The sequence below is a fragment of the Stylophora pistillata genome, chromosome 4 (genome assembly GCF_964205215.1).
Source record: "Stylophora pistillata chromosome 4, jaStyPist1.2, whole genome shotgun sequence".
In the NCBI taxonomy this organism is placed as follows: domain Eukaryota; kingdom Metazoa; phylum Cnidaria; class Anthozoa; order Scleractinia; family Pocilloporidae; genus Stylophora; species Stylophora pistillata.
This window is the reverse complement of record NC_142522.1, coordinates 32,429,929-32,571,377: the sequence shown is the minus strand read 5'-3', so window position 1 is coordinate 32,571,377 and position 141,449 is coordinate 32,429,929. Positions and strand designations below refer to the sequence as shown.

At 38.6% G+C, this 141,449-nt stretch overlaps 13 protein-coding genes across 26 annotated transcripts in view; 5 read left to right on the top strand and 8 right to left on the bottom strand.

The window, feature by feature from the left end:
* Positions 1-8,580, bottom strand: part of LOC111324498 (uncharacterized) — a 9,190-nt gene extending 610 nt beyond the window's left edge. Inside the window, exons 1-9 of one of the 6 annotated variants that reach the window (XM_022928073.2) lie at positions 8,428-8,580; positions 8,141-8,240; positions 6,561-7,314; positions 5,808-6,038; positions 5,408-5,488; positions 4,418-4,510; positions 2,962-3,219; positions 2,658-2,692; positions 1-1,876 (exon numbers count right to left, since the gene is read on the bottom strand). The exon at positions 1-1,876 is cut by the window's left edge and continues 610 nt beyond it. In XM_022928073.2, coding sequence (XP_022783808.1) covers positions 2,679-2,692; positions 2,962-3,219; positions 4,418-4,510; positions 5,408-5,488; positions 5,808-6,038; positions 6,561-7,314; positions 8,141-8,158 — 1,449 coding nt within the window. In that variant the 5' untranslated portion in view covers positions 8,159-8,240; positions 8,428-8,580 and the 3' untranslated portion in view covers positions 1-1,876; positions 2,658-2,678. Of the gene's footprint in view, positions 3,220-4,417; positions 4,511-5,407; positions 5,489-5,807; positions 6,039-6,560; positions 7,315-7,477; positions 7,624-8,140; positions 8,306-8,427 lie in introns of those variants that run through there. The other 5 variants (XM_022928071.2, XR_002694266.2, XM_022928070.2 and 2 more) reach the window with 5 other exon arrangements.
* Positions 8,581-11,917: 3,337 nt separating this feature from the next.
* On the bottom strand, positions 11,918-13,383 carry LOC148733389 (uncharacterized). The gene is given in 2 exon segments (XM_088757994.1): positions 11,918-12,402; positions 12,405-13,383. Coding segments are annotated over 2 exon segments (1,323 nt in total). The 5' UTR covers positions 13,243-13,383.
* Positions 13,384-18,822: 5,439 nt separating this feature from the next.
* LOC111324496 (uncharacterized) lies at positions 18,823-31,051 on the bottom strand. Its single transcript, XM_088757993.1, has 10 exons — positions 30,934-31,051; positions 30,662-30,755; positions 28,931-29,957; positions 28,063-28,467; positions 23,923-24,011; positions 22,005-22,491; positions 20,932-21,009; positions 20,704-20,799; positions 20,058-20,207; positions 18,823-19,852 (listed from the first exon to the last, which is right to left on the bottom strand). The coding sequence occupies exons 2-10, from the start codon at positions 30,740-30,742 to the stop codon at positions 19,404-19,406; spliced, it is 2,862 nt and encodes a 953-aa protein (XP_088614119.1). The 5' UTR covers positions 30,743-30,755; positions 30,934-31,051; the 3' UTR covers positions 18,823-19,403.
* LOC148733388 (uncharacterized) lies at positions 22,482-24,259 on the bottom strand. Of its 3 annotated transcripts, XM_088755875.1 has the most exons (3): positions 24,139-24,259; positions 23,923-24,011; positions 22,482-23,091 (listed from the first exon to the last, which is right to left on the bottom strand). In XM_088755875.1, exon 3 carries the CDS (start codon positions 23,026-23,028, stop codon positions 22,492-22,494), a length of 537 nt encoding a protein of 178 aa, XP_088612001.1. In that variant the 5' UTR covers positions 23,029-23,091; positions 23,923-24,011; positions 24,139-24,259; the 3' UTR covers positions 22,482-22,491. The 3 variants fall into 3 exon arrangements, with proteins under 3 accessions (XP_088612001.1, XP_088612002.1, XP_088612003.1); XM_088755876.1 differs by having other exon boundaries at positions 23,923-24,191; XM_088755877.1 differs by lacking the exons at positions 23,923-24,011; positions 24,139-24,259 and adding an exon at positions 23,230-23,336.
* Positions 31,052-34,143: 3,092 nt separating the features above from the next.
* LOC111324464 (uncharacterized) lies at positions 34,144-51,807 on the top strand. 3 transcript variants are annotated; one of them, XM_088758071.1, is made up of 25 exons: positions 34,144-34,517; positions 36,334-36,520; positions 36,961-37,091; positions 37,260-37,360; positions 37,850-37,944; positions 38,023-38,219; positions 38,714-38,792; positions 39,262-39,367; positions 40,132-40,215; positions 40,550-40,699; positions 41,772-41,891; positions 42,371-42,450; positions 42,545-42,611; positions 42,934-43,058; positions 43,954-44,025; positions 44,267-44,339; positions 45,903-46,013; positions 46,655-46,717; positions 47,137-47,234; positions 47,707-47,746; positions 48,321-48,400; positions 48,761-48,935; positions 49,463-49,604; positions 50,249-50,326; positions 50,489-51,807. In XM_088758071.1, exons 1-25 carry the CDS (start codon positions 34,312-34,314, stop codon positions 50,619-50,621), a joined length of 2,793 nt encoding a protein of 930 aa, XP_088614197.1. In that variant the 5' UTR covers positions 34,144-34,311; the 3' UTR covers positions 50,622-51,807. The 3 variants fall into 3 exon arrangements, with proteins under 3 accessions (XP_088614197.1, XP_088614196.1, XP_088614198.1); XM_088758070.1 differs by having other exon boundaries at positions 47,707-47,797; XM_088758072.1 differs by lacking the exon at positions 45,903-46,013 and having other exon boundaries at positions 34,145-34,517; positions 47,707-47,797.
* Positions 51,808-52,270: 463 nt separating this feature from the next.
* On the top strand, positions 52,271-55,237 carry LOC111324514 (5' exonuclease Apollo). Its single transcript, XM_022928091.2, has one exon. It carries the CDS (start codon positions 52,652-52,654, stop codon positions 54,800-54,802), a length of 2,151 nt encoding a protein of 716 aa, XP_022783826.2. The 5' UTR covers positions 52,271-52,651; the 3' UTR covers positions 54,803-55,237.
* A 5,557-nt stretch (positions 55,238-60,794) lies between these two features.
* On the bottom strand, positions 60,795-66,089 carry LOC111324537 (cap-specific mRNA (nucleoside-2'-O-)-methyltransferase 2). The gene is made up of 4 exons (XM_022928125.2): positions 65,335-66,089; positions 63,587-63,803; positions 62,753-63,307; positions 60,795-61,998 (listed from the first exon to the last, which is right to left on the bottom strand). Exons 1-4 carry the CDS (start codon positions 66,007-66,009, stop codon positions 60,965-60,967), a joined length of 2,481 nt encoding a protein of 826 aa, XP_022783860.2. The 5' UTR covers positions 66,010-66,089; the 3' UTR covers positions 60,795-60,964.
* Positions 66,090-66,144: 55 nt separating this feature from the next.
* Positions 66,145-70,094, top strand: LOC111324529 (lysine-specific demethylase 8). Its single transcript, XM_022928116.2, has 2 exons — positions 66,145-67,388; positions 68,234-70,094. The coding sequence occupies exons 1-2, from the start codon at positions 66,171-66,173 to the stop codon at positions 68,396-68,398; spliced, it is 1,383 nt and encodes a 460-aa protein (XP_022783851.2). The 5' UTR covers positions 66,145-66,170; the 3' UTR covers positions 68,399-70,094.
* LOC111324530 (uncharacterized) lies at positions 68,005-76,230 on the bottom strand. Its single transcript, XM_022928117.2, has 3 exons — positions 75,894-76,230; positions 74,316-74,456; positions 68,005-68,938 (listed from the first exon to the last, which is right to left on the bottom strand). Exons 1-3 carry the CDS (start codon positions 75,921-75,923, stop codon positions 68,786-68,788), a joined length of 324 nt encoding a protein of 107 aa, XP_022783852.2. The 5' UTR covers positions 75,924-76,230; the 3' UTR covers positions 68,005-68,785.
* Positions 76,231-76,669: 439 nt separating this feature from the next.
* On the top strand, positions 76,670-125,343 carry LOC111324495 (uncharacterized). 4 transcript variants are annotated; one of them, XM_022928062.2, is made up of 57 exons: positions 76,670-76,851; positions 77,051-77,160; positions 78,103-78,158; positions 79,693-79,800; positions 80,327-80,403; positions 80,688-80,736; positions 81,095-81,169; positions 81,541-81,588; positions 81,979-82,065; positions 82,473-82,507; positions 83,813-83,864; positions 84,442-84,507; positions 87,643-87,735; positions 87,980-88,021; positions 89,292-89,372; positions 92,367-92,396; positions 97,463-97,555; positions 98,010-98,102; positions 98,400-98,516; positions 98,753-98,827; positions 99,818-99,913; positions 100,734-100,784; positions 101,230-101,304; positions 102,445-102,582; positions 102,789-102,872; positions 103,360-103,455; positions 103,912-103,956; positions 104,152-104,229; positions 104,615-104,710; positions 105,344-105,439; positions 106,000-106,095; positions 106,675-106,725; positions 106,895-106,939; positions 107,015-107,069; positions 107,980-108,047; positions 108,607-108,674; positions 109,119-109,170; positions 109,282-109,314; positions 109,404-109,451; positions 109,654-109,761; positions 109,998-110,081; positions 110,406-110,507; positions 111,256-111,381; positions 111,913-112,055; positions 113,247-113,568; positions 113,754-114,275; positions 116,042-116,622; positions 117,262-117,430; positions 117,879-118,363; positions 119,687-119,829; positions 120,445-120,723; positions 120,835-120,956; positions 121,034-121,162; positions 121,484-121,573; positions 122,787-122,835; positions 124,586-124,632; positions 125,117-125,343. In XM_022928062.2, the coding sequence occupies exons 1-57, from the start codon at positions 76,799-76,801 to the stop codon at positions 125,147-125,149; spliced, it is 6,345 nt and encodes a 2,114-aa protein (XP_022783797.2). In that variant the 5' UTR covers positions 76,670-76,798; the 3' UTR covers positions 125,150-125,343. The 4 variants fall into 4 exon arrangements, with proteins under 4 accessions (XP_022783797.2, XP_088613219.1, XP_022783796.2 ...); XM_088757093.1 differs by having other exon boundaries at positions 78,097-78,158; positions 97,469-97,555; XM_022928061.2 differs by having other exon boundaries at positions 78,097-78,158.
* Positions 125,344-130,129: 4,786 nt separating this feature from the next.
* Positions 130,130-132,560, bottom strand: LOC111324525 (transmembrane protein 163a). Its single transcript, XM_022928111.2, has one exon. It carries the CDS (start codon positions 131,903-131,905, stop codon positions 131,081-131,083), a length of 825 nt encoding a protein of 274 aa, XP_022783846.1. The 5' UTR covers positions 131,906-132,560; the 3' UTR covers positions 130,130-131,080.
* Positions 132,561-138,607: 6,047 nt separating this feature from the next.
* On the top strand, positions 138,608-140,580 carry LOC111324509 (transmembrane protein 163a). The gene is made up of 2 exons (XM_022928087.2): positions 138,608-138,828; positions 138,941-140,580. Exon 2 carries the CDS (start codon positions 139,273-139,275, stop codon positions 140,092-140,094), a length of 822 nt encoding a protein of 273 aa, XP_022783822.2. The 5' UTR covers positions 138,608-138,828; positions 138,941-139,272; the 3' UTR covers positions 140,095-140,580.
* A 748-nt stretch (positions 140,581-141,328) lies between these two features.
* Positions 141,329-141,449, bottom strand: part of LOC111324531 (kinesin-like protein KIF14) — a 21,024-nt gene continuing 20,903 nt past the window's right edge. For both annotated transcript variants that reach the window (XR_002694268.2, XM_022928118.2), the window contains one exon: positions 141,329-141,449. This exon is cut by the window's right edge. The gene's annotated coding sequence lies outside the window, so the exon portion shown is untranslated.

Below are 141,449 nucleotides of genomic sequence, written 5' to 3'. Positions count from 1 at the left end.
CACCAACATAGTGCTAACTCGCCGAAGACGCCTCAAAATGGCCTGAGACGCTCGGAATCAACAAATTAAACAACAAAGCAATAAGGTAAGCCCATTTTATTTCAAAACAAGACATTTTTTTCTCTCCTTTAAGGCAAACCGATAACATCCCATACAAACCTTTATAACTATAAAACGTTGCGCAACACGTTAAGAGTCACGTCCGCTTTTCTAGTTGTGAGCTTGGGCTGCCTGTGACCACACCCGACGAAGACCCCTAGGTTGACATGAAAGGCGGGGTCATCACTCGGAGAAAATGTGAAATGTTCAGTTTGAAAAGTTAACAAAGTACGAATGCAAAGTCTGTGAAGCTAGACTCGTTCGGGCGGAGGGTGAAAAATAAGCAAAAACATATAATTACAATTTGCCGATCATCAATCCTCTCTTTGAAGGAGTGTGGGCTCATAACCTGCTTAATGACTGATTGAGCCTAATGGAGGCTAATGGGGATGGAGAGGGGTGTGCAGTTCACAACCTTTATGACCAGGGTTGCTAGAGGGATTCAGTTGTCTAAAGAGAGGGTTCAACATAACTTTCACTTGTCTAAGACTCATAGAATATCTTCTGTTAATATTTCAGTGGTACTGTATTTTTCATAAGTTTTACAAATTTAACAGAGTTAACATGTTATGTCTACTATAACATGTAGACTAAAGGACTCACACAGTTAGAGCATGAATTTAAAGTGCAAATGTTTTTACAAGTTCATATAATTATTTTCTTATCTAAAGATAGCTACAAGTGTTCCAAAATTTTGAATATAACCAAATAAAATTATTTTTCTTGACAAAAACAAGAGATAGAACTTAGTTGAAGATATATATTCAAAGCTGCCAGATTTTACATATTTGTTAAACCTCTTACTTAATTTGCTAGGAAGAGGCTTAAAAGATGGAAACAGACATAAAATGCCATGCCCCATCCTAGATACCCTATTACTTTCTGACTACCGCAATGTCCACGAGTTAGGTTTATACATATTGGTAAATCTGCATTACAAAAAACAAAAATTGTACTATCTGGCATCACCATTTCCTCACTAAGTTCTTTGCCTTGTAAAGTTATATTAGGTGCAATATTTACTTATCGTGAATGCTCTTAAATACCAGTAGCTCTTGCCTTGTACAGTTATAATAGGCACAAAATTTATCATTATCAAAAGTCTTACATATCTATGGCACAAAAAATTGTTCACCCAAAGAGGGGCTCTTAAATACATGAGTGAAAACTATTCACCACAAATAGTCAAGCTTCAGTTTACTATCTTTTTCGAAAATTCTAGCCACCTTAAAAGTAGAAAAATTCTAAGTTTATTGTTTCACTCATCATTCATCACTTGTACCGTAAGTGAAACATCTGTGCATAAAGAGAAGAACATCTCAAATTATAGAAACTATACAATTATTGCAAAAATTTACTGCTCCTTCTATTTACAATAACTAATGATAAGAAAGTTCTTTGAGCTTTCATTTAAATAAAAGTTAAGCAAAAAATTGGAATAAATATTTGAGAAGTAATATTTCTAACAACAATAACAAGAATAACATAATCATTTCTTGCCAGTAATTATATAGAGCAAGCTTCTCCTGCACACATTGTTGTAGTGCACAGACCCCAGTTGATTGTAAGGTGGATAACGCTATCCACTGGATAAATCACTATCTGATGGATCGTGGCTGCATTTTGTTAATACTTATCTGCTAGATATCAGTTTATCTTTGAATAGTGTTATCCATCCTTTGAACAACTAGGCCCAGGCTGATAAGAAATTAAAATACATATCAAGCAGTTTTTTATGCCAGCTAAGATTATACCTGCTTGTCGTCTTTACTGCAACCTGCAATTTTTAATTGACATATACATGTACAAAATATTTCAGCATTTCTGTTCAAAAATCAGACAATAAAAACTAGGGTTACTTAAAAATTATTTTACTGACAGTAATATGATAGAAATGAAAACTTTTACATATATTATAGCTTCCACAAACTTAAACTTAAGCTCACAAGTAACATAAAACTCAAATGTATACCTGTTTAAGAAAGAAAACCCGTGTAAAACCCGGTCCAACACTCAAGGTCTTAAAACAAGTGAGAAGATTATGCTACCTTTCTATATCAAGAAATGGTTAGATACTCTAGTCTTCTCGGATAGGGACGAATAAATGGAGGTCCCGTCTCCTGCAGGGTTAGGGGTAGGAGACGTTAATTTCCCATGCACGAGATTACTGTGTGATGGATGTCCCCCCTTGGGGTGGTTGCTGGGTGGGAATTGGCCCCGAAAAGCGCCCATGGGGAGTGGTCAATTAACGTGTGTATGTGTATGTGTATGTATGTATGTGTAATAAGAAAGACATTCAAAGAAATTCTGAGTCCCCCATGGAGAGACCACTAGTTACAAGATGATTAGGGTAATTTTTGTAAAAGAAGCAGTCAATCAGATGCAAAATAAATGGACTGCTAAGCCACAGTTATAATACTGTTTTGTGGTTTTCTCACTAGGCAGTGTGTCCTGATATCTACTGTTATTAGTCAAAATAGTTTAAGCATTCCTAAAATATCTCTGGTCACAAAATGCATCCAAAATACTGACTTCTGGTGTCAAATTTCAATACTTACCAGTAAAAAGGTTGATAGCTATCACTGATAGTAATCTATGAACAAAATATAACCTATCAGATGTCTCATAATTTATGTTCCTCTAGATCATTCTTGAGAGTTGGATGGAGGTCACAACTACGTCTGAGACCTAACATTTAAACAGTCTGAGACTTGATGTTTTCTTGCCACTCAAACCGAATCCAATTCTCAATTATTATAACCACATCATCTCGTCCCATTTCTTCTAGAATGCTTTTAAATCTGCCCACACAGTTTTCTCTCTTTGAATCAAATTGCTTTAAGATTTCCTCTGTGGGGTTACCTCTTTGTTTCAACCACGAGATGGCAACCTTGTCTATACCAACTTTTTCACCAAGCTGGCGGAAATCATCCCCCTGTATATCCCGCAAAATGTCCAGTGTCTGACAAATCTTGCTATAAAACTGAATGCCTATTTTGGTCACTTTTTTACTGAGGATATAGTCCAGGAATTCTTGAGGTATGTCAGAAATTTGTGGGACAGTTGCAGTTGGGTTAAAAAGCCCTGTTGTCGAAGTGGATGTAGAATTTTTCTCAAGCCCTGAAAGGAAAGACAAAACAATATCAATTCTGTACAGAGCTTAGTCTCAACTAGGTGGATACTGAAACTTAAACTGACATTTATGGATCATCAGAATTTAATATAAATTATAGGGTTTTGACCACCATGTCAGGGTTGGTCGAGTCCATTCACATGCAGCAAGGGCATACATGTTAACTACATGTTGGCAAGTAATAGATCAAAAAAAGGCAAGTAAGTTCAATCCTGGTCTCGTGTTAAAGAAAAAAAAAGAGTTACTTCCAGTCCCCAAAACAAAATGAACCTGTTCCTCCCTGAGACTGATTTGGGTGCTTATTCCAACTGGGCTACAAAGCCACTAGTTGGGAGTTCACAAATATTTTCATTTTTTATTTCTTATTTTAACTGCTCACTGATTAAAGTGATTCCCCAGTATTGCACTGTGCATCTTGTAGTGCACATAAAAATAACGTAATCAGGCAATTAAGGGCACATGCATTCTGAGAATACAGTATTGTTTTTCAGTGGACCAGGTAAGGAAGTATGCTGGTCTTTAGCTCTTGCATGAACAAGGCACCATGAACTATATTTTGTTATTGCATAATTTGGTGTTCAAACTATCGCCTTAAAAATGGAGAAATTAAAAAAAATTCATTGAAGGGAAAAAATGATACAGCTAAAAGTATGCACAAAGCCTGTTGATACCTCGTGATGCAAATTATGACCTTGACTGAAAGCAACAACTCTTTAGTTAAAATGGTTAAAGTTTTCTTTAACTGTCAATTTACAAACCATTGCTTCCAGCTAAGGAAAAATGTACCTTACACTGATGAAATAATTAGCACTAGTACAGGCTCAAATTGGCTTGTTAGACTGGCCCATGGTATCTCCAAAATGAGCATAGTAACCTGTCTTTATAGTGTGTTTTCCAAAACAGACATTGGTAGAGAAAATTTAACAAAAGATAAAAACAAATTGTACGGTAACTTTTTTTTCTGAGGAATCATGCACCCTCAAAAAGAAACATTTTGAGTGTATATTTAGATTATAAATTTTTAAACTACTTTTACTCATTTCATCCCCGTTTGTAGCCTTAAATTCTTTTAGTTTAAAGCCTCTTAAATCACACAGTCACAAATCAAAAAATAAAAATTGAATTTTGCAAACAATGCTTCTTTCATCATACATCCTTAACACAATCATACAATCTCTGGCTTACTAGGTTGTTGCAATCTAACATCAACAGATTGCAGGGAAATCTGTGGGATGTCTTCCACATTGTGTCCAAATTGTGAAGGAGTTGGCAGAGGATCTAAGAGGAATTGATCATTTTGTAAATAAGAGTAACTAAAACTGTAATTGTGAATGAAATTTTACAATTTGAAAAAACAAAATCTGTACTTTGGAAAAACTCGGGGGGCTGAAAGGAGGAGCCTGTCAGTTTACCACAATTATGGATTGACATGCAACCTAGCAAATTATAACTGCTAGGGAAAGTACAAAATGAAAAATCTTTGTGATGTACTTTGCAAAATCTCCAATATGTTTGTGAATGAATCAATGGGGCAGCTATGTGAAAGAAAAATTGCACCATTGAGTCAAATCTAAAAAATTGCCTGGCGCCGTAGGTGTGCCGCTTTAATAAGTTGTAATCAATGTAAATAGTTGATGAATATAACTTGAATATGTAACATGACTGACTGGACATATTCTCGGAAAATGTTACAGCCAAAGGTGTATATGGTGTATATGCATGATGCCTGGTGGGAAAATGAAACTGACCCAAGCTCTCTGATATTCTTGAGTTTCAAGCATTATTATAATTTTATTTGCCTGCCAAACAGATCATCAAATCCACAGCTTGGTGAAAACATTTGCTGAAACAAGGATTCTCTCCTTTCAAAATACAGATTTCCAAACTCAGTTTAATTTTCATACACCATTTTGCAAATTACAAATTTTCATTTTGCAAATTACAGATTTTCATTTTGTTTTGATTTGTTTTGCAAATTATGGTAGGCCCTTTCCTTATCATTACAATATAAATACTAGTAGTTCATAAAGAAAAAGATAACATACTTAAGAGTGTGTCTACGCGAAAACTTTAAAAAAAATTGTCAGTACCTTTGAAAGAACACCTAAAATTTAATTGGTATCATAATGTAGATCGTTCACATAATGAAACTGAAAAAAATTGAATAACAATTACCTATTAATGGGCCTGGATTTGAAGAATGCTCAATGGCTTCATCCTCCTTAAATGCAGGGAACTGAATTGTTGGCACAGGAACTACAAATAAATTTAAAGTAACTATAATAAGCATTATAAGTATAAGGGCTATTTTCACCTCATAGTTGACACTTTTTTTAAATGTTAATCAATTGTGTGATTAATGTATTTAAACATGATCAGCTTTGAGTCTCTTTGAACTCTTTAAACAAGATAATTAATGTCAGAGGTTTCAATGTGAGTAGGTTCTTATACTTAGGTTTCCTTTACAGCCCCTTTTCCAGGCACAGCCAGGAAACACATCACATTTCCTTCATCAAATCCAAACTTAACACACTTCAAGTCACTATAAATACTATTACCATGGGAAAAAACTTACTATATCCTTGCTTGACCCATTTTTTGTTCCTTAGACTCCTGATCTGTGGTGAAGGATCTTTTCTGAGATTAGATGTTCCCTGCTTTTTGTTTAGGATTTTGGGAAGAGCTCCTGGGTGTGAATGTGACCTAGGAATTTTCTTTACTGGCTCTTGTCTGGTTTCAACAGGAACTGACTTCACCCGTTGGTACACTGGCTTCTTTCCTGACTTAAGGGTACCTCCTGTAGTCTCTGAACAACACAAAGATTGAAGATTGTAAAAGAACAATAAATAAATTTGATGTGACTGTTCTAACATAAAAATGTACAACCAAACTCTCTTCTACTTGTATGGGTAACATAAAAAAACCAGCTTGTTTTTGTCTAAAGCCTGTCAATTGATTGAACATCCCCCAGCTTAAACTGGGGATTATTTTCTGTGATATTCCCTAATTATGAAACCTTATACATCTAATGCAGTAAGAACCTTTGTTTAAATTCAATTAAAGATGAGAGAAAATTTGTTGTCTCTACAGATGAAAAGATATATATTGCTTATTCATAAATTTTTACCAGAAAACACTGAAAAGTGAACATCCTAACCAACCATTTAAGGCCTGCACGGCAAGAAATATTTGAAGGACGATAGACACTAAGTCTTCATTTGGTGTGAAAATCTGCTCCAGCCTATATGTCCTTGGACAAATATCCATTCTTATGTCTGTGTAAATGGAGGTTATTGCATATATATCAATATAAATTAACAGTATTCACCTTTAAATTGAAGTTGAACCATTTGCCCTGTACTCAGCCCACGGCAATACTCAGAATTGTGGGGGTGGGTGTCTGAACTGTGAAAATATACAGTAAGTGAACTCATACATTCAGAGTCCCTGTTACGACGACACCAGATGATCACACAGACACCAACCACGAAAGAGAAAACAAGACCAACCACGATGCCCACAATTGTTGGCCCAGTAAGGCCCCTTTTGTGCTGATCCATGTCAGTGTTGTTTTTGGTGTGTTTTTTAGGACACTCGATATGATTTTGCCTGCATTGCATGCTCCTTGAAAGCCCAGAATTTTCACACTGTTTTTCATGATGTTTCTCATCATGCCCGCAACAGGCACTGCACTTATGACATCCACCAGAGATTTTATCCATATAGAAGCCTTTGTAACATGTTCCTAGACACACTGTGGTATCTGACTCAAGGGTACATTCTCCAGACCTTTCTTCATTCTTGTCACAGTTACGACAACTTTTGCAAGGGGTGTAATCATCAATGTCGGAAAAATTTACCCCACCAATACAAGGCACACACATGATTGGTGTACTGATTGAGACACTGGTAGCACAGGGCACAGTTGATCCATGTCCTGTTGGGCATTGTAACATTGAACATTTCCAGAAAGAGGAATGAGTAACATTTATCACTCGTTCTATTTCATCAGGTCCTGGCTTTCGATGTCTTTCAATAGCCCCAAATCCTTCATAAACAAGAAGATATGAAACAACAGCCACCTGCAAAAGAGTGTTTGATCAAAACTCAGAAGTTATGTTGAACTTTGCTCTAGTTACATCTCTGTCAATAAACATCATGCCCTGCGAAATAACCATTTCACCGATCGAAGAGTCATGTTCACGTTTCAAAATACTGTGTTCAAAATATTAAGACTCGTTTGACCTTATATTCCTATTTAACTGCCTTGAAAATTCATACTCGTAATCAATAAAGGGAAATAAAAACAAAATCGAACACAACCAAAACTTAGGAGTCTCTAGAATATAAAGACCCAACTGTTGTGCTTAGTAAGCACATCCATGGAAGCATTGTTAATTTCGTAATTTAGGACTTTGACCCGTATTTGGAAAAAGTTCCCAACTTTTCCCTCAAAGACAGGAGCAAAAATTAAAAAATATGTCCAGAGAAGCGGGAGACATTTTGTCATGGAACAAGTTGAATATAACTGTAGCAAATACAATTTCAGTTTGTTATGAAGCTTACATAACGTTGGGGCAAACAACCTTCGTACGACACACAGACACAACATGAGCCTCGGTTTTGAACAGGGTTTTTCTTTCTGTGAGACTAAAATAGCAATCGGTATCAATGAAGGGTGCGTGAGCTTCTGAATGAGACCTTTACAATGATACGTTCTGCGAAAACGTTGTTCGCAAAAAGGCTACGAAAAAATCGCTTTAGTTTACTTAGAAAACAGAAGGCGTGTTGAGGGTGTGTGAATACATGTCCAATTTATCAATTTTGAATCGTTTTGCTGCGTATTTTATCAAAGTTATTTTAAACTTTTATGCTAATCTGGAACTTTAATTGTACATTATCACCTACCAAACCCCACATGATCATTTTCACGAAGCTGCTTCGAAGATATGAAGACCTCAGTCGTCAAGACTAAGCCGAAGATAAAACGTCGAATGCACACACAGATCTAGAATACAATTTCCAGAGGAACTAGGTCAGTTATTGATGCATTCGAATGCGTCGTTCTTTGATCTAGATGCGAAAGATACATGTAAAAAACTTTACATTGTCAACAAGTGTCGGCGAAGTTTTGACGGACTTAATATAAAAGCAAGTTACGCGAAGGTTAATCAGAATTACACACAAAAACTTACTTCCTTGAGTGCAGCTTCCAAGGCCAATATAATTTTTTTACTTAAGGATATCTCAAGTACTATCGCTGCTCTTAATTTTCTGCAACCGCTCTAAGTAGTTTTCGCTGAGACGTCAGATCCGACGCCTAATTATTACACGACTCGGGCAGTCAGAGGGCCAATAACTAAAATCAACCAATCAAAATGCCGGTCCAATATTCTCCAGTATTGGACCGGGCACTGTCCCGAATGGTCCCGAATGATACCTCACCTGTGTCCCTTTGAACTTCAGTCGTATAACAAATCTCTTATTAACCAAGCTTGCTCGGGACCGTACTGGAAGAATATCAGCCCTCGGTCTTTTTTGTACGGACCTCGCTGCGCTCGGTCCGTCCTGTCAAGACCTCAGGCCGATATTCTCCCAGTAAGGCCCTCGCGCTCGGTTAATAAGATATATATATCGGCCCTCGGTCTTTTTTTTACGGACCTCGCTGCGCTCGGTCCGTACTGCCAAGACCTCGGACCGATATTCTCCCAATACAACCCTCGCGCTTGGTTGATAAGATATATGTACATGACTAAAGATTTTGAAAGGACCGTGATTCAGGGATTCCCCTTTCCCTCCATTCCTTGCTAGCGCCGTGCATCTTCATCGATAAGCACAATCCTGGGTACGAAACAACTAACTTTTCGCGTTAAGAATCAGCTGATAATTTCAAACTTGGGACAGTTAGGCAGACACTCTACACACGTTTAAGTTTTGCGGTTAGTGATCCTTTCCTTAGCGTTTGTTGCAAACCTTTTAAAAACCTTTAAAATTTAGTGGTCGAGGTCCACGCTTATCAAACAATTATACACCAGTCGAAGTAAACCGCCACCCACTGCACTCTGGGTTATATGGGGTGAGGCTTTCGAAGGGATTTAATGACCAGGAGGTCATTATGGATGCCAACCATTGTTCTTGCAAATATTTCTGGTTAAAATAATGCTGTGATGTATCATTAATTACATGGAATACGAAAGGAGAGAAAGGTCAGTTAAACAGACCTAAGTGATCAGGAAAGGTAGGTAAACAGGGTTCTTGCACTTTTTCAGGAACCCAATTTAAGGACTTTCAAGGACTTTTTAGGCCATTTTCAAGGACCTTGGCTCTCAAATTCAAGTACCATCTGCATTAAATAGGAGCTAATAAAAAAAGAAAAAACATTGCAGGACCGGCCGATAAGTCCAACGAGCGTGACTTCAAGAATGCATATCAGAGTGATCATGAGCTAGGTAACCAAGGTTACAAAATAAATAAAAATCACGTGTCAAATAACGTAACCGGACGCGGGATTTGAAAAGGAAACTCGTTTTAGCGATTTGTACTAGAAACATCGAAAACAAAAGAAAACTTGGACTTTGATTCACCTGAGCTTATTTTCAAGGACTTTTCAGAAATTTTCAAGGACCTTAGTCTAAATTCAAGGGTTTTCAAGTCCTTGAAAACAAAACATGAAATTCAAGGACTTTCAAGCACAGGTGGTATGGTGACCGAGAACTGCCATTAAAAATATTCAAATTTGTAGGAATTATTTTTGTTATTTTTTTTTATTTCTATTTATTTCTCATTTTTCTTTTTAAAATAAAAGCAAGTGAAAGTAAAATGTAAAATAGAAATAAAATGAAACCAAAGATAAATGAAATCAAATGAAAATTAAATACTACCCGGCCGAGCGCTGCCACTAGTTTTTTTTTTTTTTTCCCGCGGTCGGAAAAAAATATTTGTTGGTGGCCAAACGCTGCCACAAGGCCGAGGGCTGCCAAACAAACCTAGAATGCACTACCATCAAAAAATTCATGAGAAGCAATTTCTGGGTCGAATAACTCGTACCCATGTCCTTACGGTGGCTTCAAAGGGACATACACTTTCCTCTCTCTGTTTTTTTTCACTTGCGACTTATCTGCTACTTTCTTGCGACTTAGCTGCGACTTTCTTGCTACTTTCTTGCGACTTAACTGCGTACGGTGGCTTCAAAGGGACATACACTTTCCTCTCTCTTATTTTTCACTTGCGACTTAGCTACTACTTTCCTGCGACTTAGCTGCGACTTTCTTGCTACTTTCTTGCGACTTAGCTGCGTACGGTGGCTTCAAAGGGATATACACTTTCCTCTCTCTTATTTTTCACTTGCGACTTAGCTACTACTTTCCTGTGACTTAGCTGCGACTTTCTTGCTACTTTCTTGCGACTTAGCTGCGACTTTCTTGCTACTTTCTTGCGACTTAGCTGCGACTTTCTTGCTACTTTCTTGCGACTTAGCTGCGACTTTCCATATCTGTATACATCCATGTATTATTCTATAGTATCTGTTGCCATTTTTTTCTTTTTGTGTTTCTTATCTTGGGAAATATACCCATAGGACCCGCAAGTATTTTATGTATTTTTTTTCACAGTTTACGTATTCGTATTACACCTCAAGTGGCTTATTTTACTTGACTAGTTTGACTCCATACTATTCTCTAAGATAAACTCATTTTTCCTTACTACAGATGGACTTTACAGCTGTGAGGATGACAACAGATGGAGATTTGCAAGCTCTTGGTTCGGTTTGCGGGGGCGGCATACTTGCACTGAGATAATAAGGATAATGCTGCTCATCGCAATAGGGGATTAATTATTCCTTTTTTTTTATACATGTCATTCATGTGTACTCTAATAGGTTGTGTTAACATAACACTTTTAAAACGGAATGGAAAATAGTTCTTTACCTGCAATTTACTTTGCTGTTCTACCTTGTTGAGTTCATAGATTTCGAATTACCAGGCCAGATGATATCTTTATAATACGCTATACTGTAAAAAGTGTGAATGGTGGGTCAGGCAATTTCTCTCCCTCACAGGTGTGTAGTTTATGAATGAAAATAATCTGTTCTTAGTGTCAAGAGTTTAAGTTCCTTTCCACATTTAGAAAACATGTTGGAAACACAGAAGACGTATATGAGAACGATCCTTCGCAGTAAAGCACTATTTGAGCAATAGTGAAAATCAGACCTGAAAAAAATTTCAGGCCTGTACGGGACTCGAACCACTGACCTCTGCGATGCTAGTGCAGCGCTCTACCAATTGAGCTAACAAGCCAACTGGGAGCAGGCCATCAAATTAATTCGATATAAACCCGTAGATGATAAATCAAACAACAACAAACATATGAAACATATGTGTGAACTGCGTACAGGCCTGAAATTTTTTTCAGGTCTGATTTTCACTATTGCTCAAATAGTGCTTTACTGCGAAGGATCGTTCTCATATACGTCTCATAACCGCAGTTCACACATATGTTTCATATGTTTGTTGTTGTTAAACACAGAAGAAATAAAGTTGATTTTAATTAGCATTTTTAATTGATTTACTTGTGTGGCTCGGTATCCAGCCACAAAATGATAGCGGCATTAGATCTGACCAACAATAAATACCTTGCGATGTACATTTGGCCACACTGAATATTTGCGAACCTAACATAGCCCCTTAACTAACCGCATACAAAGCTTTGTTTTTGACTGTACCAAAAACACTGCTCATGCTGGGTAGCCTGTGAACAGGAATGAAATTCAACCATTCTTCTATGGTATGGCATTATATGGTCCAGTAGATCTAAGTAGAGTTGGAGAGCCTCCTCTGCTGTTGTAGCTGGTTCTAGATCGCAGAACTCTTTAAAGTGAGGACATCCTTTCGCTTGTGGTTGCTCGGCACACGTATCCTGTGCGATTTCGATTTCGTCGATGTCAACGGGAGTCATATAATCTTGACTCTCAGCTGTTGCCGGAATGAAGTGGAGTACATCTGGCTTTCCCGACCGAGATTCCACATTGCTAGACGGCCGAATTCGGTGAACATTCCACACTAGTGCAGCTCTGTTTAGTTCACTTTGTATGACATCCATGAAACAGAACTTCAGGCATTCGCGGTGTATTATATCATCATCGCGATATAAACCAGAATCTCTTGAGTCCTTAAAAATGTAATCCATCATTCTGCACATCCTTGCCTTAAACGTCCCCACCATGCTTCAATTCTTTGGTTTGCTGTAGATTTCCCATACATGAAACTTTTATCACCTGCAAAGTCGTCATTCATGGACCGCCGAAAGAAACGCTGAATAGCTGCTAAGTTCCTGTTCTCAGATCCCCTATCTCCACGTACAATCCTTGCCGTACCTCCTAACTGTCTTGCATAGTCTAAGAAATATTGAGCTACTATACGAGGGTCGTTGTTCGAAGATGCAACCTCCAGCCATAGGATCCTTCGACTAAAGCCTTCAATTGCACCTTGAATGCAGAATCCAAACGGTTTTAGTTTGTCGTAGCCGTCAATGTGCCATAAGTAATTTGGTCCTTTACACTTGTAAATTCGTCGTCGTAGTCTATGCTGTGACCTATGCTCCACTCCTTCAGGATCAAAAACCCTCAAAACATGTCGAACGACTTCCCTCGTAGTAACAAGACCGTGCTGATTGATGAGTCTCTGATGCATTGCTCGATATCCGAGAAGGCTTCCACTCCCCTTCAGTTCCTCCTCGACTGCTTCTACCACCTCATTCAAATTACTTCGACGCCGACGTCTTGTACATCCCAACCGTCTGAGTATTCTCTTCAATTGTCTTAACGAGATCCCGATACCATGTACACTTACGAGAAATAATGCAATTTCAGGTGCAGTAAGCCCAAGATTGAAGTAGTCCTTTATTATCTCGTCGCGCATTACTGCATTGTTCCTTATTGCCGGAGAGTAAGATGGAAGCACTGCCAGCGATGTAGAGCACACCGAAATGAAAGTGAAAACGGCGAAAAACTTCATAGCTATACTGTAAAGCCAAGGCAAAACAGACTACCTATTGTTTATAGGAGTCTACGTTGTTTTCAAATAAAACAACCTGGCCGGCTGATGCACCAGGCAGCTAAGTCGCAAGAAAGTAGCAGGAAAGTCGCAGCTAGGTCGCAAGAAAGTAGCAAGAAAGTCGCAGCTAAGTCGCAAGGAAGTAGCAAAAAAGTCGCAGCTAAGTCGCAAGAAAGTGGTAAGAAAGTCGCAGCTAAGTCGCAAGAAAGTAGCAAGAAAGTCGCAGCTAAGTCGCAAGAAAGTAGCAAGAAAGTCGCAGCTAAGTCGCTAGAAAGTAGGAAGAAAGTCGCAGCTAAGTCGCAAGAAAGTAGCAAGAAAGTCGCAGCTAAGTCGCAAGAAAGTCGCAGCTAAGTCGCAAGAAAGTAGCAAGAAAGTCGCAGCTAAGTCGCAAGAAAGTAGCAGCTAAGTCGCAAGTGAAAAAAAAGAGAGAGGAAAGTGTTTGTCCCTTTGAAGCTACCGTATGTCCTTGTATGTCTAGCAGCATTAGTTTTTTGTCTGACTTTTCATAAGAAAAATGGGTTACACATTGAGCCTTCTGACCCATAACATCTGTTTCCTCGACACAACAATCACCAGTATTGTTTAAGTACTTGGTAAACTGTCCATCAATAATCTCCACAGTAGCAAATTCTCCTTTATCATCTTCCCCGTAGTAGATCTTTCTATACCTTAGGACCTCTCCAAATGCATGTTTTGCAATGATTTTTTGTTCCAACTGGCGAGCAAACTTCCTTGCAAGAAGATGCATCTGAACTGCCTTTTGGGTATGTTGTTGGACAGTTTGCCCAATGTCATTTATTCCCCTCACAGCATCAGGAAGGTATCTTTTAATGACCCAGATAGTCCCCTTAAACTGTGGGTGCTTTGTGGTTGATTTGTATGCATTGCGAAACCCACCGTGAGCAAACGGCTCTTATTCTTCGTTGGATTCGACAGTTATTATTATACAGCTCCTTTCCTTTAATTAATTTATGCGTTGTATCTCCTGCAGCACGCTTCTTCCCTCTTTTCGCAGTCACTTTCTCTTTTTAGCTTTTCCACGCGGCATCAGCCATACTAGAATCTTGAAGGGCATCCTGCAAAGAATTCTGGGTTTGTTTGGCAGCCCTCGGCCATGTGGCAGCGTTCGGCCACGAACAAATTATTTTTCCGACCGCCAAAAAAAAAAAAGAAAAAAACTAGTCGCAGCGCTCGGCCGGGTAGTATGTAATTTTGATTTGATTTCTTTTATCTTTGGTTTCATGTTATTTCTATTTTACATTTTACTTTCATTTGCTTTTATTTTAAAAAGAAAAATGAGAAATAAATCGAAATTAAAAAAATAATTCCTATAAATATGAATATTTTTAATGGCAGTTCTCGGCCACCATAGTATGCTAAGAGGTCGCTAACACGATTTTCAACGTCCGAGGGAACGAAACACTGCAAATATCACAGAACTCAACCCAGTAACGGTGTGGAGACGCGGTGGCCTCATGGTTAGTGCGCTCGACTCCGGATCGAGTGGTCCGGGTTCGTGCCCCGGCCGGGACTTTGTGTTGTGTTCTTAGGCAAGACACTTTACTCTCACAGTGCCTCTCTTCACCCAGGTGTATAAATGAGTATCGGCAATTTAATGCTGGGGGTAACCCTGCGATGGACTAGCATCCCATCTAGGGGGGAGTAGAAATACTCTTAGTCACTTCGTGCTACAGAAACCGGAATTAAGCACCGGCCTAATGGGCCACTAGGCTCGTAAACAGACTTTACCAACCATAACGGTAGGTTAAGGGGGAGGGGAGAGGAGGGGCCAATATTGCGTGGTCGCAGAGGATATACAAAATGGCGGCTTTATCAGGCTGTCAGTTGGTAACATATAGCGGAGTGCTAGTGTAAAAATGTAATGAACGGCTTATATTGGAGAGCATACATATCCAGGCAAGAAAACGCAAACATTACGTGCCAGGCCAATTTTTTAAGTGCCCTCAAGTGCTGTAGAGTATTGAATTTGCAGCGAGCACCCCGCGGGACACGCACGCATCGCCGTTATAAACATTTCGCAAACTTTACTTGCTTTCCCAAAGAAAGGGCCAGTGTTGCATTAATTTGAAAGGAGAGCTGATATGATGATGTTTGCCCAAAAGTTGCGTTTAACCGGCTTCTGTTCCTCGATTTCCTTATTCTATCAGAAGGTTAAGAAATTTAGATCGGATTGTGGCCACCAAAACAGCAGAAGAAAGTCGTTGGTAAGACAGTACTCAGGAAAACGTTGAGAGGTTTCCAGCAATGCTATCCTTTTAAAAATCTGACCGCCGGTAGGCCATAGGGTAGGCCATAGGGTAGGCCACAGGGTAGGCCAAAGGGTAGGCTACAGGGTAGGCCACAGGGTAGGCCATGGCCTAGGCCAGGTTTTGTCCACACCCTGTTCACCACCCTTATATGGGCATAATTTCAAGGTGGGTTTTTCTCGTGGAGAGGGGAGAAAATTTGAACCTAAGAAGTCCTAACGACATCGGCGGGCTTTTATTTGGGTGGAGTTTTATTTTTATTTCTAAGTACGTTTAAAGTTACGGTGGTTGAAAGCTGCAGAGATAAGCTAAGAAACTAAACAAACATGCGGTCAATAGAGATCTAGAGCGGTCATTTTATTTACTCAAACTTGTTTACTCAACACGTACCCGCACTATCTGTGCTATATTTTTCTCTATAGTTGGCGCGGTGTATTTCCTTTAATTTTTTATTACAAAGATATGTTAGAAAAGTTAACGGTACAAAAAACCCAACAATATTCTCAGCTTTTTCGTCGTTACCGAAAGAACCCAGTTAAATGTAGCGCATGCGTAGTAAGTAAAAAAATTGCGATTGAATGGAAAATTGCTTTCTCGGTATATGCCTATTCAAGGCTGCAAATAACTAACGGGCAGTCGCCGGTCACGTTGTCCGGTCAAACATGCTTTTGCATGTTTTGCATAAGTAAAATATGCCGAATGTGTGAAAGCTGTAGGGTTCGTGGGCTTGGTGGCCAGGCCTTTGAACAGAAGTGAGGCTAAGGGTGACCTTGTTTTGATAGAGATGTTGCTGCTTTTCAAATGGAAATTTCTTTGTTATCATGCCAACTAGATACAGGTCTGATATGATGAATATATGAACTTCATATATTCATGATCAGGTCTCTATCACAACAGGGTCACCCTTAGCCTCACTCCTGTTCAAAGGCTTGGCCACCAAGCCCACACTGTGAAAAGGACTATAAACCTAACTGAAATGTAAGCTTAAATATAAATAAGAAACACTTAACTTTAACTCATATAGTTTCGAAATTCGGCACCACTGTATGTAATTGTATAAAATGCATGGCGTCTTATTCCAAGTGCAATCGTTGCGCTCGCTGACTTTCTTCCATTTAGAATCCCTTAAAGACAACCTAATTCTTCCACCTGTTGTGTTTTACGCTCCATTTTTGAGCTAATCACCAGAAAGCTTAGTAACCAAGCACGTTTTGCTGGGTGTGCCGGAAGTGACATATGGCTTGTTCTTTTCAACTATTTTTTTTTCGAACACTATGCTTCCTTTAGTTTCAAGCAGAAAGCTATCCCCTAAAAGACAACAACAACAAAAATAATTGGATATTAATATATAGAAAATAAAACGAGAACCTTTTGTACAGTAAATAACTGTACGCTACCTTTTCACCTAAGAAAACTTTTTAACTAATAGCAAAATCTTCTGGCAAGCCGCATTGCAAGACAAGTAAATGGAAAAAAATATTTTTAGCCAAATGCCAATGGTACTGCTTTACTCTGAACGTAATTAGTGATTGCAACAAATCAAAAACTTGAATAGTTCTATTACGTTGCGGTCAAGCATTTCACGTTCGGATGCTCGTTACAATTCCTAGGGCTTGAAAAATAAATAACTCGGTTTCGCTACTCAAGTTCATCAAGCTCTACAATTAACACTTTCCCCCCTTCGGTAAAACCCTCTACTAACTGGGAACACTTAAATAAAGTAAATAAAATAACGGAAGACACGATGATTTGGGGTCGCGACAGGACTTGATGGCATCGTAGAAATTTGCGACTGCCGGGAATTTCTCGACTACTAATTTGTCTATTTTTATATTGGTTTTTTTTCCTTTCGGAAACATGACTGTTGTCCCTTGTGATTATCAAGCGGTTAAAAATTAAAATTTCTTCGAACGAGTCGGTAAAGGACCGGACAAGATGTCCGGCAATCCAAGGATTTGTCCGGTCAGTACCCAATTTTGACCGGACATTGTCTGTTGACCGGCCGTTATTTGCAGCCCTACCTATTTCTTGAGAACCACTCATTAGAATTTCACGAAATTTGGCACGATAATACTTTAGGAAATAAGCAACTGGAGTATTGAAAAAAAAAAACTGATTTTAAACAAAGAAAATTCTAGAAAATCGAGTGAACCTTCAACAAGAGATAATTAAAGATCTCTCTGTTAAATTGTTAGCAAAATGGTGTTAACTTGTGAGTATCGTTACAAGCTCGTTGCAAGCAAATTATAAAGAAAATCTAATGACTAGATTTTCTACAAAGAAACAAAACCGATTTTAATTGCCTCTTTATATGTATTCATGTCGCCATGGCAACAGCACATACGTCAGCTCTTTATCAAAAAAACAAAGTTTGTGTTGTTAACTTGCTTGCTGCTAGCCTGCGAAGCAAGCCCTGGGGGAGAGGAGAGGGTATTGGGGCGAGCGGAATGTGCGGTGGGGAGAGGGAGCTATGATACAAGCACGGTGACCTATCCTTTTTATTTTAATTTTCGAAACAGACATTGACCGTAAACATTTTAAGGAAAGTTGAAAAAAAATTGTTCCTTATTTTTTTTAAAGAAACCTTTAAGTCTGTATTTTTTTGACGCACTGTACTATGATTCAAGCATAGTGACCTATCTTTTTTCATTTTGTTTTCAAAACAGACATTGATAGTGAACATTTAAGGAAAGAAAAAACAATTGCTCTATAGCTTTTTCGTCTAAGTAATCACCTTAAGTAAATTGTCCTGGAAAGTAATAACTTTGAAAGAAAAACCCCACCATATTTTATTTAAGTAAAGCAGAGTGATTAAAATAAACCTATTTCTAAACCTAAACCTAAAAGAAAACTTGCACTAACTCATTAGTTTTTGCAACTTCAGAAGCTGCTACGAAGAGATACTGGAGTTTGGGCTTATGATGGGAGAATTTAAATGTCAAAACTAGTCAAGATTTTAAATATATATTCAAATAAATAAATAAAATAAATCATGCAAGGATTTTAGATTGCCAGCATTTCAAGTTAAAGACACTTTTCCAAAATAAAATGATTCTTACTGGGCTACATAAAACTTCATGGTTAGAAGCTTTGAAAAAAAAAGTTTAAAGAAATATTTCCTAGCGGGTCAAGCAGGAATGAAAAACGTGAAGACCTGCAATTAGAAAAGTGACAAGAGGGGTGAGGGTGAGAAATTTTGGGATCAGCACAAATTTTTTTCTCTTGTTTTCTCATCACCAGGGCTAAGTACAAAAATCAGGAATTTTTTTAAGGATTTTTAGAGTCAAATGGAAGTTTATGACAATTTGAGGATTTGTAGAACATTTAAGGATATTTAGCACTAATGTCTAGAAAAATACCGCTGATGGTATAAAATCAAATAAACGTGGTTAACAGAACTTACTCTGCCTACTGTTTTATTTGTCGTTATCGCTTATTTGAGAAACTAATCTGTAAGGAGACGAACCACTTAAATTTTCTACTAATTACCTGATCATTTTGAATCTTTTAAAGTGCCTCCATGCAATTTCGGCAAAGGAATCTCACCTCTTATGCAAATCATCTGAGGTAAATTGAGATTTTTAGAGATAAGATTGAGATTTATAGAATTTTTTTGGAGAATGTACAAAATATTTTTCAGACAATTTTTGGGGATTTTTGTATCTAGGCCTACTCATCATACACTTCTCCAAACACTGATTTTCTTAATTAATTAACCTTAAGTTCCATGATAAATGCAAATTATAATCCTGTACAACAGGAAGGGGAATAAATGACTTACATGAAAATTAATTTTCTCGCCCCCTTCCTCCAAACCCCTGTTCTAATTATCTGCCCCTACTAAGTAAGTTGTCATCAGCCAGGCCAATCATTTATGTCATCAACTATGTCCCTCCTTCCTATTTCATTCATTATGTCAACAAAATCCCCCACAGTACCATTTACTGCATCAAAACTTTCTTTCAGGAGAACATATGAAATGGGATTATTAGAATTATCTGTAATGGCAGCTTGTTTAAGACGATCAAAGTTGCGGCCTGTAATTCCAAGCTTGTCTGCTAGCATTCTAATATCTTTGCCATCAGTTCGTGGTATGTCAAGGGACAAGCACATATCATAGAGAAGCTTAAATGGCATTTCCAAAATCCTGGTGCTGTATCTTTCATTCTGAGATAATTCTGACCAGCTGACTGCTACTCTCACTGGCTGATCCAATCCAGGAGATAAGGAATTATTCTTTACAATTTCTGCAAGGGAGGGAGGCCATGATTGGGGAGAAAATGAACTGGTACATGCCTGGTAAACTGTACAAATGGAAGATAGATTTTAGCTCAGTGGTTCCTTCATCTATAAATAATTACATTTACTAGACCTGAGTTTGTCCATTCAGTCATGTTGTTACTTCATTGTTCTTTTACCAAAGCTTTGTAAATTTTGTCACTGATCATGAGCTTAGAAAAGATGCTTCTAAAGAATTATTATAAATACTTGGCCAAAACTATTTCTTACTTGTAGGATGATGCATATGCACTATGCAATTCACAAATGGCGTGTTATGTTCCAAATGCAAAGAGGAATCGCAGGTTGTCTCTTCAGGGAAAGATGGAGTACCAGAAAAAATTATCAAATCATGATTGTTGTCATTTCCCTCAGATCTGCCTGTTAGTGGTAGAAAAAAAAGAGAAATGAAAGATTAATCATTATTCCAGTCATCTGGTGAAAAAGCAAATGCTGGCAAAAATGTCTTAGGAATGTTCAATGCTTAATTGACCACTCAAACAGGACAGTAGGATACACAATTGAAATCAAAATTGATTTTAGCCCCCCTCATGTCTGATTAGTTTCTTTTTAACACAATAACCCATTTGCAAATTACCCTTGGCCTCATTTTCAAAATGAGTCCTCATGCTCAACCATTCTTGTGAAAATGAGTTTAATTTGCACGTGAATGGAAACTTATTATCATATGAAAGGATTAGCACGGACTCGTTTTGAAAATGAGGTCAAGGGTAATTCGCAAATGGGCTATCATGTAACACACTAGAATCATTATTGTGTAGTGTTCATCCACTCCGTGGTCACTAATTAAAAATAGTTTTTGTGGCTATTTAACTCTACTTAATGAAAATTAAGAATCTCAACATCTGTTTCTTACTCAGTTGTTGCAATCCAGTATCAACAGAATGTGGAGAAGTTGGTGGGATGCCCTCCATATGGTTTTGCACTGACTTTGAAACAGCTGGGAAAAGATCTATAGGAAATAGGTCAATAAATCAACTGTCATAATGACTGAAACTGAAATTGTTGTAAGAAAGAAAAATGGGTTAATTAGCATATTACAGCATATCTTTCACAAAAAAAAAAAACAAAACAAATCACATACTTGACCCTGTGCCTTGTTTTAAATAATCCTGATCAGGACATTTATGCACATCAGTTTTCTTAAATGTTGGTGCGGGAACTATTAATATATAATAATCATAGGAACATTAAGTATTGCAAAAGTTAATTTGATGTAAAGGACATCCCATTAGCTACATCTGTTTTAACCTGTGTTAAACATGCATTGTTTGATGTATTTCAATAGTGTCAGCAATGAGTCTCTCTGAGAGAAATATCTATCAAATTAGGAAATAAACCTGAAAAAAAATTGGCCAACATCACTGCAATAATTTATTTCAAGGCTTCAAATGGAATAAATCAGAGTCATGTAACGTTTCGGCAAGATTAAACAACTTTTTTAAAAGTAATTATTAGAGGGCCAAGACACCACTTTTCACTCCGCAGGTATAGTAAATTCTTCACCACAAATGCAAATAACTGCCTTTATACATTGGATGTACAAAATGTAGAAATTGAAGTCTTGTCAAGTCAGATTTGTATTTAGCAGTAGCTATAGCCAATATACTCTTTACAGAGTACAGTGCTTTTACTAATAAAATGTGATTAATGCTAATGTGTGGTTGACATGACTAAGACCTGATAAACTTACAAAAGGCATTTTATATTTGATTAATGTGACAACCATATTTCTCTGATTTTGGCTTCCCGATAGTATCACAGTGTATTGATAGGAAATGTTCAATAGCCTCATGGTTTGCAAATAGAGCTTTCCATTGAAAGGTCCATATTTCAGCCCTGGTCTAGTTGTATTGTTGTGTTCCATGGGCAAGACACACAGCTCTAACTATGTCCTCTCTACAAATATGTATAAATGACAAAGAGGAAATTGTAGAGCTTGATGAAAAGCTGGGGGGAGAAGAACCGGTGACCTGCAATGGAGTAAAATCCACCCCTAGAGGAGAATACTTCTAGTGATTCAGTTCTCCTAAAACTGGGAAAAATGAGATACAGGTAAAGGCCTATTATGTATGTACAGACTTCATATTGTACTGTATATTGTACAGCCTAGTTAGATGATATCTTAAGACTACAATTTTGCTTTACTTTTGTTACCTTCAGGGATGGAACTTCTAGGTTTGCCACCTGTTGATATTGGAATTCCTCTCTGGAAATTTTCCATCTCAGTTTTCTGCACATACTGGTTACATATCATCATGACTTCATCGTCCTCATTATCCTCTGTACAATTGATTGCATCTGTACTTCTAATTGGCCCATCAGTGTCAGACCTTCTGGATGAAGTACCTGCTCCTTTAAGTAATATAGGATTTTCTTGGTCATGCTGGTTAAGGGTAGAAAATCTATAAGATTGCTGACTTGGATGATTAATCTGTCCCCTTTCCCTGAACATTTTCAGCTTTGGGTTCAGAAAGTAAGCTGATACACAAATGAGAGCTAAAACACCCACAGAGCATGTCAGTCCTTTGATCCACTTCATAATTTCAACATGTTTAAGGTTCACATCAATCTTAAGTTCAGCAGATGGCACACTATGCCTTTCATAGACTGATAAAACACTTTCTGTAGTCGGATGGATCAGCTAGGGTTTTGATGGAACTGGCATGATTTTGGTTGAGCTTGAAAGTGAAGGAGTTGGAGCTACATGGAATGTAGAGGATTTTACAGCAGATGAAGATGTTGAAATAACTGTGAAGGAGCTGGACACTAGGAGCTGTTCATCTTCTTTGTTTTCTGCATCTTTTTGACATTTTTCAACAATATCATTGTCTTCATCACTGGAGCAACAGGTATCACAAGTTTGACATTCAGTAGTGGTTTTGTTGCGATAAAATCCAGTCTCACATTCACATTTCACATTACTGAATAGGGTACATTCAGCCGAGACACGCTCATGCTTCCGTGAACAAACCCCACAAGGCTGGCACTGTTCAGTACTGGAGCTGCTAGAAAAGTTTATGCCTTTAACACAAGGAACACAGTGTATATCTATGCCTCTAGGTACAACTGATCCGCATCGTACTGAAGAGCCTGTGCCCTCCTGACACACAGTACAAGGCCAGCATGATTCACACTTGCCAGTTGCAGGATCAATGACTTTGATATATTGTCCTCCCATGCAGTCTGGGCACTAGCCATGTTTGCCTCTAACTCCGGTGAATGAAGAAACTGCAAGCAACACCTAAGAAATATAGAACAACATAGAAAAATGAGAAAAACAGAAAAATCAAAGGGAACAATGCAAAATGAAACAAACATTGGTAAATTATTTGTACGAAACTTTCAATTTTAGTTCCACAAAATTCACACATCAGATCACCTTGAAAATCCAACTTAACAGTGAAGATCTCCAAAATTACAGGCTTTGGTCTTTACCAAAAGAAAAATGATGCTTAAAAATGTCTCAGATGAGAAATTTAATACATGTTTAATGAGCCTCCATCATTTTTAAATCGAAAGCGAGGCTGTGCGAACGAAGCCCGAAATTCAATCGATTTGAATAAACATTTCCGAGGCTGATCGTACAGCATTAACCAATCAGTGCGTGCAAAAAAGCACACTTTGCTTGAATAGTACGTATTTACTAGATATAAACATGGCTGAGAGCAGAAAGATTCTAATTTTTTTTAAGGTGGCGCAAGCCTGCTAGGGGTAAATATGCAAATATGTCCATCTACGTTGCGCAATACACGAACTAGTGTGGAACTTTGGAAACGTTCGCATTCTTAATCTAAAAACCTTTTTAAAAAAATTACCTCGCTTTTCGGTTTTTCCTTCGCGTAGTCGGATTTTTTAATCACTTTGCCCTTGACAAAGTATATGCACTGAAATTGAACTAAACAGCCTCAGTCTAAACTCACTTGAACACAGCAACACAGAATGTTTGCGTTCGCGGTCAAATTTCATAGTGATTACCCTGTTTTTACCTACACAAGCACGTGCCTCTGTGTTTTTCCATAGAAGTTCTAGTTCGTAGAAAATATGCAAGTCTTTACGTTACTTAATCACTTACCATAATTGCTGCAAATCCTGATTTATACTCCGAGTCACCCTTGGTGGAACGAACGGAGAGAAGTCCACGAAGCAAGTTCATCGCTACGTCTGGGATGACACATGCAGAAAAAATGAAAACTGTCCAGTTTATGTCGACTTTGGTCGTAGTGGCAAAAAAACGAACAAAGACATGATTTTTTTTTTACAACGCTAATCGAATTCAGTTCATACAAACCTTAGAAGATTGTATTTTGTAGCACAATTGGGGATCAATTAAAGGCTATTCCTTTGTGAAAGAAAAACCTCCTTTACTATAACCATGTAAATATAAGTACGTGCGGTTGTGCGTAGGGGTTTCCCCGAACGATCCTCATTCCGAGAGGAACTCGCTGATTTGCAGAACCTGAGGAAATCGAGGAACCGTCTGAACCTGTGGAACCCAGAACTAAACCGAACTAAACGGCCCCAAGTCAGCCCAAGGAAACTCACACTATGCAAAGGAAAAACTACTTAAGCGAGGCAACTCTTTTTCATACGAAACTAATTCGGCTTTATTTTGGTTGAGAGCGTGACCTATTATTCCCATACAAATCCTTACATTTTGCAACGCAAAAAAATTTACAGGGGCTCGCTGTGCAAACTAAGGCTAACTGTGGAAGGCGATGGAAAAATAATTCTCTTAGACGAAATTTCGAACAGCGTTAAGGTTTACTTTTGATTTAATTTATTATTATTATTATTATTATTATTTCATTACTCTTTCTTTTTACAAATAATCATGGGTCCCGCAAGTTCCAGAGGTTCCGAGGTCTGCTGATCTATAATTTTGTTAAGTAATATCCCAAAAACAGTGACGAGGGGAAAGTGATGACGGCATCGGTAAGGTTTGCACACAAATCTTACGTGAACAATCTACATTCCATACATTCTTTGCATTTCTCTCATTACGCCTCGAATCTAGCATATGTACAAGTGGATGAATTCTTTATTTTAAGATTTCCTTTCGTATCTGAGGAAAGCTCGAGGTATTCTCTCTGATTTCATCTGTCGAGTTGACAATCTAGGGAAGAAAGGGCTGTTTTTATGTTCTTCAATCTGTTCGATCATGTGATCGCCTCACGCCCTATCATTTTCATAAATTGACCTTGATGATATGCACATATCGTCATGCGACATTGTGCCGAGCATAGTTAATCGAGGGGAATGGTTATGAAGGCCGTCGAACTTCAAAGGGGCGGCCTATTTTAGATTTTTCGATTAACTCTGTGCTGCGCAAGCATTTACGTCAAAAAAAAAAATTAAATTCATAAGACAAAACTCGCATTGAGAGAAAATGATGGCGAAAACAATTGTTGTTTATTTCACAGAAACATTTGCTTGAGTCGAAAACTCGACTAACCAGTAAAGGAGAGGTTTTCTGCAAACAGAAAACACCCTTAAAACAAACGAAATTACAACATTAACAACTGAAATGAAAACTCACCGACTGTTCGAGCTTAGGGTTTTCAAACAACGACAATAAACGGCAACAAAACATTCTTGAAAATGAACGCGACGATTTTTTCTTTCAAAGCACATGGGCGATTGCCCGGATGTTGACGTAAACATAGGCTCGCAATGGGAGCTACAACAATAGATCATAACACTATGGGGCAATTCTGAAGTCTTACCGTAGAATGCTTTTCTTACATAGTTTAAGTATTAGGGTCTTACATTTTGTTGATGTGCTTGAAAATGACTGAGGTAATTGCAAATCTGATCTAATCAATGAAGAAATCTTGAAACTTTTCATGAGTAAGCATTTTTCAAGGTTCAAAGAGCATTAAAAAAGACCAACAAGTGGAAGCTGAGACAATGAATCAAAGTTTCAAGGAGAGCATTTGTTTATTTCATCCGGGAATAATAACTTAAGTTAGGTTTCTAATTCATTCACTAGATGAATAAAATAATATGCTTTTTTTTTTAAAGGCGAACATTTGATCCTTATCCTATATATTATGACTATTATTAAAACTATTTTTCCCCGAGAAATAACGCTGTTTCCAGAAAAAGCTATTTTAGGAGTGAAAAAGCTATTTTAAGAATCCTAGAGGAAAGTCACGGGATATCATAATGTACCTTAAGAAGCTGCCAAGTGGATAATAGTTGTGGCTCCAGTGTAATGAGGGTTTAAAATGTCATGTCGAAATGCAGGTAGACAAACTTAATCAGAATTAAGAGTATAACTTTGAATAACAATAAAAAATAAATAATGAAATAATTTTAGAGTGACGGTATCCTTAATTAAAGGCAGTTTCTTTGGTAAAAAAATGCAAAATATGAGAGAAAATGGTTATCACTGAGCCAAACAAGGTAAAAAAAGAAGAAAATTAAAACTTCAAGGTCTAAAAAAAATATAAAAGGTGCCTAGTCTGGATACTGATCGATTTACAAATGTGATAGGAAGGGACAGGGAAGATAATCTTACAGTCTGCCCAAATCAATTTTTTTTTTGCCATTCCTGAAACAGAATTTTTTTGGAAACAATTTTCACCAACTAAAAAACATCATGTAAATAGAGCCTCCAGGAGAAAGATTTCCCTCAACCCCCAACTCTTACTATTGAGGCGTGAGTAGTCCAGTGGTCAGTGCGTCAGTGGTCAGTGCGCTGGACTCTGAGTCTGATGGCCCGGGTTCAAGTCCTGGGTCGGGCATGACGTTGTGTCCTTAAGCAAGACGCTTTGCTCACATTGCTTCATCTTCTCAGATAGGACGTAAAGCCAAAGGTCCCGTCTCACACGCCCTTGAATGTGATAACAAAAAAAATTGTGGGACGTTAATGAACCCACACACTGATCAAAAAGAGTAGGGCACGTTGTGCCCAGTGTTGTGGTCTATCTTTGTGGTGTGGGTAGGGTGGGTGAGGGCCATTTGTTAGAAAACTCTTTACTGGGTTAATCATGTATTTACCCATAAAGAACATTGTATTGTAAAAGAACATTGTACTAAATATATCTTTTTATCATTTTCTTTCCTGCTTTAAAAGCTATAAAATGACATTTATTTTAAGGTGTTAAGTTAATTTTAATTTATCTCACTCAAAAATACTTAAAAGACTTGTCATGATTTTGAATTGCAACAAAGATCTTACTATGATTCTTGCTAGGTTAACCCTTTAACACCAAGATATGATTGTTTATTCTCCCCTCTAGCTGCTATACATTTCTTTGTTAATGAGTAACAAGAATTTGGTGTTAGATCAAGATAACAAAAATTACCTGATGAGTTTGAATTTTCTCATTACCTGTTTGCTGAATAATGTATGGATATCACAGGAGGGGGTCATATGCAAATCACTTCTGGAAGTTAGAGGGTTAAGGTGGGTGAACACAGTTTTCGCGTGCGCTTTTGCTGGTGCAATTCAACGCACGCGCAAGGATGATTGCAAAAAACAAACAAACATGCTGTCAACAGAGTGGTCGTTTTATTTACTCAACACATATCCGTACTATCTGTGCTATTTTTTTGTATTGAGGGCTTTAATCTTTTATTACAAAGACATGTTAGAAAAGTTAACGGTGCAAAGAACCCTCAGCTTTTTCGTCGTTACCAAGAGAACCCAGTCAAAAAAAGCGCATGCATAGTAAGTCAAAAAATTGTGATTGAATGGAAAATTGCTTTCTTGGAAATATGTCTATTTTTTAAAAACCACTCATTAGAATTTCACGAAATTTGGCACGAAAATACTTTAGGAAATAAGTAACTGGAGTATTGAAAAAAAGTTATTTTTAACAAAGGAAATTCTAGATAATCAAGTGAACCTTCAACACGGGATAATTAAAGATCTCTCTGTTAAATTGTCAGCAAAATGGTGTGAACTTGTGAGTATTGTTACAAGCTCATTGCATGCAAATCATAAAGAAAAAATAATGAGTAGATTTTCTACAAATGAACAAAACCGATTTTAAAGGCCTGTTTATATTTATTCATGTTGCTATGACAATGGCATGTACATCAGCTTAACTGTCAAAAAAACAAAGTTTGTGTTGCTAACTTGCTTGCTGCCAGCTTTGGTGACCGAGAGATCAAGGGTTTTAGAGAAAATGGTGAAAGAAACACAGGTATCAAAAACTGTGTTCAGTCACCTTAAGTGAACTGCATCTGCAGCCTAATCTCTAACTTGTCTGCAATGGTTGATTTTGTACCCATTTATCTATAACCTGAATCACATCATATCTTTCAAGTTTTACTAATATGGATTTGAGATGATTGAGTGTTCCAGAGTGTGGCTTGGTTGCAAACTTTTCCATCAAAAGCACAAAAGATGGCTCTTTACTTTTTTGTTTGATGGAAGTGATCTCTGATGGTGTAAGGCCAAGTTCATATCCAAGCATTCTATAATCGTTCTCATCAGCAACTCTTTCATTGTCAAGTAGCCTGCACATTTTACAGATGATAGGTTGAGGTACATCTGTTATGCAGGTTGAATAGCCAAAGTTGTCTTTTACAGGTTGAGGAAGTGGAGTTGAGTTACAGCCTGCTCCATGGTTTCCCCCTTGCATATCAACAACAAGTAGATCAGATGCTATGTAAGAATCAAAAAAAGGCAAAATAAGTGTCATATTTTCGATGAGGAATAATAAAACATGTCGCTGACATTGGTGGCAAAATTTCATTCTTAAACTTTCTTGTAGGCATATAGACCAAGGGTTCACTTTGGAAAAATTCACAGTAAGTGAAGATCTCACCTTGTGAGCAATCCTTTTGAAGGCTAGAGACTGGAATTTTATAAATATAAATATTTCTTGCCAGACAGAAATAAAAATAATTGACTCTATCCTTCAATGGAAGAAAAAAGTAAAAAGTGTTATGTTATAATTACCAGAGTAGGTAAGGAAAACACTTAGTGCAACTATTGTTATTCTAGAGGTTACAATCACTTCAAATGGCACCGTGTTGTGTTTCTCCAAAGTTATCATTATTTTGGCTGTGTAACCCTTAATCCCAGTAAATTAGACTAATGACCCTTTAGTTTTCCTTAATTTCACCTGTCTGAACTGAGTCTTTGCTGGCAGTGTTCTCAAGCTGATCCCCTTTTACAACTCCATGATCCTTTTGAAAAACAACTGTATTTGAATTTCTTCTTGATTCATCAGAACCAGAGGTGCAGTGCCCATCAATCCTCTTTTGCAACCCATAGTTTTCCACATCATGCTGAGGTACACGATAAAATACAGCTGGTAATACATTTCTGTTTCCTCTGTTTTTCCTTACTCTTTTTAACACTAGGTAGAGTAAACAACAACACAGTATGACAAAAATAGAAACACCCATAGTGCATGTAAGTCCTCTGATCCATTTCATACTTTCACCATGTTCATGTCCTGTTGTATGTACATTCATAATGATCACATTTTCTGTAGGTACCACATCATGCTTTTGAATTGGAAATGAAACACTTGTTGGTGTAGATTGGATTAATTGGGTCCTCGAAGGAACTGGAATACCAGTGGAGCCCAGAAGAAAAGGAGTTACAGATTTATGGATCTTGATTGATTTGAATGAAGTTGTGGTTTTTGCAATGGCTGTAGAGGGGCTGAACACAGATTGTTCATCTTCTTTGATTTCAACGTTTTCCTGACATTTTTCGATGATATCATCGTCTGCATCAGTGAAGCAACAGGAATCACATGACTGGCATTCATGAGTGGTTTTGTTTCTATAAAATCCACTTTCACATTCACATTCCACATCACTCAAAGGGGAACATTCAGCTGTGACATGCTCGTGCTTTCCTGAACAGACACCACAAGGTTGGCACTTTTCAGTACTGGAGCTGTTAGAGAAGTTAATGCCCATAATGCAAGAAACACAGTGTATGTCTGTGCCCCTAGGTACACTTGATTTGCATTGAACAGATGAACCTGCACCCTCCCCACATTCAGGACAAGGCCAGCATGTTTCACAATTGCCAGTTTTCGGATCAATGATTTCGATATATCCTTCTTTATTGCAATCTGGGCACTGCCAATTTTTGCCTTTAACAGTACTGAATGTTGAAAGTGCAAGAAATAACTGTGGAAAGAAAAGACAAAAATCAAGAAAATGTGAAGAATAACCAAGCAGAGATAACCCTCTCTGTACTAATCAATCAACCCATAGTCGATAGAGAGTATGACTTTGCTTCTAAAAGCCAAAGTTGGATATGCATGCCCTCGCTGAGCCAGATCAACAGCAAAAGGCAAATCAAGAATTCGAACCCACACTCGAAACTTCTTAATGTGATCGTAGAGGAATTTCCTTTTAAGAAAGAGATCTACCTATCTCACTTTCAAGAGTTTTTATGCGGAGAAATGTGTTCGGTTAATTGCGAAAGGAACAGTCCAATTTGCTAAAATCAAAAGTGTTAGATCAAAAGATTTATAGGTTACATGAAATATAGATGTTTCGCGACGATGAAATGTTGCCAGATGCGTAGCTTATCGTGGGCTTCCATTGATGAACGCAAGCGAGGTGCTGTTGATATCACGCTAGCCTGCGAATCACACGATCAATTTTTAGGGTGAAATAATTATTAACTAGCTACGGTCCGGGATAACAGCTGAATACAGAGTTTCAGCATAACTTTTCGGTCACATATTATAGTTCGACGTGTTTCTTCTTTCTACGTAAGAGAGATTTAAAAGAGTTCGTTGAGAAAACGATCGTACGCTTTCCTGCAGTATTGTTTTCCCTGCAATTATCCATTTCTTAATAATATTGCTGACACTGCAACTTACCGAAATCGCAAAAAATTTTGATTTAAACAACCAGTTACCCTGGAAGAAGAGTATGGAAAGATGTCCACAAAGAAAGTTCATCGCACTTGGTTCTCTAAAATAAATTAGTAGAAAAATGTAAAATGTACTACTAATATCAAACTTGCGCTTGTAGTTATATATCTCGATAGTACAAACACACTAAATAATTATTGTTCAACCAGTGATCGAATTAGTGGAAACAAAACTTTGTATATGTATATAATAGAATTTAGTTTGGAAAATTAGCTGACCTGCCAAGGGGTAGTACCTCACGAAAGAAGACCGTCAACTACGAATTGAGCAAGAGAATTGAGTACAGTGGTGTATGTGACGTCACTCGTACACTCTCACAAAAGCCGTGCCGCCAGCTGAGTTCTACGGGGATTCCCCTTTGGATGACGTCCATAAATAAATAAAACATATATCTTGAAAGGAATTCTTACAAGACCCATAGTATATTGTATTTTTTGATGAAGCAAAATATAACACATTTAACCTTGAAAATTTTATCCAACCTTCATCATGGCATCGTCCAGTTATAGCTTTCTTCAGCATTTTTAAATAAACTTTGCCCTTTCTTTCAGAACAGGTAATTTACACATTCTACGCATATTTCTAGCTCTAGTGTATTGTTTCTCTTTTAGAATGGCTTCTGGGCAAGGAATTGTTCTTTTATATTCTTAAATCTCTTGCTTTTTCTTTTCGGAGCAGCAGCCATTGTATTCAAAAGCCAGTTTTGTCCGCTTGATCCCCTTAGTCACCATAGATCGATCTACTTTTCAAATTGTTTTCCCATCAGATTGTTCGATCATGTGATCGTCTCTTGCAAGCTGCATCGAGAGGAAATTGGGTCCGAGGAATACGTGACGTTATGGCTGAAAACCAACTATCTCGACAGAATTTGTCTCCGCCAAACTTAAAATTTTTGTCAATTGTGGGTGCGCTGAAAAACAGTAAAATAACGGTTAACCACAAAGTGTCAATCGCATGAATGTACAAATTGAGCAGTACCTGGACTTGGAGATGTTTTGGAGCCGTTTCTGAGTATCCTGAGTACAGATCGTTAAACCGTCCCAAGATTCAAATTTTCTATCTTCACAGTTTGATTGCCACCTAAAAATGAAATATTTTGGCGGCCTTCTACCTCAAAGACTTCGTATTTACGTTTTCCTTCCTGAATCTTGGCTTGTAGATTTAAAAAAATCTGTCAGATTTCAAACCTGACCATAATTTGGTTTAAGGTTACCCTGCACCTTCAGGGGTGTCTCGCGTGCAAGCGATGTAGCGCGTCCGGTTTAAACTGTAGATATCTAAACCCCTATATCAAATTAAAGCTTATAGGACTGCTTATCAGACTATACCAAAAATTTTGAAAAAAAATGAATTGTCGAATTTTTCACGACTTCTAAATGCGAGCGCCCGAATCACCTTTAGAACGTTACATGTTAAAGCGAATTTTGTTTTTCGCTTATTTAATGTGTTCCTCCGTTTCCGGGGCCAAAGCGCTAAAAAAAACGTGTCTGCGATTTGCCATATTCAATTTCAGTGAAAAGGTAGAGAACATTTTTGAAATAGGATTAAAAAAGTGTGGAATGATCGTACAAAAATCACTCTTGAAAAAAGGTATTTAGAAATAAAAAATTCGGAGACATATTTTTGTTGTTTATACGTAAAACTAGCTACTGTCAAAATTTGAGAGCAATCGCACAAATTTCCTTTGACTTGTAGCTCCTAAAAGGTGATTCAGGGGCTCGCATTTAGAAGTCGTGAAAAATTCGACAATTCGTTTCTTTTCAAAATTTTTGGTATAGTCTGATAGTCAGTCTTATAAGGTTTAATTTGATATAGGGGTTTAGATATCTACAGTTTAAACCGGACGCACTACATCGCTTGCACGCGAGACACCCCTGAAGGTGCACGGTAACCTTAAAAACCTGGGTGCACTAGGCAAATTTTTGCATATTTTGCGAAAATAATCTGTTATCAGGTGAGTGAGACAAGAGCGCCCGGAGATTTTTCATGCAGCATCCCGGGTTACAAATAATTTTCCATCTTCACTGTTTGGTTGCCGTGTAAAAATTAAACGTTTTCGCTTCTAAAAAGCAAGATAAAATATTCTTAAATGACTTGTTTCTTCAAATCATGGCTTGTAAATTAAAAAAAAAATGTCAGATCTGACGCGTATCGCCTGACAAAAATTTGTCTCGTTCCGAGGCAGTGCGATGGCGCCTTTGAAGATTGGTAACAAGGCTTGGCAAAATTTGGTAGGGAAAAAGAATTACCGAGTGCAACTTCGTTCCAAGGGGCCAGGGCCTTTTCCCTTAGTTGGGGGTGGGGCGGGAAAAGGCCCTGGGAACGAGGTTGCACCGGGTGCACTTGTCTCACGAAACTGGTGACGGATATTTTCGCAAAAATGAACCAGAATTTGCCCAGCTTCCGACTGTTCTCAGGTGCTGCGTAGAGACATTTAGAGAGATTAGCGCTTATGAGATCAGGGGTCAAGCAAACCGAAGGGCGCAGGGCTTGAAAGGCATTAGGCTTCTCCCACCCTCCCCCCCCCCACCTTTTTGTAGTTATTAATAATAATTATTATTTTATCAACGATAACGGCAGAAATGATGATAATTATAATAGAAAATGAAATTGAAACTAGTCGCAGAAAGATTTCATGAGTTTATTTCGTACAATGATTAACAATGACTTTGTGTGAAGGTGTAGTCTGATCGTCCGGGTGAGTGTAGTCCTGAGAAGGACTGTTGTCGGTGGCAGTGACTGACGTTTCGACAACCTGTGCGGAAGTCATCATCAGAGTCAAATAGGATGGTGTCTTTCGAAGCGTAGCAAAATGAAAAAAATCTTTTTCCTACCATCATGTGAGGCGTGAGTAGTCCAGTGGTCAGTGCGCTGGACTCTAGGTCAGATGGCCCGGGTTCAAGTCCTGGCTGGGGCTTGACGTTGTGTCCTTAAGCAAGACGCTTCACTCACACTGCTTCGTCTTCTCGGATAGGACGTAAAGCCGGAGGTCCCGTCTCCTGCACCTATCAATTAGTTAATTTCGGCAAGGGACGTTAAAGAACCCACATCACGAGATTACTGTGATGTGGTCTGGCCTGTTTACTGGGAAGGGGGGGAGGGGGCATCTGTAAAAATTTCTCCTTTATTAATTGTAAACTGCCGCCGGCAGTCTGGAAAAGTCCCCCGCACAGTGTTGTAAAGCGCATTAGAGCATTTACATGGAAATGCGCTATAGAAATTGATCTATATTATATATATTACCATAACTTTCTTATTTTATTTTATTGAGCTATTGTTCACTTTCGTATGCGAAAAAAGAGAATATTCAAATCAGGATCCACATGGACCAACTTGTTAAATTTGTCCTGTGTATTCTATACCGCCTGATTGGTCAGTTTAGGAAAAACTTAACAGCAAACCAATCAAAATATCTGTTAGAAATGTAAAGAAACGGGCCGTTCGTGATCAAAAAGGCACCAAGTAAGGAAACTATGGATTAGAGGTGTGAAAAGGTTTCTATGAAACCATGTGCACTTAGAAAAATGTCGCGCCTCAAAAGGCTGCAATCTGTGGTGGTGGACGTATACTCCCGTAGGTAGCAGTTATCGATAACGATGCTGTTATTAGCAGAAGCTGGGCGCACTTTAAACAAAGATTTGACGAGCCTCTTTCGGCACAACCTTCAAACCCCGCGCGTTCTCGACCGGCTGGTTCACGAGCTTCACAGTGACAAAGAGCTATGCAGTTACTTGTTTTTAAATCACCCTGGCTCAGAAGACATGCTGTGGGGCCTTATGAACCTCTTGATGGAAGATTCACGGTGAGGACGCGTTTTGTTTATGTCCAAGTGTGGACAGCTGAAAATTGGAAAGGTTGTTGTGTGAAACTTTCAACACTGTTGGACAATAGCGAAGTTGGTTTTGAATGAGGAGCAATCTCTAAATAAAATTAAATAAGTCAAAACATTATCGAAAAGGTCAGTATCAATTGCAGTTAAAAACCAGCGGGTCTCGAAGGCGATGGTAATGAGTCGATTAGTTAACTATTGTCTTCATTTGTGTTGTTTTTGGAATTATACAAAAGCCTAGCGAAAACAAGCTAACTACAAATGTATATTAACCTCTAATTGAATCTTACGTTCATTCCTCAAAAAGACTCGGTATTCTCGACAATTTATTTTTTCGATGATCGTGAAAAAAACCTGCCTCTTTCAAATTGCGGCTACGATGTCTTTATTCGAGGAAAGAACACATGCTCGGCTAAGCCACACCAGTTAATTTAATATGTATGCGGTGTTTTTGTACATAGGATTATCATTCCGAATTTTTTCGGTGAACGATAAGGATTAGATCATTATAATTATCATGCTCAGTTAAGTGTTGCCTAAACATTTAGTTATACATTTTCCGTCCACTTTTCTCCACCACAGGAAATTTTTGTGTAATTTTATACTTGGGTAATATTTACTTTGCATGCCATTTTGGTGTACATTTTCCTGAATAATTCTTATGATAATTTTAAAAGTTTGATAATTATTAACCCTTCAAAGCTGTGAGAAACTTGCGAAAACAAGCTAACATTGTAATTTCTGTGGTTTTATCTCAAAATGGGTCTCTTTCCTTCTAATTTTGTGATAATTATTGTTCTCAACACCTTGCTTATTTCCTGGTGTTTGTAACAAGTATTTCCTGTGCCTGTGAGTGGCTCATCATGTTATGAATAATTTATTTCCTGCCTATCATGACAAGTTTATCTTTTCTGTTTTCCCCAAGGAAATTTCATTTTACACCTGTAACCCTTTTCAACCATCAATATATCAATTCTCTGTACTGTCTTCCTCACATTCCATATTTAATTTTTTACTAAGAATTTGTTGCTAAATCAAAGTGTCCCAGTTGATAAATAAAAAATATCCCAGTTGGTGTTTTTTTCTGGTCATTGCCTTTCTGCTTTATATTGTAGGGAGTCAAAATTTTCATTCTAAATTGTTTGTTGTTTCCATGGAAACCATTTGACTCTAAACAAATTGCAGACTAAATTTCCACAAGCTGTTATGGCTCAGGATTGTTAATGAAATGGAAACTGTTGTATGATATCCAGAGTTTTTTGTTAGATGCAAAGCATTTGTTTGTTTTTTGTAATATCTACATTGGGTTTTGGCTACTACTCTAAACTTGGAAAATTTTGGAAGCTTTAGATTCCAGAAAAACCCTCGATGGAAACTATAGCGAATGATGGTTTTCCTGAGATGACAGATGTCATTAATAATTTTCCTTGTTATCTTCTAGGCAATCCTTATGTGTTCAAAGAATTTACCAATGGATTTGGTATTGGATCAACCATTAATCCCCTGATTTAGATTTTTCTATATTCTCATAACTTGTCTGCTTGAAATTGTATTGATGTTGCAATGAAAAATTCTGCCTTGGTCACTCACAGAAGTTGAAGGGTTATTGACCAGAATATATCCTTGGGGTAAGGATTGGGGACCTCAGGGCTGTGAGTTTATCCCTGTGCAAAACTTAGTTAACTATAAAGGGAACCCTTCTTCAGCTAATACCAAGCTCTGAAAAATTTTCAGAAGACTCTCTAGGAATAATTATTGATGAATTGAGGATGGATTACTTTTCTTGTAGAACTGCTGGTAATGCATCATTTGTGATTGGAACACTGGCTGAGACAGATCTGGGTAAAAGAAGAATAGTTCAGATATGCACAGACAAAGGTGACCAAGCCAAGAAAATTTTGCCGGCACTCACTAACATGTTAGACATGGCTGATACAGAAACTGTCATGAATGCTGCAGGAACCATGGGAACATTGGTAAGGCTTTATATTGCATTTCTGTTCTACAGAATGATAATTTTCACGCTTGAGAATATGTTTGGCTTATAGGAGGAGAGGCGTTTAGATGATGACTCACCGTTAACAGAATTTTGCATCTTTATAGTATAAAACCAATAGGCTCCATTTTTTTACACTTTTATTTCATAACAGATCACAGAAGGCATCAAAATGTGTTAAAACATCAACAACACACTTGGCTGTACTTCATGTGTCAATTAATTTTATAGTCCTTACTACTTTTAATGTTGTCTGTGATCCGATACTGAACATATGCAAGGTAACATGAAATCCATTTGTTTAATTAATTGTACCTACAGCAAATCTCTCTATACAAAATATGATCCAACCTATAAGTGAGTATTACATTCATTTGATCTAATGGATATTGAATATCCAAATTTTGATAATTTCTTTAGGCAGAAGATGGGGATTGTCGTATGTGGATGCTGCGTGAGGACTGCTTGGATGAAGCCATAATCAAACTAACAAACCTTCTATCTTCCAAAGACATGTGTACAGCTAGTAATGCTGCCTTGGTGTTAGCCAGGTAACTCCATGTTGATAACTCTTTTTGGATTGAAGCATCATATCTGCACAATGTTTATCATCAACAGTCAGTGCTACTGAATTGTGAATCAGCTAGACAATATAGATCTGTTTTCAATGGATTGTTGAAAGATAAATTAATGTAAGATTTGTTGAACATTAATTTCAGGCTTACAATAGCTGAAGAAGGCTGTGCCAGGATTTTGAACCATCGTAGTTCAAGTCATACGTTGGTGCAGCTGTGTGGAGCTTTAGGATCTGATGAGACAGGTAAAGGGCTTCATTTTATTGTTCTGACAACATGTCACCTAACTGTTACAGAAGTTCAAGATGAAAACAAATTGTTTTTGTTCTTTCTTGATTCTGAAAAGGGTGAAATGCATAGTGTCAATTATTGTACCAATTTTTTGCATCAGTTGGCCAATATAAACTGCCATATTATGTACCCAATTATGGATCAATTGAGAGAGTTGGATCTGAGCTTAATGGGTTATAAGTGGGTTTTTGCACCTTTCACACCTGTTTAGTAAACTAATAAAAGTTGTAGAATTTGTGTGTAAGTCATGGAAAGTGGATAAAAATTATTGAAAATCATAGGGAAACAAAATAAGTTGAGTAGCCCCAACAATTAGAAACTATTTCAAAACAATTTAAAACCCTGAAAAAAATGAAAAAGCTCTAGTTTGGGTCATTGGTCCAACCCTTTGGAATATAATTCTTTTATATTTATCTTTAATGATGGCCTTACTTAATCCACAGGTAGAGGGATGAATGCAGCCTTTGCCATTGGGAGACTTTGTGACTTTGAAGCTGGATGCAAAAGAATGTTATCTTTGAAAACATCCAACCTAATGGTAATAATTAATTAAAAGTAGCTGCATTGAATTGAATTGTAAATTACTAATTAGCTAAGTTCTGTTGTAATTGAACAGATCAACTCTCTCATTGACATGCTACACTCTGCTGACTCTGGGTGCTGCAAGAATGCTTGCTTTGCATTAAGCTGCATTGCATCCTTAGTTCAAGGACATCAGCGCCTGCTGAAAAATGAAAAGATTAATAGCATTGTTGATGTTCTTTGCTCTCTCTTGACTGTAACTGATGAAGAAAGCATCTGGTTTGCATCAATGTAAGTTAAAATAGCACTGCATTACTGGTTTTTAAAGTAATTTTAATGTACTTCTTTTGTTAGTTAGTTAGTTAGTCGTTTGTTTGTTTTTGAAAGATATACTGAGCCACAAACAACAGAATGGAGAAAAAGCAAAACAAAACAAAATAAAGATCAGCAAATTGACCCTGAGGTTGGATAACTTAATGAAAAACCAATTAACTTAATAGAAGATTGCAATAAATTGACCTGACAAACAAATTGTTGTATAACAGGTGCAATACATAAAAAGAGAAAAGATATAAAACATGTTTCCTACAAAAATTAACATTAAGGCGCGTCTAGTACTCAGTACTAGTAACTATGTTTTGTGTCTTGACTAGAATTATAATTTAAGATCAGTTTGTGTGTATTGTCTAAACCCTGTCCTTGTTGGGAGTTAGTTTTCTATGTTAAATACTTTCAACACATAGGCTAACATTTCCTATTCTTCATTTTTCTGGAAAATTTTGAAGGCTGTTGCACACCTTTGCCTGTCAAAAAAGTGGATGTTTGTATCTCAGAACTCAGCCTAATGTGAGAGAGTCGTTAGAGGTTGGTTAAGTCAGCATGTTTCATGCGTTAAATTCAATGTCTCTGTCACTATGGGGGAAGTAAGTTTAGTAGGGCACTTTTTTAATGTACCTTATAACAAATTCAATATTTATTTATATCAATAATTAATAGACAATTAAGTACATGTGTGTTGTTGTGTTACATGTATAAGACCACATACTGACAACATCAAGTTGCAATTGCTAAGAGCAGGTGCCTTAAATTTAAAGGCGTTGGTCATTTAATCCTTGCATTTCCCCACATGTATGTGAATAGCTATTTTCCACATTGTCTGTCATACATTTCTTATGAATAAATACAAGATCTAAGAACAATATTCTCTAAATGATATTTTCTTTTCCATCAACTTTCTGCCAGACAATTTAGTGATATTGCAGTGAGGAATGCCTTTTTGGTCTCTGCTAGCTTGTGGAAGTGCACGGATTGATTGTTTGTTTTTACTTGGTAGGTTCTCTTAGAAAGGCCAAGTCTGAAAGAGGATACTAAGGAGGAGGTGGAAGCGACTCTGGCCATTTTAGAAAAACTTCCCCAACCTAAACCACCTAATATAAAAGGTTTGCAGTTCTATTGTGCAAGTTTAGTATGGTAGTTCAGTTACCATAACTCAATTGGTGCTTTTGACATTTGGTAATCATAGCATAATGCAGGACACTTATCATGTATGAACTTTGTTTTTAGTGGTCTTGCTTGTCATAGAGTTCTGCGTATCTCTTTGGTAGAGTATCAGAGCACAAAATCTAAAGGCCTGATTCCCTGTAGGAGACTTTTTGGTCTTATACACTCTTGACAAAATACATACCTCATTTGGTTGATATAGTACTTATTTTTCAAGTGTGCCTTGTGCTGATGTGTGATTTTGGACAGTAGTACTATCAGATATTAGATGCTAGAGTCCCATTTTGGACACTTGTATAGTGTCTAACAGTAGATGCTGGTATCTTAATTTGGACACCAGTGTCTAATTGTGGACTTAAGTGTCTGATGTTGGACACTAGTGTGTCATGTTGGAGACTAGTGTCCAATTTCAACACTGGTGTCCTCAATCAGATGATGGTGTCCAAAATTTGACACAACTATGCAAATCAGACACAAGTGTCCAAAATCGGACACAAAGTACAAAGTTAAAAAATTAATGAAGAAAAGAAATGCACTTATGTCGAGCAATCTTTAAAATAATTGCCTCAAACAATTTATCAATGGATAAGAACTTCAAAAAGGAATAAGTCAAAGTCTGTTCATGCAGGTTAAACATGGTAATGTAATGTTAGGTTGAAAATTAGCAGAATTGACGTAGGTTGTTTTGTTTTTAACTTTCAAGTGGAGAGTGCCCACAGTATTATTGTGAGCTGGGATCATATCAGTCCAAAAAGTGGTCTTGATGTCACATACCTTCTTTTCCAAGGTAATTTATTTCTCAAAACTTAAGGTAGCTAGACATTTAAAGATTGATTCTTAAATAGAGAGGGTGGAGGCCACTGCTTGAGTACCTTTTAGACCTATCATTATCAATAGTCCAGTGTATAATATGAGATCCTATAGGTAAGATACTATGCAGATTATGTTACTTCCTACTCCAGTGATCAGCTTACAATGACACATCCAATTGATATGTTGCTCTAAGGAATTAAGGATGACAGAAAGTGAACTAAAGACTGTTCCAAAGTGTTTTCCAGAATTAGGAATATTAGGTCACAAGATCAACCATTTACTTGTAATGCTCATTTACTGTAATGCAGATGAAAAATTGGTTTACTCTGGTCCAAGAACGAATTACATAGCTAATGATCTGACACCAAACACAAAGTACAGCTTCTATTTACAAGCCTCAACAGAAGGGGATGACAGTCCTGCCAGCAAGAATGTGACTGTTGTAACTCCTGAATCAGGTACCTCTATAATCCCATTGAACAGTCAGAAATTCAAGCAAATGAATAAAGGCTGATAGTTTCGAAAGAAACTGTTTGGGGCTGCGTCAGTGGGAGTAACGAAATAATTTGGATATATCAACAAAAGTTGAAATGGTAAATTGGCCACCGTAATGATTACAAAAGCTGACGTTTCGAGCGTTAGCCCTCCGACGAAGGGCTAACGCTCGAAACGTCAGCTTTTGTAATCATTGAAATGGTAAATTGGCAACCGTAATGAAAGAAATTCAAGCAAATGAATAAAGGCTGATAGTTTTGAATTTCTTTCATTACGGTGGCCAATTTACCATTTCAACTTTTGTTGATATATCCAAAGAAATTCAAGCAGTTAACCATTCAACTCCCATGAGTGACCAAGACAGAATTTCTCCATACCATATCCGTACAATATCAAGCAGACAAGTGATGAGAATAAAGAGGAATATAATCAATGAGGGGATTATTTATTGATCCAATACCAAATTCTCTAAACTAACATCATAAGAATGGTAAAGCAGACAGCAAGGAGAATTATGAATGAAATCTAAGGAGTTAAAGAGTCAAGACATTTAGTTGATACTTGGAATGTGTGATCATTAAAGCCCATTTTGCCAAAAGTGAAAAAGTGGACTGTCCACAGTGATGGGTCTCTTGCCATGTAGATTATGTAACTTAGAGCTTGAATTGAATTTAGATCTAAGTGCACAGGACAATTGGGAACTTCACTGGAAAAGGCCAGGGTTGATGTTATATCTTTTATTTACCTGAGTGGCAGTAGCATTGAAAGTAGATAATTGAAAATTGAGAAATTTTCTGTCAGTCAACATCAATTAATCCTTAAACCTCATAAGATTTAGTGGGTATATTGTCATCAATCAGTGCTCCCTTTCCCTCAGATTCTCTGTTATCTTACTATACCTGAAAGTTGATTTATAAACGCATGGAATTGTACTTGCATATTCAAAACCTCTGTTGTGATGCCTGTTTTCACTAAAACAATTAGAATGTGGATGATAACAATGTCATTTCTAATGATATCTGGTGTGACACACAGTTCCAAGTGCACCTCAGTCCCTCAGAGTATTAAACAAATCCACATCACAGATAAAGATCATGTGGGAACCACCAGAAACTTCCAATGGAGTACTGAAGGGTTATCAAATTGTTGTGAGAGGTATATCTTTCCAAAATTGAACAATGTTAGTTTTTTCATTGTTGTTGTTGTTGCAATAAAAATCACAGAAAAGGAGCTAGGATTTGAAGGTGGGTCTCTGTACCATTTGGATGGAGAAAATGAAAGTTATAATTTTTTGTGGTCAACTTCTTATTTTATATATATTATATATATAATTATATAATTTTGAGTTTCAGTTCTTCCATTCATGGCTGTTTTGTGTGAAATACTTAAAAACGACAAAGAATTAAGCAGTCAAAACCTGGTGATCAATACAGTCAGTTGATTAGCCTGACTTTTACATTGTAAGACACATGATAAAATGTTAATTTATCTTATATAAAACCAGGATGAACAGCAATATTTTCTATAACAACAATGCATGTGTTAGAAGAGCTTTGAACAATAATCAGTCATTTTGACATAGTGTAGGCCACAAGACATTCAAAGTAACAATCATGTCTTTTTGTACTGTTCAGGTAAGACATCCAGTCTTGAAGTTCATGAGAATTACTTCATTTTATCCAGCTTGCCTCCTGACACTGAATTTACATTCCAGGTAAATAAAGATCCCTTAAGGTTTAAGCTCTCACACAATATGACAGGTTCTGCATGCAACCAACCTTTGGTTTTCTGCTTTATTTGTCTTGTAGGTGTTTGCCCTGACAAGCAAGGGACGAGGAGAAGCAGCCATTCTAACAACAGCCACTGATGACCTAGGTTGAGTAAAAAAAAATTCATATTTGAACAATGACATCTTATTTAATGATATTACCTAATTGGAATTGACAATTGTTCATTAATATTAATCTGGTAAAAAATAATAATAAAAAACCTTGGCTGCAGAGTACTTAAATCCCTTACTTTTGCCCTTGTGTCAACAAGATTTCTTAAATATTTTAATTTGTTATCTATTTGATAGCTTGTATTGCTGTCACTCTTCCTTCCCATACCGTTGTCATGTATAATTCAATAATTTTCTGTGATCCCAAAGCATCATAGAGAATAGAGCTCTATGCCATTAATACCAGACCTCTTGCAGCGTCGCATGCCCCACCCAAGCCCGTGGTACAGGTGTTGGGTCGTCATGAACTGATGATATCTTGGGAGAATCCTCCTAGGCCACTTGGTAGGATTAACAGCTATGAAGTCAGAGTAGATGATGTGGTATGTATGATGTGGGAATAAATATATCTTATTAAACGTTTTGTTGTGTGGTATTGCTGAGTATTTTTACAAGTTGTACTGTATTTTGATGAGCCGTAGGGCAAGTCAAAATACAAATAACGAGTAAAAATACCCAGCAATACTTATACACAACAAAACGTCTGATAAGTTATTTATTATCTAACACGCCAAACTGTTATTTCAATGTGGGCGAATTTTGCAGATATTTATATACGGTGTGTGACAGAAGTATGCAAAGCGGAACAGAATTGGCGTGTTGTCTTGTTGCTGTTTCTATTTTCTTCAATAAATGAAGAAATTTTCAGGTCGTCCAGTTGTTTTTCTTCATTCGATTCATCTAATAAACTTGGATGTATATTTGCCAGCCATTCTGACTCTTCGTAATCGGAAATATGATTCAAATTGTCTGCCATTTTTTTGTTCGTTACCACAATTCAACTCTTCACTTGCACGATGCAAGAATACCTGTTTAACCGGTACTCTAGAGTACAAATACCACGTGATATTTATACTCGTCTATGGCGTTATTTGCATGTACTCTATGGAGTGTAGTTGGATAATAAACATCTTTATTTTTACAGTTGGAACTAGTCTGGGAATTAAGCTTTTTGTCAATGTCGGTTTAATGAACACCTCATTTTAATTTACTCAATCAATGATGAAAACTTCATAAAAACTAAGACTTAAAAGCTCCTCCAAAAGTAATAGATATTGTGCAAATTAGTCATGTTTGTTTGGTTTAAATAAATATATTTATCGCTTGAAGGTGATTTTTTTTGTTTTTAATGTGCTTTTAGTGAATCAGTGCCCTCTCAGCAAATAAAGTCATGATGAATGATTATTCCTTGTATTAATCATTATCTTGCTCTGACAGGCAATTTACAATGGAGTCGAAAAGAGCTGCACTGCCAAATCTCTTAAACCCAATACAGAATACTCAATCACAGTAAGTCCACATATTTGCACTTCACTGCAAAAAAGTTAATGTATATAGCTTCAGATGTGACCTCTTTTTTTTAGTGAAAAGGCAAAAAGGCATCTATAGACAGCCTAATTAAGGGTGCAGAGGGTACAGAAGTGGCACAGGAATGGTTGAAAAACACTGGGAAGTAAAAGAAATTGATTTGAAAAAAGAACTCCCCTCCTCTTTTTGAGATTTTGAATCCATGAGTCTGTTGTCTTTTTAGGTCAGCGCATGGTGCAGTGAGGGTAGGTGTGAAAGTGTCCCAACCAAGAAAAGGACAGGAAGAGAAGTATACAGTAAGATACTCCTGATCTGTTTGAGAGCTAAGTATAGGCATGTAGACAATTGTGCCCCACAACTGGGGCAGTTAATCATGACAATGGTAATGGGCGACAAAGTGATAATTCAGTAAGCATGACAAAGTTGCAGTTAAGTGTCTAAAGAAACTGTGGTCCTATGCCAGTGGGGGGTATTAAGATAATTTGGTTTTATCAGCTGAGTTTCCAAGCATTAGCCCTTCATCATTTGTTCTGATGAAGGGCAAACACTTTAAACATCAGCTCGACAAACTTGCTATGGTTGCCAAGTAACATCATCAACTTGAACTAAATTAAATTTGCAGTTGGTTTTGGGTTTGCATCCAGTTGGACAATGATATTTAGGCAAAACTAATTATGTTTTAGATTATTTTGGAAATGAATTCAAATCTTGCTCACAACTAATGTAACTGGCCAATATGTAGTCACTCAGCCTGATACATTTACTGTACAACAGTGGTCTTCTATGGTAAAATTTATGTGGTATAAATAGAAATTTTAATAAAGAAACGTTTACTTAATACATTAACTTTATGAAGACTGCTGTAACTTTCCAATACAGGTAATAACCACTTAGTGCTGATTGTCCTGTCTTTTCTGCTTGATTAACAATTCCTGAACTTGGGCATTAATGTTTTCCATGAGATAATTTTTAACTAACATGTAACAAAATGTGGTTGCCCAGATGGACAAAGAATACAACCAAATCAAGTAAATATGTAATTTATTTTATAAACATCTGTAATAGCATTATGCATACTCTCTATGGTGCTAACAAGGAGAATTTGATTCACAATCCTAGTTGGCGGTCATTTACTTTTTTCTTATGACCTTAATGATTGATTCTATTGTGATGCTCTGAGGTGAAAGTAGTTAGTTAGGGGTCAAAGTGTTAATTACTTTATTGTCACCTCTCACTGATTAATGATTTCTTTGCACCTGCGCCATGTACACAAGCGGCTCTGTTTTGCAGTCTGTCTTCTCTGCTATTCTTCTCTGTTATCTGCTTTTTCTCTAAGTGTTATTCATCAGGGGTTACATTTGATGCCTGTCCCATTCCAAAACTGTATAGTACTTCACAAAAGTCAACGAAAGTCTCTTGCCTCATTATTAAACAGACGAGGTCTTTTTGTTTTCTGACATCGTACGTTTTCACGGCAAAACATAATTTCCCAGTTAGATTGGATAGGAAGGGTATTAATGGAGTGTAATCGTCGAACCAAATTCTCTCCTGGGGAACAAGAAGGTTCAAGCAATTTTGTCCCGATATTTTTATCCCTATTTTAAGCCTTGCGAAACTGTCTTCACCTTGTCGGAGATTACAAATTATTAGTCTGGTGAGATAGAAAAACACAATTGAGGTAAGGATAAATTGAGAAGAAGTAACAATGACCTAGGATGGTAAAGATTGAAACCGATTGTAGGTGATTGTCTTGATAAATGAAAACTGCATCATTTAGAGATGCATCAGCTGCTACTTTGCCTCCCTGAGGTAACGGATTGCATTATGCACTCACACTGCACGTGTACGTTTTTTGACAGACCCTATGCGTACAGCGAAGGGCTTCTCAAGGCCAAGAAATGCACATACATCCACAAAGACAATTGCTTCAGCTGCAGCTAAAGCTTCTACCAGTAAAGCAAAAGCTAAAGGTGCTGTTTATATAGCTAGCTAAATTATAAATTGAATTTAAAATTCAAACGCATAAAGTATGCGCAACAGCACCGTATTTGATAAACTTGCCTTTAGGTATTGAAAACTGATCTGTGTTATACCAACTCAGTAACTAACGCCAAATAAATTTGTGCGCTCGCCTATACCTACTTTGAGATAAGTACACTTCATTTGTCAGGATATAAAATTTGATCACATTATTATGTTACATTCTGTCTGATTCAGAAGATGGCGATGATTCTATAACAAAGGATAACTCTTAATATTCTCGACCCATTTTATAACCTCTTAACTATAACTCATCGCTAAAAAACAAATAATAGTGATCGCCGTGTATATTAACATTTACTTTTCAATAACATTTCCAAAGTCTAAAGTGCTGAGTTGAGTGAAGTATTTCCTAATATCCTTAACAATTTTCTGAGATTACAATTATTTTTCTAAATTTCAACCTAATTGAATTGTAGTTACCGTGTAAACTTGAGTGTAAATCAGAGGCCCACGAAGTGGTAATTTAAACGACTGTTAACTGAAACGAATATTTGACTAGTTTATTTGGCTTGTTCCTGAACACCAAGCCCTATTTAGTCACGATCTTAATTTGAAGATTTATTTGCAGCTCCTACCAGAAAGCCTTTGTATCCATTTGAAAAGAAAACTTTACCAGTTAAGCAAGAAAAGGGTAAGGGTTTAATTTTAAATGAGTGTTGTTAAATTTGGTAAAATGTTTTAAAATAAGGCTACTTGTCTTATAACAGGGTTCTGTTATTACACTTTCTCGTTATATTTGTAGAGAACAGAGGGCGTCACTGCCAGATACACATAAAGAGGCGTTAAACCAAATGTAACCAATAGAAGCAATAGGGAAAAAAAAGAAAAGATAATACGTATCATCTGCAGAGCTGCACGAACTTTGTGTGGTGTCAAACTCGTTGCTGCTTTGGGTGTGGGTTTTAATTTAATTTCCTTTTACATTCGTTGTTGTTAAGGATTCCTTTTAGCAGAGTTCCGCTGTGTATGGATCTCTATCAGATCTCTGAGTTACTAACACCAGTTTTTCAGTTTTTTTTTTTCACCTTTCATTATGGTTCACTATTTTAGCTCTACGGAGAGCGAGGACTGCCGAAGTGCTGAGAGTTCCAACAGGGGACAGTTCAACATCAGTGGACAGAAGGGAGGCAAAAGTCAAGAGAAACGGGGTAAACGTTTATTGAGGTTCTTTGCTTTGAAAATGTCACGGTAGGAATCTATCTAATCAATAAATGAACGACGAATTTATCCTTAAGTCATCTTCAGGGGTAAACTACAGTTGAAGCAGTAGTGCACAGTAAATTCAGTCAACGTAGTTTCGATCTCTTGAATTTCAGCAAATAGAAATCAACGGGAAGCTCCTTCGTTTTAACCTTATGAATTCTAAATTTAATTTGTGGAAGCCATTTGTATAAATCTATTCACAAATTTCAGTGAAATTTAATTCACTGAGTTGTGAGATGTCGATAGTTAATTGGGCTCAACCGGTATCTTGAAGTCACAGGTTCAAGCTTTGCGAAAGAATAAATTATTTTTTTCGAGCGTTATTTTGTGCTGAATTGCTAGTGATTACTTCTGCCGGTGGATCAATTCTTCCTCAGTTTGTCACACTGTTTTTAATCGTTTTTGTTTTACCCTTAGATAACAACAGAGAAAAAGACTCGTCCTCAAACAACCATAGGTAGGGAAGATGTGTTGAATGGCTCCCAGCAATCTATCAAGAAACCTGCCTGTAGTTATGTTATCATTATATGCGCTCTGATAATCAGCCTTATCATTGCTTTCAATAAACGATTAGCATATCAAAAGATATCCCTTCTACTTTAAGAAGATTATCAAAGAAATGCTGGTTTATTATGTTTAATTGTGAACTAAAAAAAAAAAAAAAACAGCGACACATCCATTTCAGGCGGTTATGTGGTTTTTCTGTGGCGGGGTTGTTGAAATTTGCGCAGCCCCTTTAGTCCTTAGCCTTGAGCGTAAATTAGCCGGCAACGACCCCTTGATAGTATCGGATTTCACTTGGAAATATTTGAGCCTGAGTAGTATTATTTTTGTCACGAACATGGGAAAAAGGAAAACGTCTTGATAAGAAAATTTCGGAGTGTCCAACGAGGAGTCGAACCCCCAGACCTTCGGATTTCGGATTTCGCGGTCCAATGCTGTACTACTGAGCAACAGAAACCTTGATGGTAAGGTAGCCATATACTGACTAGGTTCATATGTAACCAACCTGTGCGTGTGTCTCTTGTTAGGGCGTAAAACAAGCAAGTCTCAGTCGCCCAGTCAATCGCAGTCACTCGAGTCTTTGGCAAAGGACAGCGACGAATCAAAGGTAGTAATGATTTCGTATTGCTTAGTTGGCGATCAAAGGCTTGGTGACACTCCCGAAGGCGGCTTCTTAACATTGAATGATCGTCTGTGGGTTTAGAAACCTAAGGGAACGTCTTTGAGGAGATTTTTAGGGGTTATTCAGCACTTCAAGCGGCTGGCTTGCTCAGTTACTTCAAGCTACTCATCGCCCCTCGTCATAATTCCTTTGCTCTGATTGGGCGCTGTGACTATGTTGGTTTTGGTTTTTGCAACTTTTCGTATTAAACGCTACATGGAAAGAGAGTTCTTTTCAATGTTGTGTTGTTTTCAGCGTGTTTTTGTTAAGCCCACCTATGTGATATGCTCACTTTAATTCCCCCAGAGTACAAGCGATACATTGAGTGGCTCCAGCTCAGCATCATCTGTCAGTTGTGAAGTGAAGGACAGGAGAGCTGTGAGTGATGCTGCTCAGATAGAAATAAGCAAAAAACTCACAAAACGTAATTCTCACATGGGAGGTTCGGCGTCCTCGTTAACAAAAGACAGGTCTGGAAAAGGTCAGTACCTGCCTCTTTCTTTGGATAACACACCTCTGTCCTCGCGCTGAACTCTGCTCTCTTCTCTTGAAATTTAAGGGTGACACTGCACTTCTGGTTTATCATGAAAAAGATGGGGATGAAGTCAGTATCTGAGCAGCTGAGCAGCTGCGCGCCTACCCCTCCCTACCCCTCCCCTCACCCAGCAATGGTCAACTGATAACAAGTTAAGATTGAAGTTAGGTTGAGGGAGGGGTAGGTGAGCAGTTACGTGGTTGCTTAGATACCGACTTTGATCCATTAGCGTAAGTTGTCGTATGGTGGCTCGATAAGTTAAATATGAAAAATTCCATAATTATTTTATACCTAAACAGAGAATTACTGAGTTCGGCACAAGAATAACTCCCTTCAGTGTTTTCCCACTAAAATCAAACCGTCGATGTGTGCCATATGACAAGGGGAATCTGGGGACCATTGTGTTGTGGAGGAAACTGAAGTAACTAAAACTGAATTCCTTCAACAAGGTTATTTCTCTTGTTTTGATTTAGGTTCAGTAATGGCGAGAAGGTCAAGTCTTCCGGGAAGTGGAGGAGTATCAAGTAAAAGGTCCTCCTCCAGGTCCACTGTGGTTAAAACACCACAAATAACAATTGGAATAGATTCTCCTTTGGCTTCTTATGACAGGCAAAGGTACATCTAACGAGCAGACTCCAGGGTAGTTCGTGCAAATCAGTGGAACATTTATAGATTAGCATGGGGGCTTTGTTATTGACGATGGTTGATGAGGGGGGGGGGGGTGTAGTGTCCAGGCCTCCAAGTCCACGCCCAAGGCCCCAGGAGACGTTTACTTGAGTATTTATTATGCACGGAAAAGTGAGAACGGGGTGTGATACAATCTAGGATAACGAACAACTAAAGGAGCTGTAAGCGAACTGTAAGTGAACTGTATAAGCGAACTCCAGAACGTTACATAAAATGCTGGTAGGGGGGGGGGACCGGACATAAAGCGACAAGGAGTATTGGTACTCTCTCCCGGCTGGGATACTAGCCCACGGCTTGTTACCTCCAGTATATTATGAGGTTTGCTCTGTAATTAATAGGCACTTATCCCTACTGTTGTGCAAAAGTGAAGTGATTTCTCCAAGAACATTATCCTCTTGCTTGTTAAGTAAATCCTCCTCGTCATTACCATGGTAATTGCGAGGGAACACTGTGGAGAATTTGCCTACTGATGTTAGGGTTTGAGAGCGGGACAAAGGGATTTTGTGTGTCGACTATAAAGTGACCTTAATGTACATCCATTTAATCTTTTAGAAATTTATTTACTTTTTCAGTGGCCCTTCACCTGCTACAAGAATCACCAAAATGAGAGGGGAGGTTGCTTCTCTTCAGATTTCTGGTGGAAGTGATGCGTAAGTGTTTTGAATGGAAGCTGTATGATATTGCAATGTGTATCGTTTTGGGTCTTTTTTTTGTTATTTATGCTTCAGATTTTGCTTTTGGTTTTGGGGGCAGGTGATATTGTTTTAGTCTTCGAAATCCAGTGTCAATGTTTTCTACTTACCTTATCTTAGGAAACCTCTACGGCTACAAAAGAAGACACAGTTTGCCTCATCGTTTAATGAACTGAAACAGATGCACAGAGGAACCAGGACAAACAGTTCAAGAAACAGCACCTCAGAAGGCAGACACGGGGAAGAGCCATAGATGGATGAAGATGGAACAAAGAATCTTAAAATCCGGTGATAAACCGTGGGAAGGGTTGGGTGGGTGGGGAGGATGGGCACGGGTGGGGGTGGGGGGGGGAGTTCGAATCAATTCTTGTTTCTCTACTTCTTCCAACCGAGAGCACCGTGGCACGAATTCTAGGGCCGTGGGCTGTGTTACAGTACATACAAGCGTGCGCACTTAAGAGGGAGGACGGGTGCGGAGTGGTGGAGAGGGTGAACTACCTGTGAGAGAGGGGCTCATATTTAAGGCTTATAAAATTTTCTAAGTCCATTGGTAAGTGGCTTTGTGACGGATCATGGCATATTACCTAAAAGTGTGTGCATGGTATCTGATGCATTTACAAGCCTTAGGTAGAATTCGCGCTTTCTTTTCGAATACATCCTGGAAGAAACTGAAGTAGGCTACTGACGAAATAATTCACGAGATAATTATTTTAATTATTTGTAAATAATGGTGAGGTCTTTGGGTTTCAGTAAAAAACCTATGTGCAGCTGATCATTTTTGTTGGAGATCCATGAAAATTATATTTGCTAATTTGATTTTTAAAAAAAATTTAGTAAGGTGTTACCAATTTACAATGATATTAATTTTGATCGATAGTCTAATATTAATGAAATACAATTTTTTATTACCTACATCAGCTGCAAGATATTTTGATCACATCAACAGTTTTCTTTTTGATGAGGTTAACTTTGTATAGAGCTAAGATTTTTGATCTAAAGTTTTGTATAGTTTGGATTTTAGTTATAGAGATAAGTTAATTTATCAGACGCGAAGTATAATTTTTTCCAAGTGCGTGATTTGCTCTATTTCCAAATTCAAGTTGCCTACTTTTGAAAGTTGGTTGTGAGAACCGCTGGAGTTTGAGGGTTAAATACTGTAACGAATTTAAGGTGTGTTAAGCCTCATTTTGAGTATTTGGGGCCCCAAAGCATAATTTATGGTCATCTAGTCTGGAAATGGGCTAAGATAGATACTCTATATTGAACTTAAGAGGTGTTCTCCCTGAAAGATGTAGCTTTTTCGGGCCACAATATATTTTGTTGTACAGCTTCCAGCTTGTTCATAGTCTTTATTTCGCGCGAGGTGGCCATTTAGCTATTTATTGAAGATATAAGAGTAATGTAAAGAACACATTAAAAGAGGCATGGTTCTATTTTAACTTCAGTATTTTATTTCTTGAGAACTGAAGTATTTGAGGAGCCAGCTCTTTATACACCCTTAGCATATTAGCACCTATGGATTCGTACCTTAAATATTCATCAGGATTTTGCGTCTTTCGACTTGCCTCATGCGCTGTTGTCAACAGCTGTTTATGAAATTGAACTTTCCTCAACTAGCGGTGTTGATATCTCCACACATCCACAGCTAGAGAATCTGAACACAAATCTATACGAAACATTCAGTTCCAACGTTCCTACATCCTGATCGTTATGTTTTCATGAAATATTTTGTACAAGTGTTTTCAGGAGCCTTGAGTCGGGCTGTTTAAAGCTGATAACTCAGGATTAGCGTGAAATCTGATTTCAGATCTGAAAGTTTTAAAAGGAAATTCAGCATAATTCCTTTTGTTTAGAACTTGATTATCGGATGCTTTAAAAAGGAATATGAAAAATTATCCCGAAAGGCTTTTCCACAAAGGATAACGAAACCCGGATTAAAGTTTAACCCGGGTTTGCGCTAATCGGCCTTCGAACAGACGTGCCCTATTGTTTTGCGTACATACCACCCAGCCTTAGTTCTTTGCTACCTTGAGCTCAGGCATCGACTTCCTTGAAAAAAATAGTCATTTGCTTTCTTTAGCTCTCCATTTTCTGTGTTCCATTATCTCGTCAAGGGTCCTAAGTGCATCCTGGGTCTTCTTGGACTCGCGCGAAATCCGAACGCAAAGATACCTGGTCTAGAAGAGTAGTAACATAGCGTCGCCACATGATAGTTGGTCTCTTAAATTATTGGCGATCTTCTTTTGAAAAGCTACACTAGTTAAAAGAAGTGAGCCATTAGTAATGAACGGAGCGGTAATTCCTGATACACCTATTGCGGTGGACTTTTGGAGATTGAGGCAGTGTGCGCACTCGAGCATTTTCTTTCTGTCTCACATGCACGCAGATCATACGGTTGGTCTTACTTCGTCTTGGAACACTCACCCCATTTACTGTTCAGAGCTGACAAAGAAGCTTGTAACAGCCAAAATTGGAGTGAATAGCGAGCTCGTGATTGGTTTACCCTTGGACGAACCCTTCGTTATAAACCTGGACGAGCAAGGCCAAGAAACAATGTCCGTAACTTTGATCGACGCTAACCATTGCCCAGGTTCTGTTATGTTTATTTTCGAAGGTTACTTTGGTAAAATCCTCTATACCGGTGATTTTCGTCATTGTGAACGCATAGCAACACATTCTGCTTTTAAGAGAAGAGTGTTTGATGTGCTCTATCTTGATAATACTTACTGTGATCCCAACTGTATTTTCCCTTCTCGAACTGAAGCAACCATCAACATCCTCGAGATTATTCGAAGACATTCAGAGTACAAGATTGTCATGGGGCTTCCTAACCTTGGCAGAGAGATGCTTCTTCACACTATTGCTAAAGCCTTCAGAACGTGGATTGGAGTGGATCCTTTAAGAAGAGAAACGTTGGAACTAATCGAAATGCCGAACGTATTTACTAGTGAGATTGACAAAGTTAGGATTAGGGTGGTGAAAAACATTGAAATAACTAGGAAGAACGTGCAGGCTTGGAACTCTGTTGAACCAACCATTGCTATTATACCAACATGCCTTTATGTTGGTGGGATAAACCCCTTTGCCAATTTTGATAACGTATTTGTAGTTCCATATTCAGATCATAGTTCTTTTGAAGAGCTGCAAAAGTTTGTTCAAATTGTCAAGCCAAGGAGAATCATTCCAATTGTGCACAAATGCAGGCTGTCACCAGGTGAAACCATAAATGCTAGAGTGAACATGAATGTCTTTCAATCTTTGATGGATTATTCTCTGCCACAGAAGTACAGGATCCCTCATTCTGTGGCATGCTTCATGAGTTCTACAGCACAGCAACCCAGGAAGAAGAAGAAAATAAAGGCAACAGTGCAGCTTTGCAGGAGAAAGGCTGCTAAAAGCAAGAAACCTCAAGGGGTAGTGTTTTCTCCTAGCCCAGAGAAAAAATTAGTGATAGAGGGAAATTGCGAGTTAGACACTGGCATTGAAGATTGTAGTCTGTCCAAAGAGATCACAGGAGTTCAGATAAGACCAGTTACTTCTGAGGGTAAGAGCTGTGTGGAAGAAGGAAAGATGTCAGATAAACAATTGCTTAGTATAGCAGAAGAGATCACAGAAGATGAAAATAAAGTAGCCTCATCAATGTACAACAAATCAAGCTTATCAGACAGTGATGAGATAGAGAGGTCAAACAAAAGTATTCTCAATTGTGAAGACACTAATGACAAGGAACAAATGATCACAGAAGATGAGATGAATGCTATTGCTTCTCCAACTATTAAATGTGGCAAAGCCACCAGTGAACCAGAAGGATTGTCAGAGATGGATACTGATAATTTTAGTATAGACATAATCATCCCTGCTGATGAAGTAAATCTAGTTGCTTCCTCTGCAGTTGAAGCTCAAATGGCAGGTAGCAAATCAGAAGGAAACCAGCATTTCAGTCATGTTTCCAGTGGAGAAGGTTTTCAAGGTGAAAGTATGGTCCAAGAGACATGTGGAAACAAAAACAGTTTTGTTGGTTTGTTATCAGGCACTAAAGATGTGGCAGGAAGTCAAATGAAAGAAGAACCCATGGTTCATCACAGTGTGGAAGATAGAAGGGTCAAACATGTTACATCTGCTTCAGCTAAGAAAACCAAGGTTTCACCTGATGAGCGTTTGAGTTCCCCCAAGAGAAGTATTTCCAACTACAAGATCAAACGCAGGGATATGAATGACGATGTTATTACTTCAGCAGAGAATACTCCCTTGAAAAATCTTTCTCTAAAAAGAAAGTTTCAAGATATTGATGCCAACAGCTGTGAGAATGTTGTCAGTGAAGTTGACAGTCGTAGATCAGACATGAAATTCAACATTTACACTGGATCCACATGTGATTTTGCAAGAAAGGTACTCGATGACCTGGCGAAAAGTGCACCTCGTAGAGATAAATGATTAAAAACCACAATACTTCATCACAAGTTATCACCTCAGTTTATATTATGTATCAGTTTTTTCACATTTTTTGCAAGTTTTGTTTTGAGAATTTGGTTTCAATTTAACAATTTTTTCCAGTCAGAAAGGGAACTTAAGTATATTGGCAGAAGTAAATTCTTAGACCACAACCCTGCACCTCGTTCAAATTCTACAGTAAGTTTGTTTAATATCTGAGTTAAGCTGGTTGTTATTTACATTAGCAAATGCACTTGCAAAATTTCACTCCTTCAACAAAGTTTGCCACAAGATGTACCAGTAGGTAGATGTAAAGCATATTATCGAAAGAGTTCAAGTAATCAATTATTAATAGTCAGAGTTAATATTATTTTATGATAGAATTGTCACTGTTTATGTTATTGTTGATTAAAAATCCCATCAAGTGATAAAGGAAAATGTTTGACAAATGTGTTATTGCAGAGGGCTTTAAGCCAGCCATCCCTTTCTTCTATTTATGTCTTGCAAGTGGTGGAAAAATACAAACAAAATGAGGCTCACTTCAACACTTCAACTCTCAAGTAGTGACTGGCTTTCACCCTGGAATCATAAGTAAAGGTCAAGGAAGCTTATGAAGCTTCTGATTGTCAAACAAATTCTCCTTGTCATTGCTACAGAAAATGACAAGACAAGAGTGAGGAGAAAATGAATATTAATGTTAGGGTGTAAAGGGTTCACTGATGCATTGCTTGCATTATTGTGTTATTTTTGGCTGAACACTAACAAATTTCTGGAGAGCACTGAAGCAACATGCTAACTGCTGTGACTGAATGGAGAAGAGGGTTGTAAACAACTAGAAAATCTGAATGACATCATGTTAGCAGCCATGTGTTTGACCACAAGTTCAATACAGGAACATTGTATTAGTCGTTATAACCTATTTAATAAATTCCTCACCATATTTTGTTAAGTAATAGAATAAACAAGTGGCATTACTTTCTCTGACAATTTAGCTCTCCAAGTGCAACTCGTCCAGAACATGGTCTGGTAATGGTGGACAGCTAAAAGGAGGAATAAATTGCTCATTGATAAAAGTGGAATGAAGCTCAGTTGGTGGAGCACTGCACCAGTATCACAGAGGTCATGGGTTCAACTCCCCCTACACGCCTGGTATTTTTAGGCTTTGTTTTCACTATTGCTTTAGCAGTGTTCATCACTGTGAAGATCGCTCTCATATTGATTTATTAATCTGCAGTTCATTTATAAGATATATATTTTATTAGAGGTCTTTATGTGTAGTATCGCTCATTATTATCCAACCACACTTCGTTGAGTACAACGAGTACTTCGTTAAGTAATGATGTTCACTTCACCCTTAATAACCACCTTTAACCGCCTCCCTGTTAGCTCAGTTGGTTAGAGCGCCGGATTGTGTTGCGCGGGAGGTCGAGGGTTCGAGCCCCGGCCGGACCGATACTCATGGTCTTAAAATAAGTGAGGAGAATTTGCTACCTTTCTATAATCAAGAAATGGATAGATATTCTAGTCTTCTCGGATATGGACGAATAAACCGTAGGCCCCGTCTCCTGCAGGGTGAGGGGTAGGAGACGTTAATTTCCCACGCACGAGATTACTGTGTCGTGGATGTCCTCCCCTGGGGTGGGATGGGTGGGAATTGACCCTGAAAAGCCCCCACGGGGAGTGGTCAACTAACGTATGTATGTATGTATGTATGTATGTATGTATGTATGTATGTATGTATGTATGTATGTATGTATGTATGTATGTATGTATGTATGTATGTATGTATGTATGTATGTATGTATGTATGTATGTAAATATCACGCGGTATTTTTACTCTAGAGTATCGGTTAAACAGGTTTTCTCGCATCGCGCAAGCAAAGAGTTGAATTGTAGTTACGAAAAAAAAAAAAAACAATGGCGGACAATTTGAATCATATTTCCGACGACGAAGAGTCAGAATGGCTGGAAAATATACCTCCCAGTTTATTAGATGAATCGAACGAAGAAAAGCAGCTAGACGACCTGGAAATTTCTTCATTTATTGAAGAAAATAGAAACAGCAACATGACAACATACTTCTGTCACGCACTTCCCATAAATAAATATCCGCGAAATTCGCCCGCGCTGAGATAACAGTTTGGCTTGTTGGATAATAAATAACTTATTACACGTTTTGTTGTGTAGTATCGCTGAGTATTTTCACTCGTTATTTGTATTTTGACTCGCCCTACGGGCTCGTCAAAATACGGCACAACTCGTAAAAATACTCAGCGATACTACACAACAAAACGTCTAATAAGATATATGTATTTTTTACGAGTTGTGCCGTATTTTGACAAGCCCGAAAGTGCGATTCAAAATACAAAGAACGAGTAAAAATACTCAGCCATAAAGTATTTAAAGAAACTGTGGTGCTGCGTCGGTGGGGGTAACAAATAAGGTAATTTGGGTTATATCAACCGTATTCGTTACGGTGGCCAATTTACAATTTCAACTTAGTTGATATAACCAAATTATCTTCGAAGAACAGTTGGATAATAAATTCATATCTTCACAGTCGAAAACGATGCTGAAATGTAAACTTCCTAGCCTTAAGGCAGTTGCACCCTGTGGAGTATTAATTGGTCAAGTGATCGCTCTCATTCCTCTAATTCAACTGTACTTTGTTCAACAATCAAGTTGATGTATTTATCGTACAATACTCGCAATCAGTTAGTTTTATTTAGGATAGTAGATTTACGGCATGATTGTCAGTTACAGTGGTAACGCTGTGATTTGTGTAACGCAATACACTGCGGTCCCCTCACCCTTTAATTAGGGCATTGGTAAATCTCTCTGGTGTTATGTTCACAGCAATCGCAAAACATGTTTTAAAATAAAGCTGTTGAGAAAACTATGTAGGCAGAAGCTGTTGGTTGACTTGCAAGGACGTTTTTAATAAAACAATTATTCCACTTTCGTTTGTTGGATACAAGATGATTATACCCATCTCGGCCCTACAGGACTTGTTGCCTATCTATCATATTTAACGCGCGCTCTTGGGATGATTGTTGGCGTGCTAACATAACTGTTATTTTCACCTTTTTTCTTTCTTTTTTTACTTTTTGACCCGTGCGACGGACTTCGCCGGATAGCGGGGACTACTCTTAGTTTATAGAATTATGGTCTGTTTATTCCCTTATTTTTTGTATATTATTCAGAGCGAAATTTTAACGGATTTGTGGATTCTGAAATTGCAGCAGTTCGCGGTTTCAACGATTTTTTGGGTCCGGATTTTGGAATTTGCTTGTGAGGAGGTTTGGATCGTGGATCTGAACGATCGTCAGAAATGCGTTGTTTCTGGGTATGTGTATTTTTTTGTCACGGACGAGACTCACTGCATGTCACACATTAGGGAAATACGTATGATGCACGATCCTTCGCAGTAGATAGGGAAATAGTAACGCATCGTGGCCAGCACGACGCTGTGACATGTTGCCAGTCTGACGTCTGCTGTGTTCGCGCTCTTATCTGTGACACTGCATCGTACTGGTTGTGATTGGCTCGATGGGAAAACCATGGTCTTTGGCGCTGTTATTGTCCAGTTTTCCTGGGAGTTTTTCACAGAGTATATTTGGCAAGTGATTTGGTAAGTGATCTGTACCTGATTTCAAGCATGATAACATCAGTTAAATGCTTTCACACTCTGAAAGAACGCTTTGGCTTACCATTCACTGGAACACTGTTAGAGGTACGTACAGAAGCAAGCAAATTTCTCAAGAGGAAAGAGGAAGAATATGCATCACTTGGACATGACAAACACCAAGTAAATTTCATGGACAAGGCTATCGAAGCGCACATTCAGGCGATCACGTTAGTTGACCGAGAGCGGCTTGAGTTTCTAGCAGACTCACATTCCAAGAGAATACATAGTGCACAGCTCAAGTATGACAGTTATGGGTTATGTGCGAGTAAATGTCCAACGCATCATTGGCTATGGTGACGACTGGAATTCTGTTGTCAGCCTTTGCGTGAACAACAAGGAGTTTTTTGTTTCACACAATCAAGGCATAACTCTAACAGAACTCGCCTCCTGTAGAAGCCAACTCCTTTACAAATCACCGTAAAACGCAAGATGCACCGTTGCGCCATTTCAAAGAGGAATCCTTTTGACAGATCAAGAAGAAGCAAGTCTCTTGATGGGGAGGGAGGAGTTCAGATATTTCCTGGAACCAAAGTTGAAGGAAGTCAAGATGGTCCCGTCTTGGAATGCCAGCCGAGTTCAAGCAACGGTGTTGATTTTGACTCCGTTGGAAATAATCACGCCTCTTTCCGTCCGAAACAGCAAGACTTTTAGAATCCAGGCTGTCAGCAAGCTTTACGATGCTTTCTCTGTACATTCTGTGCCTAAGAAAGGACAATCTCCTCCACCAAGAACTTTACCAGAGGCTACAGAAAAGGTCAAGGAATGCAAACAAATACTCGCTGAGTATGAAAAGTCAGTTCCCTCTGTACCGGGATGCTCTAAGATGATACAGAATGGACCCCGAGGCACGGTTTCTGCTGTAACTGTGAGGTCGGTCGATATGCTACACTGGGAATTGGGCAGAATGAGGTCACTGTTTTCCTCTCTTTCTTTTGATGCCACTAACCTCCCAGGCCGCATAACCCGTGACGTTGAGCACTTGCCCTCTACCAGCCACATCAAACATCCGCTGCTATCAAAAAAGGAATACTGCAGAGACCTTGGAAATACAATAAAAGAGAGTACTAAACGGCTGTCGTCTTCGACAGTGTATTATTACACCGGTGAAAAGAGCTCCTGGTACCCTGTCCCAGAACATGAAATTCCCTTAGCTACACGTCGCACTATTCCACAGCTCCCAGTAGCAAAACTCTTAGAAAAGGCAGTGGAAGAAATGCGTAATTACGCCTTAACGTATACGTATAGAGCTGCCGTTCGGCAAAGAACAAACCGTCAGGAAACAACCATGGCTAGATATGGAACGATGCCGGAATTGATTTACCAGAGACAGCTTCAGATACCTGAAGACAGAGTCGACTTGGCCTTGTCTGAAGGTTCGGAGTCTTCTGAAGTAAACGAGAATGAAGAGGAAGTTGAAACAGGCGAAAGTGACCGCGAGAATGTGGAGGAGGTCCCAAGAGTACGACTCAAGTACAGACGAAGACGAGGAATCAGAAGATGGAAATTCAAGCATTCCTGAACTTGACAGACGGTCCACTTTCCTATTAGGAGCCACGACACGTTTTGGACGACAATTTAGGATCAACAACAGATTTCTAATGTAAAGGTGGTCTTTTAGTTAGGAGTTAAAGATCCTATAAAAAGTATCAGAACGTTTTTCAAAAATTGTTTAGCTAATACACAACAGTTCAAGGTGCGTTTTCACCTTTCCACGTGACATGTAGCAAACGGATTCGGATTTAACGATTTTTTTTAAGGGATTGACGGATTTGGTTATCAAATCATAACGCGGAATCGGTGGATTTGCATACCCCTATTCACCCCCCCCCTTATATCACGTTCATATCGTGAAGTTTTATTTTTCAGTTTGCGCGTAACTTCTGCATTACTTGTGCTGACTATAGATTATCTTAGAATTACCAAAAACGTTGAAGTTAACGTGAATAATGACCAAACCGTTTAATTCTGTGGCTTATTTCCGTTAACTATCTCGCGTGCCACAGTGCGTTCTCAATTAACGTTCCAGACAGGAGTAACTTTCTACTAATTTCGAATAGATGCGAAACCTCTGGGTGTTCCACTTGTCACCACTGTATCAGATCGATTAGGGTTTTGATAACTAGGATGCGAAAATGTATCGGTTTGACGGTTTTGATCGATTTTTGTGGTTTCTAATAAACACCGATGCCCCTTACCTAGAGGAAGTGTCGTTCTAGCTGCTGTGTCCGCTCTCTTCATGACTGAATGGGAGAGAGATAAACTACTTAAAAAATCATACATTTAACCATTTCATAAAAGAGACAGGTCTTTTTGCTGTAATTTGAGAATGTTTTATAAGAGTTTATTTCTCGCTGTAACACAAACCTACATGATGGGCTGAGGGTATTAGTTGGTTTGCCTTTTCCACCTTTTTCACTTTTCAAATTTGAAGAACTCCTGATCAGATCTAGTTTTTAACGAGAACTTAAAATCCACACTTATTTCAAGTATGCTGTTACCTCCTTTTCAAGATTAGAAATTTCTTCTGAGGATGGCAATTGATCAGGATTAAGAAACAAATTTTCCAGTTGAACAATTTCCTTGAGTTGTAAATGAGCCAATTGCTCATTTGTCCTCTTAACAAATGAGTAAAACTGTTCGCTGTAGAGAAAATGCATAGGAACTATCTCAACAACATCAAATGCTGATTTCTCCTGCTCCAGATTTGAGAGCTGATCAAAAACCTGTGCAAGATAGGTTACATAATGTTGAACATCACTGAGAAATCCTTTGCATACCAGAAACCTCTGTGACCTGAAAAGATGTGACATCACTGGTTTAACCATCGCTACTTTATCAAACATCTGGTGCATTATAAACAAAATGCCTACACTGAACCTTGTCAGTGTTTGGTGGATGTTCAGGACAAACGTTCCTCCACTCCCTAGAAGCCTCAGAGCAACTATGCAAAGATAAACAATCTCTCGTTTTGAACTCAACTCATCAGTATGGCTTAAATTGGCAAAGACAATGTTTACTCTCTGAGATTTACAGATTGTTTCATCGTTAATAGTTTCAAGAGGTGTTCCATTGTGTAACTGAATAGAGTGGAATCTAGCATTCTTCTCTTGCAGGTATTGCACCAGGAAGTCCAGGCCATTGACAAGATTCAGCACAATTCCATAATTCTCACCCTTAGCCATTTCTGAAAAGAAAACAAGATTATCAAGATTTCGCAGCTCTGCTTCCCCTCCACTTGACATCTTGACAATGTTTGAAGGATTCACTTTGTCTAAAAGGGCTCTGAGATTGTCAGCATTTTCTTCTCTCAGAATTGCTGCCTGTTGATGCGCCTCTTGCAACTTGCTAATGTAGATAGGGGTGCAGAAACGTGAATTCAAAATGGCCAATAAACGTGCTGCAGTCCTAGGTTTCCAGCTCTCTGGTGAGATACTCTTTGTCCTTGGTAACCAAATAACTTGATCATGGTAAAGCGGAATGAGAGGAACACCATTGCTGACTTGAGAAAGGTCTGCAACAAACCCAGGATTTGATGATAAAAGATATAATTAAAACTTTATGTTCCTCTCTGACTTGTTTCATAGACACCCTCAGAGAGGTGAATCTACTTGAAAGCCAGGCATGTGTGTTAAAGACAGGCATGTGTGGCACGCCAAATAATTGTAGGTCATGGGCTGAATAACTTTTCAGTTTTGAAATTCAACAAATAATAAATAGACCTCAACCACACATAGTTCCAGGGGATAACTTCCAGAATTTGTGGTTGTTTTTCCCCTTAAGCTACAATTGATTTATATTGCTGTACAAGGAATTTAAAGGGTTAGGCTATCAGATAATAAGCCTGAAATGAGAAAAAAATTTATTCCTTAGTTACAGAATTGTGTTTCCTGTTATTCAACCAGTGTTCCTAAATGAATAGATCTGGGTAAATCACAGAATGCATTCTACATGCCAATGGATTCTTGACTCTGCAATTTGTATGGGCAGAAGCTTATGACCCAGTTCAGGGCCATAAGCTTCTGGTAAGGGGTAATGATATGATTTTAATTTAGAAAATTAGTCTAACAGTATCAAGACATTTTAGATGGTTGCCCTATTTTACAATAAGAAAACTTTCCTCTGTTATGGAAAAAACTTGCAACACAGCTAGAATGGAAGTGCTCTTCTGAGAATGTCTATATTGCAATGATTTATTGATAATGGCTTCAAGAATGACAAGTATACACAGGGTCTTCAACCAAGAAAATAAAAAATCTTCACCTTACCTTTTAAACTTCTTGAATGAGATGGGCAAAATTTCAACTGATGATCAACTTTGATTTTGTCAAGCCAGTTCTGGTGAAGACTTCCTTGTCTCTGGTTATAGCTTCCCATCTGATGTCTACCAGTAAAAGTCTCAACAAAAGGGACATAATTTGTGGACCCTCTGGTGAAGCTGAGCTGTGTCCCATCTAACCTAGTACCCATTACTATATGCTCCTCTTCACTGATTGGCTGCAAGTGGAATCTTTCCACAAAGTGTTCCACCACAAGCTGACGAAGTTGATTGTGTACCTTTCTTTCAGCAGATGTCATGCAATGGAACTGTCGAATGTTCTGATCAATGGCTTTCATTTGAAGTTCCGTAAAGTATGTCTGACATGTTTTCAATCTCTCCAAAAATATGGCAGGAATGGATTGTAAAGAAAAGAGGCTGGTTGATGGGCAATTTAGGGTATAGTCCTTCTTCAGCTCATCCAAAATGCAACTTGGAATTTGCTGTTTTCCAATAAATTGGAGGCATACAATGTATACTTCTGAATTGCCAGATTTACTTGTACCTAGGAGAAGAAAACAATAAAATAATGATTTCCTCTTCAAAAAAAATTGTAATTTTGAAAGACCTAAATTATTTCAAAGTTTTGATTGCTCAAGATAAGGATTGATCTTCTTAAGTTCTAGGAGTCTAGGTAGGATTTTCCATTGAAGCAGTTCCCAAGTCAGCACCTTACAGGCATTAAGAAGTTTACCACCTTCTTTTGCTGTGGCACAGATGGTATCACACACCATAGTACATCTCTTCCATATGCTAACCATTAAGTTGTATCACATATTCTTACCTGGTTTAATGACTTGTATTTCTTGAAAAACACAAGCAAGAAGATACATCAGAGAAACCATTCGATGCTCAAATGCAGTGAACATTTTGAACACAAAGTTTCCTCCTTGGCAAAGTAGATTTAGAGCTGCTACTGCCTCACAGAAGATTAGCTGCCCTACAATACTTTCCTGTTCATCTGGACAATTGGCACAATTGATACTACCATCTGCTGTCACCTGATGAGAAACAAAACCAACCCAAAGGGATGTATCATTAGACTGTAACTAGTCAAGTCAACCAAACAGTCTACAAGCTCCTAAGAAGAAACTGATCCCTAAGCCCAGGGGCTGTGGAGCAAATATTCAATTGGAGAGCTAAAACCAGATGCTTTTGACCAAAGCATCTTTGGGGTCTAGGGAATGTTTAACAACAACAAGTGAGGTGGTGGCAAGGGGGGGGGGGGGGAGGGTGGGGTACCAAAAAAAATAAAAAGATCTGTGGTCAGAAATCTCATAAACTCAAGTCAAAATTTTGAGTAGTAATAAGTAATACATCAAAAAAGGTTTAATTTATTTTTTATGATTTACATTTCATCACTCACTAAAATCCTGGTAGTTTCACTAAAATCCTGGTAGTTTCACCTTTATCTGTAAAATATCCAAAAATGTTACAGCTCTGGGAACAAGATTGGAAGGCATTCTGCATTCCACTAAAAGTTAGGCTTAACATTCCAGGAAGACCTTCATTTCTAAAATCAGTGACAAATCAAATTCATGTATCTGGACTTCTGATCTCAAAGAGTTTCCACAATCTCACTGCTAAGAGCTCTGATTTACACACTGACTGGAGCTACATGATCACTATAAAACTTTCAATAGAAATCATTTACAGAAAAAAATAATAGATAGACTACAAAAAAGGGGATAAAGTGTGTGCAGCATCAGTGGGGGTAACAAGGTAATTTGGTTTTATCAACTGAGTTGATAATGTAAATTAGCCACTATAAAGGGTTAAAAGCTGATGTTTCAAGTGTTAGCCCATCATCAAAACAAATGACAAAGGGCTAACACTTGAAACATCAGCTTTTAAACCTTTACAGTGGCTTATTTACATCATCAACTTAGATACAATGAATATATGAAGTTCATATATTTTGAACTGCGGTATTAAATACGTATGATGCACGATCCTTCGCAGTAGAGAGCGCTATTTATGCAATAGCGAACTTCATATATGAACTTCATATATTCATTGTATCTGATTTATCATCACGGGTTTATTACGAATCAACTTAACGGCCTGCTCCCAGTTGGCTTGCTAGCTCAATTGGTCGAGCACTGCCCTAGTATCGCAGAGGTCAGTGGTTCGAATCCCGTACAGGCTGCATTTTTTTCAGGTCTGATTTTCGCTATTGCATAAATAGCGCTCTCTACTGCGAAGGATCGTGCATCATATGTATTTAATACCGCAGTTCAAAATATATGAACTTCATATATTCATTGCATCTGATTTATCATCACGGGTTTATTACGAATCTACTTAACGGCCTGCTCCCAGTTGGCTTGTCAGCTCAATGGGTAGAGCGCTGCACTAGTATCGCAGAGGTCAGTGGTTTGAATCCCGTACAGGCTTGATTTTTTTCAGGTCTGATTTTTGCTATTGCATAAATAGCGCTATCTACTGCGAAGGATCGTGCATCATACATATTCTAAACTTAGTTGATAAAATCAAATTACAAAAAAGAGGCGCTCATAACTTTTCCCTTACCAAGTGATTTTCACCAGTCTTCTGTTGAAGAGAATCCAGATTAGCCAGTTTCATCAAGTCCCCAGTTCCATCAGCACCAAAATTCCAATGCAACAATGTTTCTAAAATAAACCTGTCATCATCCAGCATGGCTGTCAGGTCATGTCCTTCATAGTAAGGATTCAGAGTATTAGCAACCCACTGCCAATCTAGACCATTGTAATGGCTCTTTAGAAAGTGATTCAAACTTGCAACAAAAGCCCCAGGGGCCTCGCAGAGGTGCACAGAGCGAAATATTTCTTTCCTTTGTGCATCCTCTGGGATGAGATCAAAGGCACTGAGAATTTCGTAGAATTTAGTCCAGGCCTGAGTACACATTTCCGCATGGAAGTTCTCTCTGAGGTGCTTCACGACAAGTCCGGCTTTGTGAGTTCTGCGGGTATGTGAATGCCATTGGACAATATCCATATCATTCAATAAGCCCTTTTTCCGATTCAAATCATCTTTCAGCGAGATCAGGTCTTCTAGAATGAATGGTGGTTCTTGAAACATGGTCGACGAATCCGGAAGTTCCCATATTTCCTCGTTTGACTTTAAAACGAATTTTTTGTTAAACAGGGGTTCTATTTCCTCTTGAAAGTCAACAGAATCGTTTCCATGGCGCTTTTGGTACTTTCGTCGTTTCTTAGACGCCATTAATTAAAATGAACACGAACAATTAACGCTCAAAAGATGAAGTAGACTACCACTTCCACTTCCAAAAGGAGTGGGATCTAATCTTTGGACACTCTATGATGAAAGTATGTAAAAGTAATTTATCTGCAATTACTCCGCTGCTCTGATTCTTTCTAGTGAACATGGCGGACTTCTCGAGTGAAACTAACAGCGCTGCATCTGTGCTCCAGCAGCTTCTTCCATCAGTTAAGGATGCTAAGGATTTAAAGCTTGGACATAATCTGTGCCAATTATCAAATTCTGGGGGTGACCCAGTGCTTTTCCTTCTTACTCAAGGCGTACATGAGTTCTTCCGTGGTAACTTACACAGTTGTCTGTCAAATTGTCAATTTGTGATTGACATCTGCTGGGAGAAATGTAACACAGGTCACTGGAGGGATGTGAATGTAATCTGGAGGGAGACATATTCATATGCAAGTATGTTCAAGGCCCTTTGCCTTTACGGCATGGGAAGACAGACACAGGCCATGAAGGCTTGTGACATGGGACTTCTGTTGGGGGCCCCCATTTTGGACAACATTCTGACACGGTTTGCAACTGAGTTTCAGAAAAATGTTGTGTCAAGGAGTTTAACTGATAGAGACATAGCAGAAGGTACTGCACAGGCTAAAGGAGATCAAAAAAACTGTTCATTAGCTTTGAGATCCAAAGAGAAAAGGAAGTTGAGGGATGAACCAATGAATCCTCAGCTGGAATCAAGTGGTGATGAACATTCATCTAAAAGAAGCAATTCTACAAAGAGAAGGAAGGGTATTGCGAATATACCCATCATTTTCAAGAATTATGAAGTGGGCCATGTTTGTTGCCCATCAATAGAAGCATTTCTTACAAATTACATGCAGAAAGACAAGCCGGTAATTATACAAGGAGTAATGGATCACTGGCCTGCAAGAACAAGTCATAGATGGGGTATCAGTTATCTTAAGAACATTGCTGGCTGTCGTACAGTTCCAGTGGAGCTGGGCTCACGTTACACAGATGACACATGGACGCAGAAATTAATGACAATAGGAGATTTTATTGACAAGTACCTCAGTCCAATTGAAAATGGACAAGAGTCAGAGATTGCTTATTTAGCTCAACACCAATTATTTGATCAGATCCCTGAGTTAAGAAGGGATATCATTACTCCTGATTACTGCTACCTCGGGGAAGGTGATAATGATGTTATCATTAATGCTTGGTTTGGACCTAAGGGCACAATCTCACCCATGCATCACGACCCTTATCACAATCTATTGGCACAAGTGGTTGGAGAGAAATATATACGACTTTATTCCAAAACTGAAACAGAGAATCTGTATCCTCACAAATCTACCTTGCTAAATAACACAAGTCAGGTAATTTTCTCTCAGAAGAAACATATTTGTGTACAGTCTGAGAATTGATATAATATTTTCATCAACAGTTGACCTTCATTCTTTACACAGATGTTTCCCTTGCCCCCCCTCCCCCCCCTGGCATATCAATACCCACATTCACATAAACAGTAGAGTACAAAAAAGGCTATGCCCCTCTTTTTTACCCAAGTATATTAAGAAAGTGAGAAGTATCTGAAGGAATGTGTATTGTCACTCAATGGACACTGGGCACCTCTTATTCTTAGGGTCTCCATGGCAACAATGTTTTTTTAGAGCTTCCTCTTGAAGGCAGCATGGTCGAGTGGTCAGCGTGTCGGACTTGCGATCCACCACTCCTGGGTTCAAGTCCCACCCTGGCCACTATCTGGATTTGTTTCACAGTAGCCCCGAGTTTCAAATCCTCGGCCATGCTTGTAATATAGCCAACTGGTTTGCCTTTGGCCAGTTGGGATTCTTGATAATCTTATTTTCAATTTGAAATATTTGTTTCAGTTGTTTGGTGGAAAACCTGTAAACTAGCTTCTGGCTAAGTGTTTCTCCACGTTAAAGACTGTTAATTTTAATTTTTAAAAAAAAAATCACTTGAGAGATGGACTTCTGATGGAAACCTTTATTTCTGTCTGGTCAGTGTATGCAAGCAGGTACTAGTAGAGGTTCTCATTATATTTTGCCATCAAAAGAAGCCCCAAAGCTTGGAGTAATAAAAGAGAAGAAAAAACACAAATTCATTGGAAAGAAGTGTCATATTTGAAATTTTATATTTATTAAGAATTAGAGATGCTTTTATATCAAAATAAAATTTCTATCCAATGTTGTATTTTCAGGTGGATGTGGAGGAGCCTGATCTTGTCAAATTTCCCAAATTCTCATCAGCAGTTTATCAGGAGTGTATTTTGAAGGAAGGAGAGATGTTGTACATCCCCCCTTATCACTGGCACTATATCCGCTCCTTGTCTCTCAGCTTTTCTGTCAGCTTCTGGTGGTCCTGACATACTTTTTTTTTTTTTTAACGCAATAAACAGAATGTACAGCCTGATAATGCCACTCCAGAAAAAGTGAAGAAATCACCAGGGCAAAAGTTCATTTGAGTATTTTCAAATGTGTGATGATTACTTTGCGTTCTGATTGGTCTAGAAAACTCGTGCCACCTCAAACCATAGTAACTATGCTCAAACTGACACCATTCGCTCAGTCACGTGCCTTTTTCGCGCGTGTCAAATAGTTTTCTCTTTGTTCTTTGAATATCGATTGGCTTCTTGTGACGTATTTCTTTCTGATTGGATGCTGAGAACAGCACCACAAAACATTCCCCTCTCGCCATCTTGGAACGTTTACTCCATTTTTATAGATGAATTTTGATCCTTAATTTCCGTTCTCTATAATTTGACAAGTCTTTTCCGCCTTTTTTGACTCTGTGAGGCTGATTTTCTTTTTTCTTGGACGTTTTTCAGTCTTTCGAGAGCGATTTTCTTCAAGGTATCGTCAACGTTTTTTTGAGCCAAAATCTTGATATAGCACCTTTCAACACCCTGGAGAAATCAAGGGAGGAAAAGTACAAAAACGTCAAAAATATATCGTCAACCAGTTACAGCCGAGCATCAGTATAAATATTCTCCCCACTTTTCCCTCTACGTTTCTCAAGGTACTGGTAAAGAGAGTAGAATTGACAATGAGGGACTTCATCATCATCATCTTTATTTGCCTTATTTTAACAATTAAAAAATAGTTAATTACAGTGATAACAGTTGGAAGGCGAGGAGACCCAAGAAGCCACCAGGCTTAGGGGAGAGCCACCTCACTTATAATAATAAATTAAGTAAAGAAAAAGTGCTGCGGATGTGCGGCTTGGCCAATTCAGTGATTATTTAAGTAAAAACTCTTGCAATTTCGTTTTAAAGCTGAGAAAGTTTGACGAACGAGTGACTGAAATAGGGAGAGGGTTCCAAATTTTAGGACCTTGGTAGAGAATTGTAAACTGCTTGACATTTGTACGGCACAAATGCGTTCGATAATTATTGGCTGTTCTGGTACCATAGTTGTGAATTTGGCTATTCCTTACAAAAAGATCGAGAAGCAATGGGGGCAATAAGTTATTTTTGAAATAAAACATAAATTTAACGATTTCAAACGTATTGACTTGGAAAATATCCAGAATTCCTAGTGTGGAGAATAAAGGGGCAGAGTGGTCTCGATAGTCTGAGTTGGTGATAGCCCGCACAGCTCGCTTTTGCAAATAATAAATTCTATTTAAGTTAGATACGTATGTGGACGACCAGACGGAGTTACAATAGACGATATATGGATAAACTAAGGTGTAATACAAAGTGAGCTTGGTTGCAGAGGATAGGGAAAAGCAAAACCTAAATATAATACTTATTGAGTTAGCGATTTGTTTACATACATAGCTGATAGGGTATTTCCAGGTGAGATGATTGTCAATATAGACCCCAAGGAATTTAGTTGCATTAGCTTGTTGTAGGGGTTTACCTCCAAAGGAGAGAGAAATGCTGGAGTTAAATTTCTTCTGTCTGGGTTTAAAAATTATATAATTGGTTTTCTTTACATTAACTGAAAGCTTGTTACATTTTAGCCAAACGTCAATGTTTTGGAGTTCATCATTAAGTATAGATTCTAAGCAATTTAGATTTGAGTGAGAATAAAAGATACTGGTGTCATCAGCGAAAAGTAGAGGGTCTGATAATTCAGAGGCATTAGGAAGGTACGGTGGCTCTTAAGGGCCAACCACCTACAAAAATTTTCATGACTTTATCGCGCGATAAGTTTTGCTAAGCCCATTCATTCAAAAAATTTGCAATCAACATTATCGCGCGATGGAACAACTTATCGCGCGATAGAACAACTTCTTGCGCGATAGAACAACTTATCGCGCGATAGAACACTGTATCGCGCGATAGAACAACTTATCGCGCGATAGAACAACTTATCGCGCGATAGAACAACTTATCGCGCGATAGAACAACTTATCGCGCTATAGAACAACTTATCGCGCGATAGATAATATTATCGCGCGATAATTTTATTACTAGCTCCCATGGCCCCACGACCATTAGCACGTGGTCACATCCATAGCAAGATGGCGGACCAAGTTTCGAAGGTGAGTAATTGTCCAAGAAATAAAGACTTTTATTCTTGATTTTTGAGCAAGAGACGGTAATCTTTGGGTTAAATTAAATTATATTTCTATGCTTTCTACGCCTTATATTCATAAACAATCTTTCACCTTATACACCTTATATAGTTTAAAAACGTATCCCTACACCTTATATTCATAAACAATCTTTCAAATATAGAGCAATAAAGTCCCTCTCATATCTTTAACCCCACTTACTAAGATAGCATAGAAATATAATTTAATTTAATCCAAAGATTACCGTCTCTTGCTCAAAAATCTAGAATAAAAGTCTTTATTTCGTGGACAATTACCCACCTTCGAAACTTGGTCCGCCATCTTGCTATAGATGTGACCACGTGCTAATGGTCGTGGGGCTATGGGAGCTAGTAATAAAATTATCGCGTGATAATATTATCTATCGCAGGATAAGTTGATCTATCGCGCGATAAGTTGTTCTATCGCGCGATAGAACACTATCGCGCGATAAGTTTTTCTATCGCGCGATAAGTTGTTCTATCGCGCGATAAGTTGTTCTATCGCGCGATAGAACACTCTATCGCGCGATGAGTTGTTCTATCGCGCGATAAGTTGTTCTATCGCGCGATAAGTTTATCTATCGCGCGATAATGTTGATTGCAAATTTTTTGAATGAATGGACTTAGCAAAACTTATCGCGCGATAAAGTCTTGAAAATTTTTGTAGGTGGATGGCCCTTGAGAGCCTCCGTGGAAGGTCATTAATGTATAGAATAAACAATAGTGGGCCTAAAATCGAACCTTGAGGGACACCACACTTGATGGTTTGCATCGGAGAGCAAGCTTGATTGAATTGGACAAATTGCTGGCGGAAGGAAAAGTAGCATTTAAACCACTGCAGAGCCACGTCACGGATACCATAGTGCTCCAATTTGGCAAACAAGATTTGGTGGTCGAGAGTGTCGAATGCTTTGGAAAGATCTAGGAAAACACCCACCGTTGTTTGGTGTTGGTCGATTGCAGATGCAATTTTTTTACCGGAATTAGCGCGTGCGATGTTGAGTGATTTTCCCGAAATCCGAACTGACAGCGGTAAAGTATATCGTGTTTTTCGGCAAATTCTACTAAGCGATTGTATATGACTTTTTCGAAAAATTTGGAAAAATTAGACAACAAAGAAATGGGTCTGTAGTTTACAAAAAAGCTAGGATCCTCTGCCTTGAAGATGGGAATGATTTTAGCGATTTTAAGTTTGTCCGGGAAAATGCCTTTTAGTAAAGATATATTGATGATATCTGCCAAAGGAGCAGAAATAAGGTGAAATGAATATCTAATGACATGCATTGGGATACTGTTAGAGCCAGGAGCTTTCTTTGAAGCGAACATGCTACAAATAATCTCCAGTTCACTAGTTGTGGTGGGCTTTAGGTTAATGGAAGGATGTTTGTTGTAACCGAGATAAGAACGAAAAGAAGGATTCACACTGGGTATAGATCTAGCTAGGTTGGGACCAATGTTTGTAAAGTATTTGCAGAATCTGTCAGCGATCTCCATTGGATCCGTTAATGTTCTGCCTTCAGATTTAAATGATGTGGGAAGAGATGACTTACTTTTACGCTTGTTGATAACCTCGTTTAACAATTTCCAAGTTGTTTTGAGGTCATTTCTGGCATTCTCAAATTTGGAGTCAGAGTATTTTTTTTGGCAGTGCGAATGAGATGGGTGAGTTTGTTTTTGTAGGCTTTATACTTCGTTTCAGAAGATGTGGAGGGCGATGTGACGACCTTTTTGTAGAGTCTGTTCTTCTTGTTAACTGATTTCAGAAGTCCAGGGCTAAGCCATGGGGAAAAGAACGTGTTCATCTGTTTACCTTGAAAACCTTTAAGGGAAAACAGGCATTGTAGGCGGTGGAGTATTCTTCAATAAAATCATTATAGGCCTCATTGGGATCTTCCATGTTGCGAAATGAGGACCATTTTACGTTTGAAAGGTTCTCGTTGAATTTTTGCAAATTATCGTTATTGAATGTGCGCATCATAATTTTCCTTTCTGTGCTGCGCGTTAGGATTGCGTCGTTAATATATGCAAAAACAGGTAAGTGGTCAGATAAATCATTTAGTAAAATGCCACTAAAAACATCATGTGTAAGGTTGTTGGTGAATATGTAGTCAATTAGTGTCGCAGAGTATGAGGTGAGGCGCGTTGGATTGGAGATGAGAGGAAGAAAGGCGTGTGAAAATAAGCTGTCGATAAATTCCTGTGTTGAAGCATGATGATTGTATTGAAGAAGGTCTACGTTAAAGTCTCCCATCTCATAACAATGTTTATTGTCTTTAGAAATTAGTGAGAGAATATTGCTGAATTTGTCGATAAACATAGCAGTGTTTTGATTTGATGGTCTGTACATGCAACCGATAATAATGTTTTTACCGTGGGGAACGATAATTTCTAAGAACAGTGATTCAATTACATCTGGATTTGAAAATTTGCATTCTTCGAGAAGTTTGAATTCAAGGCCGTTTTGTAAATAAATTCCAACGCCATCGCCTGGTTTCGATTTACGATGGTTGGAGACAAAATTGTATCCTGTGATGTTTACAAGCTCTGCAGTGCAATCAGTAAGCCAAGTTTCCGACACACCAATCACAGAGAACGGCGTATCAAGGTTTCTCAGCAATAAATTAAGTTGAACGAAATTTCTCATTAAGCTTCGAGTGTTTAAATGTAAAATAGAAAAGTTTGTTTTGTCGCCAAAAGAAGCTACTCGATTGTTCAGATCTTCCTCAATCATGTAGCCACTATTGGGCAGGCGAGTGATAAAGTTAGAGTCGGGATTCAGATGACTAGAAAGCGGATGAAATAATTCGGGCCTTTCGACAGGATTAAATAATAACGTTTCAACGATCGGCTTCTTAAATTGGTGACCATTTTCTTTATTCCCACGCCCTCCACTCTTGTTTCAGGGGTGATATTGTAAGGGGAAATTAGATGTTAGTCATTCTTAGAAGTCGAATGGTTAACATAATATTTCTTTACGTAGGATGCATACTGACAATCATCTGTCCGGCTAAGATCCACCCATTCGTGAAAGTATCTATGTAAGAACCTTTTCCTTAAGTTAGTATAGCTAACAGACACCATGGAACCCCTTCCCGTATCTTCGGATGCGAAATTTCAGTCACACAAGTTAAATTTAGTCCTATTTTGGTGCTTGGAGATGAAATATCGACGCAATAATGAACCAAATCCGTATTTCGTACGGGAAAACAATTCCAGTTTGAGGAAAGACCAATGTTTCTCTTAAACGTTGATGTAGTTTTATTTCGGTGCCTCTAAGGTAGAACCTAGATTTGATGTTCGGCGATGGAATAAAATCAACGAAATAATGACCTAAGCTTGTCTTTCATAGGGCATTTAATATTTGTGTCGCTACAGGTTCGTGGAAACGAGCCAAAAAGCAAGTGCACAAGACAAACGGCGAGGACCCCTTGTTTTTTCCTTCGCTCGCCTTGCCTTCTGCTCGTCATTAAAGTGAGTGAGTGCCTGGAGTGAGTGAGTCCCGGAGCCAAAGCGAGAAAAATCATTAGGCATGAATCGTTTTGGTTGAGGCATAATAAAATTTATCTAATCCCCACTAAGGCTCTGTTCTGTGGCCCCCCTTAATACTCTGTTAGCGACGACTGATTTTCCCTCCCTTTCCCCCCAAAACCGTGTGACCCTCCCCAAAATTCCACGACCCCCGCCCCCATCACGAATTAAATAACGACTGGTCTTCTTTAAAATTTTTTCGTACCGTACCTCTAGCACCTGTGGAACTGTCGACAACTCAACCAGTAGTGCTGCAGCCTCACATTGAACCGCTACGAGTTTAGATGACATCATAAGGCTGTAAACGCTCTGAACAAAACAGCTGACGTTTGGGATAGTCCGTCGGGATTTCTGGTGAAATTAAAACCAAATTAGAAATCAGTGAAAGAGCGTAGATCAAACAAAGTTTGAAAGAAGGTCATCGTATTATCTGTCTTGGCATGGGGAAATCAAATTTTAAAATTTTTGTGCTGGACATCGTGAATTGTGTCAAAGGAACAACTTTCTAACACTGATCTCTTTCCCTGATAAACTTTATTTTTTGGTCTCGAGCTTCCATCTGCACCGAACTGTTTTCGCCATCTTTTAGCTTATAACATTCCTCACAATACGTTTGGTGATATTTGATTTGAGAGCAACTTGAGATTAAAAATAAAACGCTATAATCATGATGATGTTTTGAAGAATAGATAAATATGTGATCTACACCGGTCCCGTTCGATCCAATATCATCAGAGACAAATTTCAAGATGTCGTTTTTGATCCATCTGTTTGGTATTATGTGTTCAAGAGAAGAGGAAGAAGAACCTTTGTGCAGAACATCCAACTGACAGTGCTCCATAGAACCAAGCTTTAAGGAAAATTACCGTTAAGCGTTAAGTGCCTCCAACAGTACTCGAGATAAAGCTATATTGAACTGCGGGAATAGTTGATATGGTTGAACTATCTCTCCTTTTTGATTGAAACGGGTATCCAAAGCGTTATTACTTTTAAGGTCTAGAACGGAAGAGGTTTGTTTTTCTAATACTTAAAATTCATGCTGTCACTGTACGTCAAGCTAAATATTCAAAAGAAAAAAAAAAAAAACAATAAGTGTAAATGGTCTAAGCATTACAGCTTTTCTGTAATTATGAAGACAAGAGCTTTTCTACATGCCCGCTGACATTTGATTAGAGCGCTGTGATCATTATATTTACAGCGATTAATTCTCAAGGATTGGTTTCTGGGTCACTTTGGAATTTCACGGGATAGAGAGCCTTCCGGTTTGTCTAACAAACAGGAATCCAAGTGATTTCCATATATTGTAACAAATTTCAGCCTCAATATCCGCTCTGTCAGGATATATAATCTACCGGTAAACGTCACTAAAAAAACAGAACAGAAGCATGTGACTTTGTTAAATCATGTGGAATAGGATCAAGGGTCTGTGATGTGTGATGTAAAGTTAGAAAAATCTTTTGGGTTACGCCCCGAGTGGGATGTCTACAAATACAGAACTTTGATTATTTCCATATGAGTTTCTTTCACGCATCATCACAGTATGACTTGCGGTATTTTTAACCCAGTAAATATACGTCTCATGGAAAACCAACGTCGTTAAACTTAGTCAGTGCCACATTGCGCTAAGAAATACTTATAGTGAAAATCCAATGGCTGGCTTGCCGGCCTCTTTGATTGGCACTGACAATAAAGCGTAATTATGTCGCTGAGTATTACTCCGTTAATTACATCAAACTCAAATGGGGTTTCACATGGTAAATTAAAAGAATGAAACGTTTGTGAACTCACCCAAAAACCGTTATCACCTCGAAGAAACATGACTGCAAGTAGGGCTCTGTGGTACACAGTACAGATCACAAGAGATCGCTGTTGTCAAAGTACGAGAACGTCACTCGAGTCGACTTTTGACTGTCCTTTTTCCTGATCTTGATAAATTCAACCTTTAAAAGATCACATGAAAAGCGTTTTCCTCGTATAGTATTTTTCGAACTTTCCCTGATGCACCATGAGAACCGTAGACTTGCGAGTCGGCGTAGTCAGTAGGGCTGATCTGTAACAAACGGTTTCACAGTTTGTCACTTGTGTTTGTGAGTAGGTGGTCAAGGTTTCGTGACCGGAAGTGAATTTCCTTCATGTCTCCGCAGGCCCCCCACGTGAGAGCATTCGTGTTGTGGGTTTATCGTTTTTATGACGCACCAGTTATGACAGTTATGGTTGGCTGGTCTTATGAAAAGCAAATGACGATCCTTTACATAAAGTACTTAATCTAAGAAACATTATTTTGCAAACAAAAGATGAAAACAAAGTATCTGAATAAATTTGAATAATCAAGACCTTCAAAACTTCCGAAAGTAAGCAGAACAGTTGTAAACAAATGTATTTAGTTTATCAAAACAGAATTTCATGTCTTGATGTTGCCGATATTCAAGGAGAAACGAGTGTATCAAAACAATATTGATCGAACATTACGACCGGCACGCAAACTACCAAATTGACTGATAGCCAACATTGATATTGACCCACTCAACGAAACAAGCGTGACCAATCAGCGGTAAGTCTTGCAGGCTCGTGAAAATGTAAAAAAATGGCGGTAATGTAAATGGCGGAATGATTTGTAAAATGCAGTTGAGCATTGTTTCATTTTGTATCCTGTAATCATTTACACTCCACAGAAGTCTTGAGCGAACAGAACCATGGATTCTGTAGCCGAGGACGATGTTACTCTTCCTCTAGATTTTGATCGGAGGTAATTTGACGATGACACTTTAATTGTGTTTCGCTTTGTTTAATTTGACAAGTTGTTTTGCGTTCATCGATCGCTGTGCGGTTTTTAGTCTGGGGTTATTAAAGCTTTATGTTGATCTATTATTTATATTGATAGTCTTTCATTAGCCTCATTTGCAGCTTAGATAAACCTTATTTGATGTTAACTTTCATTCCCTCAGCACTAACCTCGCAAGGTTCAGGGAAGCTGTTGTAGCAGGCACGGGGGGTAACATGTTGGATTCCTCCGCTGATTTCTCCGAGGGATTAACAGTTAAACCAACAACAACAGGTTAGGATTTATAGTTTTGCCTCAGAGTCTCGCTCCGTCGTCGAGCTGGGTGATCTTGCATCTCGTGAGCTAGTGAGCTCATCTGTAATTAATACTTTGCCATTTTTCCAAGGCAATGCAGATACATGTAGTCCTTGTCAACTTTTGGGGATTTCCAACCTTCTAAATTTGCTCAGGAATTTTCTAAAAGCCACACTGGCTTGCTTAGGATAGACAGTGTGAACGTCAACAAGAGAGAAAAAGGGAGCAGTTGTCTATAATTTTGACAATAGGAAAAAGCGTACTCAAGTCTTTAATTAAGATGCCCGTCTGTTAGAGTATCACGGAGTTGAGATAACATCTTTCAGTTTTATAAAAATATTCTTTTCTTAGGAAATTGGTCGAGTTCATAGTTTCCATAACAGTGTTACTAATAAACATAATTATAGCTTTAATCACCATGACAAAGCATCTGCTAGAGTGCAGACATGATAATGCCCCCAGGGGTGATCAACACATAAACTCTTTCCACAATACTGATACGTCATCTAACCAACAGGTGACAAGAAGAAACAAACTGATCAGTTTTGTGAGATCTTGATGGGATAATAAACTCTCTTAACTTGTTTTTTAAAGAAATGCGATGAAAGGAGAATAGAGAATATTGATTCAGATCTCTCTGAAGGGTATAAAATGCTTTGGTTTGTGTTGAGGCTCAAAAAGCAGAAAATTAATTAATATTCTTTCTTTAAAATATTAAACTTGCAGACTTCCAAAGCAAAATATAAATGGACAAGACCCATTCTTCCTGCTTTTTTAACCCTTTTGGGTAGAGGGGGCTTGGAAAATGTTGAGAAACTGAGAGAAATGTGGCATATGCATTAAGAATCTCTTACACTGGGTACACAACAGTGAAAATAATAAACTAAAGTATACTGGTATTTTTTCTACTTTGAGGTGCAGCTAACCAAGACAGTGCTGGGTCTCCTCAAACAAAAACAATGAAAGATTATGAATATGTAAGTGAACTGTAATGGTGAGACTGTGTTCTTCCTTGTTAGACTTGTATGCATACTTTGCATAGAATAACATTAAAACAAAGTTAATTTTCGGTAGCTGTTGTCAAGTAAGTTACATTTATGAAACAATTACTTGAAGAGCTGTGCAGTGTTATGTCTTGGAACAATAATTTCCTCTTGATTTATCTGCCATTTTGAAAGTTTTTAAAAGAACTGACTGAAGAAGAAGAGGCGTACAAACCTCTGAACTCTTTTTGCTAGTTTTCTCTTCATTTTTAAAGAGGTTCTTTGTCAGAAAATGTTTTTGTTTATTAGGGTGCTGTGCAACTGTCTCTGCATTGAAATAAAGAAAAACCTGTTTCTCATAATAACGAAACCACTGCATTAGGTTAACATTTCTTGGATAGTGGGCGTCTTCTTGCTTGGATTATTTCCTCACCATAGAATATGAAGTAGTAAAAGAGTTCTGTGCTATGGCCCCTGGCACCTTACTTTCACTCTTGGGCAACTTGGGAATTTTAGTTTTTTCATATAAAAGCATATGCTGGGCACCCTGTATTTCAAAGTTTCAGAGCAGTAGGCTCTCTTCAGTTTTTCTTCAAGTACAGCCTTGTTATGGTAAAAAATTTTATTTATTACTCTGAGAACTGACTTGTTCCTTACATTCTCAGCAACACTTTTTTAGAAAGGTGCAACTTCATCAACTAATTCTGCCTGGTTGCAATTTTAAGAACCGTCTCATTCTCAATTATCTCTTTAAAGACTGTGAAATTTTCCTTTTCATTGTAAGTTTTCAAATTATGGTTACAAATGAATGGTTATCTGGGACTGGTTCCTATCTGATTCTCTTGTCGGCTTATCAGCTTTATCCAGTGAAAAATTCAGGTTCACGGATTGCGTCCTCAATTAATTTTGGTAGTACTAATTTCAAAAATTCTCAGTAACTGAGGAAAGCTTTTCACAATTGTGTATGTCTCAGCTTCCTGTCCACCTGTGCTTTAATAGACATATTACTTTCATTCTTAAAAGCAGTCAAAATTATCTTACATAATATGTGCATATTTTAAACCTTTTTTTTTCCTCTTTGAAAACTGGAGTTGAAGTGAAATTTTATTTCAGTTTTTCTTTAATTTGAATATTTACATTCTTGTGGTATTTAAAGTGGCTCTTGCTGATAAAAGGAAAATGAAAATTTAAGGCATTTCAGGGTTACAGCTAACAGCATTAAAAGAGTAAAATTTATTCTCAAATTCAGAGATGAATATTTTTTGGGCTGTTTAGCTTTTTTGGGCCTTTTGACTTATGTGGACAAGATCTGCATTTAGAGGATAACTATATTTTTCCAATGGCCAAACAGCTAAATGAGGTTTGAACAATATTTATCTACCAAATTTTCAAAATACCACAGCAGGAAATGTGATTTGTTTTCATGTTGAATTTTGTCTGAGGACTGTCTGTGGAGGTGGCTCAAAATCAACATAATAAAAAAATAGTTTTTGTGCAATTAAATAAATTCTTTTTTGTCTATTCACAGCAAATATCAGAACTAAAGAAAGAAAATTTTGGTTTGAAGCTGAGAATTTATTTCTTGGAAGAACGTGTCAACCATGGTGGTGATGTTCCAGAGGATATTTTTAAAGCTGTAAGTAAAAATGACTTTTTTTGTGAATTTGATTTCCTGTAATGTGTTTATTTCTTGATTGACAATCTTCACTTATTTACTCAAAAATGATATTTACTTCTGATCATAAATTTTCAGAATGAGGTTAATGGAGTAGGTGTACACACCAATAAATATAGCTTCACTTATGTACAAGAAAACAATCAATTATGGCATTTTAGAGTAATACATTTTAATGAAGTATTAGTGAAAAGGGTAGTTTTTTTTTTAAAGTTAAGGGATGGAAGAGGTTTGGTGTACTTACCAAAAGGACTAGAAATTTTTAATAGATTAAGGATGTTGGTTATTAATTAAGAAAGAAATCAGGACCAATTTGAAAGCTCAACTATCATGATCTCAGTTTTAACATTCTAGAAAAAATCACTCAGACACTTACTTAATTTTTTAAAGTCGTTTTTATTAGAAATATAGATTTAAATATATATAATTATACCAGGTCTTTTTTTTCTGAGATTCATTTAAGCCCATCATGTTTTTTTTTAAAAAGAACATTGAGCTAAAGGTGACAGTGGAAAAGCTGAAGAAAGAGTTGGTAGAAAGACAGGAACTGCTGGTCAAAGCCTCGTAAGTGCAAACTGTGTAAAATTTTATTTGAGATTCCAAAAATACTGTTTTCATGCAGAAAAAATGCCAAAGTTTAATTTTCACTTTTTTATAAAAGCACTTAAAATCTTTCTTTTTCTCTTTTTATACCTTTTTTGTACTTCTCTTATGCAGTTTACTTCCTGTCAAGATTATCTCTCTCCTTAATTATTTCATGGTTCATATTGAGTGATGTGCCAGTTTTCATTGGGAGAGTAAAGCATCCTGTTTCAAAATGATTATGATTTAGAGTGTTTCCTTGTTAGGAATGCAGTGGAAGCCTTAGCCCAACACAGTGACTCACAGATCAAACAGGTGGGTGATAAATGCCAGTAATGATCCCTAAAAAAATTACACTTAATTGATCATATTGCCTGATTTGGTTAAAGTAGTTGTTGATGAAAGTGAGAGATGTTATGGCAACCCTGAAAGACAGCCGTCTTCGGAGTCATCTGAGGATGTGTTTGTTACTTAATCACAAAGTGGTGTGCCTGATTGTTATTCTTTTATATGCATACAAGTTAGCTGTTGGTGGCCTTTCCAACATTTCTAAAAACTGTTGTAAGTTGTAATTTTTACTCAAAAGTAAGGTCAAGAAGGCTTACCTACATCGTGCACATACAAAAAGCAATCCTGTGCCTATGTACTCATTTAATTCTGTTTCACCACACAGCTCACAGAAGAACACAATGAAGAGTTGAGAGAGATCAGGGAAGGATATGAATTAAAACTTAAAGAAATGGAACAGGTTTGATGTTTGATTTGATAAATTATATCTCCAGAAATATGCACGTGCACAATTAGATTTAAGAGACCTCATAAATTTTATGCCCAGTTTCTTGAAATGAAAATCAATACCATTGTAATCACAATAGCTAATCAAAACAATGGAAAATTATACAAAGAGCTTTTAAGAACTTCAAACTGGTTTCAGTTCTGCATCTCATTGATTGAGGGGATAATATACACAGACTGTATGCTTTCCAGGTCCTTTACTATAAACAGTTTACAAAAACTTATAGAAATCCTAGATGGACAACCAGGTAAAAACTGCTTTCAGTTTAAAACTGCGTGTATTCCTGAATTTTGCTGGTATTTTTGTGCTCTCCTTGTTTCTAGGAATTGGCTGTTGCTAAAAATGAACTTGAGGACACAGCTGATAAGCTTGTAAGTGATTTAAACTTTTACTTCTATTTTGCTTTAATAGCCAAATGTTACTTGATGGTTTTAGTATACCAATCAGATCTTATGACTTATTAATTCTGTTATTTATTCAAGCATACAACTTTCCTTGTCCAGATGAACATGTAATCAGATGAACCCTTTCACCCTTAAGAGTGCTGAACATCTTATTTTTCCTTACAATTTTTACCTCTGAATCACATAGTAAGATCATGAGAATAAAGAAAATGATCACCAACTGAAGAAGCTCTTGATTGTTAAACAAATTCTCCTTGTCAGCATCTTAGGAAATGTATAGAGAACAGTATGGAGAATATGCAGACTGACATTAGGCTGTAAAGGGATGATGACCAAATTACTTATTTTTGTACACAGGCAGAAACCACTAATCTTAATCAACAGTTAAATGACAAACTATTAGAGAGTACTGATGGATTCCATGATGATCAGCAGCAAATGCAGGTAAGGTCATAAAATAATTGAGAACATTTCGTCAGTGTCACAAAACCAAACTTTAAGATATCACAACAGCCAATCACAGCCTGAAGTAGGATTATCCAGGGTTGTTGCATGATTCCCCATCACTTGAAATTTCAGCCAGCAGACTGACAGTGTAATTTCTCAGCTACAATGCTGATTATCATCAGGAAATGTAATACACGTGAGTTGAATTATGCTTCTGTACCCTTCTTATTGACAATGGCTCCAAAATTTTTCTCCACCCCAAGAAAACACTGTTTTTTTTTTCCATTTGTAATTGGCTTCTTTGCCTTTGAGTTATGAATGCAGTCCATATTTTGCATTAATGACCTCTCAGTTAATTAATAAGAAGTACTTAGTAATTAAATTCCCAAACTCTTTTTCTTAAGGTTGCCATGAAAGCCACTCTAGATGAGAAAGACAGGTAAAAGTGAATGATGCATTTCTTCGATATTAACTTTCTTGATCAGATACTTGTGCCAATATCACATTAGCAAGGTTTACAGAAGTATTTGATCTTCTTGTTGATAAATGGTAATATGACCGGGTGGAGTCCAATTCAGTCTGTAATCCTACAAGAGATAAACAAAATTGGACCGTGAAGCAGAAGTTGGATGACACAAAGTCTTGTTACCACTTAACCCATTAATGGCTGCAGCTTTTGTGAAAAACTGTGTTTTGAAGCTAGTTGAGCAGATTTCAGGTCACTGTTGTGGTTTTAAAAGCTCAAACTTACCAAAAACCCATTGACAGCTCATACTCTCGATGGTCTTTCGATCCAAATGCAAAATGGCGGCCTGAAAATCTCGGGCACGCGCAGAAAGCAAAATTTCGAGATTTCTCTCTTTCTCCTGCCTTTTTTTGCCCCTCTCCTTGCCTGAAGTTTCTCCTCACTTGCTGGAAATTTAGTAGGCTTCATTTTGGTGTAAAGATTTTTTAGGAAACTACTCATTATTTTCAAACCACAGGCTCAGAAAGGTAGGTGGGTAATGGAACAAGATTTTTGTGCAGATTTTCATGTCTAAGTTACATGGTTTTTTGGCTATTTCTCCAATCTCCTCCACTCAATTGCGCTCATTCTGGTATCGTTTGTAAGATATTTTCAACCTGTTCAAGTACGTGTTCAAAGTCGTGCTCCAGGGTTAAAAGTGATGCTGTCACAAGGCGTATAAAGGGTGTGGGTCCACATGGGGGCATACGGGCGCACTGGACGTCAATAGGTTAATCAATACTACGACAAAAATCAAGCAAGAAATTAGACACCAGTTATATATTTCATAAAAAATTACAGTTAACTCAGCAGAGTGCACATTACAATTTGTGTGCACATGACACCATCTGTCCACGCACACAAACATGACATGTTAACTGTCCCTTTAACTATCCTATTACACTGTTCAATTGCAAGCATCAGGGGCGGATCCAGGATTAAGTCAAGGGGGGTTCGGAGAATTGTCCGAGGGCATGCTCCCCCAGGAGATTTTGAAAATTAGGTCTTTGGAAACATGATTTCCAGCTTTTTGAGGGAAAATTTAGGGGGTTCAACCGAACCACCCAAACCACCCCTGGATCCGCCCCAGAGCGTGATGCATACATAGTCCAATTAGTGCTCAAATCAGGCTGGTGATAACCAATCGTGTACCAGAATTTTGTTCTAGTTTTGATTAATTATTTTGACTTTCACCGATAATCACAATCCCTTATCTCTGATGCTTTTCTCAATTTTCAGGATGATAGATGATTTGAGAGGGTCTCTTGCTTCTGCACAGGCAGAGAATAAGGTTTGTTTGTTTTTTAAACCCTTCTCAAATTTTTTTCGACCGAATCTCAAATCCTCTGTGTGCACTGGTGTTTAAAGTACTTCTTGCAGGTCCTGGCTTAAATTATATATATCAGAAAATAAGTTCCAACACCCATTTACCCATGATGATGACAGTAGTGAGTGTAATGAAAGCAATCATCATCATCATCATCATCAGTCTTCTTCATGCTCTGTTGCACATAAGGCCTTGATACTTCTCTTCCATTGGTCCTGGTCTCTTGCAATAATGAAAGCAATAGCAATAATAAATAATTGTAACACAGGTTATGATAGTTATTTGTTATAATTAGAGGGGGGAGTGTTGTAGCTAAGAAATTACTGGTACACTGCCAGCTGAAATTTCAAGTGAGGCAGCTCAAAGGTGGTGAATGATTGTAAGTGTGTAACCTCGCAAGTACTTGTTGTGCTTTACCAAGCGATCGCTGACCAGAAATCCAGCTGCTTTTTCATCCAGCAAATTTCGCCAGCAGCCAGTACTTAGCAACAATCTTAGGAATGTGTTTCTAAATTTCTAATTAATGATGCTTTTCTTTCAGGATTTGAAAGATAACTTGGACAACCTGAAAGACATTCAAACCCAATTAGAACAAAACATCCCTCAGGTATAGTCATTCATCAGTGAAAATGTTATTGTGGTGACATTGAATGCATACTTACATTGTAGGGTCTCACACTCGTGTCATAAATTTTTGTTTATCTGATATACATATATTTTTTAGTGCAACTATTCCCTTAAAAAGTGGAAATCCACCCGTAATGTGACTGGTTGATTTTCATGAAGTCAGTATTCTGTTGTTCAGCCTGAAGGGCATAAAATTAATTTTAAAGAGTCTCCTGGGATGAATCTCCATTTCATTCTTCCAAAAAGTATTAGTACCGGTACACAATTTAAAGTTCCAGCTGTTGCCAGATTGGTATTCAGTCAGTGAACCTTGATAAAAAGATACTTTGCTCTCCAATGTGAGTAATTATCTGCACATAGTAGGAGTTATTATTTGAACGGTTTGAGAACCAAGGTACTAGGCAACTATTTGGAAAACTTGAGCAAATGCTAGGGATTACCTGCATTAGAGTGGTATCCCATCAAAGGAGGCTGACAACGAACCAAATCACTTTGGGCTGATTATTAAATAATGTTTTGCTGTTGTTGAACAAAACAGCATTCTCAGCCCTCACCTCTTTAGCTGAACCTTTTACTTGAATGTTTGTTTTTGTGAACGCTGTCAAGAGGACTGAAAGCTAATAGTGGAAGCTTATGGAGAGTCCCTGAGGTCCACTGCTTGTGTAAAACCGCAGTTTGGGTTGGACCCTGTGTAATTAACCTGCTCTTTAGCTTAAAAAAAAAACCAGGAAAGATTTATTACTCGACGTTTCGGGGTCATCGTGACTCCATTATCAAGAGACTAGTTTAAAAACATGCAAATAAGGAAAGGTACAAGAATAGCATAAATTAGACTGAACGGCTTAAATAAACACCTTGGCGCGGATGGAATCCGTTTGCACGTTCAGTGTTGGCTTACGCATGCGAATATGCAACATTTCATTAACAAGGCAATCAAATTTGCTGTTACATTTCGTGATGACGTTGAATTGCTCGATCAAGCGTTCAGGCATTTCACTATTGTGCTGGAGGTGGTAGTGTTTGTAGATAGAAGATGATTTCCTTGTGTGCCCTTCTACGCGCTCGTGTAAGTGACCACGAGTATAGCCCACATACCCTGCATCACACAGGTTACATTTAAATTCATAAACGACACATTGTTGGTTAACAATAGGGGGCTTAATTTCGTGTTGCTTAAGTTGTTGATCGAGCTTAGGGCTAACGAACACTGGTTGGACAGTCACGCTTAACTTCGAGCTTAGACTGTTCAGTTGTTGTTTAACATGATTAGCTGACGACTGGTCCTTGAAGGGTAACACTAATCTCACAGTCTCCGATGGTACGTCTGGTGATGGACAGGGTTCTGCAGATGAAATCCTTCTCTCAACGAACCGCTTGATTGTAGTTTCAACCAGTGGCTTTGGGTATTTCAAGTTATGAAAAACCCCTCTAAGGCGGTCACATTCCTCGGAGAAGAAAGACCAGTTAGAAGATAATCGATAAGCGCGATCCACCATGGTGTTAACTAGGCTGCGCTTGTACTTAATGTCAACATGACTCTGGAAATGCAGAAGGAGACCCGTGTTGGTTCTTTTGATGTAGACCTTACTCTCAATCTTTGGTGCACGGTTAAGCAGTTCAGTTCCTAGAAAGGGAAGGGATCCTTCCCGTTCGACTTCCATGGTAAACTGGAGGGAGGGATGGGTAGAGTTAAGGGTGTCTAGAAACTGGCCAGCGGTCACCCTATCAGGCATTACGGTCAGGGTGTCATCGACGTACCTCCGGTAATAGCGCGGAAGTTGACCGTGTCGTTCGAGGTTTTCCTCAATCGAGCACATGAAGACGTTAGCCAGCAACGGTCCAAGGGGAGAACCCATAGCGACTCCATCTGTCTGTTCATATAATAGGTGATAGGGTGACCGCTGGCCAGTTTCTAGACACCCTTAACTCTACCCATCCCTCCCTCCAGTTTACCATGGAAGTCGAACGGGAAGGATCCCTTCCCTTTCTAGGAACTGAACTGCTTAACCGTGCACCAAAGATTGAGAGTAAGGTCTACATCAAAAGAACCAACACGGGTCTCCTTCTGCATTTCCAGAGTCATGTTGACATTAAGTACAAGCGCAGCCTAGTTAACACCATGGTGGATCGCGCTTATCGATTATCTTCTAACTGGTCTTTCTTCTCCGAGGAATGTGACCGCCTTAGAGGGGTTTTTCATAACTTGAAATACCCAAAGCCACTGGTTGAAACTACAATCAAGCGGTTCGTTGAGAGAAGGATTTCATCTGCAGAACCCTGTCCATCACCAGACGTACCATCGGAGACTGTGAGATTAGTGTTACCCTTCAAGGACCAGTCGTCAGCTAATCATGTTAAACAACAACTGAACAGTCTAAGCTCGAAGTTAAGCGTGACTGTCCAACCAGTGTTCGTTAGCCCTAAGCTCGATCAACAACTTAAGCAACACGAAATTAAGCCCCCTATTGTTAACCAACAATGTGTCGTTTATGAATTTAAATGTAACCTGTGTGATGCAGGGTATGTGGGCTATACTCGTGGTCACTTACACGAGCGCGTAGAAGGGCACACAAGGAAATCATCTTCTATCTACAAACACTACCACCTCCAGCACAATAGTGAAATGCCTGAACGCTTGATCGAGCAATTCAACGTCATCACGAAATGTAACAGCAAATTTGATTGCCTTGTTAATGAAATGTTGCATATTCGCATGCGTAAGCCAACACTGAACGTGCAAACGGATTCCATCCGCGCCAAGGTGTTTATTTAAGCCGTTCAGTCTAATTTATGCTATTCTTGTACCTTTCCTTATTTGCATGTTTTTAAACTAGTCTCTTGATAATGGAGTCACGATGACCCCAAAACGTCGAGTAATAAATCTTTCCTGGTTTTTTCTATGCCTTTGCTTTAGCAAATCCCTGCTGATCAAGTCTTTAGCTTAAGGGTAAAAAATATCTGGGTTAAGATCCAACAGGAATGGCCTGGCTTTTACACCTGATCTCTTTAGATGGGTAGAAACATTTTTCAAGAAAGGGGGGTGGGTGGACCTCTAGGAGTATTTTGTTATATAGACAAAATTTCTAAGTGGTATGTATTTTTCTCCTAACAACAGAGTTTAGAAATTAATGAAAAACAGATCCTAGAGTGCCAGAGAAGAATCAAACAGCTGACAGAGGAACTAGAAAACAAAAACCACAAATTAGAGGTTAGCTTACAACTCAGAACTTATACATGGTACGGTTGTTCAAAGGGCGGATAACACTTTCCAATAGATAAATCACTATCCAGTGGATAAGCGTTAACAAAGCATACCACGTTATCCACTGGATAGAGATTTATCCACCCTTCCAACAATTACGGCCAGGTCATCAGAGGTAAGAGTGAACTCTGGAATGACTTGTTTAATGTAAATCTGGCAATGAACCAACTGTTTTTATGTTCTTGTTAAGGAACTGAAAGAGAAAGCCAAGAAAACAGAAAGAACTAACAGGGTGAGGATCACTGTTTTGTCTCTATAATTGTACAAGGGGCTTCAATAATGCATGGAATGGAGTGTTTATGAAAGGATCAGGAGGTGTGTCATCATTTAGGTTATCACTGTAAAGGAACATTGACTGGCAGACTTTATAACATAACTAAAGTAAAGTGCGTGCACTGATTGGTCAATTCAGTGTTTCCCATTTGCCCATGGGTGTATGCTGCTGACATGAGCAAATGCGAAGACTAGTTTTCGGCGCACGCTTGTTTTTTCTGGTCACACAAGATTTGTTAAATAAAAGGAAACTCTCGCTACAATGTATCAATGTTATATTATAAAACAAATAGTAAACACCACAGTGTACAACTATTGAGTTATGGATGCACTTGGGAGGTTTGCTAAGCACTCAAGAAGCTAGAGTTGCTCTCGGCTATCGCCTCGCATGACTCTCACGCTTCTTTTGTGCTTAGCAACCTCCCACGTGCATCCATAACTCAATAGTGTACACTGTGGTGTTTACCATTTGTTAAATTCCAGTGTTTGTAACATTCTTAGTAAGTAAGTAAGTAAGTAAGTAAGTAAGTAAGTAAGTAAGTAAGTAAGTAAGTAAGTAAGTAAGCTTTATTTGTTAGAGCAGGTCAGTGGTGGCAGCTAAACAGCTGATGTGGACCTGCTATTAATTAAAATACATATGCAAAGGAATACTGTACACAGTTAAAATTCTACTATATACAATTAAAGTTCTACCATATACTATTAACTATTTCAAACTGAACCAGCCACAGCCTTGGACGAACTTTGTTCAAAAATGCACATTACAAATATTTAATTACTTCCTGGAACATGCATTCCCACTTTCAATAAGCTAAAACATATATTCCTGATGTCAGTGTTGGATGATAGCAAAATGCATAGCTTTTTCACAGAGATTTTTTGTCAACAAGTTTGAGAAGGAGAAAAAAATGCAAAGGGAGCAGACATGTTTAGCTTTGTTAGCAAGGTTGCAGATTTCTTTCCCTGGATAGAATGCTAGTCTGTTGCAAGTAGCCCCCTGAATTTTGTCAAAAAACACAGAGAGATGCAATAATGGAAGGACAACAGCAACCAGAACATAAGCCCTCTATATTTTGTCAGTTCTTCTTGATTGTTGGTGAGTTTCAATACCTCTGGGTGGAGAAAGGCACAGCAGTTAGCTACCACAGTCCTGAGGTGGTCACCCAGTGGTGTGCTTGTAAATGTAATCTTGCAAACAAATGTGTAATTTTTAATTTACTGTTGGTCAGGAGTTAAGAAATCAGCTTCACGACAAGGAGAGGGAAGAGCATCTTAACTCAAGGAACTCCACAGATAATTCGCTCTCTCAGGTGAGAACAACGCAATTTGCTGTTCAGAAATATTCATGGACTGCAATTTCTCTTTACAGTATCCCCCCTGAATATAATTGATCACTAATTTTAGAAGCTCCTCACCGTTAAACAGATTGTCCTGCTCATTACCGTAGAAAATGGAAAAAGAACAGTCTGAAGAATATGAATACTATGCTAAGGCGTAAAGGGTTAATGGTTTGAACCCAGGGGGTCCCCCAGGGGTAGCAGTTGACTCGGTGAGAGTAGTCCTGAACAAGACTGTTGTCGGCGGTAGTGATTGACGTTTGAAAACCCAAACAAAGGCCATTATTGGAGTCTTCCAGCCAATCACATCATTGCAAAACTAACCAATAAGTTTTCACAAATCATTTTTATTACACTTGACTTACAGATATCTCTTTTATGGATAGTGACTATTAGTATATACCACACAGGTGAAAAAAATCTTTTTGTGCACGCTGATTGGCTAGTTCGGAAGTGATTAGCAAGTACTGTTCACCATCGAGCAGCCGATGAGACAAATTCGCGCGTCAAGAGTTAATTTGCGACAATTTTGGTAAATTGAAAAAAAAAAAAATGTTTTTTTTTGGTTTCTGGGAACAATTTTGCACCTATGGTGCATAAATATGCGCAGAATTCCGGCGGGCGTGGAATAAGTAATATTATGCTAAGTTTCCACGTGCAATTCCTTCGGATTTTATGATCCCGCTGCTTATTTTTCGCCTCACGTCGCCAATGCCTGCGTGTTTCGTACTTGAAGTTTTGCTTTCTGTACCCAAACGAGATTTGGTTCACATTATGGCTGTGCCTCAAGAACCGACTGCTGCTGAGTTAGGAACCTTAGCCGCTTAATCAGTTCCTGCTGTTGACCCAAGTCGACCAGCTGCCGTGCCACAACTCATGGATGGAGCGGAATTAAACCAAGAAGAACAGTTAGGCGGGGAATTTCAAAGGTTCATATTTTTTTCTCTTTCGTTCGGTTATGTTCATACTTTTTTTTTTTTTACCCTTGGTGTTTCGTGTACTTTCAGATTTTTGAATAGTCTTGGTTGCACGATCGGCGCTCGCCCGTTAGCAGTGTGTCGGCTTCAGCCTAACCGATCGTTTGAGTGTCAAGCATAAATTTTCATGCACGTGTGTCGGCCTAATCTAGTGTTCGTTTGTGTGTTAAGTGTTAGTAGTTTGGCAGACGCTCTTGTGGACTTGAGATTAAACGTTTGCTTGTGTATGAAGCATTGCTCAATTGGTAGACACCGTGTGTTGAATGTGTTGAATTTCTAAAGTTTTTTTTCTATGTATTAGCAACCGTTTACAGCTTTTTGTAGAAAGGTTGTCCGAAAAAAGGACAATACGCACGCTACAATCTCAAAAGGTAATCTGGGTCTCCGATAATCAGTAAATTTGAATAGGTGGAACAAAGAATATGAACAAAAGGGCCAATGAATAGGGGATGATTACCGACATGCACGTGAATACGAGAGGAACAAAATAGTAGAATATGTCGTTGTAAATACTTTTTCTTCAGGTCGCTTCGAATTCGCTCTCGTTGAGTTTACATCGTTTTCGTCGTTCGATTGGGTCAGTTCTTTCTTACTTTCGTTTTACATCAAGTTTAGAATTAAAAGTCGGTCTTGCGAACAAAATAAATTTATCAAACGTGCCATGCCTCTTCTTACCAGCATAGTTAGTAATGTTTTCTCAGATTTCTCTGAAATTCAGAGGTCACGGAACTATCCACAATGCCTTGCAGGGTTGTCGCGTGCACTTTCCTTCACGCACTCTCCCCTGGCCTAGCCTGGCCGCGATTAGAGAGGTAATCTCAGTTACACCCTATAATGTGTTTAGGACGGATCCTTGGTCCGGTTCGGCTGGTGGGTTTTTTTTACTTATTTCTTTTCTTTGGTCGCCTTATCAGGTTTTGTGAATCTTTTCGTCTATGGTGCGACAAGGCAAGTAACCTCACTAGCGGTGTTAGGCCTTCTCGTCCAAATTTTCTCTGTAGGCCTCCAATTCCTAGCTATGGACGCGAGTACTCAGTGATTTATACAGGGTGTCAAGTTCCTATTTTTTTGGCCTGCCTCCTATTTCCTCCAATTTTTTCGTGAAATTCCCAGTTTTTCCTATTTTTTTAGGGTTTTACTAGGTACACAGAAAGATTTTGAAATATTTGAAATAAAATTGCAAATAAAATTGATAAATTCTACCAAAAACTGAAACTTCATGTCAAAAAAGACCAGTTTGAAGCCTTTGAGTGATTTTCTTCTGAAACTAGTGCCCAGACTTTCTCAGCGCTTTTAATAACATGCAAGGGATTCTGGGAGGCTCATTTGCATGTATGTGGGGCTGCAATGCATTATGGATGTATGTCATGGTGCCTGTTAAATATTAAAGCGTTGAGTTGTGGAACAGAGTTTCTGTTGGGAGTGTTAAGAGGATGGAACTCAAAGAAATCCTCCTATTTTTTTCTTATTTTGGGGTGAGAATTCCTATTTATTTCCTATTTTTAAGCCACTATCATTCCTATTTTCTAAGTGTCATTTGTCACTTGACACCCTGTTTATAGACTGGAGTAGCGAGATGAGTGAGCAGCCGAAGGCCACAATTTTTTCTCATAACTTGACCACGCCAGACAATGAGTGGCATAAGTAATGAATGAAGATGGTTCACTATGCCGGTTGCTTGAATGTCAGTCATTGCGAACCTCAACAGTCCTTTTCAGAACTACTCCCTTTCAGACAGTCACACCACATGATAAAATGATATAATATATTATATATTACATCATCATTAAAATTATTATGCAGTAAAGTTCTGAGAAGAGACAGGGAGACTTGGAATCTTTTAAAACATGAAGTATACTAACTAGAACACGATTTTGTGAATTTTTTTGTTCTTGTTTACTGAAATCACCATTAGCGAATTATTTATACCATGAACAGGGAATCGTCGGTAGTGTCTTGCTAATTCGACTTCAATTTTTATGTGACACAGAGTCAGAAGGAAGGCTCCAGGGACAGCGAGGTATGAAAAAAAAAAAAGATCTGATTGTCAATTCTCCCTTCAAGCTGCTACACATTTTCTTGTAAATTAGATTAAAAAAAAAAAAAAAACCTCTTCTGGTTAAGTTAGAGTATTCTCATTACCTGTTTGCTGGATAATGTATGGATATTATAGGGAGAAGTTACATGTTGATCACATCACTTGTGGTTGTTAAAGGGTTAACTCAGGGATTCTACATACAGGACAACTATTATGATGGGCTGAAACTCAAAGATCATCGGTAGGTCATCAGTCATAGTCACAAATTGTGGGGTCAATGACTTAAGGGCGGGGGGGTAGTGGTGCTTTTGGGCGTATTAATATGTATGGGTTCAGGAACGTTTTTAGCAATATCTCTACAACTGCTCGAACAAATATTATCAAATTTTTTTTGGGGGGGGGGGGAGGGAATAACTTTTACAGTTCTTTTATGTGGGTTACTTGCGGTCAGTTCAACCATACCAAAGTTTGCTAAGGAAAATAGTGAAATATAGTTAAAATACCATTTGAATGATTATTTCTTATCGATTTGTGATAAAAAGATAAACATCATTTTGGTCATTTGGTGATGTTTTGTTACTAATTTTCTCAATTTATATTAAAAATGATAAAAGGCAGATGATGTTGGCTCGAAAAATACGAAGCCCATATGACAAATATAACATAAAGAGGCATTCTGTGTTACTAATATTCTCATCCGCTTGAGGTTGGTAAAGTTTTTGACGTTCTATCAGCTAACCAATTTCCATTCTCCTACATTTAAGTGACTTGACAAGATAGTCAGATAAATACCTGAAGGTTTTTGACATCATTTCGGATTTCACATGCAATTGCGCCGGCCTTACAGCCAGGACTGTAAATTGAGCTTAAAAAGCTCTCAGCAGATAGATCAACCTCTTGGAACTTGTTCTCCTGAGTCATGTAAATGCAAGTACGCATGTTTGTTACTCACAAGAGCCTCCACGCGTTCTTTTTCCCATCCACGTGCGAGGACACATCCCATAAAAGCGTGGAGTGCTGGTAGAAGCCTGCAAAGCTCTTGTACAAGCTTTCTTACGAGACGATGTCTTTGGAAGATGGCAGAGCATGTCCTTTGTCCCATTGCGGAACCATGGCTGATCACATCTCAAATGATATGTAGAGATGCAAAGTTCAGCTTAGGTCAGTATCACGGTGACTGAACTACGATGCAGCCATGATCGTGAGTGTAGTCTTCATCATAGAGAAACATTCTTGTGTCTGCCTCCTCATCATACGCTTCACCGACGATCGGCAGCTCTTATCAGAGCTCATTGACTCTCCGATCGAGACACAATCTTCTTGTGATCGGGAGCTCTTATTAGAGTTCCTTGACTCCCCGATCAACACAGAAACGTCTTGTGATCGGGAGCTCTTATCACAGCTTATTGACTCCCCGATCGAGACACAATCTTCCTGCGATGAGGAGCTCTTATCATAGCTCCCTGACTCCCCGATCAACACACAATCTACTTGCAATCGGGAGCTCTTCTTGGAGCTCAATGACTCCCCGATTGAGAGACAATCTTCATGCGATCAGGAGCTCTTATCAGAACTCCTTGACTTCCCGATCAACACAGAAACGTCTTGCGATCGGGAGCTCTTATCAGAGCTTATTGACTCCCCGATCGAGACACAATCTTCCTGCGATGAGGAGCTCTTATCATAGCTCCCTGACTCCCCGATCAACACACAATCTACTTGCAATCGGGAGCTCTTCTTGGAGCTCAATGACTCCCCGATTGAGAAACAATCTTCATGCGATCAGGAGCTCTTGTCAGAGCTCCTTGACTCCCTGATCAACACAGAAACGTCTTGCAATCGGGAGCTCTTATCAGAGCTTATTGACTCCCCGATCGAGACACAATCTTCCTGCGATGAGGAGCTCTTATCATAGCTCCCTGACTCCCCGATCAACACAATCTTCTTGCAATCGGGAGCTCTTCTTGGAGCTCAATGACCCCGATTGAGAGACAATCTTCTTGTGATTGGAGCTCTTATCAGAGCTCATTGACTCCCCGATCGACACGAAAACTCCATGCGATCAAGAGCTCCTATCGGAGCTCATTGACTCCCCAATCGAGAAATAATCTTCATGCGATTGGGAGATCTTATTACAGCGCATTGACTCCCCGATCAACAAGCAAACTTCTTGCGATCGGGAGCTCTTATCAGAGCTCACTGACTCCCCGATCGAGACACAATCTTCTTGCGATCGGGAGCTCTTATCAAAGCTCACTGATTCCCTTATCGAGACACAATGTCCTTGCGATCGGGAGCTCTTACTGACTCCCCGATCAACACACAAACTTCTTGCGATTGGGAGCTCTTATCGGAACTCGATGACTTCTCGATCGAGATACCATCTTCTTGCGAATAGGAGCTCTTATACCAGCTTATTGACTCCCCTGATCGACTCTCTAACTTCTCGCGATCGAGAGCTTTTATCAGAGCTCATTGACTCCACGATCGACACTCAAAGTTCTTGCGATCGGGAGCTCTCTTCAGAGCTCATTGACCCCCCGATCGAGACAAATAATCTTCTTGCGATGAGAAGCTTTTATCAGATCTCACTGACTCCGCGATCACCACACAAACTTCTTGCGATCGGGAGCTCTTATCGGAGCTCATTAACTCGCCGATTGAAACACAATCTTCTTGCAATCGGAAGCTCTTATCAGAGCTTGCTGAGTCCCCGATCAACGCGCAAACTTCTTGCAATCGGGAGTTCTTATCAGAGCTCATTGACTCCTCTAGCAACACAGAAACGTCTTGCGATCGCTAGCTCTTATCAGAGCTCACTGACTCCCCGATTGAGGCACAGTCTTCTTGCGATCGGGAGCTCTTATCCGAGCTCATTGACTCTCCGATCATCATTGAAAGTTCTTGCGATCGGGAGCACTTTTCAGAGCTCATTCACCCACCGATCGAGACACAATCTTCTTACAATGAGAAACTCTTATCAGAGCTCACTGACTCCGCGATCAGCACACAGACTTCTTGCGATCGGGAGCTCTTATTGGAGCTTATTGACTCCCCGATCGAGACACAATCGTCTTGAGATCGGAAGCTCTTATCAGAGATCATTGACTCTCCGATCAACGCAGAAACGTCTTGCGATTGGGAGCTCCTATCAGAGCTCACTGACTACCCCGATCGAGAAACAATCTCCTTGCGATCGGGAGCTCTTATCAGAGCACACTGACTCCCCGATCAACGCACAAACTTCTTGCGATCGGGATCTCTTATCAGAGCTCATTGACTCCCCGATCGAGACACAATCTTCTTGCGATAAGGAGCTCTTATCAGATCTCACTGACCCCCGATCAACACAATCTTCTTGCGATCGGGAGCTCTTATCAGAGCTCACTGACTCCCCGATCAATACGAAAAATTTTTACGATCGGGAGCTCTTATCAGAGCTCATTGACTCCCCGATCAACACACAATCTTCTTGCGATCGGGAGCTGTTATTAGAGCTCTTTGACTCCCCGATCGAGACACAATCGCCTTGCGATCGGGAGCTCTTATCAGAGCTCACTAACTCCCCGATCAACTCACAAACTTCTTGCGATTGGGAGAGCTCTTATCGGAGTTCGTTGACTTCTCGCGATCAGAAGCTCTTATAACAGCTCATTGACTCCCTGATCGATTCTCCAACTTCTCATGATCGCGAGCTTTTATCAGAGCTCATTGACTCCACGTTAGACTCGCAAACTTCCCGCTATCGGGAGCTCTTATCAGAGCTCGTTGACTCCCGAATCGACACACAAATTTCTTGCGATCGGGAGCTCTTATCAGAGCTCATTGACTCCCCCATCACCACGCAAAGTTCTTGCGATTGGGAGCTCTTATCAGAGCTCGTTGACCCCCCCAATCGAGACCAATCTTCTTGCGATCAGGAACTCTTATCAGAGCTCGTTGACTCCCTGATCGAGACACCATCTTCTTGCGAATGGCAGCTCTTATTAGAGCTCGTCGACTCCCCGATGTGGACACAATCTTCTCGCGATCAGGAGCTCTTATCGGAGCTCATTGACTTGCCGACCAACGCAGAAATGTCGTGCGATAGGGAGCTCTTATCAGAGCTCACTGACCTCCCGATCGAGACACAATCTTCTTGCGATGAGAAGCTCTTATCAGAGCTCACTGACTCCGCGATCGTCACACAAACTTCTTGTGATTGGGAGTTCTTCTAACAGCTCATTGACTCCCCGATTGAGACACAATCTTCTTGCGATTGGGAACTCTTATCAGAGCTCCTTGACTCCCCGATCACCACGCAAACTTCTTGCGGTAGGGAGCTCTTATCAGAGCTCACTGACTCCCCGATCAACACACAAACGTCTTGCGGTAGGGAGCTCTTATCAGAGCTCATTGACGCCCCGATCGAGACACATTTTTTGCGATAGAGGCTCTATTTAGAGCTTATTGAATCCCTATTCCGGTGACACAAATTTCTTGCGATAGAGGCTCTATTTAGAGCTTATTGAATCCCTATTCCGGCGACACAAACTTCTTGCAATAGATAGCTCTTGCCAGAGCTCATTGACTCCCCAGTAGACTCATATACTTGTAACAATTGGTTGTAGCAATTGGTTTCAACGCGATATGAAATTCACTGAATTCTTTTTGCCTTTGTATATGGAGCGTGATCAATGGTAAGGTATTTTTCGAGTGAACAGCATCTGCCATCCATTCTTTTCAGCTTTTTAAACTATATTTCACAAAATCACTTTTTCATCACCCCACAAAATTTTAATTTATTTTATGAGTAGTTCCAGATGCATTGCTGAAAAGTTCCTAGCGCATAACTATTGTTACTTTCAAAAGTACTTTACCATCCCTAATAGCAAGTCACTATCCCCACCATTGGCGGCTACGACTTAGGCAGCGATGATCTTTTGGTACCAGGCTCTCATAATCTGAAGTCATACCTTTTGTGTAGTGAGAAGGGGGGAGGAGATGGGGGGGCATAAGGTCTACTTTTTCTGGCTTCTACTATTATTGAAGTTTCTTCATAAATCTAGCTTCAGCATTTGCAGACTAAAGTTCAAGATCTAAATGAGAGTTTGACAGCAACTCGAGAGGCAGCACATACAGCTAAGAGAAAATGGTATCAGGTCAGTACATTTGACGTCCAAAAACTGCTATTATACCCAATTTAATTTAAGTTAATCAGCACTTAAACAACTGAAAGTCAACCGCCTTGACCTCAGTAGGTGATAGTGGTCGTTGGTCAGTCTCACACGTGCAGGCTCGTGGAACGCTGGAACTTCGTTACAGGCGAATCTTGGAGCTAAAGTGTAGTTTTTGGTATCAGACATTTTTTCGAGCATATCTCTGCTTCTGGAAACCCCAGGCAACCACCTTCCATTTATCCATGGCAATGGTTTAACTTGATTCTACAGAAAGAATCATGTGTTCATGTTTTTGTGGATGTTCCACCTTTTTTACGTAAAATACCTTTATAAGGCGAATATTTGCACAATCTCTCTCGTAACTTTAAACAATATTTCGTTTTCCTTTTTATATATTTAATTTGATTCTAATATGGATTGTGTACCTCAATTTCAGGCTTTCGAGGAACATTCTGAAGTCCTTAAGGCGAGAGATGCTATGATTGCTGCTCTGCAAAGTTCTTTGAGTGGAAAAGATTTGGACTTAGAGGTACATGTGTTCTAAGTAAAAAGTACATGCTACAGTTTTTGTTCATCGTGGTTTAATAGATATTGACAGACCTCGATTTCCAAGCTGCACTGATGCAAAGCATTGGAAAATGAACCCTAAGCCCTTGGTTCCGACAAGACATTCACCTCCTTGTTGGTGACAAATCTCGATAATTTGTAAAACTTCGTCCAATAATCGTGAATAAAATTAAGACCAGTGCCACTCTGGATAATGTTTTAGGCACTCAATTTGCCTTGAATTTTATCTATTTATTTATTTATTTATTTTTTCTTTCAGAAACTTATTCAGTCCTTGTCTTCAAAAGAAGTTGAACTGCAGAGATTGAACAATGGCAAACTCCTCCTTGAAAAACGCTTGGATGAAGTGCTAAAGCAAAAAGAACGCGAGCAAGCTGTGAGTCAAGAAGCGTTATACTTATTTCTCTATACAGGCTGATCAGTGACAGTGAAACACATATAAATATATATCTTATGCTCAGTGGTTTTGCTGGGATGTAGAATGGCTGAAATTACATCTGTACAGTTTAAAATATATAGGGATGGTAACCAAATTATGCAAACCGCTTTTTGGCATTCTGTGTTGCTGCATTAGTTGATTGCCATCCTCAGCCCTCAACCTTGAATTTCTAGGAACTGATGGAAAAACATAGAGCGCTTTCTCAAGAACACTATTCCAAGATGGACGCTCTCGAAGAAGCTTATCAGGTAAACATGCAGTAGGCCTTTTTGTCAGTGATTGTTGTCTTTAAAGTTATGGATGGGTTTGATTATTTCTTCAACGTGTGACTTTTTGAGAAATCATTCAACTAATCAGAGAGCTTCCTTAGTAAATAAAGATCTAAAGCGGCAAATTGTATCAGAGGAACAGGACAAAAATGGTAATTCATACCAAGGAACAACAGTGCACAGAATTTTGCAGCAGGAACTATTCGCTAGTTGCATGAGCCGTGTAGGTCACGGTATTTTAAGTCCTAAGGTGTCTTCTAAATCCAGAGAACATTTCATTTGAGTGCCGTAAACACAAAAACAAGGTTGTGAAGGTGTAGTCTGATCGTCCGGGTGAGTGTAGTCCTGAGAAGGACTGTTGTCGGTGGCAGTGACTGACGTTTCGACAACCTGTGCGGAAGTCATCATCAGAGTCAAGTGAGTGATTGTTGTCAGTAGACTCTACTGACAACAATCACTCACTTGACTCTGATGATGACTTCCGCACAGGTTGTCGAAACGTCAGTCACTGCCACCGACAACAGTCCTTCTCAGGACTACACTCACCCGGACGATCAGACTACACCTTCACATGTTACCCCCGGGTTCAAACCATTTACTGCAAAAACAAGGTTATCACAACGACCGATGAGGGGGGACTCCAGGTGAAACAAGGAAACTGCCGAAGCGCGGGGAAAAGTAGTGACAAAGATCCAATTATTTCAAGTTTGTATATGATTAGGGAACCCCGAGTTTTCTGGAACACAGAGTCACGTTTAGTAAAACCATTGCCGTAATCCTGGACTACTCTCGACGCTCAAATGAAAATTGCTGTCCCTCAGAAGGAAACCTCAAGTCAGTTGATAGAGAATTTTTGTGTACAAGATTAGGATGAACCAGAAAGGGACGATGATAGCCAAAGATAGTGGAGAGAAATTTTATTACAGGTTTGCTTTGTTTTCCATTTGAATGTTGGTTGTTTGTCCTCAGCACGTGACTGCCGGTGCTCAAGAGCAACTCGATGCCAAGGACAGACTCATCCAAAAGCTAGCAGTTAACAACAAGGAAAAGGATAACTTAATAGCGGTAGGTGTTTCCTCCCTTTTTTTCGTTATTTACCCTTTTAAGATAACGAAGACACCAATTAGTGAGAAGCTATTAACTTATGGTATGGTAACATTATTTAATTTTTTCACCTTTGATTGAAACACAAGTAACAGTGGACCAAATCCCTCTGTAAATTTATTTACCTTCAAAAGTTGTCTCTTTTGAAGCAAGTCCAATTATTATGCATTAAAAACAATGGTGGTCATCTGTCTTGTTTTCAGGTTATTAGAATTAAACGCTGAAAAAGATTATTTAAGAAAATGGTAGACTTTCGCAACATTTTCCAGATTCGCATCACGTCGGTCATTTTGGCCCACACGATTTCTAGATTGGTATCTTGGGAATTTTCAAATCGAATTTCAAGTCCATGGGTAAAGTTAACTCACCTATTGACTCGTTTAAAGAAGGCATGCTCGCGTAAGAACGAAGTAGATTTTTCTTGTTTCGAAAGTTTTCCCAACAGTTCACGCCTTTGGGTGACCACATGTCCAAATATGTCAACACTCTAAAACACTCAAAAAACGGACCGCCAATGGAAACAAAGGGAGCGTCCTGCAGAGACTCTCAGTATAAAATATCTAACAGTTACAAATGTACTCTTGACAGACCTTTAGTTCGATTCTGCTAAACGGAAATTTTGATTTCAACTTAAACAACGACTCAAAATGTTCTTTGAGTCGTTGCTTTCAAGGTTATAATGTGCATCATCGTGTCCAATTGTACGAACTGATTCCTTTTCCAGAATTATTGTCATCGATTGATATTTTCATATAGGCTGTTGTAATTTGTTTATAACTAGGACTTCATAGAGGCCTTAAAGGGAAGTGGTATGGATGATTCAGTAGTCCAGGTAGGTAGTACGGAAAGATGTGTTGGTTTTTCCGTCTCGAAAAATGTTTGCCTATTCTTTCCTGTCTTTAGCTATCCTCTGTTCTTTTTGGCCTATTTTCACCCTTCCGTATCTTGTATATCTAAACGCATTCTTATTTCTCATACAAGCAAACACTGAGGGTACAAACAATGACTTGTAATAACGTGTTGTAAATCTTGAATATTGCAAGTCGTAGTTTGGTTATAAGGTCGAGAAAGGTGAATGGTAAGAACCTAGTCACCCATCTCTGGCAGAGCACTACCACCCCCTCCCTCTAATTTCGTCAGCAAGGTAGTATGATACGAAAGCACTTTCCCAAAGCTTGAGTATTGCTTACCAAATTTTAAAATCCCCTCAGCTTTGATCCGTGCTACTGATTTTCCAGCGACTCGGGGGGATGACATTAATTTTTCTCATTTTGCAGGGCTCAACTGATGATCAGGAGAATCTTTTGAAGAAACTGACCAACTACACAAAAGAGAAGGATCGTGCACTCCAGGTTGGTTATCCACCACTAACCTAACATTGTAATTTAACGCAGAAATTAAATTTTTGCAACATCATGAACGTGAGAGTCAAGACCCTCAAAGACTAATTGGTCTGTCTACTTGAAATGAGGGGAAAAGAGGAAGCAAACAAAATTTCCTTTCGCGGTTTAGGCTCTTTTCTTTTCAAAACCCCTTTGGAAAGGCTGGTCCTATTTATTTGAACCCAGGGACGTCTGCATACCAGAGCACTGCGTAACGGCTCAAGATACTGGTGGATCTTCCCTTCTGTAAATATCAGGCGCAAAGAAGCTTTGTTCTAAATTCTCAACTGAAAGTCCTGCTCTACTGCAGTATGTGATTGGTCTAGAAAAACTCGAGTCACCTTCTAAACCAATCAGATGTCGAGCTTAAACTAACTGTGTCCTGACCACTCACGTTTTCTCGCGCTTCAGCCTGATGACATGTATTCATTTTGAGATTTCATCGGGTCTTTTTGATATTTACCTTTATTCCTATTGACCACTGTACTCGACTGGCTCAAAAAGTGCTCCAATGGACCTTATAACGTAACCAAAGTAAGGCGTGCGTTCTGATTGGTAAATTTAGCGCCCACCATTTGCCCATGGGTGTACGCTGCTGACGTGAGCAAATGCAAAGATTAGTTTTTGCGTGCTTGTTTTTTCTAATCACGTTAGATTTCATTGTTAAATAAAAGCGAACTACAGTGTATCAATGTTGTGTTATTGAACAAATAATAAACACCACAGCGTACAATATTTGCATTTGGGAGGTTTCCTAAGCACTCAAGAAACTAGAGTCTCTCTCGGCTGTCGCCTCGAGCGATTCTTGCGTTTCTTTCGTGCTTAGCAACCTCCCGCGTGCATCCATAACTCACTAGTGCACGCTGGGGTGTTCACCATTTGTTAACCTCAATCTCTTTGCGAGCGCGACTTCAAATTTACCATCGAGAGTTGCCAGGAAACATCATAAAGTGGAAATGTAGTTCTAATTGTTTCTTGTCACCGATTCCGCATTTGCTCCGCTCAGTAAAATATTAGAAAAGCAGCGACCACCTAGATTTGAACATGTGCGTTGCATTTCGACACAAAAATTATCAAATTACATTTCATTTTGTCTAATCATGATTGCAGGTTGCAGCTGAAGAAAAAGTGCGAGCTTTGCAAGGAAAAGAAGCCGAGCTGCAGCAGTTGAGACAGGCCCTGAGAGAGAGGGACAGGCTGATTGAAAAGATCAACACCGCTGTCCTTGAATCCCAAGAAAAGAATAAAGTAAATGAACTAAAAGTGTTACACGATTTAACTTCATTACTGTTGTGCGGTACGTTTTTGGAGAAGCCAGTCAATTTGAATTTTTATTATTTTTCGCACTGATATTTACTATGGCTCAGAAGTGATTTCCTTGTCAGAGCTATAGAAGTGTCTTTTAGTGACCACTGTTACTGACCACGAGCCTTTTTACGCTTGTATTTGTCCAGCTATTAGAACGAACAAGCAAAGAAAGAAATGAAGCTTTACAAAAAACGATGTCATCGTTAGAGGAACAACTTAAGGGAAAAAAGGTATTTATATCAGGTTTAAATATTGAAAAGTGGCGACCCTTAACCCTTTAACTATCAAGATCTAAATTCTAATTCTCCCCTCTAGCTGCTACACATTTCCATGTAGATTAGTTACAAGAATTTGATGTTAGATCAAGATAGCAACGTCTACCTGATGATTTTGAGTATTCTCCTTGCATGTTTGCTGAATGATGTATGAAGAATTTACATGTTAATCCCTTCTGAGAGTTGAAGGGTCAGTGATTTATTCGAAGGTTCTAAGATATCTTGAAAAATCAGTTGGACAATCTGTCTGCAGACACCACGACTTAATTTCGAATTGCTAAAGGAAATGTCAAGATATAGGATAGAAAGACGGAAATTGGCAAAGGACGGGAAAAGTGCATAAAGGGTGGCAGATATTTGAACAATTCTACTACCCAGTGTTGTTGTAAGCGGTCAGTTAGAGCTTCCTTCTTCAGCTGGATATGCGTTTCTTGCACAACAGGGAGATTTAGAAACAAAAGAAGCCAGTTTAAAAGAGAAAGAACTTGTTATTCAGAAACTGAAACACACTCTGAACCACAGGGAAGAGGAATTAAAGGTGAGTGCTGTTTGGTAAAGGGAAATCTCAGACAATACTTATTTAGAGTTATGCTAACTGCTCACGCAAAGTGATTTAACACCTTTCATAGGGTTAAATTTCACGAAGCTCTCGTTTCCAAAAATTATTCTTCACGTTCTCTCGTGCAGTCCAGATAACTATTCACGAATTTTTCCAGAATTCTCACGTAAAAAATAACTTGAGACCTTGGTTCGCTTGCGACCAGGTCGCAACCAACTGATAGGGACCAGAGAAAGAGCAAATGAGGGAGACGGAGAAAAAGAAAAAAATTGTCCCCCTGTGAGGGAATAACGAAGGAATATTCTATCATGCTAGGAGCTAAACATTGAGTAAATGGCATTTATCTTTGTTCCTCTAAAACCACCTTTTGTCCCTCTTTCGTGGTTTCTGGAATCTGTTTTAAGCTTAGGTTTCTAATTTCTCTTTTGCTTATAGGAACTAAAAGACTTTGTGAAAAACGCCCTTAGCAGTCCAGACGAGGTTTGTGGTTGTAATTACTGATTATGCTGAGCAGCCTTGCTTTTTTAGTTCAACCCCTTCCCAAGAGTGACTAGGGTTGAATTTCTCTCGGCTCCGTTGTATCAATACATAGTGTTGTGAGAGCAGTGACTATTACATTGACCCCAGGAAGTAGTGTCCACAGTAGAACTCTATTTTCACTCTTGTATCTTATAGGATGAAAGTTTATCGGATGAGGTGAAGAAGGCCCAGGAAATATCCGAATTGTTGAAAGAAAAGGAAAAACTTCTAGAGGTAAATAATCTAAATGTCTTTTAGCAGATTTCCACTCAGTGACTTGATCTTTAGCCGTTTTTTTCAGTAGGGTCGGTGACAGTTTTTATTAATCAGAATAGGGTAGGTAGACACAAAAATACACCAAAACCGAACAGAGTTGGTCAGGAATGGAGATGGTCAACACGGATTGCTAACGACCACCCAAGAGGATTTACGCCCACACCACTTTACTATAAGAGACTCTTCATGGTGATGAGGCTATTGAGGTGTTTTCATTTGGCAAACTAGACTAGAACGTCGTATGGTCACAAAGCCTTTACATGGTGATGTAAGTGCGCATCTTTCGAGTCTAAAACTAAGTATCTCTTTATTTTTGTTATTGTGCTTTGTTTGGTTTTGTCAGGACATGTTCCAGGAGCGCGCCAGGTTATCATCTACTAATGAGGCCAACACTCAGAGGCTCATGGCTGCCTTAAGAGACAAGGAGACTGCACTCAAGGTTAAAATCCGATTAAAAAACTTCATGTAAAAATTAGTTGTGTAGTCACGAGCTTTTTACCCCCCCTCCCCCTGTGCAGGCTGTTTATATGAAGTTTGGAGACGCTTCCAATAAGTCTAAACCAAATGTTTACAGTCCAGTTAAATCATCCGTGCATAATATCTCGTACTTAAAAAGAGCCTAATCACTATCACGCTATTATCTGCGTTGGTAAATGAATAAACAAATAAACAATCAAATAATTAATTAGATGGATGAATGAATGAAAAAATAATCCCAATTGGATTTTAGCAGTGGCAGTTGCACAGGGTTGGCTTTTAGTCCACTGTTTTCCAGGTTTAATAGGAATTCATGTTGATTATTTTTGTGGGGGAAGGAGAAGCGGAGGACACAGAAATTGAACCTCTCAGCGAGAGACGTAAAAACAAGAACGAGAAATACCGACAAAATAATGGTTTCAACTAAAGGTTTGCTTTGACGCTGTATTTAAAATTGGCCTGAAAATGTCGCAAAGTCCTCGCTTCTCTTAGGTTATTATGCCTATACAGTAGTCACCAACATCGAATCAAAAAGTATTTTACCACATACACCCCAGGTTTTTAATGAACACTTGTCAAAATGTTATCTCTGTAGGAAGCAGCTGCTGACTTGACACGTGTACAAACTGAAAAGAACTCCTCCATCCAGACTCTGCAGCAATTACTCAGCAACAAAGAACATGAAGTTCAGGTAAGATGGAAAAAGGGAAAAAAAAAAAACATCCTGCTTGCGAGCTAAGAGGTCCTCACCCCTTGAGATCATTCCAGTTTCCATGTGGCAGGAAGAAAGTTGGAGTTTGGCTTCTTTAACTACATGGAATGCTGACTCATTTCAGATTTCCCCTTTGACTTCCATGAGTGATCAAGGCAGAACTTCCTGAAATTGCAATACAATATCAAGCAGACAAGTGATGAAAATAAAATAAAATATCAATTTGGGGATTACTAGTTGATAATCCAAGACCAAATTCTCCCAACTGACATCATAAGAATTGTTTGAAGACAGTAAGGAGAATTAGGAATGAGATCTTGAGAGTGAAAGTGTTAAGCATTTCATCAGATTCCTTTGTAATATGCCGGTACCCAGTTATTTTCCTGGGTGGAGGGAGTCACCGTGAAAATGAAATGCGCGAAAACACGACACTGTCTCGGACAGGGTTCAATATCAGAAGTTTAGGCTAACTAGTCCTCTCTTCTTTGCCACCTCTTTATGTGAACGTCCATCCCCATTTTTCTCTCTCTTTTTCATAGGCCCTCGAAAACAGCAAAGCCTGGGCGTCCCAGGAAAACGAGAAGTTGATAAACAAATTGAAGCTGACCGCACAAGACAAAGACAAGACGATCGCAGTGAGTCATCTCGTCAACTATAAGTAATATGGGAAAGTCTACGATTGGTCTATCACAAATGCTGCAATATGATTGGCTATTGTACTCCCTTCTATTGTGTTAGATAGCGAGTTAAGTGAGAAGACAAACAGGGTGCGAGAGCAAAGGCATAATTCTGTCTTGTTAAGTTTTGAACTACTGGGAGATCTGAGCTTAAATGATTCAATTCCGCACTCGAGATAACTATGCGTGATATTTGATTCGAGCTTCGCCCAACCCAGTATCCTGAGAGATAAATCTCGAGCTCATAATCTAATCTTTTAGCGGCTCTCCAATAAGTATTGTGTTAAGGTCCTCAAAAGAGCAGCAGGAGAGTGAAAGAACCACCCACGTGCATGTCGAATTATGTTTTCAAATAACTCACAGAGGTGTAAACCTCCACCCCTAAAAGCTTCTTCTTGAGGGAAGAAAAGAATGCTTTAACGAAAATTTCGCAGAAACGAAACGAAACATGTTGACGATTTGCGTTAAAAAATAGTTCTTTGGATAGTGTAATCTTGCCGAAAATGTTCTGAGGTTTTCCTTTTTTTTCCTTCCCAGGGTCTTGTGGAAAGTGGACGAGAGAAAGATAAGATGTTGAAAGCGTTACAGGTAAATTCAGTTTCGGTTCGTTTTAGTTAATTTGCAGCTGTTTAAGTCAACGAAACTGTGTGTCGCCAAGGTTTGACCCAAAAGAATGATGAGATGTCTGCCTATAGTAATATTTCTTTACCTCTCTATTAACTATACCATCTAACCAAGGTTTTTACTGTGTTTCTAGGATTCCAGTAAAAGCTCACCAAAGGCACCCAGTCCCGCAGAAGTGGTAAGATTCTCAGTTACTGCTAATCAGGTCTTCCACCAGTGGGATGATAATCTTCTCTCCTTTGTTTATTTCAAGGCGGAACTAAGGCGAAATATCGGTCTGTTACAGGCTGAAGTGCGAAAGAAAGATGGTATGTCGTGATTTCTGCCCTTTATGAAATATTAGAATTGTCTTATTTCTCGTAGTTTATATGGCTTGGTTAAGTACAGACCTAGATTGTATTTGTCTGTTTTTCTCTCTGTATAAAGAGAGAACTGTTCTTTCGATATGCAGCGCAGACTGTACACGAGAATATATTCGAACGAGACGCCGACTAGACAGGGTGTGTCTCGGGTGGTCTTACTCCTCGACTCAGCTCCCTCTCAACGTACTGCATCGTGCGTTAGATTTCCCTTTACGCTCATAGAAACTTAGGGAGAAAAAAAAACAAAAAAAAAACAGACAGACTATTGGTGTTCCCGTGGAGACCAAATGCAGAACAGACTAGCGAATACCGAATGAGCCTCTAAAGTCTCAAAACAAGCTGCATGCTTCTGAAATTCACAATTGCATTAGTAGCCACCGGGCCACATTTTGTATTTTGGATATATCAACAAATTTGAAATGGTAAATTGGCCACCGTAACGATTACAAAAGCTGGCGTTTCGAGCGTTAGCCCTTCGTCGGAGCGACGAAGGGCTAACGCTCGAAACGTCAGCTTTTGTAATCGTTACGGTGGCCAATTTACCATTTCAAATTTGTTGATATATCCAAATTATTTCGTTACTCCCCACCGACGCAGCCCCAAACAGTTTCTTTCGAAACTATCAGCCTTTACACATTTTGTATCGTTTTCCATACAACCATTTACAGTCAGGTTAAGGTATTTTTATACTTTTCAACTAATACTTATTTTAGTCGATTTCAAAATTGAGGTTTTTTAGACCTGCACATTTTCGACCTACATATTTTTCCACATAACATTTTTTCTCAGTAGTGATTCTGTGTTTGCTTATGAGTAGTGTTGTTTTTATCTTTGTTCACACTATCCTCATATTCAGAATCTCTGAAGAAGCTTGAATCGGATTACAGAAACAACTTGCGGAAACTGCAAGGCGACGACCAAGAGGTTCATTATTTTTTCAGATCATCGAATAACAACTCATTCACTGGGGATTTCAATATCCCATTTCCGAATTACCTTATAGCCTCTTTTTCAAAGCGAATCCTGGTGCGAATCCTTTCACCGGATAATACATATCCATTTGCTTTCAAATTAAACTCATTTTCACTAAAATGGTGGAACACCAGGCCTCGTTTTGAAAAAGAGGCCAAGGGTAATTCATAAATGGCCTATTCTCCTCGTGTTTTGCTGTTTGTTTGAAAGCTCGGTCCAGCTGCCACCAGAGCAGCAAATTGAATAAAACCAAAATCAAACAATGGCCAATCAGGACAAAGAAAATTATCGAAGAAAACAGTGGAAACTGAAATTTAAAGAAGAAAAGAATGAATAAAACTGCCTCAAGGACGGAAAAATTCGAGTGACCAAGTAGCTTTAGGTTTAGGTTTGTGTCTAGTTGAACTTGAGGTCGTGCGATCGGTCGGACCAGTCACAGAATTTTTAAACAATTTTGTGTCCTCTCTTCTCTAACTGTTGCTAACTGTTGAGGTGTGTGTTCCTCTCTCAGAACAAGTTGAAGTTTGAGAATCTCCAACATGAAATACAGACAAGAGATGCAGTCTTAAAACAGGCAAAGTACGGAGAGTTCTTAATATTGTAATTATAGATTTTATAGATAAAAAATTATTCTTTTGTCCTAAATTTGAAGATGAACTTACACTCGGGTTTTCGACGAATCAGTCCCAGTCAATACTTACAGTTACTCCCGAGTTCTAATCAATTACTATAACTGATGTTTTGGATTTCAGTGCTTATTGTTTGGCCGTTAATTATGAGGAAAACGTGACGTCTTTTCGGAGATGCTGGTTGGAGTGTAAACGATTGCTCAGATTTCAACGACAACAACAACACGAACTAAAACTTCCTTACAATTTATTCAGACAAAGGGGACGCAATTTCCTACTCATTGTGCCTTATTCCTCGTTTCAGAGACTTGTGTTTTCCGTGCGACAAGTTTATTGGCTTGTTTTACTGCCGTTCTGGTTACATAGAAAAACACTAACAGGCGTTTCATTTCAGGGGTACAATCGATAATCTTCGCTCCAGACTGCAGAGCATCCCTAATTTAGAGGTAAGACTTGCATCGCCTCATGAATTTTCTTGGATCAAATAAACACATCTGCTTCGGCAAAGTGACACAGTAAGACAAGAGTATTCTTTCCTTTTTTGTTGTTTACCCTAGGATCTGAAGCAGAAGTTTGCAGAGCAGTCGCAGGTGAGTGTATACAATGTCACTTATGCCTGTTTATTTTGTTTCTGTCTTGCCACTCATTTTCGTAATAGATTGTTTTCTTTGCACGTCAGGCCTTGGCGGAGGCTCAAAAGGGAAAAGAGCAAGCCCTTGTTGATTCGGTGAGTCTTTCCAAAGAGAATATGATGCAATTGAAAATGGACATTGTTAACTTACTGGGCAAATACTTTGAAAGTACCGTAGAATCTGCTTCATGCGTTTTTTACTTAATTTTGATTCGCTAAGTACTGCTGTTGACAAAATCGCACTCAAATGCTGTTTCGTCAGTAGTACAAGTGTTTTAATGCTCTATCTTGTTTACAGGCTGCGCTCAAAAAGTCTAACTTGGAGTTAGAAGCGGAACTGAAAGTTAAACTGAACAATATTGAAATGCTTAATGAGGCTGCGCAGATGAAGGACCGAATTATTAAGGTAATCGTGTGATGGCACTAAAGGATTCATGAGGGCTTGGCGGTTCATCCTGGCCTTAGAATGGCTCAGATGGGACATCCTACCTTTCAGCTGGGAACAGGCCATTTTCTATTGTTTATGTACGCAGACCTAGCAGCAGGTAGCATGATTAGGTTCCTGTTTTGGAACAATGTTTTTTTTTTTCATGGGAACAACCTCTTATGCTGACAGATTTAATCGTTCTTTGGTATTCGTAGGAGATGCAAGAAGATCAACAAAAGCAGTTAAAAGATATGAAGGAAAATATTGGATATTATCAGAAAAAAGCTCAAGAACTTGAGGTACACATAGCGAAATCTGTCAAGGGAAAGTTGCTCTTGTTGGCCTTTTCATAGTCGGTGCAAGGCACGCTTCTTTAGTATGGAATAACGACGCAAAGGCTTAACTAGTTGGCGATCCTAAGTTGCACGCATTTAGCAGCCACCTCACCCCTCCAAGCTAAGAAAGAATTATAGTTTGTTATGGAGCAGCTTGGAATATGTAAATGTGGGACCTTCCCCTCCAATGGAGTGTTTATATCCCACAAGATAACTTTTAGTTAATTGTCTGTTAAGGTGTGAAGACAAAAGATTTATTTGGATGTGATATGAACACGATATTTTCAGGCCTCAAAAAGTTCGTTACAGCAACAGCTTATGGATACAGAAGACATGAAGAATTCACTTGAACAGCAACTCGAAAGCTACAAGAGAAGGTTGAATGATCAGGTAATTGACAAAGTTTCACTTTAAGTATGCATTTTTGGACCTTGAAGGAACTGGAGAATAAATTGTTCATCTTAAAAAAATTTTCGATTTCATCATTTGCAATCCGTTGTAGTCTTTGCTGTTTTGACCTTCCCTGTTCCCTTTCTGGTTATTTTCACTAACAAAAGATCAGTTCATGGGTTTACTATCAAACTGTGCAAAGCAGAGTACAAATAACTCAGCGATGCTACGCACTAAAGCGTCTAATAAGATATGTTTTTATTCCAATTCTCAGTAACAAGTTGTTTGTAAATGTAGCGGACCTTATTCTCCCCTCCCAGCTTGAGAACTTCTTCGTTATTTATCACCAATTGATTTTTACTTATGAGGGCAGATAATAGCTTAAATCTTTCTTTTTCTCGGTTAAATTGTCTATTAAAACGTGCTGAATGAATAATGGTTTCGAACTGACTTGTATAGTACTGTTTTCTACCTATCAGTCTTTTGAAGCCAATTAGAAATCGTTCCCCAAACTCGTCAGACAGACAGAGAAATAATCCCACAAAATTCTTATCGTGCCTCCCATAACGTCCATATAAGCATAGTAAACAAGTGCACAATTCTGTGGCCTGTCTAGTAGTTTTACTCCACGTTGCTGTTCTGCAATATAGAATAAAAAGTATTTGTCTCTCAGTAGAGAGATTTTTAAAAATCTCAATTTTTAAAAATTGTCTCTCAGTAGTATTAAAATTCTTGTTGCCGTTACCAGGCCTCTTACGGAGAGGAAGAGGTGAACCTTCTTCGTCAAGAGGTCAGCAACCTAAAGGCCAGGCTACAAAGGGCTGGTACACCACGCAGGGAAAGTCCTGGAGTGGGAGCTGGGGCAGATGAACAGGTAATTAGATTTCTTCATTTGATGCTATGCTTGAATTTATCATTCTTTCGGGACTGACATAGCTGCCATGTGACATAACGTGAGCTAAGCAACTTTGCGAACTCTTTCGCTCTGGGCTGGCAATGAGAAAAAAAAGCCCACATTTACTTCGGTGATTCAGAAATTGATATCTTTGTATTGGCTGGTCTGCCGATGCATGAAAATAAAGAGATATTTTAAACAGTGAGTTTTCCTCGGCGGAGGAAGAATTCGACTGAGATGAAAAATGTGATTAACTGCTTATTCTTCGCTACTTTCTCTTCTCCAAAAACTGCCGTGCCAGTTTTTAACGACCTGACTCGTCACGAATTATTTGTCAAAACAACGATTTCTTGACAAGGGCACTTGTCAAGTAGATAGAAAAGGGTCAAAGAGAAATTATGCGAGCTTTCTTTGCTATGATAGATTCCTCCTCACAACTTTTGTTTGATATGCTTATTTGGTTTTGACGTGATTCTTGATGCCTTCCTATCTTGTCTATTGTCTTCTCAGAGACCAGACGTCGCTCAGTTACAGCAGCTGTTAGAAGCACAAATTGCAGAGACCAAGAGGCTCAATGACATCTTAAATACCGAGCACGCGCTGTACGGTAACTTGGTGCATGTTGTCCAAGATGCAAAGCGAGGAGAAATCAGGTTCTACAGTGTTATACCGCTGAATAAGTAGATTATGAGCTCGAGATTTCTATCGCGTGAAAGGAAGAGCTGAATAGCGAAATGTTACGTCATAAGTATGCGGTCAACAACTCGGGCTCAAGCGTGCGAGGGTTAAAATGTAGCTGAATTCGCGGAAAAAATAAGGGGCTGACATTTAAAACCGAAACATTTTGTTCAGTGACGTCGAAGGCATTTCCTCTTTCTAAAATTTTTTAAGTAGAGTATTAATTTTCGAAAATATTTAGGGGATGTACAAAGTTTTTGGGGGTGGTCTTTTGAAAACAAAAGCGGCAAGGCAAACAACGCCTCGAAGCTTCAGAGTAGAAAATCAACCTTGCAAACTGATCAATCAAATCCATTTTCCGCGCCAAAACCTAGCGCATGCGTATACATTATTCAGCCCTTTCGTGTGATAGTTGGTGAGGACTTTTAGCTTTCACGTAAAGAAATTGAGAGCGAATGATTTACTAGTTTTTCACGATTAAACAGTTAGACAGGCTCTTGTTTTTATTTTATTTTCTGACAACCGCGCGCTGTTAGGCTACTCACTGGACTCTATCTATCACGGAAGAGCGTGTAGCGTAGCCAATCAGACTGCAGCACTTGTGATAGACCACTAGTAGACTTATAATAAAACGTGTCAGTTCATTGCTGTCATTTTTATCTCAAAGATGTAATTTCCCGCAAATTTTCCAGCTGAACATTTTTGCGTGGTAAAGTTGAACATAATTTCTCTAGGTGACAAAACCTCCGAGTAGGATTTTATTCCAATTGTTGTGCTGTTTTTTCGGTATCTTTCTGGTCAAAATGATAAGGCACTACCTGCTCAGTTTGTTCACATGTCTAAACCAAATTTGTTAAACTAAAATTAGTCATGCTTTTTTTGGACGTTGTTTGACATTTTAACTCTGGAGATCTTTCTGTTAATGCTCACCTCTAGCTGTAACACATTTCTTTGTTGATTAGAGAATTAAATGTTGAATCAAGTTAACAACTTCTACCGGATAAGTTTGAGTATCCTCATTGCCTGTTTGCTTGATAATGTATGGATTTTATAGGGGGATGGTACATGGAAGTTTAAGGGTTAATGAAAACAAAAGAAAGTTTCTGAAGGTTTGCTTAAACATCTACCATTTTGCTTCGAACGGTTAATTACCTTTTCACTTACAGTCACGAAAGCAATCTTAAAGACGAGATGCAGGCATTGAAACTGCTCCGCGCACAGCTTGAGGAAGGAATCCACCTCAACGACTCATTGCGGGCTCAACTGCATGAAAAACTAGCCTCCGGCAAAACCACAAGTCCTCATCCGGGACCTCCGTATGACGCCGCTTATCAGAGGGAGATACAAGAACTTAAATCGAGGCTCGAAGATAGTGAACGCTGGAATGCTTCATTGCAGGCTCGGTTAAATGACTTACAGTCACGGATGGGTGGTGTTGGAGGTTCAGATGGAGAGGGCTCACCCTTAAAGGTTCAAAGATTAGAGCAGGTAACACTCTCGACTGGTTTCACCTATTCTTAAAGGATTTTTTGCGAGAAAATTTTGTTCCTTTTTGTAAGGAGTTTATCGAGTGGTTAGCTGGAGTGTCATTATACTGTAAGAAGGATTTTTAGGAAACAAACCTTTTGTTAAATTTCTCTTTGAATCTGTTCCGTCGTTTTTAATCTCTGCAGCAAGTGGAAAAGATGATGGAACAACTCAAACAGCGCAGCCAGCTGAATGTCAGGCTCAAGAATCAACTGGATGATATTAATACGTTACACATGCAGACTTTGGCTGAGAAAGACGATGTAATAACAGATCTGACTCGACAAATTGATAGTCTTCAAACACAATTAGACAATACGACACAAACTTTCAGCGAGTTGGAGAAAAGATTACAAGACGCGAATAGCAGACTAGAATATTACGCTACCAGTTTGAACGGTAGCCATGACGACACCCTTCTTGAGCGGGAACAAGAATTGGAAATTTTGAAACACGAGGTGGATGAGTTACGTCGACTTCAAGCTCGTGACGATCGGATCGGCTTGGACATGGCCGCGCAGACGTCACCATTGAAGGACTGGACTCAAGGGTCAAGTGATGAGTTGAGGGACCTGGAACGAAGATTAGAAGAGAGTGCGCAAACAAATGAGCAGTACAAGAATATTTTGGAAGAGAAGGACTTTGAATTACAACAGATTAAAGCAAGGGTAAGTAACTTACACTATGAACGTTTTGCCGTCAAAATTGTACTCGCCATTGCAGTGTTACTGGATTTATTAGTAGTTAAATCACGCTACAACGACGGAAAAACTCGAAACATACTTCGTACAGATTAAATCAAGGGTAAGTACATTACACTATGAGCGTTTTGCCATCACAAGTTTTACTCGCCATTGCAGTGTTACTGGATTCGTTGGGTGAATCACGCTACATCCGCGGAGAAACTTGAAACGTTAAAGGAGATGTTCATGCTAAAATACAGTACCGTTCTAAACATGCAAAATTGTGTCCTCTGGCTCGAACGTTCGCTTGTAGAATTAAAATTTTTGGTATGCCGACAGAACGGCTGACGAGAAATCTGGCTGTCCAAACCTTTTTATTTGGGACCTTAAGCAATCAAATGGCGACGCCGAGAAAATATTTTAAACAAATTAAACAAACAGCAAGTATGTATGTGCAATGAGAATGGTAAGAGTCGCTCGAGTGGCTCCATGTCCTAGCCGTCTTAAACCGCGTCATGCCTCGTCTAGGACGAAGAATATGAAGGAAACGAACAAAGAAACGTAAAAAAAATACCTTGCGGGGCTTGTGTCGTCAGAATACATAACATTTGATAGTTTTACGTTGCTGTTTTGCAGAGGACAACTGAGTAAATTTTAAAATGTTTAAATCGCACGTGCAGAGCCATTGTTTTGCTCATTAAACGATTTGTTTATCCGCGTTCTCATTACGTAAGCCCCTTTTTACACAAACGCCTCCGGTTTCAGTGGATCGGAGTTTTAAAAGATTCCGTGCAACCTGAGACCCACAGAAGAACCTGTTTTGCATAGTTTATCTATGATTGGGTTTTAATTAGCTGTTGAAGGCGTTTAAGTTGGTTTTGGGCGCTGGATTTCAAAACTGGAGTTGCCAGGTTCAGTTTTTGTCTTCCGTCACTAGCGTGAACACCACGTTTTCAACTTCTCCTCTGCGCTTTGTAAATAACTAACTTGTTTGCCTCCCAGGAGATGGGATATTTGAAAATAGGTACTCTATTAGTTTGCATATTTACGTTGTTTTCTAATATCGCAGAAGTCCTAAATACATTGAGATACAAAGATATAAGCGTCCATCGAGAGAAGAAGTATGGGGAGCACGAGAGATCCTTTAGAGTTGTTCAAGGCGTATATGACAACGGTTCTAACCCCTTTAGTGAACTCCAAACGCACAGCTGACTTATAAACCAATTTATTTATAAAAGTTTTGATATGGTAGTTTAGATGTTTTTGGTATAGAGAACTGAGTTTCCTCTGCGGCGCTTCATGGGCGTGTGCATGGCATTTGATTGTATGGATTTTTTGTTTCGTATGGTTTAGTATGTTCTTACCTCCAACGCCCAAGCGCATATTTTGCATTTGATACGCGCTTAACACTCTTGTCCTCACAAGGTGATCAGAAGTTCACCGCATTTTTTTTTTTTTTCATATAAGTCGTTAAACGACATCTCTTAACACTTACTTAGTAGTTTCAGTTGCACAAAAATAAAAACGTTCATTAATGCCTCATAGCTTCACTTCCTGTATTGACTCTTCCACATTACGAAAAAAATATCTGTACATGTGCATTTTTTGGTACACAGTGCTTTTGTGTTTCCCAATATTCTCTCATTTTGAAGTTCGTTTTAATTTTTTAGTTTAATTTATTGAGTATGATTTTTGTCCATTTTTATACCTGATTGAAGAACTAACCTTTCCATACTTGTTCCATTTTACAGGAGGCATCAAGAGATATTGAAAATTCTAAAGCGAAAGAAAGAGAAATGGCTGAAATCCAGAGACTTCGCGAGGAATATCTAACAGGTATCAAAACAAACGAAGAACTTAAAAAGGCTCTTGAAAATGAAAGGGAAAAGAACCGTGACAGATCAAGGACTTCGGATGGAGTCCTGGAACTTCGGCTACAGCTCGACGAATCCTTACAGAAGAACGAAGATCTTCAGCGACAGCTTCACGAAAGTGCCCGATCGGAGGACGAAGTTGACCGACTGAGGCACGAACTGCAAAATGCCACCCAAATAAATGAATCGTTAGGGTCGCAGATACGGGAATTCAACGAATCGTTTTCCAAAATAAAAGGGGTTAGGGCAGATGCGGTTAAAATGCAGAAAGAACTAAGAGATGCTCAGCGTTTGAATAAAACACTCACAGATCAGCTCAAAGAGACGAGGAAATCTGCAGAGGAAGTTGGCAGAGTACAGCGTGAACTGAGGGAGGCCAAAATGATGAATGATCAGCTTGGTAAACAGCTGTCTGAGCACCTAAATCACTCCGCCAAGATGAAATCCCAAATTGAAAAGTGAGAATGTGTTCCCTCATTTGTCCATGTTACGGTTGTCAGTTAAGTGAAGCGCGGAGAGAATTTCTTGAAAGGGTTTTGACCCTTAAATAACGATGTTGTTATAGGCCAGGCAAACTTCCCTCGATTTCAATTGTAACCGAATCTTGAGTGCTGTGCGTCACCAACTGTCAAACGTAAAGGCCCGTTACCACTGGTAAAGGAGCCATTTTCCCGTAACAAGAACGCGATTTTTTTTGGTCGTCAAACCTCCGTTGCGCCTCACTCGACTGAAAATGATAGTTACGGTAGGATTAATAAGTGGTAGTAGAAAATGTTAATCTTCAACTCTTGAGTGTAAGAGCGGCAGCTCTAAGTAAACAAATTAAGTTTTGTTTTTCATGTGCTGAGAATTTGGTGTTGAATCCTTACAATGACCCCCAACTGATGAATTTGTGAATATTTGCCATCTGTTTCTCGTATTCTTACTGAAGTGACCACAATCCGTGTCCCTTCAACCTTGGTTATTTACTAGCGTTTTCACTTCAGTTCCCAATCTCAACGAATAAACATGTACTGCTGATGTAGAGGATGTCAACAACACATCTGAACCGCCATGCCGCGCGCATGATATTAAGCAACACCTGTTTTGTTCTTTAGATTGCAGCATGAACTGCAAGAGAAAGATAAGGTTATCGAGACATTACAGCTGAGACTTAAATCCAAACCTGAGATGCAGTCCATAGCACTGTCTCCATTTTCATCGCCTTCCCGACGTTTTGTAGAAACGCAAACCAGTCCACGTTTGGCAGCGGCGGCTTCACTTCGGGTAAGTGGAGCTAAAGGTCACTTGATAAGACATTTACCGACGTAGTTGTCCAACTCTCGCCCCCTTCCCCTCCCCTATTGGGTGCTTTCGGTTCTCGCTTGAGTTTCCCTCCAGGTTTGGTCGAGGTGATGTGATGAGATGAGACACCCGCACTCTTTCTGATCATTGTGGACACAACTCAAATTTGAGTTTAGTTTATGGTCTTATTTTAAACACAATATATACGTAAATGATCTTTCAGTCAAGTATGTTATGTTATACCCATTGAGCACTAGAATTTTCGCATGTAGTGGGAACCTTGTCCCCTGAGTATAGGAGCACCAGAAGAACGGTTCCACCATATTTGAATTTAAGCTCCGTGAAATAATTGTAGTTAACTTGTTACAGGTAATCTTTTTTTTTGGGGGGGGGGAGCTATTCGAAGTTTAACCCCTAAGTTTTCTTCCAGGGTACCCGGGAGAGTTCACCGCAATCTAATTCTTTGTTTGAGGCCAATGAGAAGCTTCAGCAAATGAACAGAGTGCTTCTGGGAGAAAATCATCTGCTGAAGAGCAAACTGAAAGACAGTGAAAAATTGAACGAGACACTAAGGAACGAGAACGACATGTTCTCCAGATTACACAATCAATCCACCGAAACGCAAGCCACGAGCCAAAAAAGATCCACCATGGACGACCTTTTGGCCGGGTTCATGGCTGAAATGCGCGAATTGCGCTTGCGCTTAGAGGATAGTATTCGCACCAACGACGCATTGCGGGCGCAGCTGGAGATGCGATTATCCGAGGGGACAGATGACGGTAGTGCAGCGAGTGGTCCTGATCAGATTATTTTGATTCGCGAGAATGACTCTCTGCGGACTGAGTTAGTTGAAAAAGATCGAGCCAATGAGAAGTTAAAGCGAACCATCGATGGATTAAAGCGAGAGCAAACACGGTAAGTCTTTGGTTACTGTTTTGAAAATATTCTACACAAGTTACACACCTTATCATGAGAAAACTGAACGCGGTGGGTCAATGGTCCGGACCAAGCGATCCAGATTCAAACCGTTATAGAGAAACTTCGCGTAGTTTTTTTTTTTTTTTTTCATCTCCTGCAGAACGTTAACTAGCAAGCCTCGATTTTAATGTTTACCAGTGAACCCCTGATTTCAAAGTTTCTCAGTAAGCCTTGATTTGAAGGTTTCCTTGTAAGCCTCGATTTGAAGGTTTATCAATGAGCTTCGGTTCGTAGAACTCGGTCAAGTCTCTCTTGTGCGCTTCCAAACATGATATCGAATACGGGTCATTGGTCCTGGTGAATTGAAAGGGAAACTTGATGAATTTTAATGAGGAGAGAGAGAGAGAGAGAGAGAGGGGGGGGGGGGGAAAGAGATAGGTGGGCGGGGAGGGAAGGGGACGTGTGATGAACTGGCATTTTATCAGTTAAGGGTTAAGGAATTGCTCAAAGTCAGTTCATGACACGGACGCATCAGGATAAGCACTGCTGGTGGGGACCAGGCTCACGTTAGACCTGGACAATTTTTAATGAGAGCAGGGTTATTGTTAAAAGACAAAATTGAAATCTAGCAACAATTTTCATAAAGTTTAGACTTATTTAAGTGTTAAGAAAATGAATGGAAATAACATTTATTTGCTATTCAGTTAAAAAAAATGAGCAGTTGACAGTTTTCTATTTCAATGGCGGTCTTACTTTGCAAGTAGAGTAATAGTTATCTTTTCCTTCTGAGATAAAATAGTTTATCAAGTATAATTTTAATTCTGCCAAAAAGTTAATTATAATTTTTATATTATCAATCTTGTTTCTGTTTTGGCCGATCTTAACCGCAAAAATAGGAAATTTTACTCAGGAAGTCATTTTGTAAAGCGTAAACAAATCGAGAGCGCATACTTAGTGTGCAGGAACTGTTGCACGTAACTTAACGTGATTTGCTGGTTGAGATAGAGCGACAACGTTGCAAGAAGATTGCTAGCCTAGTAGTGTCGCCTTTATAAGCTGGTGAACGGCATATTCAATTAGAATTGAATTGAATAGAGTCGAGAGTTGAGGTCTGAGTTAGTCCCCATAGCGATAAGTTGTAATAAGAAAATCAAGCAAGAAATAAAGAAGAATCCACTGAGTGTTAGATAAAGCAACTAACTATAACTAATTATAAATGAAATGGTGCTACGCGCCGGTTATGGCCTTTGGACAAACCTTAAATTATCTCGCTGTTAGTGTTAAAAGCTGATCATGGTTAACTTCTTTTTGTTTATGCAGGGACAAAGAGCAACTCGATCTTCTCCGCCAACAGATGTTGGAGAGCACCAAAGTTGCTGAAAACCTTAGAAAAGAATTGAGTGTTTACGAGAAGCTCTACAAACTTTCTTACGAAGGCAAGAACATCGAAGTACAGACAGACGGTATGTATGTTGACAAAGTTGACAAGACCGTTTGAGCCCTGGGGCAATCTTGGAACTATTTCATACTAATTCTATGATTCTGATTTCCTTTAATCGTTTCATTTTTAACCCCATGTATCGTGGTGTTTGTCTATCAATCATGGCAAAGTTTCTTTTCATGGCCTTCCAAAGGCAAACTGAACTCTCGGTTTTCGTGCTTGAGCTGCCACTCGACCACTAAGCAACATGATACCTCCCTTGGCTTCGAATGTTCTTAACTATATTCTAGGGCCTCTCTATTGCCAGCAGCCACTTAGCGTTAGAAGCCAGAAAAGGTCTGGCAGTAACAGCCCGAGAAGCAGGAAAACGCGGCTTTCTTAGTCGCGATTGGCTTTAGTTTTGCATCTGCTTGGTCCAATGACCACTTTCAAAGATGGCTGCCGGATTAATATTCTTTTGTTTAAATTTAAATTAGCCTATCTGGCCTCGCTTGAGATAATGTATTCTTTTGAATTTTGTACTGGAGAACGAGGCCAGAAAGGCTAATTTAAATTTAAACAAAAGAATATTAATCCGGCAGCCATTTATGAAAGTGGTGAAAATTGGCTGATAAACCGATCTCTGACATTTCCTTAGGGCAAAGTTATGGCAGTGAGGGACCTAGAAGTCCTAACAGTGAGTCCCAGCAAGACGCCCTGTCGATGTTATTGGCTGAAATCCGAAGCCTCCGAATCCAGCTGGAGAAAAGCATTGAAACCAACAATGCATTGCGGCTTAGACTTGAAGAGCAACTTAGCCGGCCTACCAGTTCACCGTCCCAGTCTCCTAGCAGATCTCAAGTCACAGTCATGCGACAGTTGCACTTCTCCGAGGGGAAGGGAGGGGAGAGTAGAAGTACTGTTGAGTCTGGAAGAGGTAGAGCGTCTGAGAAATAACCATTTTGTTTTGACTGTATATACTTGTGTCATCGTGTGCTATCTTGTTGCAGCTTTTTATGGGTAAGCCTCGAACTCTTTTGTCTTGTAGACCTTGAAAATGGTACAATTTGTACCGAGAAGCCACAAGTTTTGAATCAGCTTGAGGAGAAGTTAAACTCAATCAACAAGGTTGCAACTGAGGCCTACAATAGCGTCATATCAACCTCGCAGGTAGTTTGTTTTGTGTCACATAAAGGCTGGATTTAATGGTCTATGTTCCTAATATATATATTTTTTTATCTCCACAGACCGAGGTTCTGCCTTATATTGAAAATATTTTGAGAATTATTTTACAATGCAAGGCGCTGTTGAAGGTGTTGCATGTCGAAACTTCCTGTCAGCGTACACACAGTGATTCAGAAGATGCTGATAAAGAGGTAAGGCTATTTATTTCTTAAAGGAAGCCACAGCGACAGAAAATAAGACGCGAGATCTCAGCGTGTTCAACAAAATTGAAATGAGTTTGTGCTGCCTTGCGATTTTATGCCTTGAGTTGCCGACCTTTATAGCGCAAGTTTTCCGTGCTGTGTTCCAACATCGATTAAGTTTAAATTTATTGTTTTTGCCTCTAAATGCGTGGCTTTCCTTTCTTTAGCAACCGCTTCTTGCCTTTTACTGTAATAGTTCAATGATAACTCTGTTTGCTGTACTTCTATTTTTGATTTTTTGATTTTGTGTTTTTTTTCCTATCTCTGTAGAATGAAAGTCTTAATTTCGAAATTGGAAAATTAAGACGTCGACTTCTTATCCAAGAAGATATAATTAAACGAGCGTGTGAAAGACTAGAGGTAAGCCACTGTCCACGTGACGTAACAGGACAGGGTTTCATCGTTATTTTTTACACAGCTTTCTTGCACCAATCTAACTATTTCTTTAACTTGCTCTTGAAATATCACTGATCCTTTATGACTGTCTGTCTTTTCTTTGAAGTACGAGAATAATTGGTTCAACAGATACACTATTTTAGTCATCTGCCCTTAATTAAGTGGAATTCAAAATTGATCGCTCGTGGAGGTTCAAGGGTAAAATTGTATTTTACTCCACCCTGCATTAGTCTTTTTTTTCTCTCTGTCTCTGTGCTCAAACTTTTAACCTGAATGTGCTCAGGGAATACGTCTTGCTGCAAACTGATCGTTATCCCAGTAATTCTATCAAGCTGGACGCTAACAGATAAAAGTAAACTGCATGACATGTCTAAAATTACTGACTCACTCCCCTGAAACGACTTTTTAGTAACAATTGAACTGTAACTTTAAACGATCGATTAGTAATCGTGATTAACTTGAACATAAATCCCTAACCAACTGTTGGTTTTGTTCTCTTTGCCTCGTGTCATGTGTTCAATTTTCTGTCTGAATTCTTTTTCTCTTCCTGTCCAGCGTTGATAACTCGAGAGTTCTACTGTCCTCTAATCCATGGTAACAATTGTAATATCCTAACTGCTCATGCTTCTCAATTAAGTTGGCATTAACATATCACAACACCTCTGAACCTTGCGATTGCTCTAAAATCTAACCACGTAACACCATAACGTAACAAATCATATAAAAAAAAACTAACATGTTCAGCACGAAATATTAATTTAGATGAACTCATCATTGGTCGAAAGTGTTTGGCTGACTCGTGTTGCGTCTGACTGGCCAGTTTCGATTGAATTTTACGCCACCTAAGTAACAAAGGAGTTCGTCACGGTGCTTTACTCTCCTCGCGCTGGGAAAGGTTTAGTAACGTGAGAGAACTTAGTTTAGAGTTTTTGTTTCTTTCTTGTCGGTGTATTTTTGTTTGTTTGTTGTTCCGTCGATCATTTGTTCCTAATGGAAAGTTGTCAAGTGACCAAAGACAGAACTTGAAGTTATTAAGAAAAAAATCTCGCGCACAAATAAACTGATTAAGATTTGATAGGTTATGTCTGATGTAAAAGTGTTGGCTTTTTCTCCATCAACTGTCTGAAGCATTTTTAAACTCCATCTGAGTAAATGTCGGGTTTTTCTGTTTCTTCAGACCACAAATAAAGTCAAGGAGAGCACGCGTGATGAGATTATTGAACACTGTGAGTATTTATGACCACTTGAGTATGGGGAGGTGCAAAAGAATACACATATAGTCTTATGGTCTTCACTGCTGACACAAACTTTGTTTGACCGTGGGAGTTGCGTCCTTTTGGAATGAACGACAACTTGATTTACTTTGAATCTGTGAATGGCCTATAGAGCTTAACTTAGTTTCGTTTAAGAATTCCTTTGACATAGTTAAATCAGCGATTTTTATTCTGGCCATCGCTTAACGTAACCCATGTGAGACTCGTTTAGACCATCGAGCAAAAGGAAGAGTACCCAGAGGGTATAATGCGATTATGGTTCCAAGCGTGTGAAGAAGACTAATGGTTTCAAATGCGGGTGAAAGTCGTCTTAAAGAATCTTCCGTTTTTGATTTTATACCTGATCGGTTGAAAAGCAAGACTTTCTTTTTTTATTGGTTGAAGGGTATTCTTCATAACTAAAGTTTTAAACCCATTAAGGGTTGAATAAATAGGACCAGAGCATTTTAAACCTTCATAAACAACCTTGATCAGAGAGGCGCCGATGAGTGCCTGCTCTCAAGTTACTAATAAAATGACATTTCTTAAAAAAAAAAAGTTAAATTAAACACTTAAGTCGGTATGTTGATGAAGTATACGATAAATTTAATACTATCTAGTGAGATATTTACCGTCTTATTTAGAGTTCCTTCTTAAATCCTCCCACCCCCCTGATAAAGACATAATTTCATTTTTGAGATGTGCGAAGTACCAACAAAGTGAAAATGTCACTAGTCGTGTACCCAAAAGTAAAGACGAAGGAGGCGAAAACTTAAGTCGTATTTCATCTCTATTTGAGCCTAATCGGCAGGCATCTTAACTCACAAACTGCACATCTGACGTGTGATTCAACCATAAGTGCTACCGCACAGAAAATAAATGAGATTTTCGAGGGGAAAAACTGTGAAACGAGCGGCGACTTTTTAAATTTTCGCATGAACCTAGCCTTTCTTAGCTCACGGAGCCCACAGTAAAAGAAAATGAATTATCAAGTTAAGTTTTACGAAAACGCAGGAAAAGACACTTTAGAGATAATTATCTTTGTAATGCTCCTTTACAATGGTGTTCGTGGATAGTTCACGCGTTTTAACCCTTTAATAACTTAAGAGTGATTAAAATCTACTTCCTGTCGTCAAGCAGATTTTGTATGACAAGCTGAATTCTACACGCATTTTTGGCTCTTACTCATGATCTATTGGAGGTCAGACGCTTAGCGTTAGCGAACTTGCGTGACGCACGCGATTAGCGCGCCCTTTGAAACTTCGTATGATTTTCGCGTGTGCGAGTTTTAGTTGTGAGTGTTTGAGTCGCAATTTTCGAGGTTGTTGGTGTTTTTTTCTGAGTTTACCGTGTTACTATTTTTCATTCGAATAAACGTGCTTGCTTTTTAAAGAGATTTCCGTTTCCGGAATTTATTTATTTTATGTGATTAATTGTTGTGAATCTTGACGTTACTCTATGCATCTGTCGTTCGACAGATTATAGAAAAAAAAAAAACTAATGAAGATGCGTGCGTAATTCATATTATCAAAAAACTATCTGCTTGACAGGGCTCTTACGTGTTGAGCAACAGGAGGGTTGTTTCTGTGCCGGAAGGGGAATTTTGATGGATTGCTAATACCACACTTTCTTGTTTCCATTCTTAAATCGAAAACATGCTGTTTTTCCCCTTTTTTTTTAATTATTTTTTAACCAAAAGTTAATTTATATCATTGTGTTCCAGTATCCATCTCACAGAAAGTCTTATCCGGTGCCAGGGGAAAATTAGAGGTCAGTTACCATAGTTACTGTAGAGGGCGAAGATTTAATTACGTGAACAAATCAAGATAAACGTGATGGCTTGTATGAGAGCAAAGTGAACGAATGACTGATTCAAACTATCAAATTTTCTGCTCTCTCAAGAGCAGGATATGTTAGGATTACATCAGAATAAATAGGTTTCACTTTGTACTATAATTGTCACAGGTTGTCTAGAACTACAAACAACAAAAATAAGTTTATTAGGTCTTGCAAAACAATTAATTACAATGAACACTGCCTGCAAATTGCGAGCTAATCTAGGCGGGCGGTGTAAACTTCGACGTGGGAGGAAATTTTAAAGTTTTCACGAAACTTAGACTGTTGTTTAATGGCCTAGTTAATTCATATGTAGCCTTTGTCGTACTTGGTTCTTGCAGTTTTCTGAGACATCTTTTCAGTAAGGAGCACTTGTGTTAAAGTTGCCCGAATTGATTGTTTAATTTATCTTTTTCAGAATCGTGTTCGTTCAAGAAAGACAACTAAATGAATAAGAAGGGGTGCACAATTGTGAAATGGTAAAATTTAAAGCTGTACAAAAATTTGTTTTGTACGTAAGTTAAAGAAATTTGTTTTAAAAAAAAAATTCTCTATTTTTTATCAATCACAAACCTATTTTTCTGTGGAAAAATATGTTTATTTTGTCGTTAAACAATAATAAAAACCAAAGATAGTGTTATTGAAGACCAGTATTTAAAATTTGTTCTGTTAAAGAAAGAGGTGTTCACTGATATTGTGCATTCACAATTGAAAGTTGAAAGAAGGGAACTTGATATCAATGGTCTCTCAAAGGCTTTTTTTTTCGTATCGTTGCTACAACAATTTAGACCTTTGACCGTTATTTTAACCCATAGCTTATAGCTAAATAACAATTTTAATACCCCGGTGATAAATCCTTTTGATTCCACTTTCAACAGTTATAATTCGTAACAACAACAACAACAAAAAAAAAAAAAAAAAACACCGACTAACTTCATACAATAGCTAAACCATCGTCCTCGAGCGAAAATCATCACGCACAAATCGCGAGTCCAAAGTTCATAGCATGTATTTCCATGACGTCACGCAATACTAAAATAAAAATTGGTTAAATTAAGTTAACGAGCTTGGTGGTGGTTGAACCAGCCGCAACTTTTCCCGGTTTCTGTTGCATGAATTGGTAACTAGTACTATTGCTCAGAGCTTAACTGTCCTTGAAACAACTGCTGCCTCGAGGAAGCATTCAAGACTCGATGAAACTTGAGCGAGTTCCTCTCTGGAGTGATTAACATGTAACTTCTCCTTATAATATCCCATACATTATTCAGCAAACAGGTAATGAGAATACTCAAACCTATCAGGTATAGATTGTTATCTTGATCTATCACCAAATTCTCGTAACCGACTTAAGAATGGCTGCCTGTAAGGATCGAGAATCGTCCGTCAGCGACCATTTTGGTGAATTGCTCATATTTTGCTCAACGATACCCTTTGGTAAACTGTTTTCAAAAATCGAGTTTAAAAGTTCCGACGAGTGTTAATTTTTTAGAAATTTGGGAAAATTTGTAAACGTGATTTAAGTGCGGTTTTCCGCCTGGCAAATTGTCCAAAATTCACTGCAAAACCCAAGCTCCGTTGAAGGCTTAAAATGAATTCAGTTAACACCAAACTTCACACGTTTTGAGAAAAGTCTTCCCATTCATTTTTGTTATGTTAATTTTTCCGTACACAGCTATATTGTGATTTTTTTTTTTGTCCCTTAAGCAACACCCTCAAAAAGTGCTGTACATGGGGCGAAAAATAGGTAAAATTTAACGCGATAAAAGTATACCTGGTACATAATTTTTTAAATTTTTAACTAGATATTTGTAATAAAATGTCATTATTCAATACCTGAGTAAAATTTGAGGCTTTGAATCGGAACGCTTCCTTTTGAAAATACCACAAATGTTTGTGTCCTGAGCGAGCAAAGGTATATGTTGTGTAAACAAACGCTAATCTAATTATTCCCAGCCAGGTAGAAAAAGGTTTTGAAATCAACTTTAATTTTGGAAATTTTTAGCTGTTATGTCACAAGATATTAGGTAAAAGGGAAATCATACATTCAGAGTTGCGTGAGAGCAGAAAGAAAATAAAATCAGTGTCGAAAATGTACATACGGTTGTTTACATCGATCACCATTATGGAAATTAGGACCTCAGCTGTAGGAAAACTATGAAATCTCTTGCTCAGTTTGTTGAATGACTCTTAAACAATTCAATGGTTGTTTTTCATATATATAGAGATAATATGTATATATTGATCAATAATTCCTGAGAATGCAGGGGGAGAACAGCATTCTGTACAAGCATTTCAGTGTACCAATGTTAATTATTTCTATTTATCATAACCGACGTCCGATCCCAGCAAACACGCATCACATGAGACCCTAAATGGGCTGTCATAAATATACCAAAGACTGAAAAAAACAAAAACTTCACTCAAGGTCTGATAACCACACGATAACACTTTTACACTTCAATCTCAGATTTACTACAAAGGGCAAAGGATAGTGCGTCGGTATACCCAGTGTACTGTGGGAAAGGAAGATTCTCGTGTTTCTCTGAAAGAAGGCTGGGCTCTCAGAGTAACAAAGAAGGCTTACAGATTCAACGAAAAACAAAAGTCGTACCTTCTGTCTAAATTTCGAATAGAGCAGACGACAGGCCACAAGCTTGACGCTTAGGTAGTTGCTCGAGATATCCGGCGTGCCCAGGCATCGATGGTGCACGACAAGAAACTCACAACTACCCAGATCACCTCTTTCTTCTCGAGACAGAGTGCGTTAGTACGCCAATGAGATGCTGATGACGCTGATATCCGAGCAGCTCAGGAGGAGAGTAATTTTAGCGAAGCAAAGGAGACTGTCACGTCAATACAACTTGACCATCCCCTGATCTACGATCAGTACGATCTTTGTGAAATGGCGCTAAAGGACTCTTTGAAAATCTTGAGGCTACCCATGTTGCAGCACATGTGTGAAGATCTTGGCCTCAATTTACCATCAAAGCCCATTCGTAAAAAGGCCCCGTACTTGGCTGTACTGAAAGAGATTTTCAGCGAATCTACTTACCAAAAGTCATCATGATGCTGACTTTCTCTTTTTTTTAGCAGAATAGGAAAGTGAGGAAGAAACGAATGAACGGCGTATCGTTCCTAATCGTCAGTTAGTGGTTATCTTATTTTTTAAAAATGCACGTAGGCCGGATCAGAAGTTGTTGCGTTTTGTTTTGTTTTTCTTTTAATCATGCAAGTATTGACCCTCACTTTTCTTTTCTGGTCTTCAAGTCAGTAATGAAGTTTACTCATCTGGTAGCCGAAATATGCAAACTAACGGATGCGGGAGTATTCAACCTACATTTCTATCCGCTCATGTTTTAATGCGGGATTTTCTCTAATTTTCTGATTTTCTCTTTCTCTAATTTAACGACGTCGTCCTTTCAGTTGCGGTTTTTTAAACGCGCGTATGTTCAAGCACCCCCAAAACGTTTCCAATTACGTTTCGTTGCGTGACATTAATAATTACCAGGAGAATAACACCTGTTCTCTTGTATTAAATTACTTTGAAGGTCATAAGGCGCCTTTCTTTGTATTTATACTTACAGAAAATGAGTTCTCATTGTCAAAGATAAAAAGTATTTAGATTATCAGCGTGGAATCAAGTCTTAAGTAGCTTCTTTCGAATGTATCTTTTGCATTACTTGAATGTGAGAAGGTGGTAATGTAATGTGTACTTCACTTGCAGATTTTTCAGCCCAAAAATGTTTTGGAGAACCTTATCAAACATCTTGCAAAATTTTTGACCTGTCTCTCTACATTTTACAAGCTATAAGTCACTACAACGGAGACCGAATTTAATTTGGATATTTAACAACTCAATATGGTTAAATTACCTAGTTATTTGTTTATACACTTTGCATAATTTTGCTTGCTCAGGTCACGAACACTTCTGACATTTTCGAAAGGAAGCAATGCGATTCAGAGCATCAAAAATTGCACAGAGAATGGAAATAGCAATGTTTTACGAATATATTTTTAAAAATCCAAAGTGTCAGGTAACAGCTACATTTTTTTCGCGCGAAATATTACCCGTTTTCAACGCCATTTTGCGTGGTCTGTAAGGATGTTCTTTCAAGGGCTTAAGTGATCCCAAAATCGATGTGCCCGAAAAAATATACTCACCAGAATTGAATAAGAATAGCTTTCCTTACAACGTGTGAAGTTTGACTGATTTCATTTTAAGCCTTGAGCGGAGCTTGGTTTTCGCAGTTAATTTTTGACTGCGACATGCGGAGCCTGAACTCAGGTAACCTGAAACCGCGTTTTCAGATATTCGCAAATTTATGAAAAGTTAAGAATCGCTGGAACTTAAAAACATGATTTTTGAAAAGGGTTTACTGAAAGGTTTCTTTGGGCGATATATGAGCAATTCACCAAAATGGTTAAAAGAGTCCTTCAACAAAATGAGCAAGAGATATCATAGTTTTCCTACAGCTGAGGTCGTAATTTGCATAATGGTGATCGATGTAACAACCGTATGGACATTTTCGACACTGATTTTATTTTCTCTCTGCTCTCACGCAACTCTGAATGTATGATTTCCCTTATACCTAATATCTTGTGGCATAACGGCTAAAAATTTCCAAAATTAAAGTTGATTTCAAAACCTTTTTCCTACCTGGCAGGGAATAATTAGATTAGCGTTTGTTTACACAACATATACCTTTGCTCGCTCAGGACACAAACATTTGTGGTATTTTCAAAAGGAAGCGTTCCGATTCAAAGCCTCAAATTTTACTCAGGTATTGAATAATGACATTTTATTACAAATATCTAGTTAAAAATTTAAAAAATTATGTACCAGGTATACTTTTATCGCGTTAAATTTTACCTATTTTTCGCCCCATGTACAGCACTTTTTGAGGGTGTTGCTTAAGGAACGAAAAAAAAAAAATCACAATATAGCTGTGTACGGAAAAATTAACATAACACAAATGAATGGGAAGACTTTTTCTTAAAACTTGTGAGGTTTGGTGTGAACTGAATTCATTTTAAGCCTTCAACGGAGCTTGGGTTTTGCAGTGAATTTTGGACAATTTGCCAGGCGGAAAACCGCACTTAAACCGCGTTTTCAAATTTTCGCAAATTTCTGAAAAATTAACACTCGTCGGAACTTTTAAACTTGATTTTTGAAAACAGTTTACCAAAGGGTATCGTTGAGCAAAATATGAGCAATTCACCAAAATGGTCGCTGACGGACGATTCTCGATCCTTACAGGCAGCCATTCTTAAAAGGAAATATGTAGCAGCTAGAGGGGAGAATAAACAATCAGATCGTGGAAGTGAAAGGGTTAAAGATTGGCAGGATTCCTTAATGTGAAAGGAATTTGGGCATTTTATGCACTTAAGAATCGTAAACATCTCTCTCCCATATACATATTACCATGGCAAGTATTTTCTCCCATCGCAAATTTAATCAAAGTTTAAACTATGACAAAAAAGACATATCCAAGAGATTGTTGATCTAACTCATTATATTTCACAGAAAGTAATATCTGTTTCGTTAGTGAATATTTTTGGATCCAGTTTGAAAAAATATATTCCTATAAGCTGTGGAAATAAAGCTACAACAAATCTATTAAAATATATAAATTAAAAGAAACATTTTGAATTTTAACGCAAAATTGAATTTATTTTCCAAACATTGGTTGAATCCATGATTATGGATGTAATTTTACTTATTTTCGCTCCTTTGGACGAAAGTCGTAACCTTCTGCTATGACAAGCGAAGATAGATTTACTAAAAAGCTGACGGCAACAGGCGCATTTGTGCTTAATATTATAAACTTTTCCTCTTTCTGTCAAGAATGATGTTCAGAGATTCGTGAACTTTCTCCAGTTTTGGTGATAATGGACAGGGCTGAGGAGTGTAAATGAAATACACGCAAACATTTAACACCCTAACAACGTAGCTACGCGGCCAAACTATTTTTCTCCTTCAGTAATATATTCTACTAGCAAGGGAGGCATGCAAGCAAATGTTGCCTAGAATAATCAAACCCGTGATAGTACCTTGTAACTCTTGATGATGAATTACTTCAGTTTCCTTTTCAAAAGGGAATTACCTTCTGCTACAAAATTCAAATTAAAGGTAACGTCAGTAACGTTGGTAAGATAAGAAATGCCCTTTAGAAACAGAAAAAAACAAACACCTTGTTTTGATGAGTTTGCCCAGCACCACCCAGTGGCGACAGTAACATCTTCACTGCAAGCGGTGAAAATGCCATTGAAGACTAACAGAAATGCTGTTAGTTCACCGATATTTGTAATCAAGGAATCTTAAGAACGTACAGGATTAATCTTATGAATATTTCCTGAACTTGTAAGATCCGTTCGAATTGTTTTATTTTTCGTCCATTACTTCCCGTCCTTTAATGACGTCATCACCCTCATGTAGTTCTTGTCCAGCTTCTTTCAGTTTGTTTACTTGTTTCTTTTCTCGCGCGACCTTGATCAGGATTTCAAATCCATAAATGATTGTTAAAACTGCGATGAAGATGGCTGTGGCTGGGTCTATCAACCAGGCTGAGCTACTCAGCTCCAAAACTAACGCGCTCAGAATCACACCCACTGACATTCCCGCGCCACTGAGGGCATCGATAGAATCCGCAACCAAAGCAGAACTGTCTAATTTCCTAGCCAGACACAGTTTAACACAGAAGAGGAGGAAATACCCCACACAGCTTACTACTGACATGATTATTAAAGCCGAAGGTTTCCGTGGTTCCTCGTCCAACACGATGCAAACAATCGCTCGCCCAGCGACCAGCGCTCCCGAAACGATAAAACACACAGCGATGATGTTACAAGCCTTCCATTCTCGTTGGGTTTTTCCCTCGCCGTTAATTCCATAGTAAAACCGCCACACAACAGATACAGAGGACGTAATGGCCAATATTGCGTCAAAAGCCACCGCGAATGCCGAAGAGCTGTCGGATATTTCAGAAACTACAAATGCGCCCAACCCGAGCAAAGTCGTGAAGACGATTGAAAGCAGACAAATCACGATAGTCATTTTACGCCATTTTTCTAACTTCTCATAGGGAATTCTCCCATTTTTGTGATCACTAGCCTCATCTGTATGTAACAAAGATTGTTGCTCGTAGTCGGTTTTAGCGTCATGGCTATTTCCCAATTCCTCTTTGATTGAAGGAGTGGATTTATCCATCGTCTAATCGATCTCAGCAACTCGGCGCGGTCAACATTGTTTTGTCCGTTTTACAAGCTTATCATAGAGAGACACTCGTTGTTTTATCCTGAATCATTAAGATCAGTCTATTGGCTAAATCAAGGATTCCCTGCAAGTGTGGGCCTAATATATACTCAATCAATCAAAATATTCCTTTACTCCATTTATATTCTATTGTCGCGTCAGACTGTCAGTACCTGAAACTTCAAGAGAACATTCAAATTTATGATTTTCTTTTTGCCGTAATGCACTTCGCCCGCTGAGCTTCAGAGATTACAAGTATTCGAGGAAAAAAAAGAGAAAAAGTACAGAAGAACTTCTCACTTTTCAGTTAATTGCACTTTGCTTTCAACAAAAACATAGCAGTTTCTCTCAGGTGCCTAGGAGCGGGGTGAAACAGAAAGTATGTGCAAAGTAATTAGCCTAGCGCGGAGCCGGTTTGTTTTCTTTTTTTAAATGGCTTTTATCTCGGTCAAGCATCACTCTCTCTCTCTCTCTCTCTTACCAGCTGTTGCCTAAGGAAAGTTTTCGGCGAAAACTCTAGAAATGTTTCCTCATTTTTGATTGAAGTATTGCTCCATTGAATTCTTCTGAATATATTTTGTGTGAATAAATTGTCTCTTGTATTCCCATTCTTAAGCAATCATTGTTTTAAACACTGTTGTTTGGCTCAATAGCACCTGAATAACATCACTGTTTGTTTATATCACCGACGCCTCCGATTATAAGAGACCTTTCAGAACATCATTTTCTTATCCTGTTAGGCAACAAGCTTTTAAGAGGTTTTAACGTTGAAAAGGAAACCAAAGATAAATATTTGGTCGGAATTTACCGACCACGTTTCGTCTCCTGGTCTCCGCCTGCAACTGAATCAAAAATTAACATGTGCACGTTAGTTATTTGGAATTTAGTAATTACCATTAAAATGCTTCATGTTATTCCTCTTTACTTTTTTTTTACTTACGATCTAAAAATAATTTGAAAGAAACCCTGACGGAAAATGTGGTGACCAAATTATGAGTGGTAACGATTTAGATTTGACTCTGGTTTGCTTTCCTCCTTCGTAGGAGAGTCGACATTTTTACCGATTAAAGATCTGTTTCTAATGCAAATACTACAATATTATCGTCCTCAAATATATTGCATTATTACAATAATGTTACAATATTATCGTCCTCAAATTTTGTTGTGTTCGTACATTTTATTCAAGGTTCTTGGCTGCTATTTTGTATGGCATCAGTCAATATGGGGCAAGTTAACGAGCTCTCTTTTATTTATATTTAAAAACAATTACACCTTTGATCTCTACTCAAAAGTAGCTAGCCTCTAATTTCCTTTCCTATGAACGGTGAATAAATCAATAAGGTCATAAGAATAATAAAGAGGAAAAATTGTCTCATTATTTAACAATTGGTTCATGCTTTAGCGTGCACTATCGAGTTATGGAGCACGCGGGAAGTTTGGAGAGCACGAAAGAAGCGTAAGAGTTGCCCGAGGCGATAGCCGAGGGCAACTCTAGCTTCTCAAGTGCTCTCCAAACTTCCCACGTGCTCCATAACTCGATAGTGCACTGCTGAAAGCATGAACCAATTGTTTTAGAACATAGCCGGTGGAATTTGTGCATCAAATGCGACGCGAAAAACGGACAACAATATCAGTTGAAGCGAATCGTGACGGCGCTGATGCCGAGTCTCCTTTTCCTTTGTTTTTCTCTTTTTCTGCCTCATTTAAGAACTCTAGCCCATGGGAAAAGGTCGAAACATTGTCTTCGTTTTCGGACTAGCAGGCCGAGTTTCTGTTTGTATCCATTATTGTCGCGAAATGTATTATTTTTCCCCGCACTAGCAATGGTCGCTCGCGCGAAAAAAAAAATTCTGGCGAAGTCGGATTTGCTGACGCTATCAGCGTGCACTATCGGGATTTTGAGCACGCTTACGTATAATGAATTTGATTGCGCGACTCTGCTAGCTATGTTCTAATTTCTCTTGGAAGTATGGAAGTAATAACTACTTTGAGAAGCTTTTAGTTCTTAAAAAAAATCAGCCTTGTCAGGATCACAGGAAATTAATGGCGAACAACGTGAAGGGTAAGTACTTGGTGTAATCCTTAATGTATGTTAATATATGCAAATGACCATGTATCCCCATATGTTCTTCTGTATCGATGCATGTATGAAGGATTTCACCAAGTACCTACCAAGTGAAAAGCCTGCATACCGCTGTTAGGGTGGTTAAGGGTTAAAGGACCCATAAGAGCCAAGTCGACCAGATTAACTCAGTTTTCGTAATAATTTGGATATATCAACAAAGTTGAAATGGTAAATTGGCCACCGTAACGATTACGAAACCTGACGTTTCGAGCGTTAGCCCTTCGTCGGAGCGAATAGAGGAATTGTGGGTTGTGTGTGCTTTTAAAGGCAGAAAATGGAGCTATGTTATTGGTGGGAACATGGCAACGAGAAAAAGTTTTCGTAGTTTTACATAACAATGAACAAGTTTCCTTTGGGAAAAGTGCGAATTGGGAAGCTTGGCTTGGTTCACGAAACGATCGAGGCAGGACCTTCGATTTCCTTCCGTCGGCCGGCATGGAATTTTTCATCTCAGCTGCGAGATCTCCGAAACCAGGCTGTCCACCTTTTCTTCATATGAATTCAATATGAGTTTTACTGAGAAAAGGATAAAGAGGGGAGATCTCGGAAAACAGGCCACCGCCTCGGTTATCCGTGCTGGTACGAAGAGACCCAAGAAATGTTCCCATATCAACATAGATACTGAGATTAAGATTCCGTTTCTTTTATCTCGCTGGTATGCTGGAAACCAGGGGCTTTTAAACGGAGGGGAAGGGAGCTTACAAACGGAACATAAAAAGCGCTTAAAAACAAATTAAAGCGGTGCTGATGAAATTACGTTTTGAATTTACCGATTAATAAATTAACCGATTAATTAAATTAACCGATGCTGCAAGACCAATCAGCAAGGTCGTTAAAAAAGAGCAAAAAGAAAAAAGTGGTGAGAGGCAACCAGCATGCTACAAGTACCAAGACAATGGTAATGGCAAATTTCAGAACAATTCGCTCTCTTTTTAGGCTTGGTCGCACGGCTTTGGTCGCTTATGCTTCACCAAGTATCTTCTGTGATTTGAGCTTATAGAAAATGGTAGTGTATAGCGCTGGCGCTATCAAAACGAATGGCAAGTAAAGGAAAATAACACAAACCACCACAGATTACGTTTCTACATATGAGCCTTCCCAAAGACATTAGAATCATTCTGGACTCTCAACACATTTATGACTGATCAGATGAGGGGAGTCTACAGGTAATGGCCATAACTCCCGACGGTGAAAATGAAGATGCGAAGTTTTGAACTGATGAGTGGGGTATGATGGGGATGTACCACTGCTCCAAATCGATCCAAAGCTTTTAGAACCTGGCTTTGGGTTGACAGGGTTACGGATATCGGTTGCAAATGAAAAAAAAAACTTGCAAAATAATTGGTTAACAACACCACTGATCAGCCAGTGACAAGAATATAGCTTATGGTCTGTGTCATTGTATTTGTCTTAAAGACAATTATTACGATGAGAGCCGGAATTTCCTTCCAGTGCAAAAACAAGTAGAACATAATAGGCGAGCGTCTTTCCATCGTTTTCGGCCAGAGGATTCGAACTGCAACGTGACATGATGAGTTCAAAAATACCGAAATCAGTTCTCAAAGTTCAGTGGTCTGTTAACCTAGAGCTGCCACAAATATGGCGTTCCATCACCGCTAAAATTCAAACTTAGCCCTCTATCTACGCATACCATCATTCACTAGCTGGCAACATTCAAATATTCGATTGAAACATTCAACCCTCCACTACAACATTCATGTCAGGCGTTTAAAATGCACTCACAACATTCAAACACACTCCAAACATTCAATCGATCAAGTGAAACATTCAAAGCAGGCATGCAAAATCTACTTACAACATTTGGACATGCAATTTAAACAAGCGGTTTTTAAATTCCAACTTTCATTTAGGACACTCGACTTTCAATTCGACAATCCATTCAAATATTCGATTATTCAATCTGAACATTCAATTCGAATATTCAATCTAAACATTCGATTCCAACATTCAATTCTAACGTTCAATTCAAACATTCGATTATTCAATTCGAACATTCAATCCAAACATTCAATTCGAACATTCAATCTAAACATTCAATTCAAACATTCAATCCAAACATTCAATTCGAACATGTTTAAATGGAATGTTCAAATCGAATGTTCACTGAGATTGAATAATCGAATGTTTGAAAGAATGTCCAAAATGAAAATTGGAATTGAATAACTGCTTGTTTAAATTGCATGTCCAAATGTTGTAAGTGGATTTTGTATGCCTGCTTTGAATGTTTCACTTGATTGATTGAATGTTTGGAGTGCATGTCCGAATGTTGTGAGTGTATTTTAAACGCCTGACATGAATGTTGTAGTGGAGGGTTGAATGTTTCAATTAATGATTTGAATGTTGCCAGTTGATGATGGTATGTGTGGATAGAGGGTTAAGTTTGAATTTTGGCGGTGACGGAACGCCATACTTAAATGACGTACTGCAGTAATGTTAGTCATCGAGCTACTGTTTGCGTTCTACGATAACACAAATGCTCCTTTGATTGACGTCTTTTGAGCGCAAGCGAGTAGTAATTAAAATATGAACGTAGTTCGTAAGAAAGATCAATTTATTGATGTCTCTCAGCTAAAAAATAAAATAAACTCCTCCCAGCAGATTTCAAGAACTACTGGCACCTTCCGGAAAATTTAAAACGACTTGTATATTAACACAATCAAAGTTCAGAACAGAGCGATTTTATTTTTCCGTTAGATCTAAACTAACTTACGCAGCTTGTCAGCTTAGAAAAACTGTCCCCTCCCCGAACAGTAAGAATGTTTTTTTTTTCTCAAGGAAGGAGTGCGACTTTACAATTTTTTTCCATAAATACTGAAATTGTGAGAGAATTGAGATGTTTCAATAGCATTTGTAAGCCTTTTATTTTTAGAGAATGTCGTTTTACTATCTTTAACGTACTAAAGCTTTTTTTAAACGACTATCCATAGTGGAATAAACGAGTTGTTCCGTAGCGTGTATTCGGATAACTTTGGAACACAGATGTTTTTCCAGAAGTCGATAGTCACCGGACGGAGTGAAAAGACATCCGTAGTTTTCACTTTGATTTAAAGCACGAGGTAAAAATTGGAGTTTTTATGGGTCTTTAATCAGAGTCGATCATTGCAGAAAAGTTAGACGCGGAGGGAAATAGAAAAGCTCCCAATTTTCCAGATATGTCGCCGGAAAACAGTGAAATCTGCACCATCTGGGATTCTTCTGAAGCATGAAAAATCAGCCATAATAAAATAGTCGAATATCATGTTCTGGCGCTCGTAATGATAAAGTCTGGCGTAGTCTTCAGACACTGATGTATCTTTGTGCGGTTTTATATCACGTTTTATTATCACGTTAAAATTGAATATGCATGCAATTTCTCCACGTAATAGTCTAAAAGTCTGCGAAAGATTTTATCCCTTCAGAAGAGTGTTGAAACACCCTTTTCAACTAGTTCCAGAAGCCTTAAAAATTGGAAAATTTGTCCCCTGGTATAAGTCCAAGAGCTTCCACGGCGATTTGTGACGGAAGAAGAAACGACCGGAAATTTTTAACTGAGGCTATTTACGCAGCGCCATAGTAATGGCATTGTCGCTACATAACACGATGTTACATACAAGATATACGTGTGATAGGTTCAACCAAAGAGTAATAGCGGTTGTTTGGTGTGAAGAAGTCCTCCGGCGAATGAGGCTTAATCCTGAGATTGCTAAAAATTAAGTTGGACTAGTGAATGACCATCTCTTGCTGGCTGATTTAAGATTTCAGTAAAGTTAATTTAAATTCCACAGTCAAAATGTAGTTAAATACAGCGGATGTTGCCGAAATCTCCGATAAGTTGTCTAGAAGTCACATTCGGCTTCCGAAAGATCAGCCATAAAAACCGAAAGAAAAGGAAAAGTGAAAAAATGATGAGTTGAAATGAATGTGAAATAATCTCTCAGTTTTTTCCTTGAAAATGTAGCTACTGGTTTGGAATATTCCCATTTTTCAACTGGAACTTGGAGAGCAGAAGTGTGGCGCAATAGACCATTTTTTTAAGAATAAGCAGCCCCAAAATAACCTCGTGCGAAGTACAGCGTCTGAATTGACTTACGGACTTACTGTATAAAACACTTTTTGATCTTAAAAAGAAGCCTCAAAAAAGCGTATTATATCGCTATATAACATGTTATGTTGCCATTCTATAAATAACATATTCTGTTCTTTTATTTTTTGTTCTTGTAGCTGTTGACATTTTTCTTAACGGCAAACCATTCACAGTCACACACGAAGATTATCGCGATCACAGCTCGCATAAAAATATAAATTACCATTCAATTCCGTATTTCTTTTTTTTTTTCTCAAATACTAAGAGGATATCGTGGGTAGCGAAAGTGGAAATAAATAATTTATGGCCCCCCTTAATTCCGGTGAATCCTCATCTGATTGGCCGAATACTGCAATCGATGAGTACCAAAACATACAATCCTCCAATAGGATTCTTCCAGACATCTGTTTATTAGATTTTCTCTTCCTCTATCTGACACAAAGGATCTTATTTTTTTTTCACGAATTCACTCTTCATTTACACTCTGCGAGAACTGAGAAAGCGAATTAACGAAACATTGGTACCGCGAAGAACCTAGCGTCCCTAGAGGTCGTTTTGTTTTAGATATCGCACTCATTTTCTACCCAGTTCAGTTACTTTTTCACAACTATATTATCTAAAGTCGTGCGTGGGCATCAATTTCTCGTTCAAAGCAGTGATCATATCGTGGTGAGCTGACACGTTTAAGTCTTATATGAAGTTTCTTCGTGTTCTCTGAAATTGATTTTTTTATGTCAAAAAAACGGTAGCTATTATCTTTTCTTTTATTGCTTTAAAAAAGGTAAAGAAATCTGAATTTTCCTGATTTCATCACCGAGAATTAGGGCCGTTTGCGAAGTAAATCTTCCTTTGATGGAACATGGAACTGTGAAGCCTTAATGACAACTGTCAATGCGTATAATTCACTGTAAATCTTGGTCAAACGGATTTAAGAATATTGTATTCAATGATATAAAACATCAAACTCCGAAAGCGGGGAACTGAAAGGCTTACTGCCAGTAGGTCTTTGTAAACCATTTTAAAAAAACGTCAATTGAAAGAAGCTGAAATTTAAAACAATTTCGACCAGGCAAAAACCTCAAAATTTCTCGATGGAATGATAGAGATAAAGACATGGACAGTGCACAGAATGAAAGCAACATTTCGATGAAAACACCAATGCTGGAACAAGAAGCGTTGCCGGTTAAACTTTCAGCGGAGCCCACGAAACCTCAGGAAGATTTTGGAACCTTTCCGTGCGTATCGCCTTATGACGATGAAACAGGAAAAAAGAAAGTCCGATTGTCGGCGCAAGAAAAACAACGCTGGCGACGCGCAGCGCTATCCGTATCTTTCGCCTCCATGTATGTCACACTCATGCTTAGCATTGCTTCCTTTGTAAGTTCAGGCATTGCTGAAAGTTCTGCGGCGTTTGCGATCGCTTTCGACGCTATGCTTGGGGTTGTATCATCTGGTGTGATTGTCTGGCGTTTTTACCAGGGAGTCAACGGCGTCTTGGGACCAGGCAAAGAACGAAAGGCTTGTGTGTTAATAGCCGCGTGTTTCATACTCTCTGCACTGATGATGTGCGCGCGAGCGGTGGAGTTTCTTGTCAGCGACATGGAGCCTAGAAACACACTCGCTCTTCTTTCGATCTCCGTGGTCGGGTTTCTATGTTATTCTGCCTTCTTTTGGTTGAAATATCGAATCGCTGATAAGCTGCAGAGCGTGGCTTTGAGGATCGACGCAATAGATTCAGCTTGCGGTGCTGCCATGGCCCTCGGTTTGATTGTAAGCACAATTATTTACAGCGAGATGCATTCGACATGGTGGTTAGACTCGGCGATTGCTCTTGCAATCGCCTTCGTCACTTTTTGTTACGGCTGCCTGATCATACTCAAAGTGATATGGAACAAAGACAGGTTTGGAATACCCGAGGAATATGAATTATTTTAAGAACGGCCAAAGTTGATTTTTTTTTTTTTTTTTTTTAAGCCATGATTGATATTTTAGTCTTTAATTTGGAGAGTTTTTCGAAAGATGATTATAAATTTTCACCGGATGCGAAATAAAATTATATATATATAAAAAAAAAAAACACCTGTTCACAAGATTATTTTTTTCTTTGAAACCTAAAATAAGTTTTAGTTTTCATGAAAATTGTAAGTGAAAAAATTATATGTATGAAAGCAATATGAATTCAAATCTTGAGACTACAAGTTGATGACAAATTAGTGTAGGGAAAAGTTTTTTTGTTTCGCTCAAAGAATTCATTTTATAACACGAAACTGAGCAACGGTGCGTTAATAACTCTCGAAGTACACGAACTCATACGGCTGCTGTAAAGCTGTGTTAAATGTATATGACTTTAAAAGGTTCTCTTCGTACTTGAGGTAGGTTATAGAATATGAAATAAAATTTCTCCTGAAAAAAGAACTAAAACTGACTCTTTTTTTAAAGTCGTTGATCTGCGACCGACGGTTAGTCATTATTTCGAATTGGAAATGGGATAAATTTCAACAAGGGGTCGCTTAATTTTCATAAATTTATTAGGAATTTTTCCTTCGATTGCTGATCGAAATCGATTTGAATCATTGCGAGGTTAACGGTTAGGATGGCTCCCTTAAATGACAAAAAAAATTTTAAGAGTTGGAATCGTCACACTGGGCGCCGTTCGAGGTTTGTTTACCTTATATCATACGAGCGACGATAAACCGGGTTCCTGTAAATTATGCCAAGTAACTGCCAAGTCAAACGCATGTTGTACACCTCCAGTTTCCACTCTTCTACCTCAGGTTACCAACGCTCAAACATTTTACGACATACTTTCCAAATGACAACTACAAAGTTGAAATTCGCAGACTTAGCAAACCTAAGATATTAGAGAATAACACTAATCACGTTGGCGAGCCGACCTCAATCATTTGCAAATCAACCTAAGACGATAATAATAATAAAGTGTTTATATGGCGCTAGTTTCCTCCAAATTCAAAAGCGCCTAACAAGAGTGACACAATTGTAAAATCAGAAAAACGCTTTAAAAAAAAAAAAAAAAAAAAAAAGCGATAGCGAACAGACGTCACTATTTGGCGAACCAGTCTATCTATGTTCTTGGCGAAGTAAACGTTTGCAGACTGACCTGACTCGTTCAGTACAGAACCGAAACGGGAGAGAATTCATCAAGACGATAGCGAATGAAATCAAGTATTTATTTTTTGGTTGAGTGTCAAAGGAAAACCAGTGTTGTTGACAATTTTGTCACGGAAATGAGGAAATGAGTATTTATCTGGGTTCTCTATAATTTACGTAGA

Bases quoted from the DNA above. Each gene is read 5' to 3' on its own strand.
- LOC148733388 (XM_088755875.1), bottom strand. From the start codon at position 23,028: ATGGGAGGACAATATATCAAAGTCATTGATCCTGCAACTGGCAAGTGT.
- LOC111324496 (XM_088757993.1), bottom strand. From the start codon at position 30,742: ATGAACTTTCTTTGTGGACATCTTTCCATACTCTTCTTCCAGGGTAAC. The intron at 20,800-20,931 runs GTATGTGATTTG...TATTTCCTATAG, and splicing joins AAAACAAGGCACAGGGTCAA to ATCTTTTCCCAGCTGTTTCA. The intron at 19,853-20,057 runs GTAAGAAATAGT...CCATTTGTACAG, and splicing joins GCATATGCATCATCCTACAA to TTTACCAGGCATGTACCAGT.
- LOC111324464 (XM_088758070.1), top strand. From the start codon at position 34,312: ATGCTGTTATTAGCAGAAGCTGGGCGCACTTTAAACAAAGATTTGACG. The intron at 42,612-42,933 runs GTTGAGTAAAAA...GACCTCTTGCAG, and splicing joins AACAGCCACTGATGACCTAG to CGTCGCATGCCCCACCCAAG. The intron at 47,235-47,706 runs GTAAACGTTTAT...TTTTACCCTTAG, and splicing joins CAAAAGTCAAGAGAAACGGG to ATAACAACAGAGAAAAAGAC.
- LOC111324514 (XM_022928091.2), top strand. From the start codon at position 52,652: ATGAACGGAGCGGTAATTCCTGATACACCTATTGCGGTGGACTTTTGG.
- LOC111324537 (XM_022928125.2), bottom strand. From the start codon at position 66,009: ATGGCGTCTAAGAAACGACGAAAGTACCAAAAGCGCCATGGAAACGAT. The intron at 63,804-65,334 runs GTAAGGGAAAAG...GTTTCTCATCAG, and splicing joins AGACTGGTGAAAATCACTTG to GTGACAGCAGATGGTAGTAT. The intron at 61,999-62,752 runs GTAAGGTGAAGA...GGTTTGTTGCAG, and splicing joins TCATTCAAGAAGTTTAAAAG to ACCTTTCTCAAGTCAGCAAT.
- LOC111324529 (XM_022928116.2), top strand. From the start codon at position 66,171: ATGGCGGACTTCTCGAGTGAAACTAACAGCGCTGCATCTGTGCTCCAG. The intron at 67,389-68,233 runs GTAATTTTCTCT...TTGTATTTTCAG, and splicing joins TGCTAAATAACACAAGTCAG to GTGGATGTGGAGGAGCCTGA.
- LOC111324530 (XM_022928117.2), bottom strand. From the start codon at position 75,923: ATGTTTCTTCGAGGTGATAACGGTTTTTGG. The intron at 74,457-75,893 runs GTGAGTTCACAA...TAATTTCACCAG, and splicing joins GAGGTGATAACGGTTTTTGG to AAATCCCGACGGACTATCCC. The intron at 68,939-74,315 runs GTACGGTACGAA...TGATTTCTCCAG, and splicing joins CAGTTCCACAGGTGCTAGAG to GGTGTTGAAAGGTGCTATAT.
- LOC111324495 (XM_022928061.2), top strand. From the start codon at position 76,799: ATGGATTCTGTAGCCGAGGACGATGTTACTCTTCCTCTAGATTTTGAT. The intron at 78,159-79,692 runs GTAAGTGAACTG...GTCTATTCACAG, and splicing joins CAATGAAAGATTATGAATAT to CAAATATCAGAACTAAAGAA. The intron at 122,836-124,585 runs GTGAGTATTTAT...ATTGTGTTCCAG, and splicing joins TGATGAGATTATTGAACACT to TATCCATCTCACAGAAAGTC.
- LOC111324525 (XM_022928111.2), bottom strand. From the start codon at position 131,905: ATGGATAAATCCACTCCTTCAATCAAAGAGGAATTGGGAAATAGCCAT.
- LOC111324509 (XM_022928087.2), top strand. From the start codon at position 139,273: ATGGACAGTGCACAGAATGAAAGCAACATTTCGATGAAAACACCAATG.